The 144,179-nt window shown below is 34.1% G+C and overlaps 6 protein-coding genes and 1 non-coding gene across 15 annotated transcripts; 4 read left to right on the forward strand and 3 right to left on the reverse strand.

Moving 5' to 3' along the window:
- Window positions 1–13,546: 13,546 nt before the first annotated feature.
- Window positions 13,547–31,506, forward strand: LOC110810734 (5'-AMP-activated protein kinase-like protein). Of its 7 annotated transcripts, none has more exons than XM_088210129.1 (13): window positions 13,549–13,841; window positions 13,934–14,059; window positions 20,018–20,151; window positions 20,239–20,805; window positions 21,808–22,015; window positions 22,300–22,354; window positions 22,450–22,500; window positions 22,635–22,688; window positions 23,364–23,483; window positions 23,696–23,817; window positions 24,344–24,386; window positions 30,677–30,823; window positions 31,201–31,506. In XM_088210129.1, exons 1-12 carry the CDS (start codon window positions 13,681–13,683, stop codon window positions 30,773–30,775), a joined length of 1,740 nt encoding a protein of 579 aa, XP_088066255.1. In that variant the 5' UTR covers window positions 13,549–13,680; the 3' UTR covers window positions 30,776–30,823; window positions 31,201–31,506. The 7 variants fall into 7 exon arrangements, 6 of the variants coding, with proteins under 6 accessions (XP_088066257.1, XP_088066255.1, XP_088066253.1 ...); XM_088210127.1 differs by having other exon boundaries at window positions 13,550–13,841; window positions 24,335–24,386; window positions 31,190–31,506; XM_088210128.1 differs by having other exon boundaries at window positions 13,550–13,841; window positions 13,940–14,059; window positions 24,335–24,386.
- A 579-nt stretch (window positions 31,507–32,085) lies between these two features.
- LOC110810741 (translation initiation factor) lies at window positions 32,086–34,355 on the forward strand. The gene is made up of 6 exons (XM_022037016.2): window positions 32,086–32,621; window positions 32,699–32,796; window positions 32,888–32,959; window positions 33,162–33,286; window positions 33,765–33,837; window positions 33,968–34,355. The coding sequence occupies exons 1-6, from the start codon at window positions 32,276–32,278 to the stop codon at window positions 34,070–34,072; spliced, it is 819 nt and encodes a 272-aa protein (XP_021892708.1). The 5' UTR covers window positions 32,086–32,275; the 3' UTR covers window positions 34,073–34,355.
- An 8,040-nt stretch (window positions 34,356–42,395) lies between these two features.
- Window positions 42,396–44,008, forward strand: MAT3 (methionine adenosyltransferase 3). The gene is made up of 2 exons (XM_022037021.2): window positions 42,396–42,542; window positions 42,659–44,008. Exon 2 carries the CDS (start codon window positions 42,669–42,671, stop codon window positions 43,839–43,841), a length of 1,173 nt encoding a protein of 390 aa, XP_021892713.1. The 5' UTR covers window positions 42,396–42,542; window positions 42,659–42,668; the 3' UTR covers window positions 43,842–44,008.
- Window positions 44,009–44,060: 52 nt separating this feature from the next.
- LOC110810746 (Thioredoxin superfamily protein) lies at window positions 44,061–50,626 on the reverse strand. Its single transcript, XM_088208887.1, has 3 exons — window positions 50,349–50,626; window positions 50,137–50,162; window positions 44,061–44,523 (listed from the first exon to the last, which is right to left on the reverse strand). The coding sequence occupies exons 1-3, from the start codon at window positions 50,511–50,513 to the stop codon at window positions 44,304–44,306; spliced, it is 411 nt and encodes a 136-aa protein (XP_088065013.1). The 5' UTR covers window positions 50,514–50,626; the 3' UTR covers window positions 44,061–44,303.
- Window positions 50,627–70,570: 19,944 nt separating this feature from the next.
- On the reverse strand, window positions 70,571–71,900 carry LOC148241944 (uncharacterized). Its single transcript, XM_088208848.1, has 2 exons — window positions 71,382–71,900; window positions 70,571–71,228 (listed from the first exon to the last, which is right to left on the reverse strand). The coding sequence occupies exons 1-2, from the start codon at window positions 71,790–71,792 to the stop codon at window positions 71,148–71,150; spliced, it is 492 nt and encodes a 163-aa protein (XP_088064974.1). The 5' UTR covers window positions 71,793–71,900; the 3' UTR covers window positions 70,571–71,147.
- Window positions 71,901–82,745: 10,845 nt separating this feature from the next.
- On the reverse strand, window positions 82,746–99,329 carry LOC110810750 (phosphoadenosine phosphosulfate (PAPS) reductase family protein). Of its 3 annotated transcripts, none has more exons than XM_088208851.1 (17): window positions 99,171–99,329; window positions 98,910–99,025; window positions 95,784–95,829; window positions 95,524–95,681; window positions 95,265–95,382; window positions 95,039–95,121; window positions 94,410–94,469; window positions 93,981–94,238; window positions 93,476–93,572; window positions 93,197–93,247; window positions 93,005–93,085; window positions 92,629–92,700; window positions 92,165–92,227; window positions 91,547–91,699; window positions 83,548–83,605; window positions 83,390–83,442; window positions 82,746–83,306 (listed from the first exon to the last, which is right to left on the reverse strand). In XM_088208851.1, the coding sequence occupies exons 2-17, from the start codon at window positions 99,008–99,010 to the stop codon at window positions 83,229–83,231; spliced, it is 1,530 nt and encodes a 509-aa protein (XP_088064977.1). In that variant the 5' UTR covers window positions 99,011–99,025; window positions 99,171–99,329; the 3' UTR covers window positions 82,746–83,228. The 3 variants fall into 3 exon arrangements, with proteins under 3 accessions (XP_088064977.1, XP_088064976.1, XP_088064975.1); XM_088208850.1 differs by having other exon boundaries at window positions 95,030–95,121; XM_088208849.1 differs by lacking the exons at window positions 82,746–83,306; window positions 83,390–83,442; window positions 83,548–83,605 and adding an exon at window positions 84,188–90,584 and having other exon boundaries at window positions 95,030–95,121; window positions 99,171–99,304.
- On the forward strand, window positions 85,416–85,719 carry LOC148241945 (signal recognition particle RNA). Its single transcript, XR_015815413.1, has one exon.
- Window positions 99,330–144,179: the final 44,850 nt, after the last annotated feature.

A 144,179-nucleotide genomic window follows, 5' to 3' on the forward strand; every position in this document is an offset into this window, starting at 1 on the left:
TTCTGAAACCAACACTTTAGTTGAAATTGCTCTTCATGAGCAGTGGGAGCGGTCTAACCGCCTTAGTGTGATGTTCATTAAGACAATTCTTGCTAGTATTCATAGTTTTGTCGAATAGTATACTGATGTTAAGGCATTACTGAAGGCAGTTGATGAACAATTTGAAACTTCAGATAGGGCACTTGATCGTACTCTAATTATGCAGTTTTCATCCATAAGACTCACTAGTGTGAAAGGTGTGTGTGAATGCATCATTCAGATGAAGGACATTGTTGTATAGCTTAAAAAACTTGAGGTTGAGGTGTCTGATAATTTCATTGTGCACTACATTTTGACCACTTTTCACTATAGTAACCCTTCAAAATCTCATACAACACATATAAGGATAAGTGGCCAATTAATGAACTTTTGACCATGTGTGTTGAAGAGAAAAGGAGGCTGATAATGGAACAAGAACAAAGTGTTTTTACAACAACACAAAGAAAGAAGAAGAATCAACCCAATAGTAAGGGAAAAAACAAAGTTTCTCCCAAGACTGATATAAAAAAAGGATCCAAGTGTTTCTTCTGTAAAAAAAAGGGGTACATGAAAAAGGATTGTACTAAATTTCATAACTGGCTTGAGAATAAAGATATTCATTCTCATTAGTTTGTTATGTCTAATATGGTTGATGTTGGTCATAACACATGGTAGATTAATTCTAGCTCTACAATCCACATTTTGAATTCCATATTAGGGTTTGTAAAACTTAAAAAAACTAGTGGTAATTGAGCAATGCATCTATTTAGGGAGTAAGATACGTTCACATATAGAGGCCATAGGAACATGCAATTTGTTTTAAGTGGTGGTTTTATTTTGAAATTAGAGAAAGTATTTTATATTCCAAAATTCGATAGAAATTTGATTCAATTTCAAGACTTGTACATTTTGGATATTCCTTTAATTTTTTAGATACTCATTTTGATTTATTTTGTAAATCTAAACTTGTGTAAAATGGTACATTGTTTGATGGGATTTTCTCTCTTCGTTTGCAAAATGAAATTGCTTATAATGTTATACATGTTCAAACTGATACTAAATAATATGTTATGAATGAGGACTCCTCTATTTTTGTAGCATAGGAGATTATGGCATATCTCTGTTGATAGAATTAAAAAATTAATAAAAAATAGAGCACTTCAAACTTTGGATTTTATTAATTTTGGCACTTATATAGACAACATTAAGAGCAAACATACTAACAAGTCAAAGAAAGGTGCCAAGAAAAACTCAAATATGTTAGAAATCATATATTCGGATATCTATTGTCCAGATATGGATGCATATGGTAAAAAATACTTCATTACCTTTATAGATGACTACTCATGAGACATGTATCACTATATGCTTCATAATAAAGATGAAGCCTTAGATGTTTTTAAAGTTTTCAAGGCCAAAGTAGAGAAACAATGTGAGAAATAAATTAAGATCGTGAGGACTGATAGAGGTGGAGAGTATTATGGTAGATACACAAAAGATGGACAAGCATCTGGTCCATTTATGAAGTTTCTTAAAGAAAATAGAATAGTTGCCCAATACACTATATCTGATGCTCCATACCAGAATGACATAACGGAAGGAAGGAAGCAAACTTTAATGGACATGGTGCGTAGTATTCTTAGTAGCTTTAACCTACCTAATTCAGAGTGGGTCGAAGCTCTTAAGATAATAGTGTATATATTAAACCAATTTCCAACCAAGGTTGTCCCAAAGATGCTATTTGAGTTATTCAAGGGTTAAAAATTGAGCTTGTAACATATATGCATATGGAGATATTCGTTTGAAATAAGAGTTTATAGTCCCAAAGAAAAGAAACTAGACCCGAGGACTATTAGTGGGTATTTTATTGAATATGCTAAAATGTCTAAATGATATAGATTCTATTGTTCATCTCACAACACTAGGATTGTGGAGTTAAGAAATACAAAGTTTCTTGATAATGACATAATCAGCGGGAACAATCAATTTCATAACATAGTTTTTATGTGAGATCAACCTTCTACTTTAGGAGATAGATTGTTTATCATACACAACATCCCTGAAAAATAAATGGGAGTAAAATAACCAATTGTTAAAGTTCCACAAGATGCTGAGAATATTTTAGTAGATCAAATTATTCAAGAGATACCAAAAAACATCTAGTTGAAAAACAACAGAATCCTTAAGATCCTGTTGTTGCAGAATTAAAAGATCTACTAGAGAGTGAAAGTCAGTAATTTTTAGTGATTATGTCGTGTATTTATAAGAGTCTAACTAAAATATTATAGCAGAAAATGATCATGAGTCATTTTTATAGGTCATGAGTTGTAGAGAGTCAAAATTATAGTTCAATACCAAGAAAGATGAAATGGATTCCATGAAGAGTAACAAGATATGGGATCTTGTTAAGTTGTTTAATGGTGCAAAAATCATTGGTTGCAAATGGGTCTTCAAAATAAAGAAAGACTCATTAAACAACACTGAGAGATACAAAACACATATCCTTGTAAAGAGATTTACTCAAAAGGAAGGAATTAACTACATATAGACTTTTTATCTGGTATCTAAGAAAGATTTCTTAATAATTATATTGGTTTTGGTAGCTTATTTTGACATAGAGCTGCAACAAATGGATGTGAAAATGACATTCCTCAATGTTTATATAGAGGAAGAGGTTTACATGAAATAAGTAGAAAGATTCTCCTATAGTAATGGTGAGAACTTAGTGTGCAAGTTGAAAAAATCCATATATGGATTGAAACGAGCCTTCCACTAGTGGTATTTGAAATTCCATGATGATATTTCTTCATTCGATTTTATACAAAACATTGTGGATTAGTGTATATATTAAAATATTAGTGGGAGCAAAATTTGTTTCCTTGTCTTATATGTGGAGGATATTCTACTTACAAGTAATGATAAGGAAATGTTGTATGAGGTGAAATAATTTTTCTCTAAAAATTTTGATATAATAGATATGGGTGATGCGTCCTATGTTATAGACATTAAAATTCATAGAGACAAAAATAGATGCATTTCTAGGTCTGTCTCAAGAAACCTATATTAACAAAAAGAGAGGTTTCGGATGAAAGATTGTTCACTAAGTATAGCTCCCTTTGTGAAGGGTGACAAGTTCAATTTGAACCAATGTTCGAAGAACGATTTAAAGAGGGAAAAAATGAAGAGCATTCCATATGCTTCTATTATTGGAAACTTGATATATGTTTAAGTTTATACAAGACTTAACATTACATTTGCTATCGGAATACTAGAAAGATAATATGGTAATCCAGGTATTGACCGCTAGAGAGATGTAAAGAAAGTTCTGAGATAGCTTAGGGAACAAAAGATTACATGCTTTTGTATAAACGAACTAATAACTTAGAGGTGATTGGCTACTCTGATTTAGACTTTTCTAGTTGTGTTGATTCATGAAAATCAACATCAAAATATATTTTTATGTTTAGTAATGAACCTATATCCTATAGGAGCACTAAGTGGACCTTGATTACTACTTCCACTATGGAGACTAAGTTCGTTTTGTGTTTTGAGGCTACCTCACACAGAGTATGGTTAAAAGTTTCACCTATGGGCTTAGACTCATTGATTCAATTTCTAGGCCATTGAGAATATATTGCGACAATTCAACTGTTGTCTTCATGCCTAAAAATAACAAAACTGATAACCGAATTAAACACATCAACATTAAGTACTTAGTCATATGAGAACGTGTTAAAGATAAGAAGGTGGTCATAGAATATATTAGACTTGAATTGATGATAGTTGATCCTTTGACTAAAGGCATGCCACCATTGAAATTTAAGGATCAAGTGATCAAGATGAGACTTGGTTCTGTTGGATTTTTTTCAACTTGTGGGTTTAATGTGGGTCTCGGTATGCATATTAGACTATCAATTTATAGGCTCATGTAAAAGCGATCAAATACAGTTAAACAATATTAGATCTTAATGCATCGGGTTTAAGTATGAACTTGTAATGTGTAGATACTATTTTTGTAATATTCTCATTTTATGATGATCGAAATAAGGATTATAAAAGTTTTTCGATATAAAAGCCGATTATAGTTTTCGAATCACACGTTTACCATTTTATTTTTCTGAAATCCTGTCGCCAGAAAAAACTAGCTTTTGAGGCATCGTGTTAATTCGGAAGTACCTACCATAGAACGCAACTGAATCTTCTGTGATAGATCTAGATATGCTTCTATTTATCTTTTCTCATTGATTCAGTATGAGATTGCGTGTTTAGATTTACAGATCTATCGATTTGAAAAATGTTTTTATTCTAACAATTGGTATCAGAGCATTTCTCGTATTAAATTTTTTATATTCAAGTTTTTTTTTTGTAATTTTAGATTTTGAATTCAAATTAAAAATATATATATATGTCATTAAGAAATATATATGTATTTTTAAAGCAAATATATATATATATATATATATGAATTTTAGAAAAATAAAAGCAGAAAAAAATATGAGTTTAGGATGTATATTTATGTATATAAATGTATCATAGAAAACAAAAACAAAAAGAAAGTAGCGGTCAGCCATCACTGCATGAAGAAAAAAGCCCGTCAGTCACGCGATCGTTGTTTCGGCTGCCGAATCTTACACATAACGACTGGTTTTTCCAGTCATTACAGTAGCAACTCAAATGCCCCTTCGGGTGTGAGGAAGAAGAAGGAGAAATTTTTTTTTTTTTAAGTTATGGACTTATGGGTTTTAGGCCCAAATGAGCTGGGTTTTTAAGGTTTACATTTGTTTTTTTAAATTTAAGTTATATAGGCTTGGTCCACAAGAAGGAAAAAAAATAAAGAAAATAATGAAAGGGAAAAAAATAGAGAGGCTCATTCGGGTGGGCCAAAGCCCAAATGGGTTTGGGCTGGGCCAACCCGGCTCAAAACCAACTCGGCCCAAGGCCTAACCAGATGTTAACCCGACCCGGTCACTAGTTGACCGGTCAACAGTCAACCATTTGACAAAAAAAACAGAATTTTTTAAAAAGTATTTTTGGTCATTTTATAGTTGATTTTCTTCCTATTTAGTTTAAATTTGGTTTTAGTTTTGAATTTTAATATTGGCATATGCACATACATATTGAAATAAATTGATTTACATAACATGTCACGAAAGTAATATCTCTTGTGGATAATTTATTTATTTCATGATGTAAACAGTTGTATTGGTGTAATTTATGTGGATGTTAATCGGCCCAAATGAAGGTTAATATTTAATATTATTGCATTCAATTTTTATGGTAATGAATACATAACAGTTATTCAGTATAACATGTGAACTTTAAATCGACCCAAATAAATATTTATTATTTAATGTATTCCGACTGTCTGTATTTAATTACTATTACATGGTACAATTTACAAGTTAATATTATATCTAAAGATAGAGTGTTAATGGAGTACTCGATATCTTGAGATGTGAATATACTTTTATTTAAAATTCATTATTAAATTTTATGATTTACAGTTTTATGTGAATATTAATTAATTTATTTTTGTATGTTCTCTGTTCAGCTTCATTTTCTACATGAAGTATCACCGTAAATGTAAATTCCATCCTAATTTTGAACGACACAAACTTCAAGCAATGAAAGAACAATGTTCAACTTGTGCTTGGAATTATGGATTTGAATTGGGCTTTATAGGTTGATCAACCCGATCATATTACTCCTGACAGTATCTCTGAGGAAAAGAAGGAGTTTGAAAGATGGGATCAGTCAAACCATATGAGTATGTTAGTTATATAACACACCATTCTAGAGGTTTCTCCGGGCACTATGTTCGATGAGATCACAACAGTTAGAAATTTCTTTCATTTTCTAGAATAACATTTCGCCATAAGTGATAAGAACAAAGCATGTAGACTTCTGTCAACTCTTGTGTTTATGAGGTATAAAGGAAATCGAAACATCAGAGACACATAATAGAGATGTCACATGTGCATACAAAATTCAAGACACTACAGTAGAATTGTCAGAAGAAGTACTTGTGCACTTTGTTTTGATTTCTCTTACGCCATAATTTAATCATTTCAAAGTGACATACAACTGTCAGAAAGAATCTTAAAATCTCAATAAACTCATTTCACATTATGTTCAAATATGAGAGAACAGAGAGTGCTCATTTCTTAGTGATCTCAAAGTTTGAGAAAAATAAGAAAAAAAAAGGTACATTTATTATGGTTCCAATACAACAGAAGAAACAATAAAAGGTTTAGATCGAAAATATTTGTTTCTTCTATAAAGTTCTGGGACACCAGAAGAAGTAATGCACAAACTATCATGCGTTGTGCATAAAGAAAGATTTGTTTCTTAACTTTATTCTAAGGTTAATTTAACTTTTATACTTACATACACTTGGTCGATAGATTCTGGTGCAATAACTCACATCAGTGTGTCTATACAGGGTTGCCTTCATTGCCGCAAATCAAGTGATGGTGCCAGATTTATTTATTTGGACGATGGCAAACCAGTCGAGGTGGTAGCAATTAGCAAGTTTAGATTGTTGTTAAGGATTGAATTTTATTTAGATTTAGAAGAGACTTTTATTGTACTATCATTTAGATAAAATTTGATTTCCGTTTTTGTATTGGACAAATTTGGTTATTTATGTTCATTTAAAAATAAAAAATTTAGTCTTTTTCTTAATTCAAATCTGGTTAATTCTGGTTCTTTATCAGCGCATGATACTCTTTATTTATTGGTACAAGAGGCGTAAAGGAAAATTTAACCAAGGAGAATTCCACTTCATTATGTCATAAAATATTAGGTCACATCTCCTAAAGGAGAATTGAGAGACTTATGTCAGATGGAATTCTAGATCCATTTGATTTTATAGATTTTGAATGATATGTCCATTGTATCAAGGAAAAATAAACAAACATTAAGAGATTTGATGCTAACAGGGCTATAAATAGATTAATTCATACATATATTTGTGGACCGTTTCTTACGGTTTCTTGAAATGGTCAACGATATTTCGTAACGTTCATAAATGATTATTTCATATATGGATACATATATCCCATTCATGAAAAATCTTAGTCCTTTGATGTGTTCAAGAGTTTTAAAGTAAAAGTTGAGAACTAACTCAACAAAATGATTAAGACTATTAGATCTGACCATGATGGTTAATACTATGGTAGATATGATGTATTAGGTGAATAGTGTTCGGAGCCATTTACTTGATTCTTAGAGGAATGCGGTATCGTCCCATAGTACACTATGTTAGGTTCTAACATGAATGGTGTTGCTGAAAGGCGAAACAAAACACTTAAGGATATGGTGAGACGTATGATTAGTCATTCTACCTTACCTGAATTACTATAGAGAGAAACATTAAAGACTGCAACATATTTATTCAGCAGAGTTCCAACTAAAGTAACTATAAATACCCTTTATGAGCTTTGGATGGGTAAGAAGTCTAATTTGAAATATTTGTACATTTAGGGATATTCAGTTGAGGTCATGCCTTATAGGCCACAAGAAACAAAACTAGACTCTAGAACTATTAAGTCAGGCCTTATAGGCCACAAGAAACAAAACTGGACTCCAAAACTATTAGTTGCTAGTTTTTTTGTTATTCTGAATGATCCAGGGGTTACAAGTTTTATAATATCACTGTTAAAATAATTTTTGAGATGGAAAATACCAGTTCTTTGAGAATATTGAGTTTACAAGGGTAAAAAAGAGTTCGAGACCTTGTCTTTAAAGAGGAATGAGTCGATATTCCTATTCCTTCAATTACTCTTGACAATGATTAGGATCAGGTTCTTATACATAGCATTATTCAAGAAATAAATCCAAATAAAGACAATGTTATAATATCTCCCATTCCTGTTCAGAAAACTGTTCCTGAAGCACAAACTTCACACCCTTAAGAACTTATGTCATTAAAGAGATCCACTAGAGAGAGGAGAAATGCAATTCTAGATAATTATATTGTATAACTACAAAAATATGAGTTTGACATTGGTATAGTGAAAGATGAAATAACCTTCCATCAAGCCATGAAAAATTTTAACTCTCAAAAGTGGATTGATGTCATGAATGAAGAGATAAAGTTTATGAAGGACAATGATGTTTGGGATCTTATCTCATTGCCTAAGGATACGAAACTCATTAGTTGCAAATGAATATTTAAGACCAAGAGGGATTCGAAAAGTAATGTGGAGTGGTACAAAGCTTGTCTTGTTGCTAGGAGCTTTACACAAAAACACGACATCAATTATAAAGAGATTTTATCTCTGATTTTGTTGAAAAACTCTTTCAAGACTATAATGGCTTAAATAGCACATTTTAATTTTGAGTTATATCATATGGATGTTAAGGCAGTGTTTCTCAATAGTGACATTGATGAGATGATTTATATGGTGCAATTATAAAACTTTGTATCCATAGATACAAAACAAATGATATATAAATTAAAAAAAAATCCATCTATGAACTTAAGTAGGCTTTCCGTCAATGGTATCACAAATTTCATCAAGTTATCATCTTATTTGATTTTGAAATAAATTTAGTGAAAGATTATGTATGCCACAAGTTCAATGGAAGTAATTATATTTTTCTATTTTTATATATTGATGACATACTACTTATCAGTATGATATAGGTTTATTGCACGAAACTAAGATATTTCTGACAAAGAAATTTGAGATGAAAGATCTTGGGGATGCATATTTTGTATTAGAGATCTAGATACATCGAGATCTCTCTCGGGGTATTCTTGGATTATCATAAAAGAGCTATATCAAAAAAAAATTTCAAAAGGTTTGACATACAGGATTGTAAACTAGGTCACTCTCTAATATTTAAAGGAGATAAGTTTATTCTAAGTTAATGCCCCAAGAATGATCTAGAGACTACGGAGATGGAAAAAATTCCTTATACTTCAGTTGTAGCGAGTCTTATGTACGCATCCAGATATTGTGTACATTATTGGGATATTAGGTAGATATTTAAGTAATTCACGTATGAATCATTGAAAAACAGCCAAACGTATCATTGCGTATCTACAGAGAACAAAATGTTATATGTTCACATACAAGAGGTTAGATAAGTTGGAGATTATTGGTTATTCTGATTCTGATTTCATTGGATGTCAAGATAGCAAAAAATTTACATCAAGCTATATCTACTTATTTGTTGGGGGAGTTATTTTCTAGAAGAGAGCTAAGAAAATGCTTGTAGTCTCTTCTATTATACCAGCAGAGTTTGTAGTTTATTATGAGGCATCCAATCACGAAATTATGCTATGAAATTTCGTCACAGGGCTATGTATTATTGATGGAATAGAGAGATCATTAAAATTATTTTGTGACAATAAATCAGCAATTATATATTCTAATAACAACATGAGCTCAACGAAATCAAAATATAAAGATATCAAGTTCCTCATTGTTAAAGAAAGAGTTCAGAATAAGCAAATATTAATAGAGCATATTGGAACAAACTCCATGATTGTAGATCATCTCACTAAAGGATTACCACCTAAGGTCTTTCATGAGTACAATACTCATATGAGTGTTATATCCCTAGATGATATGTAGTTTCAGTAGGAGTTTTGTTCCTTAATTGCATTTATTTTGTAAGACATGTCATAAACTTTATACTTTTATTTTGGTTTATGTATATATGGTTTCATTCCAATTTTCTATTTTGTTTTTGTTTATATATATTATCTACGAGTTTTTTTTTGTAATTGATCTTACTAAGGTTAAGGCAAAATCAGTTGGAAATAGACATGCTTAAATCACATAACATGTAATTTTTATGCTGCACATCCATACTTGATCCATGTTGTTCGGTTATATTGATATACGTGATCATTGATGGGTTTAGCTACGATAGTTGTAGCAAATGCCACTTTAATCTTTTGTCATTATGATCGATGAACATAATTGTTTAGTGATACATTCAGGTATTGATAACATAGTTCTGAGTACTCTTACGATTATATAATGCATAATTAAGGTGTCACATAAAATTCAAGTGAGAGATTGTTGGATTTTTTCCCGACATGTGGGTTTAATGTGCACCTTGATATGCGTATCAAACTATCAATTTATTAGTCAATTTAAAAGTGATCAAATACGGTTAAACAATATTGGAGTTTAATGCATCAAGCTTAAGTATGAACTTGTAATGTACAGATATTATTTTTATAATATTCTCGTTTTATGATAAGTGAAATAGAATTTACAAAAATTTGTCGATATAAAAGAAGTTATGGTCCTCAAATCACGTGTTCATCATTTTATTTTTCTAAAATCCCGTCGCAAAAAAAAAAAAACTAGTTTTTGAGGCATCATGTTGATTCGGGAAGAATCTACTGCATAACATAACTGAATCTTCTGCGATAAATCCAGGTACGCTTCCGTTTATCTTTTCTCATTAATTCGGTACGAGATTGCGTGTTTAGATTTAAAGATATATTGATTTGGAAAGTTTTTTTATTCCAATAGGTTCCACTGTGTAAATTTTGTTATAAGAGCAAATATTAACGAAACTTTATTTATTTGTGATGTTTTTTATTTTGATATTTTTGTGTACACATTTATCTATTTATTTTGAAAAATATACCTATAATAAAATAAGGTTTATTTATTAAGTAATAATGAGCAAATTTAAAGAAGAAATGCATACTGATGCATGAAAGATAATACTCATTTTTTAGAGAACTTATTGCCATGATTCATGTATTTTCCCTCTTTTCTTAGGAGAAATGGTTCGTAAAATTTGAGTATTGTTGATGAACTATATAGACGAAGCAGGAGAATGTAAGTTATTTTTTTTAATGGTTTGTGTAATAACTCAAATTCATAAATTCTTCAAGTATTTCCTTAACAGTTTTTAATGAGAAAAACGTTATAGAATTAAGTTTTTCCATTACGTTTTTTATGATAAAAACATTATAGAATTAAGTATTTTTATTACGGTTTTAATGAAAAAAATGTTATAAAATTGAATTACCCATTAATTGTGCATAATGTTTTTGACGAAAAAACATCTACAAATAAAAACATCATTTGTTTAGTCCCTAAGAATAGATAATCTCCTTCAATACATTGCTCCATCATGTGAGTTTATTAAGTGCTTAAAAGAATCCAAGATAGAGAGAAAAAATAATCCAACTGTTCAAACTAAGCAATGGTGGGAGATATTTATCAGCCTTTTAGCTCGAGAAGAAAGTAGTATCAAATAAGAAATAAATGCATAAAGAATTGAAGGTTGGATATCGAATATATAGGAGAACATAGGGCCAAAGTTTAATGGATCAATTTAGGGTGGATTCAGTGTTTAATTTTTTTTTTCAAGGAAATTTATGGGTTTCTGAAGGAGATTAAGAACATCATATTAAAGAAAAAGAAGATCGAGAGAAAAACATTAAAAAAAGATAAAATGTGTAAACCTATAGTGATTTAGGTCAGGTGGAGTTTCACTAGGAAATATGGTTGAGGCAAAAGTAAAACAACTTTAATGAACCCATCTCAAATTTTAGGGCTTGTTTGAGTTTTTTTGTTTGCTTTTATTGCTAGATTGAATTTGAATTTTATGAAACCTATTCGAATTCAACTCATTAATCCCTATAGTAGCCCCATATCTGAATTGCCGAAAATAGTCTTTTAAATTCCTTAACCCTTTTCCTTATCCCCAGCTCTTCCTATTATCATTCTTCCTCTTAGTTTCCATCTCAACTCTTTCATTACCTCCTTTGACTACTTGTACTCATATAACAAGATCCTGTTTTTCGCTTATTCTTCCTTAATCTTTTCGACTCTTAGTTCAACATCAACTTTTACATCATGAATGCCTATTTAAATATCAAGTAACCTTGTTCTACTAACATTACATGAGATCCAGTTCCACCTATAGCTTATTGTCAAAGAGCGAACCCTTGGATTATTGTCTTTATTAGTATGTTTAGACATTGAGGATTAATTGCTTTCTGTGACTACTTTAATAGATAAGGGGGAACGACTATCATGATAGTGATGATTAAGAAAGTGACTTATAGAGTGAGAGAGAACTTTTAAATTTAGAAAAAAAAAACTAGAGATTTTAAGGAAGGTATTTGACTTAGAGCTTTTTATATTCTTCTTAAAAAGGCTGTATGAATCATGAAATAGAGCTTTGAGAGTTTTTTTTTTAAACCAAAAAAAGTTGAGAGCAAAAAATTTAGAAAGACAAAAAGAGGCAAAATCAAGAGAAATTTTAAAATTAAAAACTCTAGTTTGAGGAGTAATTTGACCATTGAAATGCCTTTGATGTCAAAGTATTTAGGTAAAGATTTTTTAAACATTAATTAGAAAGAGGTGTTCATCAATTTGAAATTGGATTGAACTAAGTGTAAAATAGAATAAAGAGTCCAGACCAAAGACTGGACTAATAATCATCTCTTTTATTTGAGGTTTTTTTTTTCCTCAATCTTTTTAATGCAGTTCATTTTAGTTTGCTTCAGTCTAAACCGAAGAATAAAAATAGATCAAATTTTCAGTCATCTGATTAATGGATTAATGACTAGACTAACCAGTATTTGGTGCAGTATGATTCAAACTGAACAGTCGAGTCTGGTCTAATTTTTTAATATGAACATCCTAATGAGAAATTAGTAAGTGATATTCTCTTTTTTTTTTTAAGAAAAAAGAAATTAATAAAAATAAAAATTCACTTTAAAGGTATATTAGAAAAGAGAGAGGAGAAGAAGAAAAGATGAAGAACCTAAGATGTTAATCTTATCACAGCTTATTTTTAAGTTTTGTTATGTTACTTTTAACTAAGTGCTAAATCTGTTTGCTTTTTTTTTTTACATATAATCAAATTGTAAATAATCAAATAAAATTTTGTATCATTCTAATATAGAGTTATGTTTTGAAAAGTAGAATATCAAATATAAGTAATGTTTCTATAATTTTATTGTGATTAATTGCAATATTTTATTAATTAATAATAAAGTATTTGTTTACTCCAACTTTTACTTTTGCTTTTGTTGTTAAAAAGTACAAAATCTATCCAAAAACTAAAAAATAGAAAATTTTTTACTAAAAGCAAAAATATATTTTTTTAGATAAATATGAAATAAAAAATTGACATTAGATGTTTTGGAGAAATAACTTTTAGTGGAGGAAGTAAGTATTATTTTTAGTAAGTATATTTATTAATATTCATTAATTAATAAAATATAAAAAATAATATTAGTTGGTATTACTAATTTTCTATTTATTAAAAATTAAAAATAATATTTATTTTGAAATTAGTTCATAATAATTTAAAATTAATATTTATATTGAATATAATAAGAAATACACAAACAAATAAAATATTTTAAGATAATTTAAATTATTAAATAATTATAGAAAAAAATAATACTTTCTAAAAAATTAATTTTAATAATTATTTAATCTTTTAACTATTCAGTATTTACTATTAATTTTATAATATAATTAATTAAATATAATATTACTTTTACAAAACTTTAAAACACTTCTAGTCCAAATTACCAAAAAACAGTCGTTCTCCTTCACAAGTTCATCATTCTGTTATGAATCTGGAAGCTAGAGGTGGAAAAAGGAAGTCTTTTTGCCTCTCTTTCTCCATGCCCACTCTGAGTGACGGTGCTTTCTCATGGCTGTACTCTATCGTCTCCCAGTTTTTCTCTCATTAACAGCTCAGGAATTCTCGAATAGACCCACACACCTTCAGTGGAGTTGTAAGTGGAGCATCCATGGATGCCAATCTCAGAGCCGCTTCACCATTTATGCTGCTTCTTCAGTAAACAGACCCAGGTCGTCCTTCCAAAAGATTACTCAGAAATTTTCTTCTCTGGGTTCTTTCTAAATTTAATTATCCTTGGGTTTTTTGGCTGGATGAATGGCAGGAGCAGGGCTAGTAGAAAAGTGAAAAGCAATGAGGAGCTTTGCAAGGAAATTAGGGAACTTGTTTCAGAGGTTGGGCTTCCTGAAGGTCATGTCCCCACCATGAAGGAATTTTCTCTACATGGAAGGTTCAAATGTTTCTCATTTATTTTCCATTCTCTACTTCCATTCATACCCAGTTGGGCGTTTCTTTGTTGAGCTTTCACAAAAAAGGTTGAAGATAATTCTTTCGGGGTCTGGGTGGGTGAATGATTGAACAAAGAGGTTTTTCCGTAGATAAGGGTAATTGTTGTATGAGGTGGTTTAGTATTTCGTATGTTATTTTTTTTTTTTTGGAAAGAAAATGTTAGAATAAAATTAGAATGGCACCAAATGGGTACCGCCCGTATACAAAGGAATTTACAGAGACGTAAGGGTATCAATGACATCCTCAAAATTTTCATCCCTAGTAATGTCATGCCCCAGTATGCAAGAACCAAAATACTTAAACCACCTATCTCTAAGTTTGTGTCTATCAACTTCTACACCCTCAATAGTTCTATAATTTCTTTCTTTCCAAATGATCCAAAAGATAATAAAAGGAATAATCTTTACAATATTCTTTGTGGAGTGAATCCCACCCCATGCCCAAACTTCTGTCATCACCGAACCTGAAGAGACCCAAACAATACCCAGTAAGTTATATAAATCATACACCACAACTCATACACGACCGGGCGGCTAAGGAGGAGGTGGCAGCAGGACTCCTCTGCCTCCCTGCACATAAAACAGCGATTTGCCAGGCTTAAACCCCTTTTTTGTAATATGTCAAGAGTCAGAATGCTTTCCCGGTAAGCCTCCCAGCCAAAAAAAAACTATTCTCGGAAGAAGATTGGCTTTCCAAATCAGATTGTGAGGGAAAGAGTACCCTCTGCTGGTATTCTTATCAATAATCCATTTATAATATGAAGACACAGAGAACTCTCCCTTTTTGTTCAGCCTCCAAATAGCATGGTCCGATTTATCATTGATTTGATATTGTGCAATCAAACCCAATAACTCTAGATAATCCCCAATTTCCCAGTCATTCAGATTACATTTAACATTAACCAACCAAGAGCAGCTGCCATTCGTCTAAGAATACGCACCCTCAACCCGCATATATATATCTTCTGCAATTGCATACAGCCTTGGGAATCTATCTTTTAAGCAGTCCCCATCCAACCATTTATCTTGCCAAAATCTGATGATATTGCCTCTGCCTAACTGCCACTTGATACATTCTTTGAAAACAGGCTACCCCTTCTTTATGTTTTTCCACAGACCCAGACCATAACCCCTTCTGTCTAACCCCCCTATCCTTTCAAGAGCAGCCCCACTCCATCTAGCATCGATAACGTTTTTCCAAAGCTTTCCATCATCCTTCATGTACCTCCATAACCACTTGCCCTTAAGCGCCATATTCATTTCAACAAGAGAGCAAATACCCAAACCTCCCTCCGTTTTCGGTTTCTTAATTTCAAACCAGTTTACCAATTGATATTTTCTTTTTTCTTCTCCATCACCACAAAGGAAGCAGCTTTGAATGTTTTCCGGCCTTTTAGCAATGCTACATGGAATGGTAAGAATAAACAAGTAGTAGATAGGAAGATTAGCAAAAGTGCTCGTTATAAGTCTTACAAAAAAAAAAAAAATTTTTTTCTTTCAAAAAAGAGTGCTCGTTATAAGACTGAGTCTACCACCCTTTGATAGAAACTCTCTTTTCCATCTCGCAAGTCTCGATTCAAACATTTTTACTACAGGATCCCAAGGTAGTTTATCTTTGAATTTAGCTCCTAGTGGGACCCCAAGATATTTGAGAGGCAGCTTGGCAAGCTTACAATCCAATATTTTGGCAAAACAGTCGCCTTCACCGTTGTTCTCCACCCTAACAAGTTCAGATTTTTGGAGATTAATATTAAGGCCCGACACTGCTTGAAAACACAAGAGAAGACTCTTGAGATACAACAGATCTCTCTTTTCCGGTTGACAAAACAGTAGTGTGTCATCAGCAAAAAACAAATATGAGATCTTCATTTTGTTGTCCCCTCTACCAACAGTCAGCCCTCTAATCAGACCAAGATCACGAGCTCTATACATCAGTCCATTTAAAGCTTCCATGACAACAATGAAGGAGAGAGGGTAAAATGGATCCCCTGGCCTTAAGCCCCTAGACCTTGAAAAAATTTTGGAAGACCCTCCATTAATTAAGATCGCAAAAGATGTGGTACACAAACATGCTTTCATCCATATTCTCCATTTATGCCCAACACCCAACCCTCCCAACATGCGTCGACAAAATCCCAGCAGACATGATCATATGCCTTTTCCATATCCAATTTGCAGATCAGGCCATCAATATTATTCATGACCAGCTCATCCACCACCTCATTTGCCACAAGTATTGCATCTTGAATTTGTCTTCCTTCCAGAAACGCATGTTGGCATTCATTAATTACCTCACCCAAAACACTAGCAAACCTGGCCGCAAAGACTTTTGCAATAATTTTATAAATGCACCCCACCAAGCTTATAGGTTGAAAATCATTAACATGCTTCGCCCCCTTCTTTTTGGCAATCATCACCAAAAAAGTGGCATTGAGGGACCTAACAAATTTTCCATTTTCATGGAATTCATTAAAAACTTCCATGATATCATCTTTAATCACCTCCCCAAAAACTTGGATGAAATTCATATTAAAACTATTCGGTCCCGGTGCCTTGTCACCATTGCAACTTTTTAAGGCAGCAAGGACCTCTTCCTCAGTGAAAACAACCTCAATATTTTTCCTGCTATCCACGCTAATACTCTTGAAAGTTAGACCGTCAAGTCTCGGCCGAATCTTGAACTCTTCCTCATATAACTCTTTGAAGTAAGATGTGGCAGCCTCTCTCATTTTGTCATTATCGATGCATTTCACACCCTTTACCCACAACTCCTCAATGTAATTGCTGCATCTTCGATGGCTAGCTAAAGCATGAAAATATTTATTGTTCTTATCACCCTCTTTTAGCCATTTCTCCCTGGATTTCTATCTCCATGTTTGTTCTTCAATTCTGGCCTGTTTAGCAAACAACACTTTAATTTCATCCTGTCTACTTAATTCCTTTACATCCAGACCTTCACTACCTTCCTTATCATCCAAGTCCCCTAATTCCTTAAGCAGACTGCCCATATATTCCTCCTCCTTTCTCAATTCCCCTTTAGTCCACTCTTTAATGTCATTTTTAAACATTTTCAGTTTGCGCGCGATTCTAAAAGAAGCAGTACCTGATACCTCATAACCCTTCCATTTCTCCTCCACCAGAGCCCTGAATTTTGCTTCATGCACCCACCTATTATCCAGCCTGAAGGGAGCCGTGATACCATCAAAGGCGAGACAAATAGGGTAATGATCAGATATAGTCCATTGAAGCAAGGTCTGTGTAATTCCCGGAAACTGAAGAAGAATAGAAGAAGAAATGAGGAATCTATCAATTCTGGAACAAGAAGGATTAACCCTTTGATTTGTCCACGTCCATTTCCCTCCCAACAGCGGAATATCAGCCAAATCAGCTCCTCCACCGCTTCAACAAACTCCATTGCAGTATGAGTCTCAAAGTTACCATTGCTCCTCTCATCTCTTTTCATAATCATATTGAAATCGCCACCAACCACCTAGTGGCACCCCCATTTCTTTTTACAAATATGTAACTCTTTCCATAAAAGTTCTCTTTCCTTCTTGTTTCCTCTACAGTAAATTCCAGAGAATACCCAATCCACTCCCCCCCTGCAGCTCTTAAATAAAACGGACAGAGAGACTTCACCAATCAGAACATCCATGCAACGAACACGATCTTCATTCCACATCACCACAATACCCCTTGCAACTCCTTTGGCCGGTACACACTGGCTACCAATGTTCCCCAGTTTCCAGATACTTTTTAACAAATTGTGGTCAATAGATTCCATTTTCGTTTCCTGTAGCCAGATAACCGATGGTTTCCATCTCCCCAGACAACTCTTGATTACTGATCTCTTCTTGTTGTCATTCATTCCCCTCACATTCCAAGACACAATTTTGTCAATCATTAAGACTAGTTTCTGTTATGGGCTTCCTCAATCTCCCCTTCCTTTTTCCTCCCATCATAATTCACCGCAAATTCTAATCTTTTCAGCTCTCTCGGAATACCTCCCTCAGCTTTTTTCTTCCCTTTTGTTCCCTTTTCTTCAATCTTTTTTCTCTCAACACGCCTTTTATATATTTCGGAAAAGAAACCAAATATCTGATCTTCTATTCCATCCAATGAAACACCCATCATCTTGCTGAATTTACGGATATTGTGTAAGACCCAACTTGAGCTGCTTTCATCTGCTTGCCATACTGGTGCCTTAGACTGGAAGAACACACTGATTGCTTTCTCATTCTTGGTCACTATCTAGGCATCCAAGGCTTGAGCTTCCTCTTCTAACACAACAATTGCCTGCTCGTTGTCGTTAGGGTTTTCCCCTTCCTCTAGAAACTCCATGTCATCAATCTTGTTTTTCGACAACTCATCCGCCATCCCCTCAAGTAAACTTGCATCACGTTCATCGAGCAATCGAGCAAGCATCAACTCTTCTCCGTTGATTGCTTCTTCACCAACCATCTCAAATCCACCTTCCTTACACTACATATTCTCTATTGGAACTTCTGTCGAGGCTTGCACCTCTTTTGAAACCGAGGACTCACTACACACATTTTTGCTACCAACGGGCCTAACAGCCATAAGAGTGTCTTTCTTCCTTTTTGGCCCATCCTCCTTTTAACTCGATACCACAATACTTTTACTCTTCTCTTCTTGTGAATACAGTCTCATGCCCAACAACCCAAGAGGAGTTCGGCCAGGGCCATTAAAACCATAGCTCCTTTGATCTCCCACCCAAGGCTTTTGCGGACCGGGTCGGGTTATTAGATTGCTTCCATCCACAAACTTCATTGATCGAGTTTGCCCTACCCATGAGTCTGTTTTCCTCGCAGTGTTAAGCGCTGCCGCATAACTTCGGCCTCCCCCCATCGCTTTGGAATATTGGATCACCGCTTCACAATATGGACAACTAAAGTAGAACATACGATGTTCGTCCTGAACTAAGGTCCTCCCACTTGACACAATCACCTTTCTCTCCGAATATTTTTTGGAGTCCAGATTGACAAACTTCGGTTCTCCAACTCAAAGGCAGCCGCCATGAAGAGCCACCAGCCTCTACCCTGATACCCATCCGGGATAAAAATGCGCCTCGTCTTCCTTTCCCATGATTCCGAAATAAGTAGATACACACCCCTCCTATTCTTTCCAAACAATATCCACAGATCTCTGTTGTGGCCTCGAAAACGTTTCACCCATGGTGTTTTGATGCTGTACCAGTAAAATTCTTCAAATGCCTTCAACAACCAATCAATTTCCACCTTTCCTAGAGATATCGAAGTTCGGAAACCTCTCCCATTCTCGCAAATTCGCAGTCCGTCCATTTTCCTTCCCTCGCTTACCAAATCAAAAGTTTTATTCTCAATAACCAAGAATCTCCGGTCATTCTGGACTTCCATGTTGATTTCTTTTGTTCGCTTTAAGACCCCCACGTACCTTGCTAAATAGGTGAGGATGGCCGACCCAAAACGCCCTAAGCTTATTCCCGAGTGTTTGAAAAGGATTAAAACAGTATAAAGACTGATAGAAAGAAAGGATCTGTTTTGGAAAGTTTAAGCGGAAATGAAGAATAGAGAGAATTTTTTAGAGAGAGAAGTTTTAGAGAGAACTACAGGGTCTCTATGGCAAAAAGAAAAGCAATTCTTAGTATTTCGTATGTTATTAATCAAATTTTGGTTGTTGCGATCTTTTCTTTGGAGGTCTAAGTCTTATAAAGAAATGAATTCTTTCTCTATGACAATAAGACAAGGGAAGTTTGCCAGTCTATTAAACATAATTAGCTTTTGACATTAAAAAATCACCTTTTAAAAAGCATATGTTTCATGTGAAAAAGTTAATAGGAAAATGATGAATTGCTTTTCAATGATGCTTGTCTATTTTATTTTGATGCAAATGTTGTATAGGAATGACCTCGCAAACATAGTTAGACGCAGGGGATACAAAATTGTTAGAGAACTTCTTGCTAACTCAACAAAATTAGATCATCACCAGCCCAGTGCAGATGAAAAGCTAACTGCTACCAGTGATAGTTTAACAGGTCAGCATAGTTTTCCTGTTATAATTTGGTGGATTTTCTGTTTAGGATAATGTTTCAATGTTAATGATAACTGCCTATAATTAAAAGGTCTGGATGAAAAGGTGAGCAATGTTGTTGAAGAAGAACCCTCCTTAGCTCTAGTTTCCTATTCAGAAAACTCTCTCTCTAATTTGGGCGATGGTGTGGGACTTGATTCTGATGATGACTACATCAAGGAAAATATAGTCAGCACTTTAACAAGTCAGGAAAAAAATGTTTTCGGTGATATCGCCTTGTCAACCAGTGACCCTATCGGGGAAAATGATTCTCGTGCTATTGATGCTGATCCGGATCTTAGTCCTGATGACAGTGGCATGCCTGTGGAATCCTCTTCTACTTTGTCCTTAGAGGAAAACCCATCATATATGACTGAAGTTCCAACTGGGGAGGCAAATGATATGGTTGAATATCTTTTCTCATCCACAACTGCCTCCACTGTGGAAAACTATTCTGAAGGTCCAAATGATAGTTTATGTATCAAACCTGATGATGCTTGCATTGGTGGAGAATCCTTGCGCACATCAACCTTAGAAGAAAAGGTAGCAAATTTTATTCAGAACGGGGATTTGGATATGCTTGAAGGTAAGTTCTGTGAACGCATATCTCCAACATTAGGTAAGCTTGGGATAGATCACAAACCTGTACTCTTTATACTAAATGTTTTGAAAATTAGAACTAAACGTGCGCTGCATTTATGCTGCTGTATGCTTGAATACAGATATAATAATAACGTTCAATAATATTCTTGTCTTTCAATGCGTAAATGCTAGGATTATATATTATGTGAAGACAATGCATTTGTTGTCAGAGTATCTCTTCTAACAATGAGCTTTAACATTACCTAGTTGCTTCCTCTGCAATGCTCTACAAAAGTTTTCCGCTTTGCCAATAGAATACTTGTAAACATAAGTAAATATTTTTTTTTTAACTTTTTCCCTGTAATTGAACATTATGTAGATGTTAAGCTCACTTTCTTAATTAGCGGTTCCACATTGACTCTCATGGAATAAAGGAAGCAAGACTTGCAATGGCAACCTCTGTTAGAATGTTCCAAAACTAATCACAGATACTGTGCATTGTTGCTCAAGTGCATGGCTCGTCTCATAAAAAACACTTTCATATTTGTTATGCCATGCCCTTTTTCCAGATATTTTTGTTTAGTTGTTGTTGTGAAGAGGGTGTACAGACTTTGTTCATTTTAGTTATCCAATGATTTTTTGAATTTAGATATTAGTATGTCTGGACAGATAGCATCAGAGAAAATAGAGAAGGATTTCACGTATTTGTCAAAAAACATTTGATGGCATCAAAAGTTGAATGATAACAAGTTAATATGTCGAACGATACTCAAGTGTTCACTTCTTTGAGTGCAACTTCACAATTGATGTTATGTTTATTCAGGGTCATGAATTTTAATTTCTGTACTATCTATTTTTTAGGTCCCTACTAGTCATTTCTAGGTAGTCAATATTTTCTATTTTCTAATGCACAATGTAGCTCCCACAGTTCTGCTTTTTCCAACATTTTCTGAGTGATTTTCTCTTTAAATTGACATTTTTTGTCGTTTATTTTGCCTCTGAAAAATGAAGTTGAGTATGTGGGGCTGTTGATGCTCAGATAATGTCTACAGCATGTTAAGTGAACATACTGAAGAAAGTGAGGAGCTTGTTGAAAGACAGGATGAACTAGGAATTCAATCAAGGACTGACGAAGAACCCTTCAGACATGATTGCAGTAGCATGATGAATGCTGGTTTGATGTTAAATGGAAGTATATTTCAACCAAAGGATGTTACTTCAATTGCAACATTAACGGATTCTCATAGGTTATTATTCTTGACAGTTGCTTGAAGCACTGTATCTGTCTCACTGGTATATTCCTGCTAAGCATGCCTGAGTTATGATCCTGTAAAAAGATAACAATCTAGTAGCTTATGAGTGATTTTTGTTCTTCTTTTTCGAATATTCATGTACATCAACAAAGGTTTGCTTAGCAACTAATCACTTTTATTGGTCTTGTCTAACTGAAAATTTTCGGAGTACTTTATTCAGCTGAACATATTATCTTTCTATATTTAAGTGTATTCTTAGTACATTTGTTTGTTTTCAGGGATGACTACCCAAAAGCTGAAGATGCTGGTGTTGACAAGGATCTGAATGTTGAGGTCAACACACACAGCCACAGACGTTGCATAATTTGGTCCTTTTGATCACTTGTTTTAACTTTTAGCGGTTAAAGTTTTGTTCTTTCATGTGGCAGACTATCAGAAGAGAAAATCAGATCGAAATTAATCATCTCAAGTTTTTGCTGGTACTATTTTCTTTTTAAAATATCCAGTGTCTTTTTTGCATATCACTGTTAGAGTAAATCTACATAGATTTAATATTTTTTTCTTGTCTTGACTAACTAGGATTGTCTTTTATTGTATATATTATGCAAATCAGCACCAAAAGGAGCTGGAATTAACCAAGTTGAAGGAGCAGATTGAGAAGGAAAAGGTATATAAGTAATTTTCAGAAGTACTACTTGTACCAGTACCCTGGGAAATGGATGATTTCAGGTCTTTCATCCTATCCACCACTACATAGTAGTTGCTAAATTGTCTTCATAGCTTACTAATTCCTTGAATGTGTTATGGGCAAGTTTTGGACCTGGTAGACAGGTTAGACTGCATTTACATGGTTGCAGATAAAAATGGAATCCAAATGTTGAAAAATGGAACCTATTTGCTGTTATCAATGGGCTGTCAGACACATAATGTAGGTAAAATCGAAATGCAATTACCAGTCAAGTTATCCGTTTCTTTATTTTGTAATTCCCCAGTCAAATGGAAATTGTGGCAATTCACAACTAGATTAATGTAGCGGGCAATACAAAAGTAGGTAGTTGTTACCTGAGAGATGCTTTGAACAGATTGTCATGTGTATTCTCATTTAGTGGGATGGAAGCACCTTGTAAATTTCAGACAAACATGTTTACAGGATATTTGGGCTTTTCCTTATGCTCTATAATATTTTGTGCTAGTTTTGTACAGAGCATCTGTAAGATGATAGTTACTATCAGAATTTTTTTTTTAAACTTATAAATGGAGTTATTTATTTAGTATATGTAAGTTAAAATGATTCTGTTGGAAATAACTTGCTATTCTTACTTTTTTTGTAAAATTTTGTCAGCTTGCTCTATCTGATCTGCAAACAAAGGCTGAAACAGAAATTAACAAGGCTCAGAAACTTATTTCAGAGAAAGATGCTGAGTTACATGCTGCTGAGGAAAGTCTATCAGGACTTAAAGAGGTAATCATCTGCCTTTTCTTGCGGGCCCTCCCTATTGAATTTCCTAAAATCAGAGCTGGGAAATGTGGGGCCCATGGACACAAATGATATCTATTTAGTGGAAATATCTTTTAAAGTTTCCTATTCATTGACATTGTTGAATGTTGTGGGTTCTTTGACTGACTTCTTTATAAGCCTCTTAGTGAAAGTAATACCTGGGCATTTCTTTTCAGGTTGAGATCCAATACTGTGGGGATGGTGAAACTGTGGAGGTAGCTGGTAGCTTCAATGGTTGGTATCATCGGATTAAACTGGATCCTCAAACATCGAGCATCACTGAATCAATAGGTTCAAGGTATACTGTGTTCCGTTGTTCATCCAATAACTCCCTCTACAATCAGACTTTTTTTCGGTTGATTATTTCTGTTGGTGCTCAAGATATCTCTAGATAAGCTTATTAAAACTAATGTTACTCCCTTGAACTGAAGCACAGTATTGGTATCAGTTCATATAATCCTTTGTATTCTGGAATAAGATTTGAGCAATCTTGAGCTTTGGCTACTTTGATCCTCTACTTACTTCCTATGCAATAAAATTGAAGCCTCAATGGCCCACTTCCTTTCAGCATGTTAAAAGTACTTATTCTGATAGGGAATTCAAGATGTGTATGATGGAGTAAATTTTGTGAAAGCTGGTATCTGTGGATTGGTCACAAGCACTCTCAATTCATAATTTTACTGTAGCCAATAACTTTTCTTTCTGATATTTAAAATTGATGGCATTGCTTTCATGGAATTTGCCTCAAAATTGTTGTCATACTTGCTGCTCAAAACTGGTAAAGAAACATGGAGCTTATTGTGTAACTTCTTCAGGAAATCCAGATGTTGGTCAACGGTGCTGTGGCTTTATTCTGGGACCTATGAGGTTTGAATCACTATATTTTGTACAGTGATTTCCATTTTCAGATCTGAGAATTACCTAGTTCAATCATTGTTATATATATTGGCAACTCCTAGCAACTGTTTGAACTTAATATCATGAAAATCAGAATCATTAATTTCCGCACATGTGAGTGGTGATATCCTGAAAAGCAGGCTCTGGCTTTCCGATCAAGCTGAAGAGGCTTATCCTGGCCGTTGCTATATATATATATTGTAGAAATATTAGAAATAAATTGTATTTACAATTACTGTTACTGCTTTCTATTTTCATTTTTGTCAGACAGCTTATTGTTAAGATCAGATACTGTAACAGAATGCTAGTTGTCATTTGCTGATTATTCCTTCCGCTAGCTGTCATTTCCCTCTGTTTTGCCTATAAAATGAGACATTAATAATTGATGTAATAAGATGAACAAAGGAGTTTTTCCTACTCTCAAAATCTTCATAGTATCAGAGCTTATCTGATCCAAATTCTTCAGCATCCCTTTTGCATTCAATAGGCAATGGATGAACAGACTTTTTCTCCGCCCGAAGTTCTTTTGGCCTCTTATCTTCCGGTGCCTGACAGTTATGCTCTCGCTGATCAGGCTCCTTTCGTCATTGGTCATCGACTAAATGACAGTAACTATTTTCAATGGTCGTCCTCGGTGTTAATGTTCATTCGAGGGAAAGGCCGGGACGAATACCTCACTGGAGAACTCTCACCACCTCCCGCGAATGATCCAAATGCTCGGACATGGAAAGTAGAGAACAATCTTGTTATGTCTTGGCTGGTGAACTCAATGACCATCGAGATTGGAGAAAATTTTCTCCTTTATGAGACTGCGCATGATATCTGGGTCGCAGCCTGTGAGTTCTACTCCACACGTGACAATACTTCCGCCATCTTCGAAGTCGAAACAAGTCTTCATGACCTGCGCTAAGGAGAAAAGACGGTAACTCAATATTATAATTTTCTTACCTGAAAATGGCAGCAACTTGACACTTTTGAGGAACATGCTTGGAATTGTTCCAAGGATGCCAGGAGATTCTGAAGCATCGTGGAACAGAAATGAATATTCAAATTCCTCTTCGGACTGAACAAATACCTCGACGAGGTAAGCGTACGCATCCTTGGAACCAAACCTCTCCCGAATATCAGAGAGGTGTTCTTTGAGGTGGGATGCGAAGAAAGCAGGAAGAAGGTGATGATGGTTAAATCGCAACTCAGCCCTAATCTTGCTGAAAGCAGTTCTCTCTCACCCGAGGCTGGTGTAGCTCTCACAAATCGGATGACTGAGCGGAAGGGACGGCCATGGTGCGAATACTGTAAACAGCCTGGGCACGTTCGTGGAAGATGCTGGAAGCTTCACGGGAACCAGCTGAAAAGAAGACACCAAAGCAAGAGACTCATTGGGGCAATTTTGTCTCAACTGAGGAGGAATCAGCTACAGCCGTTCCTACCAAAAGCCCTCTATTTAGTCCTGAACAGATCAGCCTTCTCCAAAAAATATTTTCTTCCAATATGGTTCTGGGTAATGCTTCCATAGTTCACAAAGGTAATTTTTCTAGTTTCTCAATTTATTCTACAAAAAGGCGGAATGTGGATTATTGACTCGTGTGCTTCCGATCACATGATCGAGGATATCTCACTATTTAAGGAATACAGTAAGTGCAGAGGTAAATTATCAATTAAAATTGTTGATGGCTCTAGTTCCCAAGTCTAAGGAACTAGAATAATTGCACTGTTACCCAAGTTAATTTTGTACTCTGTGCTATACGTTCCAAATTTGGATTGTAATCTCCTGTCAATAAGCAAACTATCATGGGATTTGAATTGTGTAGCTACATTTAATTCTAATATGTATGAATTTTAGGATTTGAACTCGGGGAAGACGATTGACAATGCTAGTATGGATTCGGGTCTTTATCTATTGCAAGCTGACAACTCTTCTCTTAGTGAACAAACTCATTATGCAGTATATATTAATTCTGAATCTGTAAACAATTTAAATAGGGAATGTCCCATCATGTTATGGCATTACCGTTTAGAACATTCTAATTTTTTGTACTTGAAAAAACTATTTCCTACTTTATTTCGAAATAAAAATCCAAATTCCTTTCAATGCGAAGTATATCAACTGTCTAAACATATTCGAAATTTATTTTTCAGTTCAGTTTACAAACTCACAAAATCTTTTTCATTAATCCATAATGATGTATGGGGTCCCTCTCGGGTTACTAATATCACTGGAATAAAATAGTGTATCTTTGGTTGATGAACACAGTAAAATTACTTGAATCTTTCTCATGAAAGAAAAATTTGAAGTTGGCCAAATTTTTCAAAAATTTCACACTATGATTCAAAATCAATTTCACACTAAAAGTCAAGTATTGAGATCAGATAATGGGTGTGAATACTTTGAAACCACTTTGAGCCAATACTTTTTTGACCATGGTCTTATTCATCAAAGTTCCTGTGTTAATACCCCACAACAAAATGGCATAGCCGAACGAAAAAATAGACACATTCTTGAAGTAGCTCGATCAATTATGTTCACTACCCATATTGCAAAATTTCTTTGGGGAGAGACTGTTCTCACCGCTGCATACTTGATAAACCGCATGCCCTCCCAAACTCGCGCATTTCGAACACCCTATAATATAGTCTTAAAGGTCTTTCCACAATCTCATATCCTTTATACCCTTTCCTACAAAGTTTTCGGTTGTGTGACCTATGTCCATATTCATGTTTACCTCAGGGGTAAATTTGATCCAATGGCCATTAAATGTATTTTTGTTGGATATTCACCAAGTCAAAAAGGATACAAATGTTTTTGTCCCGGGACCCGTCGTTTCTACAACACTATAGATGTTACTTTCTTTGAAAACCAGTCATTCTATTCCACTACTGATATTCAGGGGAAGAGTATTAATCAAGAATATCAAGTATGGGATATAAGTACACCACCTCTCATTTCTCTTTCCTTCACTATTCCCGAGTCCTCATCAAATTTTTCTGAAACCAGTAACAAAGAGTTTGAACTTGAACCTGTACCTACTGCTATCAACAAAGAGTTACGTGTCTATATTAGGAGAAACAAAGCTCCAGTTGATAAAGATTCTGAACCAACTACATATTGTCATGAGTCTATTGCAGTTCCAAGTAGTAAGGACATATCAGGTAATGAGTTTTCAGGCACAATTTCTGATACTGTTACTATTACTGACCATGATACTGAGTTACCTATTGTTTTGCAGAAAGGAACTCGATCTTGTACTAGACATCCTATACAAGATTATGTTTTCATTCAATAACTTGTCTTCAAAGTATCATGCATATGTAAGTAATCTTGATGGCAGCTCCACTGAATCTAAAACAATTCATGAAGTTTTTGCACTATCAGAGTGGAGAGGTGCTATTCAAGAAGAGATCAGGGCCTTAGAATAAAACAAGACTTGGAAACTGACAGAACTTCCACCTGTAAAACATAAAGTGGGGTGCAAATGGGTATTCACTACAAAACACAATTATGATGGAAGTGTGAATCGGTACAAAGCTCGTCTAGTGACTAAAGGCTTTACTCAGTCCTACAGGATAGACTATCAGGAGACATTCACCCTAGTGGCTAAGCACAACACTATTCGGGTATTATTCTCTCTTGTTTCTAATCTTGATTGGCCTCTCTGTCAACTTGATGTAAAGAATGCGTTTCTCAATGGAGATTTAGAAGAAGAGGTATATATAGAAATTCCTCTAGGCCTTGAGACCACATATGAATATCACAAGGTGTGCAAACTCAGAAAGGCACTCTATGGTCTAAAACAATATCCGAGAGCTTGGTTTGACAGATTCATCGAAGCAGTTAACTATATAGGCTATGAGCAGTGTCAGTCTGATCATACTCTGTTTGTCAAGAACAGTGCCTCTGGTAAGAAAGCTATCCTAATTGTTTATGTTGATGATTTTATTTTAACAGGTAATAACATAGAGGAAATTCATAAACTCAAAACTTTTCTTGCAACGGAATTTGAGATAAAAGATCTTGAAGCACTTAGGTATTTTCTGGGAATGAAATTTGTTCGTTCTAAAAAGAGGATATCTGTGTCACAACGGAAATATGTTCTTGACCTGTTGAAAGAAACAGGGATGCTTGCGTGTAAACTAGTAGAAACACCCATGGAAACGACTACAAAAATTGGATTTAAAACTGATGGCAAGCCAGTTGATAAAGAAAGATATCAGAAACTTGTGGGCAAACTCATTTATCTCGCTCATACTAAACCTGACATCAGTTTTACTGTAAGTACTGTAAGTCAATTCATGAACCAAACTACTAATGATCATATGAATATAGTATATTGGATACTAAGATACCCTAAGAAGACTCTAGGACAAGAACTATTTTTCCAGATAACAATGAACAGGAATATTGAAATCTACACATATGCAAATTGGGCGGGTTCTGTAACTGACAGAAGATTTACATTTAGGTACTGTACTTATGTTTGGGGAAACTTAGTCACTTGGCGGAATAAGAAACAATCTGTTGTGTCACGAAGTAGTGTAGAAGCTGAATTTTGGTCACTTGCTTATAGAATATGTGAGGGAGTTTGGTTAAAAAGGGTTCTAATGGAAATGAAATTCTTAGTTACTACTCTCATAAAAGTATGGTATGACATGATTGAACTAAACATGTGGAGATAGATAGGCATTTTATTAGAGAGAAGATTGAAGATCAAACCATTACAATACTCCATGTTCCTACAAGTCAACAAACTGCAGATAATTTAACAAAGGCACTTCCCAAAAGCCCCTTTAACAAATTGATATCCAATGTAGGCTTACTCAACATTTACGCAATCTAGATTAAGAGGGAGTGTAGAAATATTAGAAATAAATTATATTTACAATTATTGTTACTACTTTATGTTTTTATTTTTGTTAGACAGCTTATTGTTAGGATCAGACACTGTAACAAAATACTAACTGTCATTTGCTGATTATTCATTTCGCTAGCTGTCATTTTCCTCTGTTTTGCCAATAAAATGAGGCACTAATCATCGATGTAATAAGATGAAAAAAGGAGTTTTTCCTACTCTCAAAATCTTCATATATATATTAGAATCTCATCAGTAACAATGTTAATCATTGCTTATGGTTGCTATTGCAAAATGCTAGCTTCTGTACCATAATAGTCTTTATTCTCAGAACAAAGGTGGTCAACCAGTCAAGAGAAATATTAGCACAACTATGAAATCCTCCGATTCTCTTTGTGATTATTTTCTGGTTCCATGTTTCAATGGATGCATGTTAGAATGTGCTATCTGTCTCACCAAAGCTCGCTCCCCAAGATGCGGAGAAAATGAACTAGATTGTTTTTTGGCCATTAAGTTGTCTCCTCATCTCTAATTCCTCAGATACGGGAGGAGGGGAGCATGAGGCATCACTTATGCCTTGAAGTTGTGTTAATGCGGTCAACATATTTCCATGAGGCATTATCTTTGTTAACTTTTATTTATCTGAAAAATAAACCTTTTTCTGAAGGCATAAGCATTAGACGGCAGTTATAAAATTTCTCATTTCCGAATGATAATCTGTCACTGAATATGAAGTTACATTATAAAAGGCAGAATGACATGTATAGATTTTCTCTTTTAAGTTTGTTTTCAAATTGTTTCTTAACCTTGATTAAAAAAAATTGTTTCTTAAACCTTTAAACTATTAGGCAATAAACTCAAATGTTATGATCCATTCTCTATCAAATCCTTTTGTCAATCAAATTGTTAGTTACAAGATAAAATTTTGCATTTCTGCCATGTAAGTGCTGACATTAAGACAGTCAAGATTGTCCTTTTTCGGGAAATTAAGATATAATCTTCTTTACCCAGCTTTCTGTACTGATTATTACTGTCAAATCTTGGGTGGAAGGAAAGAAACAGAATTTTGACTGTTCTAAATGTTAAGTAAGGTATTTGATTCTTTGTTGCATTTTTTACATGATTTTTATGTGCAAGTGTCACCGGTTTTTCCTTTTGTAGAGGATAATGTACTAAAATGGTTGGGACTTAATTGAAAATAGATTGAATTGTTGTCATAACTTCGAGAGTATGGCAAGAACTAATTTAAAAAATATCTTGCCCGTGAGAACATGCAACTATATCATTGTCCAAAATGGATTATGTTAGAAGTGTGATTATTATTATTATTGTTATCGTCATCATTTTCTGTCACTAGCATTACGTTTTATGAACTTATCAAGATTACTTCATAATGGATTTCTCTATTTTCAGATAAAATTTATTATTGATGGTCAATGGAGAACAGATCCTGAAAGAGAGTCAGTTAGCAGGGGCTACATAACTAACAATATTCTACGAGTAGCCAGATAATATGATTTTTCCAGGGAACAAAACTATGCTGCACGGTTCATCTCCGAGGTACTTGAGATTATAAATTACTCTAAAATCTCTGTTCAGGCATAATGTTTATATTGAGCTCCAATTAGCAAGACATTACATCCCAGAGCAGACCCTAGTTTTAGAATTCATAATATAGTTGTAGGGATAATATTAGGATAGATCCAGTTGTTCCTCAGAAGAATCAAATTAACGATTAGGATTTTTATTTAATGTTGCTGGAAGTAGGAAGCTGGCTGTGTTGTTAAAAGAGTCCTGTCGTGAAATGTTGTCTTGTGCTTTCTGATATTCTGTATGTAGACAACTTCCATTGTTAAACATGCTAGTGTTGAGTTGAATTGCCTGTGTTTTGACATGTTCTAATCGTGATTGCTGTTGCACTATGAGATGGAATAAAGCGGAAGAGATGGAGGAATGGGAAGACTTGTTGAAGCATGTAGGATTTCAGACTCACCGCTGCCATTTTTGTAGTTATGCAGCCAAATAAGATTGGTCCTTTCACAATGTCTTTGCCTGATAATCTCTTCAAATTTCAATTGGTTTTTTGAAGACGTGAATGGGTTCAATTGGGAGAATAGATGGAGAGTATAGAACTGTTTGAATAAATGTAGTTGCCACTGTTGCCAATACAAGCTTAACATTATGTAATTCAAAACTACAAAAGCTCATGATATAACTCGAATCATAGTTTCTCCACTTGCAAATTCATGTTTGAATGCATTTCTTTCGGCGCCTTCTAAAATCTATTTGGATTATTATGTTGATTAGTAAATAACTGTAGGAAAGGAGGATAAAATGATCATCTTGTTTCATTTTAGGTAGGAAAGTAAAAGTAAAGATTGATAGTTCTATATGGCTAAAAGAAATTTTTTAAAAAAAAAAATTATGTGAAATTGATAATTCATATGATCAATCAAAAAAAGAAATAATTTGGAATTTTATTTACGCTAAATACAAATTAAATTATTATTTTTTTTATTGATAGAAAATATAATTAAATTAAACCTTTCTATTTATTGACCCAGATAAAAGTTCTTGGCTACTCATGAATGGTTTTTGTTTGTTTAAATTTTACATTAAATTTCAATGAAAATATAATTTTGAATTTGATTTAAATTTTAATTTTTACAATACAGAAATGAGAATTAATACAAATATAATTAAATTTTGAATGAGTAGTAGTTTACTTCCATGCTAATTCAAATTGAATTAGTAAAAATTTGATAATTAATTTATGTTTCAATTATTAGCTAATTAATTTGAAATAACTTGGATATTGATTTTCTTTTTCTTTTTTGAGTAAAATATCCGACAACTGAGGAGAAAGGTCGAGAAAGAGAATTTTTTCAGACGACGTGGAAAGTCTGAAGATACGAAGTGGCGTGTGGCGTGTCTCTTTCTTCACCTTTCCCACTCGATTGTTCGTCTCTTCTCTCTCTACCAGATCCTCTAAGCTAACAACACGAACCCACAATGTCTTATTCCTTCCATCTCTGCTCGAAAATGGCTATGCTCAATGCTTTTACTGTTTCTCCCCTGACAACTTCCCTTCCTATTCTTCCCAACTCTTCGTTCTTCCCGCCAGCTTTCTTCAGAATTTCTTCTGGGTTCACTCCTTTTGCTGCATTCTCTCTACCCCGAAAGAAAAGGGGTATCCGCAGTTACTGTTGTTCTTCCATGAAAAATGAGCTTCATGAACCTGTTGACAGCAATGCTGGAGATGCAGGTGAAGAGATAGATGGAGATGGGGAGAATACAGAGACGCTATTATATTCCTTCTCTCCTTTATCTCTGCTATTTGTAGCTGCTTTTCCCGGAGGTAAATTAGAATGATGTATTTTGTTTATATATTTTTATGCCCATTACGTGTTTGATTCAATGTCTTATCAATTACAGCTGGGACTGTGAGGTCCTTGTTTGGGCCTTTTGTTGAGCTTGTGAAATCATGGAATCTTCCCGACTGGCTTGTGCATTGGGGTCACCCAGGCAACATGGTAAAATCTTTATTTATTTTCTTTGATTATTTATTTAAGCAACCTTGATAATTTTGGTATCTAATTTCTCTTCTGTACATGATAAAGTCAGGCAGTTGTGCTCTTTGCCATGGGTGGCTACGGAACGTATCTAGGCTTTAGAATTCGTTTTTCTGATGACGTGGTAAGAAATTCACTGAAGAACATGAATTGGTTCTGCTTAGATCTTATCAACAATTTTGGCATTATTTATTTCTTGCTTATATGTAGTTTTTAAACACTATTTTAATTCATTCTGTACTAATTTATTTCGTGCATTATAACTATTGAAAGTACATTGCTTCTGGCAGTTCCAAACACCCTTTAAATTGTCTTGATTATTTTAGGAGGAGAAAGCCAAAGCTAAAGACTTGCACCCAAAGCTTTTAGGCGGGATGTTTTTCTTCTTTGCACTTGGAGCAACTGGTGGAATTACATCCCTGCTTACTTCAGACAAACCCATCTTTGAAAGGTACACCATATATATATAATATTCTCTTACTTACTACACTATTTTATTTGTCATCTATATATTCTCTTATCACAATATTTTACTTGCTATTCCTTTAACTATCTTTTTGGTGGTGTAAAAAGAAATAAATAAGAGAGCGCTTGAGGGGATTGAGTGAAATGTATAAAATTAGGGATAAATGGTTGTACTTTTTTGGTTTTTTAATTGTGGGTCATAACATTTATAGGTGAGATGATTTTGAAAATGTCATTGATTGACTTACTAATATGTAATTATGTATACGGGTGACACTCCTTTGGTGTTCTTTCAGTAATATACTGTTCATACATTTTATTTCAAAAAATATATGCAACTAAATTTTTTGCTAGTTCTTCACATGCATGGTGAAACGTTGGAGTTCGGTACTAAAGCACCAAGTACTCTCTTTTACAGTCATATCTAGTTTGATATCTTTTTTTTTTTTTCCCCTTTTCTGCAGTCCACATGCTGTGACAGGTTTCATTGGCCTTGCTCTCTTGACCATACAGACTATTTTGCCTGCATTGTTTGAGGTGATTTATCAATTATTTGCTCTTATTTTTATTGTCAAAGAGAATACTAGTACTACTAGCATCAGTTTTAGGATGGTGCAGTTTCATTATGGTGCGATTTATTAGACACATTTCTCTTGCAAACAAGTAGGGTAATCCTGGATTGCGGAATGTTCATGGGATATTGGGTAGCGGCATCATGACACTGTTTCTCATCCATGCTGCTCTTGGACTTCAGCTAGGTCTCAGTTACTAATTAATAACAAATATCATTTTTCATGATCACATGTTGAGCTCCCTGTTGATCCTTCATTTGGAGGTCGGCCCTGAAACCTGAAAATTGCTATGTTCCCATGAATCAGTTATCCTTGTGGATGCACTTTGGCAAATCTATACAACTTTTGTACCAAAATTTACATACCAAATGTCAATGATGAATTAGTGATACCAGTATTTCTTTGAACTCAGCTAAACATGTTATTATGATGTTTTTATTCGTAAAGTTTTATTATGTGTGAAAAGATCTCTTTCTTAGTGAAGTTGTATGTGTAGATATAGATTTTATACTTATATATCCATAGTTTTTTATTTAGAAATAATTTTTTTTTTCTTTGAGAATGGAATGAAGATAGGATTCAAACTCGAATTGTCAACTCTATAATAAGAGAACTATGCCATTTGAGTTAAGTGTTTATGGTTTAAATAGGAAACATACAAAATTTGATGGTATATTCAGTTAAGAGTTTTGATTGTGAGAAATAAAATATTTTTAAATTTTTTATTTTTTTTATTTTATTTTTGTAAAATCTGAATTATATCTCGCATACAGAAAGTTATATCGATAAACTGATAATTTAGATGTTTCTCGTTTTTTTTTTTAAATATTATATAAAGTTTAAACTTACAATATTAGTTCTCATTTATTAATTTTTTAGCCATTAGACGTTAGTATTGTAAGGGATGTAATCTGAAAAATAATAATATAATGCTTAATATCATTTTACTTTACATTTAACACCACTTTTTAAATTACTTACTAATGAGATTGAGATCTCCAAGTTTGATTCTTAGTAAGTTTTAGTTTCTCTTCAAGTTTTTTTTTTTTTTTTTTTTTTTTTTTTCGGGTCCTATATCATTTTGCTTTTAGCTGTCTTCTTTGGATGATATCACAACTTTGGTGATGCGAATGGCCAAGGGATTTTGTAAAAATTTAATTTTTTAATTTGTTATTATTTTTAGAATTCTTGTTTTTATACAAAGCAAAAATGGGGAAAGTCGATTGGTCCTATTGAAGTTAGATTGCATTATTCCATTTTATCGGAATTCTCGGCGAAATAGTATAGGAATAAATGTGGTACATACTAATAATTTATGTGTATATTTCAATGTCCTAATTACCGTGCAAGTATGTGATCGTGATATCTATTTGAAAGAAACTTTTAACAATCAATAATTATAGATCATATTTGGGGAATGGAGTTTAAAAATACATGAAAAGGGAAACAAAAAAGGAAATGAAGTAAAGAAATTAAATAGGTACCACCAGGCTATATGGTTCATGATACTCCCTTCTATATAGAATCCATGACAAAGAGCAATTACATAAGAATATTCACATGAAAAAGGCATTACCAAAATTACTAACGAAATAGTTATACCATTTTCAAGATTATAATTTTGTACTCACAACTTAATTTAGCAGAAGATTATTTCGGGATGTCATTCAAACGATTGAGATAGAATTGCTATAATGATTTTTCACTAACTTTTACTAAAATTTATTATTTGATCTCAAATAATATATTGTTTAGATCTCTCTCAAGGATGAACATAAAAATCATTTAATGTGCATATCAATTCCCGTTATGATGGAATTTTGAAGAGATTTTTTTAGATTCAAAATTTATCATCGAAAAAGCATTTAACGCTAAAATTTTTATTTTGCATGCCTAAATCAAAGATGTTGTGTTCTTAAGAAAATCTTAATTCCCGTCCTATAGTCTTAATTGAGCTTAACTTTTATCATTAGTTCATGTGATAATCAACAAACAAGAAATTGTATCATCATATATTTTTTCTTCACAAAAATAATGATACACACATTTACTCAAACAACACACAAAATAACTAGAATAATTAGAAAGTGCTTATACATAATTGAAACAAAAATAACATCTATTTGTTTTCTGCATTCAAAGCATGTTTTTCTCTATCGAAGAATCACCCAAAAAAATCCATTATGATTTAAAAAGAGTAAAAAATGTGAATCGTCTGGTTGTAGGGTTCTTGTCCCTTTTTTTTTTTTTGTTATTATTTTCAATCAACCTTCGATCCCCAAACCTATATAACTATGATATACATGTGTTAGGAAAAATAATACTTAAATTGCACATAATCATAATAAAATAAAAGGAAAAAAACAACAACATAAGATTTAACGTGATTTGATAGTGTGTCTATATTAACGGGTAAAACCGATAAGAAAGTTTTTAACTATGATAAAAAAATAGTACATCACCAATAGGGTCAGATACCTTTAAATAGAAAAACTATAAGAGTTTTCCTCCCATAAAACTCTCCAAAATATAAATTAAATACTCCATAGGGTAAATATAAAATATCCTTAAGATAAACATAAACTATCTACTAGGATAGACATAAAATATTTTCCTGAATATAGATAAGAAATTCTTAAAATTCAAGCCACATTAACAAATCTTCCTTTTAGCTTGAGTTTCTATATCATCAAAGCAAATGATTGTCTTATCATCTCGCCTTACCAACATAACCCTTACATGGGCGTTAATGAGTATTACATTCTCCAACCAAGTCTAGGCTATGTTTAAACTTGTTACTTGATCCCCGAATAAAGTGATAACTGTCATCAAGTTCTTTACACATAACACCAACTCCCTGATATACATATAAACTCCTTGATTCCTGTAAATCAACAATCTTTGCAATTAATAATACATATGTAATCAAATTCTCATATCTCTGTAATGATTTAATTTGTTTTATCTTCATACCTATTGCAATACTATATAGTTGTTGTTAACCAGGTGTATTATTATATTTTTTATTAAGAACCTGTACTTCATTCCTTAGATCATTGGATTGAATTTTTAGTTCTAATTGTTCTCTAAAATCATAATTTGATTATGCTATTGCCTTTTCTTTTTGACTGTCTAGTCAAACAGACTCATTAAATGTCATGCATTTTGCCTTTTCTTTCACTCTATATATATACTCCATAAATATGCATTTTGTTTCCTCAGCTCAAGCTTACCATCTCTCACATGAGTATAAGTAGGACAACTAAACACCATCAACTGAGAGTAATCGACAAGTGAAGCGGACCATATCTCAAAAGGAGTTTTGCACTCAATAATTATGGATGAAGATTTATTAACCAAGTAATAAGTAGTGTTCACAGGCTCAGCCCAAAATTCAAGTACCAAACCTAAATGAAACAACATGTTTTATGCTCTATTATAAAGCTTCCTATTCATGCGTTACGTAATACCATTATATTGTAGTATTTCAATACAAGTGTGGTGTCTCACTATACCTTTTATATTTCACAAATCATTAAACACATGATTTCAAAATTCTAACACATTCTTAGTCATAAGACATTTTGATCTTTGTCTCTATCTACTTCTCAATCATGATCTTCCATCTGCAAAATGTTGAAAATGCCTTTATTTTGGATTATAAAAAATACATCAAAATATTCCAAGCATAATCATTAATCAGAGTGATAAAATACTTGACATCACTCTTAGAGGGAACTCTATAAAGACCCCATAAGTTAGAATGAACATAATCTAACTTACTTCTAGTCATATGCACAACCCTTCTATTGAATTTCACCATAATTTGATTGTCAAACACACAATGTTCACAGAAATCCATGACTCATTCTTTATACCCGTTTAACAAACTCTGCTCGGTCAACACAGATAATCCATTGTCACGCGTATGACCTAAACATAGATGTCACAATTGATTCTAATTATTACTCTAAAATGTTATACCAGTTTCCCCTGAAACAACACTTCCTTGAAGAACATAAAATCTAGATTTTAAATTGCCTTTAATGAGCACCTTGAACCCTTTACACACTTTGAGAGCATCATTTTGCATGAAATTTATAACCTTGAGATCCAGTGAAGGAAGAAAAATCAGATTTCTCTTCATATAAGGAACATACTAATACTCAATAGTTTTGATAACACCATCAAACATTCTTAATATAATAGTACCAATCCCAACTACAGTCAACAAAATGCCATCTCCTATAAACATAGTAGCACTCATTTGCTTATAAGTATCAAATCATGTTTATATGGACACATGTAAAATGTAGCGCCAAAATAAAAAATTCAAGAATTCTTTTTATGATCTCACATATAGAACTTCATCATCAATACTATCATCACTATTATCAAAATTATTCTTATCGATTATACTAATAAAACTCTCTTACCTCTTTCTTTTTTTCACCCTAGGAACATATCTCCTAAAGCGATCTTGCTCCCCACACTCAAAATAATTTACCTTTTTACCTCTAGATTTTGGTATTCCCTTAGTTTGTGTTCTTCACCTGTTTACCAAACTCTCTCATTCTGTTTTATATGTTGAAAAGTTCATTTTTAACTCATTTTATTTTAGTGCATTACTAACATCATCTAGTGAAATACTAGTTTTCCCATATAATAGAGTATTAATAAAATCCTCATAAGAAGATGGTAATGAACACAAATACAATCAACGTCTGATCCTCATTATCAATATTGATATTTATGTTATTCAAGTCCATAATTATGGAATTAAATTCATCAAAATATTTTTTAATGGGCGTACCTTCATTTCTTCTCATATTGAGTACAACTCTTAAAGTTTTTTTTATGTAGCTGAAGCTGAACTTTCTTCAGCAATTTCTCGCATAACATTATCAGTCACACTTATAAAAATCGCGCATAATGCTCTATGTCATATATATAAGCTATCTGACTCTCTTATACCCTCATGAAATTTTTCTTCAACTGTTCCCTATAAACCTTGTAAAAATAGGGACGATCTCATTCTAATTTTTCTTAAAGTAAAACTCATTTCATCATCAAATTTTTTTATTTTATACTTTGTGAATGTCATCTCGAATTCCTATACTGTGCATAAAAAATAAATAAAGAGAAATATTATTATCAGAAATAAAGAATCACTCATAAGGAAGCACTACAGGCCAAAAAAATCACCGCGTGAAACCACTGGAGTAGCCCACGTGCTACTATGCACCGCCATGTGCTGATGCACGTGCTGTTATTGATATCTGCATATGACAATGCATGCATTGTCACTGATACCACCACGTGTTGCTGGTGCCACCATGCACCATTGCAAACTAATCAAGAACCACCATTGAACCGCATGTGTGTCGAATTCAGCATGAATCCAATGAAATCGTGCTGAAAAATGCCAAAAAATGTTGTGGATTTGGCTTTATGCAATCGGACGGCTGCATGCTGGTTCGTCTTCTTCAACCACTCCTGCGTCTCTCTGCAACTTTTCTAATTTCATGCCACATGAGGATGATTTATCTTCCTTAGTAGAGTTGATCTGGTCGCGCAACGATCAGATCTGTTCAGATCTGAAACCTCTCTCATGCACAAGATAGATCACACACTGCTTCGTCTTCTTCGATAATGCGTTCATCTTCTTTGGTAGTGCATTTTATTCTCCCTAGGCCACACGTCTTGCACTAACATACATGACTTTTTCCCATTCATTACAGCTACTTCGCCTTGAACTATTGTCACCGTGCGGTTTGTCTTCTTTAAACCACATTCAGCACACAGACCATATATGATCTATTGTTTTTTTTTTTTACTTTCTCTCAAACTGATATGAGTTTCTCTCAAACCCAACATCTGATATCACTTGTTAGGAAAATTAATCCATAAATTGCGCACAATCACAATAAAGTAAAAGTGAAAAAAAAAGCAACATAAGATTTAATATAGTTCGACATTGTGCCTACATCCATGAAAAAAACTAACAATAAAGTTTTCCACTGATAAAAAAAGAGTGCATCACCAATAGAGTCATATGTCTTTAAATAGAAAAACTATGAGAGTTTTTTTTCTACAAAACTCTCTAAAATATATAATAAATATTCTGTAGAATAAAGACAAAATATCTCTAAGATATACATAAACTATTCATTAGAATAAACATAAAATATTCCTCTAAATATACATAAAATGTCCCTAAAATTTAAGCTACATCAACAATATGTCATCAGTTTTTCATAAACATTTAAATTGCATGATTTTAGATGAGAATTAATGGAGTTATGAAATTTTGAATATTTAGGGCTGTTGAGAGATTGCAAATTGCAACATCAACTTTAGGCTCTTGAATATTCATTTTTTTTTATAACCTTTCATATTAATTTAAAAAAATTATAGTTCTACATGTTTAATTTATTACCATACGAGAATCTTTTCCCAACCAAATTTTTATTGGGAGAATTGAGTTCTTAAAATTAGCTATCTTATATCTCAATTTTGTCCAATAAAAAATGTATAAAATAAAACAAGAATAGAAATAATAATAATAATAATAATAATAACAAAAATATAAAAAGAATGTGTACATAATTATACATAATAAAGTAATAAGATAATGATAATTAAATTAATAATAATATTAATGATGACAATATTGGTACATAGTTGGGCATTAAAATCATCCATTATTGTAAAATTATATTATCATTATTTTTGTTGTAATTATTGTTACTATTGTTATCGTTATTATTTGTAATATTTTTATTTTTTAAAATAAATATTATCAGTATATTTTATTATTATTTTCATATCTTTGTACTTTGAGTATTGCATTGTAGATAAAGAATAATAAATGTAGAATGAGGAAAAACAAAAGAAAGAGAAAGAAGTGCCATGGAGAGAGGGAAAAAAAAAAAAAAAGGCTTCAAGAGGAGAGCTCACGATGAGAACCAGAGGAAAGAGAGAAGCCCTAGAGAAGAAGCTTAAGGTTGAGAAAAAGAAATTCGTGAAAGAGGAAGAAAATTTTTCTTTTCATGGGGTCCAATGAAGAAGAAACCTCAAGAAAAAAGTGGGTATTATTCCAAATACTAATATGATTTTTTTTTTGTAATTTTCTTATGAATTGTGAATATTGTGTTATTAAAAAGCACTTTTGAAATTAATTTACAGCATGATGTATATAGTTTCTTCTTGTTGCAATTTGATAAAAATGCTTTGCATTTAGTTTGATTCCTTCCTTGGTAATCCTAACCATGTTAATATGAGAAGCAAAATTTATGACTTCACTACACTAAAAGACTGATTTAATCCTTTCAAGAATCTAATATTAGCTACATTACATGCATATTGTAATGAACATTCACACGAAAGTACCGGTCTCAAATTTGATAATTTATCCACAAAATTTTTATCTAAATAAAATATTTTATAAAATAATGACTTATTATTTTAACGAATAAATTTTCTCTTATAGATAAAGAAATTATGAAAATATCATTCTGTGGAAACCTATCATACAAATCTTTTATCATACAATCCACACATTGCACTTTGAGATATAAATGGTGATAGTGATCTCATAATTTAAGAGATTACTATTGTATTGCATTGCTCCCATGCTCCATAGATAGGATCATCTTTACTTGGAATTGGTATAGAACCATCTACAAATTTCAGTTTATTCTTCGAGATCAATGCCATCTTCATCATCCTTAATTAGGAACGGAAATTGTTATTTGCAAGAATTGTTGAAATGAACTAGAGTGAAGAACTTTCATTCATATGAAGATAAAATGGATTTACAAGAACCTTGAGCTTTGACAAATCTAAACCAGTTGATGTAATGCCCACGACTGCTTCTTTTAATTTTTTAATGAATACTTTATAACAATTGAATTGAAGGATAAGTCAAAAGTCGACTTTAAAATTTATATTTTAAAAATTAATATTTAATCGAAAAAATTATTATAATTCTGATACCAAAACAATAATTACAATAAAAATTGATAGAAAAATAATTCAAGGGAAATCAAGAGTAGTAAGAATAATGTTTGAGAAGCAGATAGAGAAAAATGGAGAAGTCGAAGTTTGAAAAAATCTGAATTATATGATTAGTTTTTATAAACGAGAGGTTAATGAGTTTTATACAAAGAGAGAAAAGAGAAAAACTCTAATTACATAACTACCCTATGAACTTAACTAAATATACAACTACTCCTCTATTTGCAATAAATTATAAATTAATTAATTACTCTAATATTATGTGAGGTGGAGGTGAGCAAAAACGAAGTTGGTGGAGGTCAGGAAAGATTATTATTATTATTATTTTTTTTTTGTTTTTCTTTTTTATATATAATAAGACTTCTATAATATGCTGTTCATTAATATAATTTAATCATTTATATTGTATTAATATAATATATACTAAATGTAATTTTAATGTTAGGTTTATTATATTAATACATTTAGTAGAGAATTTTGTCCATACGTAGACCATACATAACCACTAAAAATCGAAAAGCACGGGAACTAAAACAAGAAAACGCAAGCACGAGCGAGTCAAACGACAATTCTTATCTCTCTCTTTCTCATTCTCTTATAAATCCAATTCTTATCTTCACATTTTCATTACATCAGATTCTCACGTAAACTGTATGTACATGCTTCTCTTTTCTTTTCTTCGTTTTGTCTGATTCAAGTTTTCTCTTTTTGCATTTACAATTGGGTCAGCTCTTCAATTTGATTTAATAAAAACTTGATTTGATCAGTACTGTACAAATGGAAACCTTCCTCTTCACATCAGAATCAGTCAATGAAGGCCATCCCGACAAGCTCTGCGACCAGGTGTCCGACTCCGTTTTAGATGCCTGTCTAGAGCAAGACCCAGAAAGCAAAGTTGCCTGCGAGACCTGCACGAAGACGAACATGGTAATGGTGTTTGGCGAGATCACAACCAAAGCTAAAGTTGACTATGAGAAAATAGTTCGCGACACTTGCAGAGGTATCGGCTTCACATCAGCCGATGTCGGTCTCGATGCCGACAATTGTAAGGTTCTTGTTAATATTGAAGAACAAAGCCCTGAAATTGCTCGAGGAGTTCATGGCCATTTCACCAAAAAGCCAGAGGAAATTGGAGCTGGTGATCAAGGTCACATGTTCGGCTATGCCACAGATGAGACCCCTGAGCTCATGCCATTAACTCATGTTCTTTCCACTAAGCTTGGTGCTAAGTTAACAGAGGTGAGAAAAAACAAGACTTGCCCATGGTTGAGACCTGATGGGAAAACACAAGTCACGGTTGAATATAAGAATGAAGGTGGAGCCATGGTTCCAATTCGAGTTCACACCGTTCTTATTTCAACCCAACATGATGAAACTGTCAACAATGATCAGATTGCTGCTGACTTGAAAAAACGTGTGATTAACCCTGTTATCCCAACTAAGTACATTGATGACAAGACCATCTTCCACCTCAACCCTTCTGGTCGTTTCGTCATCGGTGGACCTCACGGAGATGCAGGACTTACGGGCCGGAAAATCATTATTGATACTTATGGTGGGTGGGGTGCTCATGGTGGAGGAGCTTTCTCAGGGAAGGATCCAACTAAGGTGGATAGAAGTGGTGCTTACATTGTTAGACAGGCTGCAAAGAGTGTGGTGGCTTCTGGGCTCGCACGTCGTTGCCTTGTGCAGGTATCTTATGCCATTGGCGTGCCGGAACCTTTGTCTGTATTCGTAGATACTTACAAGACTGGGGAAATACCAGATAAGGATATTCTAGGCTTGATAAAAGAAAATTTTGACTTCAGGCCAGGAATGATTGCTCTCAATCTTGACCTGAAAAGAGGAGGAAATTATAGATATCAGAAAACTGCTGCATATGGTCATTTTGGACGTGATGATCCAGATTTCACTTGGGAAATTGTCAAGCCTCTCAAGCCTAAAACTTGATTAGATTCAGGTTGAGGTAGAATAAAGAAATTAACCTTCCCATAAGGTGAAAGGTGCAAGTCAAATAGTTTCCATGTTATTTGTTTTTATGTTGTGTAATTTCTTTCTTTTCTTTTTAATCCAATGAAAGATAATGGGAAGTACTATAAAATCCTATATACATAGAATTTTATAGACAATTGAAATAATATATTTTAAAATTTATATTCCTAACACATCTGCCTTAAATCTTTTCTTTAATAAAATTTTGATTACACAAAACAATAATGCATGTGTCCCAACCATGGAGTTTAAAAAAGGAGCATGTTGTCCCAGTGGAGTTTAACAATAGTTATAAACACTGCTCAAATTGACCTAATTGTTAATATAACAAAAACTTTTAACCGCATTTCTTTCCCAATAGCCCAAAGCACGATCTAGAATAGCATTTACATCGAGACATCTGCAAAACATAGTCAACCTTCAAGAATGTAGCCACAGCCGATCGTGCAACCTCTCTTCTCCAGCACCAAACATCTCATCCACCCTTTCGCCATCTCTGTAAAAATGAAAGGTTGGGGTGTAACGAATGTGCTGCGTAGTTTCTGGACACTCATCAATATCTGCATACACAAAAGAGAGCTTGGGGAAGTTGTTACTCAGCTGGCAGAATGCAGGGAGGATTTGGCTACAAACTCGGCACCTGAAAACAATGGCGACAAACTCAGAAGAGCTTCAAGATTGTAACTTTCTTGTGCCTCTGAAACAGAAAATTGGGCTCATGTTAATAGAACCATCAAGTGATGACCATGAAAATTAAAATGTTTTCTTTTCATCTTTACGTTCCAATTTGACGCTATTTAACATTGCCCAGATTCTCATACTAACAAAGATCTTCACTTTCCAATTCAAAGATTGCTTTTCATATTCATATTCCAATTTGACAATACTAACATCACCCATATTCTCAATATAACAAAGCTCTTCACATTCCAATCTCACAACTGCTGGTTTCATCTTCACATTCCAATTTGACAATATTAACATTCACCAGATTCTCAAATTAGCAAAGATCTTCAATTCCGATTTCACAGCTTCTGGTCTCCTCTTCATATTACATTTTTGACAATATTAACATTGCCCAAATTCTCAATACAACAAGTATCTTCACATTCCGATTTGACAACTGCTAGTTTGATCTTAAAATTCAACTGTTGACAATATTAACACACCCGGATTCTCAATATAGAAGTATGTAGACTAGCACTAACGTTAAACAACTAATAGAAAAAGAAGGAAGAGCAAAAATGGAACAAAGAGAGAGCGGAATGACAGAAAATTTTCCTTCTGAATTCTGTTTTTGCTGCTTATAGGAATACATATATTGCCACTTTGTGTTGTACTGTAGCAGAAGAAAACAAAAACGGTTACAATGCAGTTAACTAATTTATTTTGAGTTTAACACAAACTAAGCTTAATATCTATTAATTAATCTTAATACTCCCCCTCAAGATGGAGAGTACAAATTTATTGTACCCATTTTGCTCAACAAATTATCGAACTGCGTAGGATGAAGTGCCTTTGTCATTAAATCTGCCAGTTGATTTCGAGTGGATATGTGCATCGTCTTCAAGGTACCATCTTGAATATTCTCACGAAAAAAAGGACAATTAAGTTCAATGTGTTTTGTTTTTTCATGAAACATTGGATTTGAAGCAATGTGTAGAGCTGCCTGATTATCACAGTAAAGTAATGCAGGACCTTGGTGTTGCACCTTTAAATCTCGTAACAATTTCATAATCTAAACGATTTCGCAAGTAGTGTTGGCCATAGAACGATACTCGGCTTCAGCAGATGACCGAGAAACGACTTGCTGTTTTTTTTATTTTCATGAGACTAATGAAGACCCAATAAAAACGCAATAACCAGTGAAGGATCTTCTAGTGTCAGGACATGTGCCCCAATCAGCATAAAAAAAGACCTTAATCTGAATGGCAGATGATGAAGGAAAGAAAAGACCTTGTCCAGGTGTCCTCTTGATATACTAGAGAATCCGTAAAGTGGCTTGAAGGTGACTGATCCTAGGAGCAGCCAGAAACTGACTCAATCTATTGACAGAGTAGCATATGTCAGGGCGAGAGATGGTTAAGTACAACAGTTTTCCAATCAGTCGCCGATAGCTGGTGATATCACTCAGAAGTTCGTCATCATCTTTAGACATCTTGATATTAGGATCCATAGGAATAGATGAGGATTTACAACCAAGATATCCAGTTTTAGTTAACAGATCCAACTCATATTTTCTTTGGCATAAGGTGATTCCTGTGTCATTTCTTACAATTTCAAGTCCAAGAAAATATTAGAGAGTCCCCAAATCTTTCATTTTGAATTTTTGTCTGAATGTAGCTTTGAGCTCTTCAACAGTCTGATCATTATTACTAGCAATAACAATGTCATCGACATACACCAACAATGCTAGGAAGGCTTTACCTTGTTGCCTGACAAATAGGGAGTGGTCACATTGTGATTGATGGAAGCCTTTTTGAAGTAATACTTGTTAGAACTTATGAAACCTCTGTCGAGAAGCCTGTCTCAACCCATAGATTGACTTGTGTAGGCGGCAAACAGGTTGTTGTGGAAGAGTCTCCCCCTCTCAAGGAGAATAGTCTGGAGGAATAGTCATATAAACTTCTTCGTGAAGGTCACCATGAAGGAAAGCGTTGGTGACGTCCAACTGAGTCAGGTGCCAACCATAGATAGCAGCTAGTGGAAGCAAAATCTTGACAGTAATCAATTTGGCAACAGGAGAGAAGGTGTCAAGGAAATCTATGCCAAATTATTGTGTGTAGCTCTTAGCAACTAGACGGGCTTTGTGTCTTTCCACGGTCCCATCAGCTTGATATTTAACTTTGTAAACCCACTTGCAATCAACGGGTTTCTTCACAGGAGGGAGGGAAACAATGGACCAAGTGTTATTGTTCTCTAAGGCACGTAGCTCCACGTTCATAGCATTCATCCAAACATCGGACTGGTTAGCCTCATAAAAGTTGGCAGGCTCAGTGTGGGAGGAAATGGCACAAATAAAGTTGTGATATTAGGGTGTAAGTTTGGTATGAGTAAGGAACGAAGAAATGGGATAAAGTGCATGTGTATCTGTATAGTAGCAGTGATAGTCAGACAAATAAGAAGGTGGTCGTGTTATACATAGTGGGCGAGATGATAGTGTTTGGGAAGACTCATGTTGTGAGCGGACAGGTGTATCAAGAGAACCTAAGGAGTGTGTAGACGTATGGAGAGGAAGAGGTAAAACACGATCATGAAAAAAATCACTGTGAATGGGATCAGGTGAGTGAGATGTAAGAAACGGAAAGATATGTTCATGAAAAATGACGTTACGTGAGATGATAATTTGGTTGCTCTCAATGTCGAGAAGTTTATATCCTTTGTAACCCGAAGGGTAACCAAGGAAGACACAAGCCTTAGAACGAGGTGAAAATTTATGGTGATGACTATCGAGAGTTGAGCAATAGCATAGACAACCAAAGGTACGCAAGTGATCATAGGAAGGTTTTTTTTGAGTTAATAGTTCAAATGGAATTTTATTAGATAACAAGGGGGAAGGTGTACGGTTGATTAGGTAAACAGCAGTCAAGATGCAATCGCCCCAATACACAAGGGGAACATGGGATTGAAACAGTAAAGCACGTGCCACATTTAAAATATATTGATGTTTTCATTCGACAACAGAGTTTTGTTGGGAAGTCTCAACACAAGAATGATAAGAAATAATACCTTTTGACTTGAAAAATGAATAAAAATTCAACTCGTGCGCATTGTCAGATCGCACAGATTTAATGAAAATATTATATTGTGTAAGTATGAGAGTATAAAATTCAGGAAAAATGGTAAGAACGTCGAACTTTTGACAAAGGAGATACACCCAAGTAGTCCGAGTATAATCATCAACAATTGTAAGAAAATATTTGTATCCTTCGATAGTGGGTGGAGATAAGGGACCCCAAATGTCGATGTGGATTAGATCAAATGGATGGTCAGATAATTTATTGTTAGAAACAAAAGACAATTTACGTTGTTTAGTCAAATGACAAATTTTACAATGAGAAATATTTAAAATTTGTAAATCTTCATTAATATACTGAAGTTTTACATGGGAAGGATGACCTATTCTAAAGTGCCATAGGCTACTTTTAGAGTTAGTGGAAACATAATGAACAGCAGGAAAAGAAAAAAATGTAGTAGTTAAGTAGTAGAGGTTGCCAATGCGTCTACCATTCCCAATCAACAAGTCCCAAGTGCGGTCCTGGATGACACAAGAATGAAGAGAAAAATTAATTGTGCAGTTGTGGGTAGTGGTCAACATGTTGACATTAACAAGATTAAAGGAAAACTGAGGGACAAAGAGAACATCATGTAGAGTTAGGGTGTCGGTGAGGAGTGTACTTCCAACTTGATTGACTAACACTGAACTACCATTTAGTAAAGTGACTGGGATGGGTTTCACATTTTTAAGATTTGTGAAAAGGGTGGGTGTGCAACAAATATGATGTGTGGCTCCAGAGTCAATGATCCAGCATTTAGAGGTAAGTGTGTGTGTGAAGTTGGAAAGGCAAAAGGGTGTGTAGGATATACCTGCCGTGTGAGGATCAGGAGTGGCGTGATTTGTGGAGCGAGATAGGCTGTCCGGTGAGATGACGTAGTTCAGTTGGTGGAGACATGCACTTAAGTGATCAATAATGTTCTGAATTTGCGATGTGATTAAGTCATCGACGAAAGTAGCGGAATTAGATGCCGGTAAGCAGGCGTCGACGAAGGCGGTGAAATTCTGCACTGGTCGTGCAATCGGGTGCGTGCCCGAGGAGGAGGAAGAAGTGTGTTCTGGAAAAAAAAACTTCATGGGCCAAGGCTTAGTTGGCAGAGAAGAACCCGAGCCTGGATTGGGGGCCAGTTGGGTTGAAAGACCTGGTTCCAGGAGTGGGCCGAGAGATAGTTGAGGGGTTGCGGGCTTGGGCTTGTGTTTGGACTTGCCCCTCATTAAAAATAGCTTAAGCATTGCGGGTCTGGTTTTGGACTTGGACAGGTTCATCATTAAAATATATTTTGGGCTTGGGCTTAAGGCCTAGTGGGTAGCCATGCAGGCAGTAACACCTGTCCACAGTGTGGCCCACAAGTCCACAGTGTGAACAGGTGAGTCTTCTCCTTCCTTGAGTTAGGGCAACAGAAGATCCAGACCCCTGACCCGTTTCTGCGTGTATGTCGAAGCCGATTGCACGAGGCACGCTCTTCCTGCACCACCAGCGAGAAGACTTTCAAAATGGACGGAGAGCAATCTATCATCAAAATGTGGGCTCTAACAGCAGCATAGGAGGGATTTAATCCCATTAAGAAAGTCATGACAAACTCTTGTTCCTGATAATCATTCCACGCCTTCATGCTTCCGCAGTGACAGGTTGGAGCTAGTTGATAAGTTTTGAGTTCGTCCCAAATTGTTTTCATTCGTGTATAGTATGTGTTGATGCTGAGTGACCCATGAGCAAGGTTGTTCGTGCTCTGTTTCAGTTGATAGATACGCGGTGCATTGCTCTGCTGATAACGAAGCTGCAAATCGATTCAGATGGATTGTGCACTTTCATGGTATAACAAGCTGTCAGCTATCTCCTTTGTTACAGCATTCAGCAACCAAGAAATCACCATACTGTTACAACGCGACCAAGCTGTGGCATGGGAGTCGGTGTTGCTCGGTTGATCGTAGCCCAACTTATTTTTGGTGGTCAGTGCTATCCTGATTGCTCTCTCCCATGTGTTGTAGTTGTTGCCATTGAGAAGATTGGACACCAAAACTAAACCGGGATGGTTGGCACTATGAAGGAAGAATGGGTTTTGGGGGTCATCGAACTGATCTCTAGCTATTGGAGATCAAATGTTTTGTAGCTCAATCACTGAGCTAAAGATGTTGGTTAAAGGTTCATTGCTCTTATACCATAATAGAAAAAGAAGGAAGAGCAAAAATGAAACAAAGAGAGAGCAGAATTCTGTTTTTGCTGCTTACAGGAATACATATATTGCTACTTTGTGTTGTACTGTAGCAGAAGAAAATAAAAACGGTTACAATGCAATTAACTAATTTATTTTGAGTTTAACAGAAACTAAGCTTAATATCTATTAATTAATCTTAATAACAACTGGGTCTTAATCAACTCTCACAGAAATTTTCCATCAAACACGTGTTTATTCTCGACACTAACACAATATGACAGCCATTTGGGTTCAAATAAGAAATATTAAGCATGAAACATACCAGGACGCACCATAGTTGATAATTGCCTGCAAAAACATCAAATTCAAAACAAAATTAAAAACAAAATATCTCAAATTTAAGACTGCTGCCCTTTGATTGGAGTAGAATGCTCATATTTTCGGGTTACCCAGAAACGGAACCAGCAACACCACCGAAATAAAAAGTTAAGAAAAGAAATCGATTAAAAAGGGTAAATAGAAAATTTGGTTTACAGGAGTTTTGGAAGACTTGATGTGGTAGAGAATGTCTTGGAGGTTTTGATCGCTTGAGGCACTCTTCAAATTGCCATGGTTATTCACCGGGAGTTCTAAGCCGGTGCCCTCTAATCCTTTCCTTGGGTTCTTGTTGCTGCCATTGACACCAACGCTGCTTTCCATTTTCTTCTTCCTCCTTTATAGGACTCTAACCAGTGGAGGAACCAGTAGGCTGGATGATGTTTTGGGAGATGCGGATGGGGAGATAACAAGCATCCGGGCAATTTACCTCCGATTAATCTTAACCCTTGGATCAGAATAAATTGACGTTGGCCATTGATCATTAAAAACCAATAACTATTCAAACCATAAAAATAAACAATACATAAATAAATAAATAAACAAATATAACTTCTCCTATTCCCCAGTCTCCAACTAGTCAACTTAATTTGTAAAAAGAATTGAATATGTTAAGACTAAATATACTAACACATGATAAGTTATGATATAGAATATTTGATTAACCTCTTGTAGTTAAAGGTGTCTAAATGATATTTTTTTCTTTTCTTTTTTTTTTTTGGTGCAAGAGAAAAAACTATTATCCAATTATCTATTCCCAAGCAATGCTGCAAATGTCAAGGTGCAAGTGCATTAGAAGGTCATTAAAAGCTTGCATTAGCCAAATGTTGCTCATTGGCCTATGGTGTTTGTGAAACAATAGAGATTGTTGATAATTAAGAGATGATTATTCTTCTCTATTCAAAGCTAATATATAGACATAATTATATCACAAAAAAATAAATAAAAATTATTATGCAAAAATATTAACTAATCAAGTTTATATAATTGTGATACTAATATAATAATTTATAGTACTAATATAGTAATTTAACAATTAATATAATAATTTACGGTAATTTAATATATAATTTACAGCACTAATTTAGTAATTTCCAACTCATATCAGCATTCCTCCTCAAGTTTGAGCATAGATGTCTATCATGCCTAACTTGTTGGTCAGTTCAGAGAATCTTTCCAGTAACTACTTTAATGAGAATGTCAGCTAATTGATTTTTAGATTTGATAAAGGAAAAATGTATAATCTTTTGATCTAACTTTTTTTTTATGAAGTGTCTATCAACTTAAACATGTTTAATGCAATCATATTGTATAGGATTTTGTGCAATCTCAATAACAATTGTATTGTTACAATAAAGACTCACAGGTTTCTCATATTTAACTCCCAAATCTTTTAAAATACTCATGATCCATAATAATTCACATATTCCATGAGCCATTCCTTGAAATTCAACTTCTGCACTTGATCTTGCCATAACCTTTTATCTTTTGCTTTTTCATGTGACCAGGTTACCTTCCACGAAAGCAAAATAACTAGAAGTGGATCGTCTAGTCGTTTGATCAACCTGCCCAATTATCATATGTGTATCCTTCAATTGTTGAGGAGCCATTTTTTGTAAATAAAAAAGCTCTGCCGGGAGTACCTTTTAAGTATCTCAAGATTCAATACACTGCATTTAAATGGTCTTCACTTGGTGCATGCATGAATTGGCTCACAACACTTACAACATAGGCTATATCTGGCCTTGTGTATGTCAAATAAATTAATCTCCCAACCAACCATTGATACTGACCAATGTCCGCTAAAGTCTAGTTTGAAAAAATTCCAAGCTTGTGATTCATTTCCATAGGCGTGTCTACTGGCTTACAAGTAAGTATTCCAGTCTCAGTTAAAAGATTCAGCACATACTTTCGTTGTGAAAAGGAAATCCTTTGTTTTGATTTGGCTATTTCGATACTGAAGAAGTGTTTAAGCTATCTTACATCCTTCATTTCGAATTTAGCAACCAAATATTCTTGTAATAACTTTATTTTACAAGAATCATCTCCTATTAAGACCATGTCATTAACGTATAGAATTGAAGCTGTTACCTTCCCTTCTTTATGCTTTATAAATAAAATATGATTTGAATTACTTTACTTATAACCAAAAGCTTTCATTGCTGCAGAAAACTTTCCAAATCATGCTCTTGGTGACTGCTTAAACCCATACAACGATTTTTTTAATTCACAAACTTTATTTTGCTTAAAAAATTTTGTATTAATCCTGGTGGCAGTTCCATATAAACTTCTTTTTCTAAGTTTCCATTAAGGAATGTGTTCTTAACATCAAATTATTGCAAGTTCAAGAGGTCCTTTAGGAAGAACACTTTGATACCATGTAAAATAATAGAGTTTGTAAATAATTTAGGGATGATTATTCTTCTCTATTCATAGGCAATATATAGATATAATTACATCACAAAAAAGAAATAGAAATTGTTACATAAAAAATCAGTTAATCAAATTCCTATAATTATGATACTAATATAATAGTTTATAGCACTAATATAGTAATTTAATAATTAATGTAATTATTTATAGCACTAATTTAATATATAATTTATAGTACTAATTTAATAATTTATAACTCATGTCAACACCGTTAGAATAGTTACTACTTTGTTCTTTTGTGTAATTAAGTGTAGCTAAAGGTTTATATTTGTAATAAAGTATAAGTTACTTCTTCAGTATAAATACTCACATGTGTACTATTCATAAATAACTGAATCAGCTTTACAAACTTGTCTTCCTATTCTCTTCTTTGTCAAACTTCTAATCTCCTTTATCTCTTTTCAGAAGACTGTCAATCTTCCAACTTTTCCTTTGATTCTCAGTATAGTTTGTGCAGTAAATTTGATATGGTATTAGAGCAACACTAATTTAATCTGTTGCTTTGTTGATTGCTCAATTTTCACAGAAATCTTATGTCTCATTTCTGATAAGTTTTGTTCAAAATCTCAATAATTTCATCAGCAAATATGTTATGGAGACTCAGATGATTCAGAATTCTTCAAAGATGGAGGAAGTCATGACAAATCCTTTCTACCTTCACCCGAACGAGACTCTGTCGCTCATGGTTACCTCATAAGTTCTAACAGGTAATAACTTTTACTCAAATAAAGATCTTATGGGATGAATTATCAAACCTAAGACCAACACCTAGTTGTCAATGTCCAGTTAAGTGCACATGCCATGTCGGTACTATACATAGAAAATATCAAGAACATGACTGCATTATCAGATTTTTTAAAGGACTGAATGAGTCCTTCGGTGTTGTAGAATCTTAAATTCTTATAGTAGATCCTCTCCCTCATTTAAATAAGGTGTTTGCACTGGTTTTGCAACACGAGAGGAACATAACTATTGAAGCTCCAGGAAATTAATATGAAACCAGTATCTTATATACAAATAAGAATACTAGTCAATAGTAGAAAACTACAAATGTATATACTCCTAGACATAATAAAAGGAATTCTAAAAGAACTAATAAGTGCCAACATGTACACAGTGTGGGTTTGCTAGTCATATTGTTGACAAATGCTACAAAAAAATGGTTTTCATTCAGGTTATAGGGCATAGGAATGTCTCCAGTATTAATGAAACAAACACTCAAGTTATAAAGGTAAATTCATATATAACAGAAACTCAGGTGAGGCTTAATACTCAGTGTAATATTTCAAAGAAATTACCTCTTTCACTCACTAGAGATACTACAACCCTCTGCGCCTATAACCCATATAAACACCATGCCTCAGATTAATGCACTGTATGTTAACCTTTAAGCTGTATCCTTATCAGGTATTACTTTACCTTTACCATTTCATACTATTAAAAATGAGTGGATCATAAATTCAGGAGCTACATACCACATAGTTAGTTCTATTGAAATGTTTACTTTATGTAGATCTATAGATAATTTGATCATATGATTGTCAAATTCTCAAATCACATTAGTTACTCATATAGGACTTATACATATGACATCTTTACTTGTTTTACGCTATGCATTATATGCACCTAGCCTTTCCCTCAATTTAAAATCCATCAGTTATTTATTGAAACATTCTTGTTATTCTCTGATATTTCATAATGATTATTGTATCATCCAGGACAACCAGAAGAAGATTGGTTTAGCTAGAGAACGAAAAGGATTGTATTACCTTGAAGCAGTAGATTTGAAGAATAAAAGTGTTGGAAATTCTATTGTTAAATTAAATTTGTCGGTTATTTTGTAAACGCAAATTACATTGATTATACTGTTACCAATAAAAATCTTTGGCATTTTTATTTTGGTCATCCTTTAGCACCAAGACTTCAAACTCTTCATCAAATAAATAAATCTATTTTTTTTTTAGTTTTTTTTTCTTCTTGTGATGCATGTCATCTTGCTAAACAAAAAAAAAGTCTTCATTTCCTATCAATTATTCAATAAGCAGTCATCGTTTTGATCTTATTCATGTTGATACTTAGGTTCCTATAAATGTTACTTTTTTTTATGGTCATACTATTTCCTTACTATTGTTGATGACAAGAGTAGGTACACTTAGTTGTACCCCATGAAAACAAAAACAAAGGTAAAAAGAATTATAATCACTTTCTTTACCTTTGTGGAGACTCAATTTAAGGCAAAAATCAAATGTGTTTGATATGATAACGGACAAGAGTTCAAAATGCCAGAATCTTATGCAAAGAAAAGGGCAATTCATCAATGTACTTACCCATGCACACCACAACAAAATGATGTGGTTGAAAGAAAACATCAGCACATAATGGATGTGCCAAGATAATTGAAATTTCAGGCCAATCTCCCAATAAAATTATGGGTAGATTGTGTGCTACATATAACCTATTTGATAAATATTTTACCTTCTTTAGTCATCAACAATAATATTCCTTTTGAGTTGCTATTCAATTAAATTCCACAATATCAACATTTAAAAGTCTTTAACTGCTTATTTATGCCTCCAATCTTATTTCTAGTCGCTCTAAGTTTGATTCCAGAGCCATTAAATGTCTTTTCCTTATATTCTCTTCTCATGTTAAAAGGTACAGATTAGATTATATGACATTCAATCTCAAAAAGTTTTTATCTCTCGAGATGTTCAATTTATTGAGCATATTTTTCCTTTTTCTGTCCTTCCTTCTTTGTCCCATATAACATTCGATAAATTTGTTCTTCTTCACACTGTTGATTTACTAATATGTTCCATCACTATGTAACAATCTCTATAGCATCAAGGTAATGTAGATTCTCACATCTTTGTTGATTTAAATAATACTAGTAATACATCTCTTTCTTTATCACGAAATAATTTTTCTCATTTTTTAGCAAGAAATGATATTGAAAATAATTCTAATAATTCCTGTAACAGCCCCGGAAATTCAAAATGGAATGTATATTAAAAATATCAAATGCGAAAGCGAAGTCAAAAATTCGATTAACATCCCTTACACTAAAACCAAAAACGTGCTCACAATATAAAAGATCAAACTACCTAAAGGAGAAACTTGAAAGTAAAAGCTACAAATATGACTATGGAGTCTTTAGGCGTCCCCTTCGTCGTCCTCTTGCGGAACTGGCTCGGGAATAAGGTCTTCCTGATCTGAAATGATTAAATAAGGAATGAGCTACACTAGCCCAGTAAAGACATCACGATATCTCACCGTCACGGAGGTAAAGGTGGGTAGAAAACACAAAAAGACCAATGGAGCATAATTTACAACAAAATCTTTTATCAATAATAAAACCTTTACCATTCACTTACCTCGGTGAAATTCATAAGTCAATATACGAAAACAATAACCTCATAATCATCATGAAATCATATATAAACTGTATAACGTAATACTTATCAAGCCTTTCGTAATTCAATCGTTACACAATATATTTTCCTCATTTAACAGCCCACTAGTATCTATGGGGATCCATAGGGGTCCCGCTACCCGTTAACCCTTAACACTTGAAATCATATTCTAGGGCCGTCCCCATACCCTGTCCGGTATGGGCGCCAAAACTATAAACCTCATTACCCCGTCCGGTATGGGAGACCACAATCCCGGTAGGGTTCCCTACAGACCCAGTCCGTCCACCATCTCCCAGGATATCTAGTCAGGCTGACCACATTATACAATTACCCATTTACATAATCTTTTATTCTCTTTTTCCCTCAGTCAGCATTATCAATACACATACAAACAAGCAAGACGATAATTTATGCCAAATAGACAACATACAGTATCAACATCCTAGTCATTCAATCCATAATCAGTAAAACAGTAAAATATGCACACGAAACTATAAAATAAAAACATCAAACCTCATGCTGCATTTAAAACTGTAAAACAAGCCAAATAATAGTTAACCGAAAACACACTAGACTCGGGCTCCATTAGCGACCTTAAGCAATTTCACACATTCGTTGATTCATGAAATATCGGTTTATCATTTATTGAACTTTAATACCGTGATAGGAAATAGGGTGAGGGGTCCTTACTCATTTCGGGGTCCGAACACGGCTTCACAGTGCGCTTGCAGGCTGTCCCTAATTTTTCTTGAATTTTTCCCGGGGAACTGAAACGCACTACTGGTACCTGCACGTGTTCCAAAAAATCCCAAATTAGGCCCAGGGCCCCTTTCGGCCAATATCGCAACTCCGGCACGGCGGCTCCGCCGTGCTCTGGCAACGGCGCCGCCGCTTGCGGCGGCGGTTCGCCTCGGGTTGTCCATTTCCGGCCGAATTCGGCCACACTCGCATTGGTTCCTGCGATAAAACAACCCTACGGCCCTCGGGGGGCCGAAAATTTACGGAAAAACGAAGCTTACCGGCGGCGGTACTCTCGGGTGCGGCGGCTCTCCGGTGAAATTCGTGTTTTGGTGATTCGGCTCCGATCAACCTATAGAGAAAAGAATGGTGATCACGGTGATATAAAAATTGCATTAAACGGAGGCCGGGAAGGGCCTCATCGGAGGCAAAAATCGAGGAGGGGCGCGGCGGCGCCGCTGGCTTTCGGCCGTGTTTTTCAGCCGTTTGGCCGGGATTTTGGCTCCGATTTGGCCACTGGGGAAATCAGCGTGGAAAAACGAGTCGAGAGTATGAAATTTACCTCGATCGGCGGTCGGAAATCTCCCCGGTGCGGCAGCGGGTGGCGGCGGCCGGCTCTGGTTCGTCTTCTCCGGCGAGGGCAGGCGGCTAGGGTTTTGTGGTCTGGTGTGGGGGTTCTATTTATACCCTTTTGCCTTTTGATCTTAGCCGTCCATTTTGATTTAATCTGGGCCGTCCGATCGCGCGCACGCGGATCGCCAACGCGGCCCGTCCCGGATCGACGTGGTCTTGCCACGTGGCAGGTCCCGGTTGGCCGGGACTGCTGACTGGGTCTACTGACGTGGCTGCTGACGTGGTCTCCCCCTTTTTTTTTTTTTTTTTTTTTTCTTCAATTTCCCGAGCGCTACAATTCCCATATAGAATTTAATTCTTCATTTATTTAACTTACCCTTAGAAAATCTAATAGATCCACAAAGTATCCATCTCATTTACAGGATTACTACTCATATGGTCTGAAGCTTCATGTCAATTATATATCCATTCCATATTGCATATCCAAAGTTTTTTTTAATGATAATATTGCTAGTACACATAAATCTTTTGTTTTTGCTCTTTCCCAAAATATTAAACCAAACACCTATAATAGCCAAGCTGTTAAAATTTCATGCTGGAAAGAGGCAATGGACACTAAAATAAGGGCACTATAAGTAAACTAAACCTGGGATCTTATTACTTTACCTTTTGGTAAACATCCCATTGGTTGTAAATAGGTATATAAGATAAAAATACGTATATATGGCTCTATTGAAAGGTACAAGGCCAAATTAGTTGCTAAAGTATATACTCAACAATCAGGAATTGATTTCTTAAGTATATTCTCCCCAGTTGCTAAGCTCACTATTATTTAGACTCTTTACTACCAAAGGTTGGTATCTTCATCAGTTGGATAACAACAATGCTTTTTTATATGGTGATTTAAAGGATGAGGTGTATATGAGTCTTCCACCAGGAATTCAAAACACACAGTTTGATCAAATGTGCAAACTAAAAAAGAGCTTGTACGGTCTTAAACAAACTAGTCAACAACGGAATTTCAAGCTGGCTAAAGTCTTGGAAAATCATGGGTTTATGAAGGCTCATTCGGATTCTTCACTTTTCTTCAAGCATTTTGACTTTTTTAGTTGTTCTAGTGTATGTTGATGATATTCCTACCGACAACAATGACTTGAATCCAATCCAGGCTATTAAGAATTTTCTTCATGATAATTTTAAGATTATAGATCTTGGTGAAGCTAAATATTTTTTGGGGCTAAAAATAGTAGGGTCCTCTATTAGTCTTAATGTTTGTCAACGTAAATATATTCTGGATTTATTTCAAAACAGGTTCTGCTTTTCAATTAGCTTGCTCTAGTGCTTTGTTATCTTCTTTAGCTCTGCAATCAGATCTCCTTCACCAGCTAACTGCTACCTTTTGCAAGTTTTTGTCTCCCCACCAAATCCATAATCTTTTCTGCTTCACCCGTTGGCTGCCCTCTTTGTTTGTTTCGATCTAATTCTTCTTTTATTTTTTTACAGGTGAAAGGAAAAAAGGAGATCCCGTTTTCGTACACCCTATTTTCCTTTTCAGCCTCATTTTTTTCCCTCTTCTACTACTTCGTTTATCCTCTTCAGCTCATTCTTTATATTCCTCTTCAACTCTTCATTTTTTTTTTCTCTTCAGCTCCTTTTTTTCTTCTTTAGAGCCATATATGTTTATTTTCTACTTTTTTTTTTTGTCATTCTTTGAAACTGCTTCATTTTGATCATTGTTGGGTTCTAGTTCCCAGCTCTAAAAACAACATCGTTTTGGAGAGCGTGAGCTGGGTTTGAATAGATCTGGGCTTAGATTGCTACAGATATGGGTTTTGGACTTCTTCTTCTTGTATTCTTCTCTTCTTCAACATTTTTTCCTTTTTTTTTTCTTAGCAATTCAACCTATATAAAAAATTTAATTCATAAATGGATTTTTGATTTTAACTCAAAATTCATTTAAATTCATTATAAATTTAAGTAATAAGAGTATTAAAATTAAGATAAAAATAAGACACATCAAATGCTCCCAAACTTAAATTTTTGTTTGTCCTCAAATAAAAGACTGAAAAAAAACATTTAAGAACACACTTCTATACCATGTTTGTCTTGATGGTATTGAAATTTTATTTATTTTTTTTTTTGTAATTGTTAGTCAGTTAAAAATTCAAAAAGAATATTGTAAAATATAAATAGACTATAGGCTCTTATATTCTTGAACAAAATTTATATAATTTCAACACATAAGTTCTTTTCGTAAGTCTCAACCCTTGTTTGATAATTATGCTTTATTTAACCTTACCTCTTCGTTATTTCAACCAGGGTAGTGAACTTAACACTATTTACTAATTTTTTTTCTTCTTACAATTTCTTTTCTTGGGTGTGCATTTTATACTCAATCTCACACTTTTATTTCAATCATGTTTTTACTAGTGAGTGCATTTTATGCTCCATCTCACCCTTTCAATTAAAGTATTTATTATTATTATTATTATTATTATTTGAGTGAATGTGGTTTATACTCCATCTCACCCATCACATCTTAGCTAATTTATCTTATTCACTTAAACCTTAGTTTATGACTAGTTAAAAGGTAAAAATCAACCTTACATTTTTTACATCACAAGTGTAATACCTAGCTTATTTTCGTTTCAAAGTAACAATAATCTTAGGATAAAATCTCAATTCCACCATATTTCACTAACTACTAATGGTGAAAAGCTTAACCCCTCTGTGTATAAAAGAGAAAAGACAAACTTCAAAAACTTAAAATGAACAATATTATCACTTTTTATAACATATTATGCTCAAAAAAAAAAGTGAAGAAACAAAATACTCCCCTTACGTGGTGCTCATGTAACCTGCTCCAAAAGTAGTCACTAGAATTTTTCACTAAGAACTATTTTAATATAAAACATATATTATCAACATCGACATGCATATTAGCTGGACCTCAATTAAAATTCCTCACTCTTATCTTATAGTCTTCTTAGGCTCTGGTGCAAGCTCCGCTATTTAATGAAAATCTTTTCCTGTCGATTGATTACATTAAAAGACTATTTTAATAGGTCTCAAGTATCACCTATCACCCTATTTGGCCTTCTTTCAAAGGATCTGGGTGAGCCTCATATGTCATTGGCATTGAGATTCACATGGCCTTTGTTTTCATCTACCGCTATGCCCTTTAGGCTATTAAGGATCGCCTTTTGCCGGGTGTGATTACAGAATCCTAGATGCGGAGCTTGCCGGGTATTTCCAATATGGCTAATTCCTTTGGTTGGATTATCATCTTTCCTCCCTGCTGGCTTCCACTGTGCCATAGGCTGGTGACTTGGTCGTGCTAGTTGCTGCAATGGCCTCATCCTGGGCAACTAGTTGAGGCATATTCATAGGTTAGTGAAACAATTATAAAGTAAAAAGGAGAGGTGCAAAAAAATAAAATAAAAATAAAAATCATTCACTTAAAAAATCTAAGAAAATAAATATATATACTTATCTATCTGTTATCATCTATATTGGGTTACCTCCCAATCAGCACTTTGTTTACAGTTGTTAGCTCAACTCTACAGCAGATGGCTCAAGTAAGAGCTAAGGCAGTCTTTGACTTCTTAAAATCTCATCCCAAATATGGCTTCACGCATTGACCATTAACCTTAAACTTTTGCTCTTTTCCTTGAAGCTCAACGGTTTTATAAGGGAACACCTTAGTGATGATGAAGGGCCCTGTCCAACGGGATCGCAACTTCCTTGAAAATAATTGAAAGCATGTGTTATAGAGCAAGACTTATTTATTAACTCGTAATACTCGCTTTTCAATGTGCTTATCATGCCACTTTTTGATTCGCTCTTTATAGATTTTTGCATTCTCATAAGCATATAGTCTAAGTTATTCCAAAGGATTTAACTGCAATAGGCACTGGTCATTCACATCCTTGGAATTAAAATTTAACAACTTCATAGCCCAATAAGCATTATGTTTGAGTTCCACAGGAAGATGACATGCTTTTTCATATACTAGACGATAGGGGGACATACTAATTGGTGTTTTAAATGTAGTTATATACACCCATAATTCATAATCTAGCTTCTTTAACCAATATTTCCTTGCTCCATTTATAGTTGCTTCCAAGATGCGCTTGATTTCCCTATTAGAGATCTCCACTTGACCGCTTGTTTGAGGATGGTAAGGGGTACCTACACAATGAGTAATTCCACATTTAGCTAATAATATATCTAAATAACAGTTACAAAAATGCTTACCTCCATCACTAATGATTGCTCGAAGTGTGTCGAATCTTACGAAGATATTCTTTATGAGGAAATTTACCACACTCTTGGCATCATTATTGCGAAGGGGAATAACTTCCACCTATTTAGAAATATAATCAACTACCACCTAAAGGATGGAGGAAAAGGTCACATGAAAACAAACCCCCACCCATCAAACAATTCAACCTCCAAAATGTTTATTAGTGGCATCTTCTTCATTTTGAGATGTTGCCTATTCTTTGACATCTATCACATGAAGCCATATACACAGTAGCATCCGTAAATACGGATGACCAATAGAATCAACATGAGGGTATTTTTATTGCAGTTTTATTTTTTCCAAAATGTCCCCCCACATGTCAATGAATGGCAATGCATCAAATATCTTGAATTTGTTCATCAGGAACACATCTCCTTATTATTTAGTCTACATAATTTTTATATAAATATGGTTATTCCCAATAGTAGTATTTTACATAAAAAAAGAATTTCTTTTTTTGTTGATATGAAAACTTGGGAGGAATTATATTACACTGCAAGTAGTTCATAATGTCTACAAACCATGGGGCTTGAGCTACCATCATAACAAAAAATTGCTCATAAGGGAATGACTCATTGATGTCCCCTTTATTCTCCTCGGCCTTGGCCCTCTCTAATCGCGATAAGTGGTCTGTGACTAAGTTATCTACTCCTTGCTTGTCTCTAATTTCAATATCAAATTCTTGCAACAATAAAACCCAACATATTAGACAAAGTTTAGCATTTTTTTTTTGTAAGAAAATATTTAATGGCAGAACAATTAGTAAAAACTACAGTTTTCGCTCTAATAAAGCATGATCTAAATTTATCAAAAGAAAAAACTGTAGTAAGAAGCTCTTGTTCAATTGTGGCGTAGTTAAGTTACTTGTTGTTTAATGTCCTGCTAGCACAATAGATCACGTGCAACTTCTTATCCTTACATTGACCAAGTACAACACCAATATTATAATCGTTAGCGTCACACCTCAACTCAAATAACAAGGACTAATCCGGTGCTACAATAATTTGAGATGAAATGAGTTCCTTTTTCAACCTATCAAAAACACATAAACATTCTTTGTTGAAATTAAATGGTGCGTCTTTAACAAGTAATTGATAGAAGCCTGCATGCCCAAGGAAGCTCCTCACTCCCTTCACGAAATAAGATGGTGGTAGTCTCTCAATAACTTCAATCTTCGCTCTATCCACCCTTATTTTGCTCTATTTCGCTCTTTGTTTGTTTCAAGCACTAGCATTCGAGTTTCATCATAACAAAAAAATCTTTAAAAATATATTCCTAAAATATGTTAATTGAAAATTCAATAAATATATTACTTGATTAATTCTTTTCTTTTATCAATTTTTCTCCCTTATCTGATTCTGCATTCGGCCGCACAGAATTTGTTTCTCTGCCAGTGCTTTTGTTTTCTCTATTTTAAGTTCTGTTTTCCAATCAACTCGCTCTGGTGCTTTATTATTTGCTTCAGCTTTGCAATCAAATCTGCTTCCCTAGCTAACTATTGCCTTTTATAAATTTTTATTTCCCCACCAAATCTATAGTCTTTTTTGCTTCACTCGCTGGCTGCCCTCTTTGTCTGTTTTGATCCAAAATTTTTTATAAGCGAAAGGAAAAAAGGAGATCTTGTTTTTGCAAGCCTTATTTTCCTTTTCAGCCTCATTGTTTTTCCTCTTCCGCTCCTTCTTTTCTCCTCTTTATCTCCTTCTTTCTTTTCTTCTTCAGCTCTTATTTTCCTCTTCAGTTATTTTTTCCTTTTCAAAGGTGTACATGCCTCTTTCTACTCTATTTTTTTTCATTCTTTGAAATGATGTCATCTTGATCATTGTTGCGTTCTGGTTTCCAGCTCTCAAAACGACATTGTTTTGGAGAGCAGGAGCTGGATTTAAATGAATCTAGGCCTGGGTTGCTACAGGTATAGGTTTTGGCCTTCTTCCTCTTTTATTCTTCTCTTCTTCAGCCTCTGTTTCCTTTTTTCTTTAACAATATAACATACATAAAAAATTTAACTCATAAATTAATTTTGAACTCAAAATTTATTTAAATTCGTTACAAATTTAAGTAATAAGGATATTAATATTAAGATAGACACATCACAAGACCTTTTTTTATCTTGTTCATAACACTCTTCATCTCAAAGCTTTTAGTGACTTAGATTGAGTAACTTGTAGTGAATCTCGTAAATCTCTTATTGGATTTTGCAATTTTTTTTGAGATGCTTTAATTTTTTGGAAGACCAAGAAGCAGAAACAGTTTCTCAATCTTCCTCTAAAGCTGAATATAGGGCTCTTGTTATGACAACTTGTGAATTATAGTGGCTTTCTTATTTGCTTCACGATATGTAGGTTTCATCACCTCTAGCTATCTTGAATTGTGATAATTTTTCAGCTATCAAGATGTTGAAAATCTAGTATTTCACTAACGCACGAAGCATATTGAAATATACTTTCATGTTGTACGACAGCAGATTTCTAAAGTATTAATTTGGCTGATGTCAGTTTCTTCTTCCCATTAACTTGCTGACTCTGTTACAAAACCCCTCACTAGTACTTGGTTTCAAAATGCCATTATCAAGCTGGATATTCAATACTTGTATACTCAAGCTTGAAGGGGAGCTATTAGAATAGTTGTTACTTTGTTTTTTTGTTTAACTATAGTAACTATAGAGTCATATTTGTGATTAGGAAAAAGTTATTTCTTCTAAAAAAATACCCACGCGTGTAGTGTTCTTAAATAACTGAAGTACTTTTACAAACTTATCTTCATGTTCTCTTCTCTCTCAAAGCTTTTGATCTCCTTTATCTCTCTTACAAAGATTGTTAATCGTCCAACTTTTCCTTTAATTCTCAGTTCAATTTGTGCAATAAATTTGATATATGGTGTGCATTCTTGACTAGGAAGTTAACTTATCGTCCCATAGGATATGGGTAAGCTAGTATCGCAATCAAGGCAAAAAAGAACCCAAATATAGGCTTCTAAGACATAATTAGGCATATACCATAATGTTGTTGATATTGAAACAACTGGTAAACATAAAAAGAGTCCACTTTAACAATGAGTTGGGTAACACCCATCTCGCGAGCAATCTTCAAGCTCCTTAACACCCACTGGAGCTCCAAATTATTAATCCCCATATTGCTTGTGAAGCCTACCACTCAACTTCCTCTACAATCCCTAATTAGGTCACAGATAGACATGTGATTAGCTTATCCCATGAGTAATGTAATAGCTCAATTTTTTCCAACCTGATTTCTCATGTCTAGTATGGTTAATTAAGTGTGTGTATATATAGGGGGAGATGTAGTAAAGATAAGGACTCAGTTTAAGGACAAACAAGAAGGAAATAGTAAAATTAGATTAAGGAAAATCAATTTTTCTAGTTAAAAAACAAGTTTCTAGACCATAATGACGTCTTAGGAGGTTAAAAAGTGCTTTTAGGAATTGAAGAAAGATTTTATAGAAGAAGATTTGAGAGAAAACCAAGAAAAATTGAGAGGCATATATATGGAGAAGCTTATAATGGCTTGTTGTTTTGGGCCTCATGGGCTTAGGTGGGCCTAAGGGAGTTTAATAAGCTCTAGTTGAGCCCAAATTTGAAGTGGCTAAAAGGTGGATAATTATGAGGAATCAAGTGGAAGGGTGTGCAAGAATTTAGAACAAGTATGAAGAGACATGATGAAAGGGTGATAACTTTTTGGGTGAAGTGGCATGATGAAAGGGTGACAATTTTTCGAGTGAAATGGTATAATGAAAGGGTGACAACCTTTCTCTTGTGGCTCCTTATTTCTATAAATAAGGGATCGGGGAATGAAAAGAGAATCATATAAAAGAAAGAGTGAAAAATAGAAAGGTGAATGAAGAAGAACGAGTGTGAAGTGTGCAATTTTGTGAGGTTTTTGAGATAAAATCTTACATTTATGAGAAGTAAAAAAAATAAAAAAGAAGAAGGCTCACGACCAAAGGAGACCATAAGCCATAAGAAAGAAAGTGACCGAAATTACCCTAAAACTTTGTCAAGCAGATACAGAAACCAATAGATAAAAACAAAATGTTTGAAGTACGATTTCTTAGGATATAAGGTAAGTAGATATTGTGATGTTATGTCGTCTATAATTTCAAATTATTTTACAAATTTTTAGTATGAAAATGTGTAAGTAGATATTGTGAGACCTACGTAATTTTGAATTATTTTATAAATTTTTAGTATGAAAATATGTAAGTAGATATTGTAAGTAGATATGTAAGCGGGTGTTGTGATATTATGGCTTACGTATTTTTGAAAAATGCTTTATGCGTAGTTTCGTATGTGATAAATGTTTGTTAAAGTCTTACTTTGACGTAAATGTTATTTTGCCTTTTGTTTTTTAAATGTGATTTTTGATATGTGTGCATCACTCGTTATGGAGATAAGTCATTTTGAAAGAACCTACATTATGTTAGGTTTTAGTGTGTTCATACATGTTATTATGTATTCGGATGTATTGAAAAAGTAATAAGTATGTACCCATACATGATCGTTCTGTGTTCAAGTGTACTGGAGATCAGTTAAATGTTAAGAGTGTGCCTATGCATTAATGCAGTGGAGAATGTGATCGGTTCTCCATAATAGTGATGAAGTATATTTCATTGTACAATGAAGCGATATGAATCTGTTTTCTAATTTTGTTATTACGATTTAAGTGTTATGTGTTCATTGGATTATGATGTAAATGGTATGTGATTTCGTAAGTGTTCTCATTTTGTGTGCATTATTGATTAAGGAGGCGAATCGTTCTGTTCCACCTTTTTCATGTTAGGACTCAATGTGATTTAGGTGCTTTGTCGTTCGGTATTCAAGGGTCTCAGTGTTTTAATTACCCATACATGTCATTCCGTGTTTAGGTATATAGGAAATTAGCATGATCTATATGTCTTGACCATTCTGTGTTCTAGGGGTAGTAGTGTTTTGGGATACCCATGTATGTCGTTCCGTATTCGGGTGCATAGGGAATCAATAATAAGTTAGTGTGCTTACGCATGACGTGTGGTAATATATCAGTCTTCTGTGTCTGATTTTTGTATTCGTTTTCTTATTTGTATATTTATTTTTTTATTTGTATATTCATTTTCTGATTCATATGTCTATTTTTTTATTCTTATATTTAATTTTTTATTCATATATCGGTTTTCTGATTCGTATATCTATTTTTTTATTCGTATATATGTTTTCTAATTTATATTTCCATTTTCTCATTTGTATATATGTTTTTATATTTTATTTTTGATTCATATATCTATTTTCTAATTCATATATTTATTTTATGATTTTATTTTTTGTTTTGTATGTTTGTTTTCTAATTTGTATATCCGTTTTTTGATTCATATATCTATTTTCTGATTCGCGTATTTATTTTTGGTTCGTTTATCTATTTTTAAAAAGTTATAAAATATGTGTAGTTGTTGTGTGTAAAACTATATATTGCATATATTATAAAGTAATTTTATAATATTTACTTAATGGAATTTGTGAACCTCTCCCCTTTTATCACATTTCAAATACAAAAGAGATTACTGTAGAGTAAACGGTGATATGGAAGAAAGTATTTAAAGTTTGACTTTAAAATTCAAGTTACTAATTTGTACTTTTATAATATAAAAAAAATTAGAGTCTTCTATCATATATATCTATTGTATACTAAAGGGATGTAATGTTTCATCGACTCTATTAGATTTATGAAGTTAAGTTATTTTATTTAAGTTAAATATATGTGATTTAAATAAATGTGTTTCGGTAATTGCACTATAAAACATGGTGTGGTATGTGACAAGTCATCAGTATTAAGCTTGTGGAAACTAAAGGGAGATCCATTCCAATTAATATGGGAGGGCCTGATACTCTCGCTGCTTAAAGGCATAGTAATTGGTTGATAATAGGCATTTTGGTACTCAAATGATATTAGAGTTAGACATATTGATTACAATCTTATTATTAAGCTTAGTGATGAGATGTTAGCAAATTTTCATATTAAGTGCTTCATTTTAATGTGTTAATTTGTAAATAAGCAGAAGCAGAAAAATTGTTTGGAAAGTTTGGATTTTTATTGAATTCCAGCTTCAAATATATAAAAGTACAGCAAAAGGAAATAGCAATAAACTAATAGCTACCTTTTAAATTGAAAAGATAAAAAATCAAATCTCCTAATATCAACTAAAGACTAGGACTAAATTTCAACAAAAAATTCAAACAGCTCCTGAGATAATCAACATCTCCTCCTAGATCATGAGCTGCAAACTCCCTGCTTTTCTATCAGAAATTCAAATATGTTAGCATGAAATGATTTGGTAAAAATATCTGCTACTTGATTTTCTATTTTGTAGTAAACTAACATCACTTTACCATTTTTCTGCACTTCCCTTAAAAAATAAAACTTGATATTGAAATGGTTAGTCCTTCCATGAAACATTGGATTTTGGGATGTAGCTATGGCAGCTTGATTATCCACAAAATTCTCAGTATTTTCTTCTTGCTCCAGCTGCAAATCCATCATAATTTTTCTTAACCATAATGCTTGATTAACAGTAGTTGTTGTTGCTACAAATTCTGCTTCAGCAGTTGATTGTGCCACCACTTCTTGTTTCTTTGAGCATCATGAAAAATAACATGATCCAAAAGTGAAACATCACCCATAAGTATTTCTTACATTATCAATTGATCCAATCCAATCACTGTCAGAATATCCATGAAGCTTGAAATTCTGACTTTGGCTAAATTTGAGACTATAGGTTAAAGTTCCTTTAAGATACCTAACCACCTTTTTAGCAATTACATATGCAAATTACTAGCACAATTCAAAAATCTGGATAACACACTCACAAGAAACAAGATATCATACCTTGTTGTTTTGTAATACATTAAATATCCAATTAAACTTTTGCATACTCTATCATCAGCAAGTTCAGCTCCATCTTTTTTATGCAGTTTCTCCTTTTGATTCATTGGAGTCATAACACTCTTGCATTCTTTCATTTTAAACATTTTTAGAATTTTTTAAAAATATTTCTTCTGGCAAATAAGGACTTCATTAGGCATTTATTTAATCTCTATGCCCATAAAATAAGTCATCTTTCCAAGGTCTGTCATCTCAAAGACCTTCATCATCTCTTTTTTAAATTCTTCAATCCGCATAACACTATTTCTGGTCACAAGTAAATCATCCACATAAAGAGAAATGATAACTATGTTAGAGTCAACTTTCTTAATATAACGACTTAATTCACTTAAGCTTTTCTCAAAGCCCAAGTTGAGCAAATGTTCGTCTATCCTACTGTACCAAGCTCTAGGAGCTTGCTTTAGTCCATAGAGCTTTCTTCAATAAATGGACATTCTCTTCATGTCTTGGTACACTGAAACCTTGTGGCTGCTCAACATAAATTTTTTCTTGTAGTAAAACATTTAAAAAGGCAGACTTCATATCCATTTGAAGGATCTTTCATCACTTTTGTGATGCTAAAGCCAAAAGAATTCTAATTATATCCAATCCGGCTACTGGCAAAGGTTTTAGAAAAATCTACGCCCCAAATTTGTTCATAACCTTTCTCAATCAACCTTACTTTATGTTTGTCTACTAAACTAGCAGGATTCAGCTTTGTCCTGAATACCCATTTAACCCTAATTACCTTTCTATCTTGAGGCCTCTCCAATAGCTTCCAAGTCTAGTTTTTTTCTATCATGGCCAACTTCTCTTTCATTGCATCTATGCATTTTTTATCTACTTTTGCTTCATCATATTTTACAGGCTCAAAAACAGCAACATTGCATCTTTCTTAAATATTTAAGAGTGATCTTGTTCCCCTTACAGGTTGTTTATCTTCTAATTCATCTGCATCCAATTGCAGGATTTGATATTTGACTTGAGACTCCTCATTCCAGTCCTATTGCTCATGTTCAAGAAATTGAACATCTCTACTTATCACAATCTTCCCTTATTGAGGTTAAAAAATTTTGTAGGCTTTGGAAACCAAACTGTAAGTAATGAATATCCCAAGTTCAGCCTTCTCATCGAGTTTGTCTTTTTTAACATGTGGAATATAAGAAAAATAAAGACATCCAAATATTTTTAGATTTTTTAAAATAGGTACAACACCATGTCAAGCCTCAAATGTTCCTTTCCACTACTCTTGCAAGCAGCCTATTTAGCAAGAAAACAAAAGTATTTGATGCTTATACCCAAAATTTCTTTAGTAGATTCTTCTCCTGCAACAAACATCTAGTCATCTCAATGGTTGTCCTATTCTTCCTCTCACTGACCCCATTTTGTTATAGAGAGTAAGGGACAGTGAGTTGGCGCTCAATTCCAACTTCTTCACAAAAGGAATTGAATTTGTTTGATGTGTATTCAGTTCCATTATATGATCTAATTACTTCAATCTTGCAGCCATTTTGGTTTTTAATCCAGCTTTTGAATTTCAAGAAAGTTCCAGCAACTTCTAACTTGAACTTCATAAAATAAATCCAACACATTATTGTCAGATCATCAATGAAAATTATATAATACCTACTACCATTTAGTGATGGAGTTTTCTGTGGTCCACAAACATCAATATGGATCAGCTGCAACTTCTATATAGCTCTCCAAGTAGATGTTGTGAATGGAAGTCTAATTTGCTTACCAAATAGACAAGCCTTACAGCTTGAAAGAGGCTCCTCCAATTTTGGTAGTCTTTTTACTATTTCTTTTTTTTGCATAAATAGCAAGGCTTTGTGATGAAAGTGTCCCAGCCTCTTGTGCCATATTTCTACACTAGTGAGTTTATTAGAAAATGACACCTGCTCCTCCTCTAATGGATTCAAAGAAAAACTTTTACCCTGTATCTTAATTTTAAATAATTCTTGACCATTTGGATCAATGATTTGACACATTTTATTTTCAAATGAAAGCTTAAACCCTTTTTCTAGCAATTGTCCAACACTCAGTAAATTTTGATCAACATACAAAACTTCATAAATAAGTTTTGTACCTATAAATCTCTCAATTGCAACAATCCCTTTTCCTTTTACTGAGATGTATTCTCTATTTTCAATTTCGACTCTTGATGTTGCTGATTTATCAAGTTCTCTAAATAACCTTTCATAACTAGTCATATGATTTGTACAACCATTATCAATGAGCCAGCTATCACTTGAAATGTTGGATGCAAAACAAGATGCAACAAAGAGTTATTTTGCTTCTTGTTGATCTGAAACTTGGGTGTCTCCCTGCTGCTACGTCTCCTTTTACTTATAAATAATTTTTGCATGCCAAAGTTTTTGATATTTTCCACATCTCGTATCCAGCTTTCTCTAATACTTGTAGTATGGATGATTTTTTTTGCCACAATGTTGACAAGGAGAATATTTTTCCCTTTTATTTGTAGTGTTGGTGTTGTTCTCAGCTGCTGTAGTTTCAAAGTTGCTAGGATTCCCCTTTTTTTCCTTTTCATTTCTTGCTTCTACCTCCAGAATTCAGCTCCTTTTTTTCCTTTTCATTTCTTGCTTCTACCTCCAGAATTCAGCTGTAACTTGGCTTGTAAAGCTCCCTCAGTAGTTCCCTTTCGTTTTTGTGCCTGGAATGCACTTAACAATTATGCCAAACTAATTTTTAACAAATCTTTAGAGTTTTTCAAAGAAGTAATAGTGGCCTCAAATATTTTAGGCCATAATACAAGTATTTTTTTAACTACTCTACTGTTGGTGAGTTTTGCTCTAAGTATTCTCACCTTATTTGCAATGTCAATCAACCTATCTGAATAATCTTTAACAGTTTCTGCATCCTTCATATGTTGTATCCCAAATTCTCTCACCAGATTCAACACCTTCATTCCTTTAATTCTTTCATCTCCTTGATACTCATTCTGGAGAAAATTCCAAATGGCTTTAGTTGAGCTACATGTCGTTATTCTGCTGAAAATAGTTAGAGAAACTGCAGCAAAAAGACAAGCCTTAGCTTTGGATTTTCTTGTCTTCTTTTCCTTGTGGATTTTGATCTGAGAAATGGTTGGATTTCCTAGTAGAGGAGGCAGTTCATAATTTTCTTCTACAACCTCCCACAAGTCACGTGCATCCAAATAAGCTTTCATTCTCACTGCCCACACTCGGTAGTTTTCTCCATCAGACACTGGTGGAGCCATGGCTTGAAAGAACTCTCACCTTCCATTGTTTTAATGGTATTTTGCAAAAGCAGGTTTGGTTGCTGTTTTAGGTAAACACTCAGTCAAATAACCTCATAAGTCTTTCACAAGTCCCTTTAGAAAAAGGGCTCTGATATCACTGTTAATTTGTAAATAAGCAGAAGCAAAAAAAATGTTTGGAAAGTCTAGATTTTTATTGAATTCCAGCTTAAGAAAATAATAAAAAATATGCTAATATTTTTGGGAAATAGCAACAAACTAATAACTACTTTTTAAAACAAAAAGATAAAACCAATTTCTTAATAATTAGCTAAAGATTAGAACTAAATTTCAACAAAAATTTCAAACAATTCCTGAGATAATCAACATAATGCGACATTCTACAAACACCAAGCCCTCCACATACCTTAGGTTGGTAAATAATATGCTCTTAACAAGGTTAATTTCTTATTTGCAGTAGTAGACTTGTGACATCCTGAATACTAATTAGAGCATAAGAGTACCAAATACAAAAACAAATACGAGTGCATATAAGATTAATGTATGCAACGGAAAAAAAAGATTACAATCCCTTACAAAATAATAATAAAATTTCCATTCTTACAATACTGAGACAAAAATAAAATTAATAACAAGCATCTATAAAAGATGGACTCATCATAGTGCAGGACAAAACATGCACTCATAACGATTTATGGATCTATAGGATCTTTGGAGGCCTCAAGAAGCAGATCAACGATCGGTTCCTCACTATCGTGCTCATCTGAGGGTGGCATGGAAAGGGATGAGTCTCATATACTCAATAAGAAAAATAATATTTAATAACATCATTAAGATTTTAAAAATAATTTAAAACTTGAATATAGTACCATAATTACCTACCATCGGGAATCGTGTCAGGGTTCATTTTAATAATTATGAAAATAATTTAATTGATTAAAAAAAATATCAAATTAATCATGCCATATCATGTCATAATCATATTACATCAATTAAATCTATCATGCTATAAATAGAGAAAATCATGTCATGTTTTTATTTCATTTTATTTTTCGCGCGAAGTTGTTCTGATTTCTATCTACTGAGTCCAATACGGATTCCTGACTACCCATGTGGAATGACCAATTCATCTTATATTATATCTGTAATTTACGGCTTACTAAATTAATAACACATTTATAACTTGTCAAATCATGCCACGATTTATAACCACGACCGTGCCAACCACAATGGTTCTACATGTAACTTATGGTCATGGCCGTAGTTTGCCAGATGTGACCCCTACAATTATATCGTGTCACCATTATCGTCAGAAGATATGCCGTCGTCCACAAGAAACGATCCTCTTATATCTTTTTAGGTAAGATGAGAAAAAAACAGAAACCTCTCAGAGATAGAAAGTCTAACGAAACATTTCATTTATGAACCATACATACCAATACCAATAAATATTTCTCATGCTTAAAACATAACATCATGCTTCGTTACTTCAATATCACACAATATATCATGTATTCATCACGTGCAAATTAATTATTATAGTTAAACATGCAAATAACCGGTTTAAATAAGTAAATATAAACATGTATTAACTCATAATAATTATATTAAAGTATATGAAATTAAACAAACAACCAATTAATTAAAATCTCATTAAATCTATAACTACTCTTTAGCATGTAAAAATAAATACCAAATTCTTTACTGAAACCTTGGAGTTGCTCATGCTTCTTTCTCTCTTATAATTCTTCATCTTCTCTCTCTAGCTCTCTCTCTCTCTCTCCAGAATTCTTTAGTGGATGAAAGAATGAAGTTGGAGTGGTGAGAAAATAGTAAAGAGGGATCCCTATTTTCAAAAATATGGATAGTTAGATTTGCGGCAAGCGGTCTTGTGATAAGAGAGAAAAGAAAAAATTGACTTGATGTGACGTGACAACTGACAGACCTGACTGATAGATGGCCGATATGACGACATCAATGCGACAACGATGCAAGAACTGGAAGCACGCTGCCCAACCAGCGACGCATGGTGCCCAAGGGGCAGTGCACGGTGCCCAAGGGGCGGCGCACACTACCCGAGGGAGTGCACGCTGCCCCAGCCACTGCACACAGATCGCACGCCTCGCACTCCATGCGGATGGGACGTGCATGCAAGCACACGTCCTGTGCTGGCTGCATGCACGCATGCGAGTGCGGCGGGGAGGGGAGGCCTTACAACAAGCTTTTTTTGTGGGATTTTTTCCTTATTTTCTTCTCCGTTTTTTTCTAAAACCTTTTTAAGTTAATTTAAACAATTTTAACCAATTTAGAAATAATTTTAAACAATTATTTAATTAAATAATCAACAAACATGTTAGTTTCGAAAAATTTTCATAAATAAATTTTAAACTATTTCATTCAAAAATTAAAGTACGAAATTTAAAGAATTCAAATTTCCTTAGAACCCGAATAATTAGAGGTTTTATAATACAATTAATCACAAAGGTTTTCGGGGTGTTACATTCCCCAACCTTTAGAAAATTTGATCCCTTAAATTTATCATGAATAAATGAGAAAACTTCTCTCGCATTTCACTCTCTAGTTCCCATGTAGCCTCTTCTTGAGTGTGATGTTGCCACTGCACTTTTAGTATCAGAACCCTTTTGTTGTGCAAAACTTCATCTTTCCAACCAAGAATTTCTGTAAGGAGCTCCTCGTAAGTCATATCTGATTGGACTTACATTTCTTGGTGACGAATGATGTGAGAAGGGTCAGGGTAGTACCTTTTGAGTATGGAGACATAGAAAACATCATACAGACCTGCTTATCGAACCGCATATTTCCTTTATAAGGAAAAATCTTAAGGAAAATATGATTGCTAACAGAAAACTCCAAGAGTCTTCTATAGTGTTCGGTGTAGCTTTTCTAACGACTCTGAGCAGTGGCGAGGTTCTTTTGAATAATAGCAAGTTTTTCAATGGTCTCTTATATGTAATCTGGTCCCAAGCGATGTTGATTCCCAACTTTGTTCCAACAAGTGGGGGAATGGTAGGGCCTACCATACAGAGCTTCATACGGAGTCATGCCGATGCGAAATGATAACTATTATTATAAGCAAATTCACATAAACGAAGGTACTCATACCAGTTATCAACACAAGTGAACAATTTATCTTCAAGCATCTGGATAATACTTTAGACTTATCATCGATTTGAGAATGATAGGTAGCACTGAAGTACAATCTCGAACCAAGTACTTCTTGAAAACTATTCCAAAAATGAGAGGTGAATTGGGGGTCTTTATCTGAAATAATAGATAAGGGAATGTTGTGGAGCCAAACAATCTCTTCGACATACAGGCGGGCTAACTTGTTGATGGAGTCTGTTGTTCTGATTGGTAGAAAATGGGTCGTCTTGATTAACTTGTCAACAATGACTCATATTACATTGTGATCGAAACAAGTTCTGGACAAACCGGTAACAAAGTCCATAGATAAGTTCTCCCACTTTGATTCCGGAATAAGGAGGCCTTATAATAAACTGTTGGGTCTCTGGTGTTCAGCCTCAATTCATTGGCAAGTAAGACATCAGAAGACATAGTCAACAATATTTTTATTTATTCTAAGTCACCGATATTAACACCACAGGTCTCGATACATCTTGGTACTTTCAAGATAGATGGATAACTTAGAGGCATAGATGGTCTTGAAAACACCCATCCTAATAGCGATAGAGATCCAAATACAATCCTAAAAATGACACAATCCATCATTGGTGAGCTTGAAATCAGAAAATTCATTAGAAGTAAACTTACTCAATTTTTAGAAGTAAACTTACTCAATTTTTTGTTATCTCTAGGTCGGTGGATTGGACTTCCCAAATCTTCATTAAAAAATCAGGCAAGACCCGGATCTGGGCGAGATAGGCACCATTACCATAATGGTTAGGCAAAGTGTCTGCATAACATCAATTAGCTTCTAACTAGAGGTTATTGTCTGGGCCAACAAAGCAGACTCCTTTCAGCTCAAGTCATCAGTAACCACATTACCTTTGCTGGTGTGGTAGATAATCTTACAGTCATAATCCTTCAAGAGGTCCATCCAGTATCTATGTCTCATATTCAGTTATCTCTACGAAAGTATATATTTCAAATTTTTATGGCCAGTATAAATTTTAAATGTGACCATACAGATAATGACGGCATATCTTCAGAGAAAAGATAATGGCCGCTAACTCCAGGTCATGAGTGGGGTAGTTATGCTCATCGTGTTTCAGTTGTCTGAATTCATAAATAATACCCAACCATGCTTTATCAAAGCACATCCTAAACCCATGTGAGACACATCATATTAAACCTGAAATCATCAAAAAGGATCAACACTAGAGCAGAGATAAGACGATACTTCAATTCAGCAAAACTTTCTTCACATTCATAATCCCAAACAAAAGGGACACCTTTCTTGGTGAGATGGATCAACAAAATTGCAATCTTGGAAAACTCATCAATGAATCGTTGATAATAACCAATCAAACCAAAGAAACTAAATACCTTAGCAACATTCGTTGAAGGGTTCCAATTAATCACAGTTTCAACCTTAGATGGATCCACTAAAACTCCTTTGCCAGAAATTACATGACCAAAAAATGAGACTTGATCCAACCAAAAAGAGTATTTGATGAACTTTGCATACAAATGATTCTAGCAAAGGGTCTTTAATACTCGAGACAAGTGATATGTGTATTCTTATGGCTCTTAGAGTATACCAGGATGTCATTAATGAATATGATGATATTCAATACATGCCAAAAAACTCTATTTATAAGATTCATGAAAGTAGTAGGAGCATTAGTCAGTCTAAAAATGGTGGCCTTGAACTCAAACTGATCATATCAGCATCAAGAGGTTGTCTTGGGGATGTCTTCTTCCTTCACTCTTAACTGGTAATACCCCAATCTAAGATCATCTTCAAGAAAACTATAGTACCTTACAACTGATCAAAGAGATCATCAATACGAGGTAAATGATACTTATTTTTTACCGTCACTCGATTGAGCTCTCTGTAGTCAATATACAATCAGAGAGAACCATCATTCTTCTTTACAAATAACACTAGGGCACTCCAAGGGGAATGACTGAGGTGAATAAATCTTTGCCCAAAAAGCTTGGAGAGCTGGTGCTCAAGTTCAATGAGCTCAGTGTGACTCATGTGACAAGTAGGCTTTGAGATTGGTTGAGTTTTAGGAAGCAGATCGATAGAAAATTCTATCTTTCATGGAGGAGGTAGACTAGGTAGTTCCTCTGAAAAACACCCAAAAAATTACAAACAATAGAGATTGTATATACGGCAGGGTCAACATCAATATTCCTGTTTATCTAAAGATTAGTAAAATAGCACAACAAAACTCATATAATTTTTATTTCATTTTTGGTGAACGAAGAGTTACAATCGTACTTTCATAATTAATGATTGCTTTATAATTCTCTAACAAATCCACACATAAGATAACATCAAATCTTGAAAAATCTAATAATATAAGATCTACTAACAATTCTACCCTTGATGCTTTTATCTTATAATTTTTATACACACAACGAGTTTTTAAAAGACCTTTAGAAAAAGTCTTTACTACTAATACCTTATTTAAAGGTTCATACTTAATATCTAATTTACAAACAAAAGAATAAGAATAAAGGAGTGGCAAGCACATGTATCAATCAGAGCTCGAGCAGTACTGTCATTGGTAGAAAGCATTCCCTGAATAACAACAAGATTGGCGAGGGCACCGAGCTAATCAAGGTGGTACACACAACCTTGGGCTACAGGTCTGACCATGTCCTTCAGCCATTGGGGATAATTTTTCACGAAGTATTGAGTGTTTCCGCACTTATAGCAGGCGTTGTTCAAATGCCAAAAAAATTGGTCACCATGCAAGCGTCCACAATGCTAATATGGTTGAATAGGTCGGGCAGGGTGTCTAGTAAGTAGAGGCAAAGCAGGAGGAGAAGTAACTCAGGGTTGTTTATCAGGATGACTACTAACTGGGTCAGGTAGTCTTCTTCTTAGTTGTTGAGGTTTGTGTTATTATTGATGGGTACAAACTTAGACAATGCGTTGGTGTCGGGCCGAGATAAGATCTTCAGCTAATTGGATATGTTCCAGCACCTCGACATAATAACTGGATCGTAGCATCGGGACCCAGTCGTAAATATCAAAACGGAGGCTTTTTAAGAATTTCTTAACCTTACGACTCTCAAGAGTGACCATTAGTGAGGTAAACCTGATAAATCGGGCTATATACCAGACAACCATCTTATTTCTATAGCAGAGGACTTGAAATTCCTTTTCTTTCTTTTTTCGAACATAGACATGGAAGAAGTTTTCAAAGAAAGCATCTATGAAAACCTCCCAAGTGGTAGGGATAGGCAAGACTTCTTTCTTAAGTGACCACCAGTGTTCGACTTATCTAGTTAACATAAAGGCTGCTAGGAGAACCTTTTGTTCCTCAGTCAAGTCTAAGATAAAGAAAACCTTCTTTATCTGTAAGATCCAGACTTTAGCTACAAAGGGGTTGGGGCCTCCTTCAAAATAGGGTGGGTTAAGTTTCCTAAACTCAGCTATGTTATGGGAGATAGATCTCTCGGCTAGGTAATAATCAAGGGTAGGAGGGTGTTAGTAATGATTTTCTTGGTTTTGGCCTACAGTTGCGGTTAGACCTTGGATGGCTCAGAAAAACTCAATAAACTCGACCCTGATCAGACGACCCTGGGTCTCAGGTCTCTCGGTTCGTTCTACATTAGGTCTTTTTCACATCATTCCTACAAAAGAAGAGAAAGACATAAGTTGATGATCTAGTTTTCGAAAAGAAGAAATATCCGAAGTATTCTAGAGTAGTTTTCTAACTACAACCTCATTTGTAAGGACTTATTCTGTGAAACTCCTCTGATACAGTTTGTCACATCCCGAATACTAATTAAAGTATAAGAGTGTCAGGTACAGAAATATATACTAGTGCATATAAGATTAATGTATGCAGTGGAATAAAAATATCAAAATCCCTTATAAAATAATAATAGAGTTCTCATTCTTACACAAAATTATATCATGCTTTTATTTTATTTTATTTTCCGCACAAAATCGTTCTAACTTTCATCTATTGAGGGCATATGGATTCTCAACTACCCATATGAAATGACTAATTCATCTCATATTATATCAGTAATTTGCAGCTTACTAAACCAATAGCACATTTACTGCTTGTCAAACTATGACACGATCTATTACTATGGCAATGTCAACCACCATGGTCCTACATGTAAACTATGGTCACAGCCATACTTCGCCAAAAGTGATCCCTACAATCATATCGCGTCACTACTTTCGTCAGAGGGTATGCTGTCATCCACAGGAGGCGATCATCTCACATCTTTTTAGACAAGATAGGGAAAAAATAAAAATCCTTCAAAAATAAAAAGTCTAACGAAACATTTCATTTATGAACCATGCGTGCCAATACTGATAAATATTTCTCATACTTAAAATATAACATCATGCTTCGTTACTTCATCATCGTATAATATATCATGCATTTATCATGTGCAAATTAATTATTATAGTTAAACACGCAAATAACCAGTTTAAATATGTATATATAAGCATGCATTAACTCATAATAATTATATTAAAGTATATGACATTAAGCGTACAACCAACTAATTAAACCCCCATTAAATCTAAAAATATTCCTTAGTATGTAAAAATAAATATTAAATTTCTTACTAAAATCTTGGAGTTTCTCCAACGTATTTATCTCAGATAATTCTTCCTTTTCTCTATCTAACTCTCTCTCTCTTTCTAGAACTCTTTGGTGGATGGAAGAATGAAGTTGGAGTACTGAGGAAATGGTGAAGAGGGGTTCTTATTTATAAAAAATTGGAATAGTTAGATTTGCACCAAGTGGTAAATTCTTGTGATGAGAGAAGAAAGAAAAAAGTGACTTGATGCGACGCGATGAATGATAGATGCGACTAATAGATGGCTGATGTGACGACAACGATGTGATGGTGATGCAAAAGCTAGAGGCACACCGCCCAACCGTCAACGCACTGGCGGCGCACGCCCTCAAAAGGGGCGGCACGCACTGCTTGAAATAGCACACACGTCTCGTGCTGATCATGCGTGCCCGCGTGTGCAGGGGCACAGTGCCTGCACGGGTGGGGAGGCCTTCCCATGAGTTTTTTTCGCAGGATTTTTTCGTTGTTTTCTTCTCCGTTTTTTCTAAAACCTTTTTAAGTTGATTTAAACAATTTTAACAAATTTTAAAATAATTTTAAACAATTATTTAATTAAATAATCAACAAACACGTTAGTTTCAAAAAATTTTCGTAAATAAATTTTAAACCACTTCATTCGAAAATTAAAGTATAAAATTTAAATAATTCAAATAGTTTTAGTGCCCGAATAATTCGGAATTTTTTAATACAATTAAATACAAAAGTTTTGGGAGAGTTACAAGATCATAAAATAAAAGTCTGCATATTCTTATCAATATGGGCCATTATTGACTCAGGGAAGAGAATCTTTCAGGTATAGTAAAGGTAGCGATTAAGAAAAAAGTCAATTTAGATAAAATAGTATGACTACTTAAAGAAGAGGTGAGGGGCTTGCCAGCCCACTAAATAATTTTGGATTTAGTCAAAAATGTTTTTTGTGCAGGTATTCTAATTAGTTCGAGAGTGAAAAAGGGGCAGACTTAAGTATATATACCTAAATAAAAAATACGAGGGATCATACTCAGTTTACTAAGATCCCAACCTAAATCTCTATCATGTCATTGGAGAAAAAAAAAATGCAGGATTTAGAGAGATTAAGCTTTTATCCCGAACCACCTAGGAAAACATCAAAACAAGTTTTAATATCAACATTTGTTTAGTTGAAGGCCTCATAAATAGTAGGAGGTTTATCAGGAAAAGAAAAATGAGAATTCCTAGGACTATAACTACCCATCATTAAAGCTTTCCAAAGCCTGTTAGTAACCAATTTTTTTAGTGAAATGACATAATATTTATAAATAAAGAATAAAGATATGGGGTGTTAGGGGATCCCCCTGTTGAATATCTCGAGATGGGTGGAAGCTCTTATTAGGAACACCATGAATTAACTTGTATAACTGGGGTGTTAATGAATCTCATGACATAATTAGTCTAGATGATAGTAAAACTTAAGGATATCTTTAATGAAGTTCTAGTTCATACGACTATAGGTTTTCTCCAACTCAACCTTATAGCTATATAACACTTATTGCCATTGTATCCTTTAATAGTGATGATAGATTCTTAAGCAATAATAATATTAAAAATATATATATATATATATATATATATATGCCTTTAAGAACTGATCTGGCATGATTTTGCTGAATAAGAGATTAAAAACCAACTTGACCCGACTCGTAAGATTTCCGTTACCACCTTATAAATGACATTGCACAAGCTTATGAGCCTGAAATCAACAAACAGCATGCAAGCATCGTTATTGAGGATGAGGGTGAAAAAAGGTAATTTCCGAATATCTTTGATATTTTCCGAAGCCATTAAAAACTCCGTGAACAAAATTACAAATATTAAGCCTAACAGCATCCGGTGCTTTTGGTAGAAGCACACATGGAGACTAATAAGAGCCAAGGCTTTAAGGAGATCAATATATGAAAGCTTCTCAACATCTCTGATTGGGTGAGCTAACTTGATGGTCTTTGATGGCATTATACAAGGTAGGCGGCGATCATGATGGAAGGAGGGGGTGGGATTTGTTATATACATAATAAAGATTTAGATAAAACTCCCTTGTAATGTCTGTTAATCTAGTCAGGATCCTCGATAAACTTTATTCGTACTGTTAGTACAAGTTGGTCGTTGTTGGGACGTTCAGATCTTGTAAGGAATTATGGTAATAACTCATGTTCTCGTCACTCTAGTTGTCCTAGTAATATTAGCTTTTCCAAACTGAAATTTCTTTTTTTCTTTTAAGGAGGTTCGAGAGTTGGGCTTTAAGTATTATAACCTACAAATAGGCCATGTAAGGAAGTCTCCAGCCTTGAGAGATTTTGAATTTTGAGAATCTTGTGTTGTAACTGGTTTTTTGACCAGGTGATGTGGCCCAAAGTTTTATGATTCCACTTTTTCAATGTCCATAAAAGAGGAAATTATGAAGGGTATTGGGCTCTCATTAGACCAAGCTTGGGTAATAAAGCTCTTCATATCTAAGTAAATTTCCTAGATAGCCTCAAATCGAAAAGGTTGCCCCATAATTAAGCAATTAAAGTTCATAAGTAAGGTAATCTTAATAGGCAAGTTGTTAACCACAAAGGATCTCCCTTAAAAGTTCGAGAAAGCTTTGCCAAGGTGCTTCTAATAAGATCCAGACCAAGTGCAGTTGGCCTCATGAAACACAAAATAATGAGGGACGTTTAAGCAGAAGATGGGGGAATGTTTAAATATTTCTGTTTCATATATTATATCACAAAATAACAAAGAATATAGATAGTATTAAACTTTTATCGATACTTATGGATCTTTTATATCAATTTAATTTTTGAAAAATATTCTTTTATTATACAATGGCTGCAAATTCTTATAATATAATCTCTATTTTTCTTAAAATGATAGATATCTAATTATACTTATATAATTTTATGGAGTTTAAATTATACTCAATAACTGTTTTAAGAAAATGAAGTGACATTGATAACTCAATATTTTTAACTATAAATTATTTTTTTATAAGTCATTTATGGTAAAATTAAATCTAAAATATAGTCCTATATAACTGTTATTGTATGGACTTTTACTTACATATGCAGTAAAAAAAATTTTATAGAAATTTATTTTGAGTTATTCCGATAAATTTGTTTGTGACAGATGATATAGTCATTTTACCAAATCTGCAAAGAGATCAACCAGCTTATACAATATAAAAAATAACAGTACAAAATAGATTCGGATTCAATAATGTTCAATTACATTGATTTATGACTAAAAATTTACATAAAACTATATTAGTCAAGGATGTTACCATTGCATTGTATACTTCTCGAACATTTATTATTTAAACAGACATCATAAAAATTTTCAAGTGAAATTTAAATATTATATTCTAAGTTCTCTCAAATTTAATATAAAATTCATTAGTAGAGAATGTTAATTAATACTGTTCATCTTTTAAGGCTTCACACCCATTAATAGAGCATCTACACCTTATAATCTCCGCTCCTTCATCTTTTTCCTTTTCCATCCATATTGCAAGAAACTTCTCTCATCCCTTTTCGCATCAAATTCCAACAGAAAATATATTTACTGCTCCAAGCATATTGCAAATCTCGAGTTGCTGTTATAGCTACTAAAGAGCTTAGGTTTCTGAAGCTTCTTCTGCCCTGCTTCCACAGATAAGCAGATTTACTTACCCTACAAGATTTCAGAGAATGCCCCAGCTCGTGATTTCTTGTATAGTGCATTCACTGCTGATTCAATTCGCGCTCCGTCCTGATTCCAAATTCATGAGATATATGTCCTTACAATGCATAAATTAGGCGAAAGAGGCTTTGGCATCCAGAATTTTTCCATACCTTTCCCTCAACACGAATGATGATAGGTTCGTGTCTGGATTTGCGATAACAACCTTGATATTGAGAAGACAATGATGAATAGACATGGAATTAATTCAATCTAATGCAAAAAAATAAAAATAAAAATAAAAAAACCAGTTAATTCAGAAAACACTAACCAATATAAAGGTCTGGGAATTCAAGAGAAAGTTTTGATAGAACTTGAGCAGCTTCTACCTGCATTTCATGGAGAAAGATAAACAAGATGATGCATAAAAGCAACAATATTCCTTTGTTCTTTAATAAGTTTTCTTCTCTGTACTTGTCGAATAATATCCTCTATAAATTCTGCAAAGCATAAGTATCTTAATTCTCAACTCCTTGCAACTCATGTATTAAAACTCCTATACCATTTAGAGAAACTGACTATTCTCATAAATCTGTCAATGGTTTGTTCTAGAATTAATACATTCTATTTTAGCACTTCGCTGCGATAACACATTATATTACATGTTTATCACACTTCTTGATCTACTTATGGACATATATTGTACTCTCTCTATTCAAGATATCAAGAGAGCAATCAGTTATGGAAAATGGTTTCCTTTTCCATTACTGTCTTTGAAATTATTCAAAATTTTTTCGAGTAAACAATTATGTCAATTGCTAAAATTATCTAGAGACTAGTTGCAATTAGGTTGTTTAGTATATTATCATCAGCTACAAGAGTTGTAGCTTCTATTTGTTTTGCATGTAAGAAAGTAAGATTCAAATTTGAACCCCTTTCTCTACAATTTTTCTGCAAATATGTTCTTCCTCTTCAATATTCCTTCTTCGTTCTCTAAAATGTTTTTTTCACATTATGATCTACAATCCTGACAAATGGTATCATAGCAGTGAGATCTTCTCTTCTCTAGTGTTTCTCTTCTTCTCTTGACCTAGTTCTCTCTCAATCCAAATCCTTTCTCTCTTCATCTAATTGCTTTCAGAAGCCAATTGCCATGGCTGATTACAACCACCTAAAGCATATAGAGAATACATTAAAAATCATGGATCGGAGGTTAAACAATTTCATGAAAGCTATGTGTGAAGTAGCACTTGTGCAACAAGAAGCTTCACAAGAAAAAGGGTTCCCAACAGAGCAGAAGTTCAAAGAGGAGATGGCAACATTGCAGTCATGGAGAGAGAAACCCTATCTATCAGCACCTACTTCATCAAACAGAGGTCTTCAGTTAGCTTGTTCTAGGAAGGGTTCTCCAGATTCTATTTCTTGAAGAATCACCCTTCATCTTCCACGACAAGCATGACTTCTTCTTATCCTTCGAGCTCACTGTTGTTCAAGAAAGCAGGAGAAGCAAATCGGTTCTCATGCTAGGGGAGTTACAGTACAGACAGTTGATCTTTTCTCTCCAAGGGTGGAACTAAAATCGCTCTAACAGTTACTGGTAAAAGATCTGATACTATATATTGATTTTTATTTGGGTTTATAGAGGAATTTTTTTGATGAATTACAAAACACTCAAGTGGAGGATGATGTGCGCCAAGTGTTCAATAAAAAGTGGATGTTAAAACACTAGTTAAAAAGTAAGGATTGTGAAATTGCATGCCCAAGAATAGGGTGTTAAAGATTACACCAAAAACAGTATTAGCAAAGTTGAGTCTTCTCCTTTTCTCTTTGAAATAAAAAGTATAGTATAATCATTAATTCACAAGCACCAAGGGAGTGTCACCTAACTACAAAAATATTTATAAGTCACTTTTTAAAAAAAAAAATAAAAGCGAAGTATTATTAAGCACTAATACCAAGGGGTATAACCCGTATACAAAATAGTTACAAGTCTATTAATTGGTCAATGACCACACCCATATGATTCAGGTCTTTAATATCATGATCCAACAAAATAGATTCAAATGTGTGAATCCATCTATTTCTAATGTAATCAAGATTAGTCTCTACCGTCTCAAAAGTTCTAATATTTACAAGTCACTTTATATGTTAATAAAATCTCCAAGATCTTGTATAGAATGAATAGGATGCCCTATTGGTGCCAAGCTCAATAATGCAAGCTTGTCACCCAAGTGGGGACCCCAAGGTGGTTGAAGATGAGTTTGATCCAGATGGTTGGACTCTAGCGAGTAGATTACTGGCCCGCCCATTCCAAGAGAGCTGAGCCGTGGTTCTTGAGCATAGGTTGGGGACTCTTTTGCTCTTAGAGCGTATGGGAGTACATAAGGCTGGATATAGAACAGTGAATACCTCCCACTCTCTTCAGAAGAAGGATAATGGACCAGTGCTCTCTAGGTCCAGGGACATCCCGATAGGCCGACCTCAAAACTTGAGTTCCCTTTTGTCGTGAAGATACTATAAATTGAGAGCTAACGGAAACCATGACAATTTGGAGTAATAGGGTTTTGAAGAAAGAATTCACTAATCTTTTTCTTGAATTTGTGAATGAGAAGAGCTACATGGGGAAGGAAAGGTCATTGAATTGTTGATAGATAGCTAAGAGCTAAGTAAAGAGCTAAACTTACTAAAACTCCATAGGAGAAAGATGTGTATATACTATTTCTGGAAAGTCCACAGGAAAATAAAACATTTTGGAATCATACGGTAGTGATAACTCTATTGGTAAAGGATGATGGCCCTCTTTGGAACCAGTTACAATATCTTCAAAAGGGTAGTAAACCTTTTCTAATTCACGGTTGGCTGTATGCAAAGTCCCATCCTTATAAATACCTACACTTGAAGATTTTGCTTTTTCCTTGAATGGAATGCCTTAGATGAATTTACAAACTTGAGTTTTATTGTGATGAAATATGAGAAGAAAAGAAAGATCTCTATTTCTAAATTAATAATACATGGTATTATATAATAGGTTATAAGAGAAGAAAATTAGGAAACTAACTCATTTCTAAATAAAACACTAACTCATCAGGAAACCTACTCATTCCTAATAGGTTACCAGCTCATCAAGAAACTTAACCTCCTAATCCCTCAATTTATAGGATTTCTAATTAATTCTCTTAATCTCTTGCCAGCATATCTATATCTCGGCACTCTCCCTCAAGCTGAGGAACAAATGTCTTCCATTCCCATCTTGAATACAAGATCATGGAAGTTCGAACTGTTCAGCCCCTTTGTTAGACATCAGCTACTTGACGTTTTGATGGAAAATAGGACATACACACTAACCCTTCCTCTAATTTTTCTTCGATGAAATGTCTATCAGTTTCGATATGCTTTATCCTATCATGTTGTATAGAATTATGAGAAATATAGATAGCTGACTTGTTGTCATGATAGAGCTTCATAGGTCCTTCCCATTTGACTCTCAAATCATCTAGAATAATTTTCAACCAGAGTAACTCACATAATCCCTGAGCAATAGCCCTACACTCTGATTCTGCGGATGATCTTGCCACCACATTCTATTTCTTGGTCCTCCACGTTACCAGATTACCTATAAGAAAAGTACAATACTCTAGAGTTGATCTTCTGTCCATTAGAGAACCTGCATAGTCAGCATCGGTGTAAGCTTCTAGAGCAAGAGTGTCGCTCTTCTTGAATAAAATTCCTTTCCTGTATTGCTTTTCAAGTAATGCAGTACCCTGTAAGCAACTTGAAGATGAGGTTCTTTTGGATCGTGCATGAATTGACTAATCACACTCACTGAATATGCTACGTCAGGCCGAGTATGGGTAAGGTATATGAGTTTTTTGACCAACCTTTGGTATATTCTTTTATCAACAGCTAGTTCTTCTTTAACTTCTCCCAACTTATTGTTTGGATCTATTAGTGTAGAGACTAGTTTACACCCAATCTTCCCTGTTTCTGTCAATAAATCAATCGTGTACTTTTGTTGAGATATAAAGATCCCCTATGTGGAATATGTCACCTCAATACTGAAAAAATACTTCAGTTTTCCCAATTCCTTTATTTCAAATTCTTTTACTAGTCTCTGCGTCAGTTCTTGCTTCTCTCTCTCATCATTTCTAGTCACTATGATGTCATCCACATAGACTAGAAGTGCAGTTACTCCCCCCACAGCCGAATGTTTAATGAAGCTCTTGTAGTCACCTTAACTTTGTTTATATCCCAACTCCTTCAAGACTAATGCAAATCTCCCAAACCATACTTTAGGAGATTGTTTTAACCCATAAAGGGCCTTTTTCAGCTTGTATACCTTGTTACCTGTGTACCCTTCAAATCCTGGTGGGATATTCATGTATATCTCTTTTTCTAAATCACCATGGAAAATATATTCGTAACATCATATTGTGGGAGTTGCCACTTGAAGTGGGCAGCCAATGACAAAGGAATACTCACTATGTTCATTTTTGCAACTGGAGCAAAAGTCTCCTGATAATCTACCCCATAAGTTTGAGTATATCTTTTAACCACCAATTTTGCTTTATATCTCTCAAGGGATCCACTAGCCTTGTATTTTAGTGTGAAAATTCATTTACTATCAACAATGTTTTTTCTTTTGCTTTATCAACAATCTTCCATGTTTTATTTTTTTCTAATGTACTCATCTCTTCTCTCATAGCATCCCTCCATTCTCTTTTTGACAATGCCTTAGAAACAATGTTAGAGATAGTAATGACGTTTAAACTTATAATGAATCTTTTGTGGAATGGTGATAGGTGCTTAAGAGAGACATAGTGAGATAGTGGGTAAAGCGATTGTTTGGTGCATTTTCTGATACCTTTTCTCACACCAATGGGAAGGTCTAGATTGTCTTTTAGATTATCAAGTGTTTCAACAAACTGTATATGTAAAGGTGGGTCAGATATTAACGTGATCTCATTTCTAGAGCCTGGGTTGGATTCTTGGGCTTGTATCAGTTCTAGAACGGTCTTTCTCCTTGAATACACCTGAGTGAACCTTGGTAACTTTTGTCTTGCACTGGCAGGAATAAGAGGTGATACGGGTTCAATAGTAAAATTGGGTGACTCGGACGTGATTAGGTCAGAGGTCTCGGATTCAACAACATGGGCTGAAACCTGAGGAAGGTCAAGGGTTTTAATTGGTTCAAATGATTCACAATTACTATCTTCCATCATTGAAATCTCCTCCTGAAGAGGACTTACAGAAAAAAGATTTATTTTCTTGTGAATGTGACATTTGCAGATATATAAAATTTTATGCATGAAGGATTGTAACACTTGTATCCCTTTCGAGTGGATGAGTAACCAAGGAAAATACATTTTATGGCTTGGGGATCTAGTTTACCTCTTTGTTGGTTGTGGACATGTACAAAGGTAGTGCACCCAAATACTCTGGGTGTTAGGCCATTTAAGTTTCTGAAGTGAGGGTAAAAACTATTAAGGATCTCTATGGGACTTTTATTGTCGAACATGCGAAGGAAGTCTATTTATCATGTGTGTGGTAGTAAGAACAGCCTCACCCCAATAGGACTTAAGAACATTCACATGAAAGAGTAAGGGTGGAGTTAAGTAAGTGTCCATTTTTCCTTTCAGCTACCCCATTTTGCTGAGATGTATTAACACATGATGATTCATGGATAATGCCTTGTAATTGAAAATAAGGTGACAAAATCTAGTTGAAGTAGTCTCTAGCATTGTCTATCCTAAAGCTTTTTATTTTAACCGTAAATTGGTTTTGAACCGTTGAGTGAAAGTTGGGTATAATAATGCTAACATCAGATTTTTGTTTAAAAAGAAAGAACCAAGTAACCCGAATGCAATCATCAATTAAGGATACAAACCAACAAGCTCCAGAAACATTTGGTATTTGTAGAAGGACCCCATATGTCACTATGAATTAAATGAAAATGATGAGCAGTTCTTTTATTGTTGATAGGAAAAGATACATGAGCATGTTTTGCTAATTCACAAGTATCACAATGAAATTCAGACATATCTAATCCATGAAACAAATGAGAAAACATGACTTTTAAAACCCTAAAAGATGGATGATCTAAGCGTAGGTGATACAACCAAATGACATCTTTATTTGTGGAACTGAAGAAAATCAAGAACAAATTGCTTCTACTGTTTTTTGATGATTCAAGGTGGTAAAGATCGCTTCTTTCCTCAGTAAGTCCAATCCATCCCCCCTGAGTGCTGATCTTGAAAAATACAATAATAAGGGAAAAAGGTGACATAAAATTTAAGATCATGGATTAGTTTTTGAATGGAAATCAGGTTGGTTGATAGTTTCAGTACACAGAGGACATTTTTAAGGGTAAGGATAGGTGTGATATGTATATCTTCGAACCCTGCAACAGTAGCTAAAGAGCCATTGGCCATTAAAATTGTCCTGTTACTCGGGTATGGAGTATAGGTGTGAAAGAATTGAGGTATGGGGGTCATATGATTTGTGGCACCAGAATCTATTATCTATGAGTTAACATATAATATTTCTGGGGTATTCATGCAAAAAGAGAATGAAAATTTACCTGTAAAAGCCATAGAACAAGTTCCAGAAGGCTTCCCAAGAGACCCCAGCAAGTTTCTTAGCTTCTCGTGAAGCATAACACTCTTTCGACTTTCTTTTTCTCAAATCAATAATATTGTCTCTTCTAGAGAAGGTGTCTCCTCTTTGCCAAGGATTTGGATCCTAACCTGATTGAATTCAGAATTTAATCCAGCCAAAAAATCATAAACTCGGTCTTTTTCAATGAAGTTCTTCAAGATGACAGCATACTCGGGGTGTTTCATCTTAAAAACTCGGTAATGATCAAGTTCTTGCCACAGGTTTTGCAGCAGGTTTGCATATTCTGTGATAGATTTGTCTTCTCGCTTAGTGGCCGCAGTTCTTACCTTGATCTTGTACACCTGAGCAGCATCATGGGTCTTCGATTATGTGCGACGAATGAAATCCCAAATTTCCTTTGCTGTAGCAAAAAACATACACGCATCAATGATCATGGGATCCATAGAATCCCATAACCAAGACATTATCATGGAATCCTCCTCATCCCATGCTTCAAACGATGGGTCATTCTTTGTCGGTCCTGTTCCAAGACAGTGATTAAGTCTCCCTTTGCCCTTGAGGTATGCACTGACAAATTGAGACCATTTGAGATAGTTCTTCCCATTGAGTCTATAGGAGGCCTGAATATTTTGCAATTCTCCAATTTTCTAAACAGAGTTGAACTCTTCAGGTGGATTTGAATTGCTGGAGGCAGTGGTGTCAGTGGTTTGGGAGGTTGACATGATGAAGGAAATCGGCAGCCATTAAGACTGCCTAAATGGGAATTAAAGAAGGAGAAATAAAAAACAAGATCAGCAATGAAGGCTAAAAGGAAGATCGTTCAGCAATTAAGGCTAAAGAGAAAAGAGGCAGAATTCCTAAAAAAGAACTTAAAGCTCTGATACCATGTGATGAAATATGAGAAGAAAAGAAAGATTTCTATTTCTAAATTGATAATACATGGTATTATACAGTAAGTTCCAAGAGAAAAAAATAAGAAACTAACTCATTTCTAAATAGGACACTAACTTCTCAGGAAATCTACTCATTCCTAAATAAAACACCAACTCATCAAGAAACCTAACCACATAATCCCTCAATTTACAGGATTTCCAATTAATTCTCCTAATTTCTTGCCAGTATATCTATATCTCGACAATTAGTTCTAGTCTTACCATGATAGGCTTGGTTACGCTCATTTTGCAAGGAATTATATGTGATATCATTATTATAAGTAGACTAGGAACTCATTAGTGTCTATTAAAAGGGAACGCTTATGCTGTGTTACCTATTAATATGTAAAAAATTGACATGAATAAAAAAGAATTATAAAATAATTAATCAAAATCCGTCATAGAGTACCTTAACTACAAATATGGATGAGTTCACTCTAACGAGCCTTAAACAGTAATTCTGCATATCTTAACCCACAACCTGATCTTAAACACGAGACTATAACATATGGATACTGGCAAGGGCATCTGAAACCAGTACTATGTCAAGTGAGTTAGTTTAAATGCCAAAAATGTTCCAGTTGTCTTTCTCCTTAAGTTCTCTCAAGAATACAAGGATAAAATCTAGAATTTTTAAACTTAAACTATTAGCATAGAGATCAATGAAAGAAAATGTTTGTTCCACGTTTAGTACAAATATTCAGTGATAATGGGGAATGAAACAAAAGCATAACCTAATTTAAAGTATTAAAATGACTGACAGCAGTTTAAAGGTATACATACATCTGATAGCTTTGTTGTTAAGCATTTTGATGCATACGGTTCCATTAATACCAAAGAGCCATTAGATCTTGCTAACTCGATGAAACAATCCCACTCTTTGTCAAGCTCAGTAACATTTGTCGCAGAAAGGACGAAAACATTTTGGCACTTTATCTACAAGATATAATCAATAGACATTTACCATTAACGATTAGAACTTTGCAAGTCATATAATAGAATGTAGGAACTAATAAAAAAAAAACAAAAAAAAAAACCATATCACTTTTTACTCTCACCCAATTCTGGAATCCAAACTTAATCTTAAGCTTTCAAAACTTAAAAAATAAATAAATAAATGTGAGATTCCAAACACTTACAAAAAGGTCTTGGAATCTCGCATACCTTAAGACAAATGGATGTGAGATCCCGAACACTTGCTATAACATTTTAACACTTGATCTCCAAGATTTAATCACCAGACACTTACCGTTAAGATATACTTCTTCACAAGAATTGACTAAAAAAAATTAATAATAAAGGAACAAAAATCACATTGCTCTTTTATTTTGGACATTCCCCACACCTAATGCAAGCTTTCAAAACCTTAAAATCAATGGATGTAAGATTCCAAACACTTACCATAGGCACTGGCAACTTTTCATGGTGCAATAATTCAGAAATTCCTTCTGGCAACTGGGCCATCTGATGAGTAGAATAACTGAAGGATCAGACTTAATTCAAGCTACAAAAAGTCCTTCACTGATGCATGTGAATGCAGATTTATATACTAGATTGTTCTGACTGCATAGACCAAGTGTGAAAAAAAACAAAATGTACAGAGAGAGTATGAGAGAAACAAAATGTAGAGATAGAGAGAAAGAAGTGCTAGCAACATATTTCATCCAAGCTTTCCATATTCAAGCTGTGTTTTCTTCAATTAAAAAATCAATAATCCAGTAAGAGCTTTTTGGCTCTGGTTTCTAGTGATATTTGCACTCAATTTCATTCAATCAGATATTTATCTACGCAAGAAAGTAAAAAGCAGGTTCTATAATAACAAAACAAGTTCATCCAGAATAATAACAAATATGACATTACCCTACCTCATTTCTATCACTGGTACATTGGTTACCAATGAGATGCCTCAGATACTCTTCATATTCTTCATCAGGGGCCTGCATGAAAGAAAAATGACATATTGAAACATCAGTAGTACCCACTTGAAAGTAATATGCGTATAAACCATGCATGATTTTGAGATCAAAGCAACATGCAGCTAAAGTTAAACATTCACTAGTTATGCAGTTGGTAAGAATCTGACCAATTCAAGAATTATTCTTCCTAGCAAAAGATTAAATGATGACATTTCTAGCAAGTATCTGCAAAATGATGACATTTCTAGCAAAAGATTAAAATAGTTTAGATAACTATAATTGATTTAACCCTTGTTAAAGGGCAGGAGCTGGAGAAGAAGCATACCAAGCGAACCCCAAATGCCTTTGCGGCACCTGCTAAGGTAACATCTGAATGCACTGGACCAACCCCTCCATATATAAATATCTGCAAATATTCATCATAATACCACGTATATCTAGAATTTACCAAAAGAAACCCACATAGCGTTCATCTAATAAAAGCACCAATTTCTTTATTAGATTGTAAGAGACTTACCATATCATTATTAGACTTTAGTCGATCAACTTCTTCAGCGACAGAATCTATCTGGTTCAGGAAAGTTTTAATGGAGGAAATGTAAGATGAAGCCCACAATGAAAAAGCATAAATGTTTCTGTTTTGCTTACAACAGTCACTAAAGCCTCATTTGCTGATCTACGTGAAAAGGTGAGGTTCCACCTTATCCATAATGGCACACAAATGACAATACCAACAGAAGAATATATTTAACCAAGAGAATCTTTTCGAGATAAAATCTCATAGATGGTAACTTACGTCATTCCTAACAATAGCAACTTGCGTTACCAGCCAACCAATGGAGTGCAACTTTTTGCACAAGGAAGGTCCCAACTGATCCTCAACAGTGCCAGACCTGAGCTATGGAACAGAGAAAAAATACAGCAAGCTTAATAGTAGCAGTCAACAAGATATTTTACAGAACACATGCAGACAATATGAAATGTAGTCCAAGTTTCAACAATTAATCTATCATATTTTCTTTCACTTTTTCCTTGGAAAAGATAAAGAAACCCAGGGGGAAGAACAGCAAACATCTCATCCAACAAGTTCTGATATGCAGCATCATACCAACAATGATATAGTATTAAAGCTAGTTGAAATATAAGCATACATGCAACCAGTTAAATGTTAGGGGAAAAGACTACATATACTTGCAGAAAGATTCGGAGGGAAAAAGGGAGAATTGGAAACTAACTCAGGCAAAAGAAACTAGCAAATAAACTTTTGTAGCAAACAGAGAAAATGCCAAGAATGGACTTACAAAATCTCATCACCCACAGCAATGATTGAGGCTGTGAGCATGCTCCTTTTATGCGAATCAACAATTTCCAGACCATTATTTACAGCAGGAAGTTTCCCACAAGCTGACGAATGAATTTTTTTTACTCTTCCTGCTCTCTCTAATCTTCCATCAGAAAGTAAATATGCAGGTTTAAACTTCCCTTCACCACTGGAGGAGTTGCTGATGCACAACAATGCATTTGGGACTGTGTCATGTACGCTCCCAATTGAAGTATAACTGAGAAAATGGACAAAGAGATTAGACCACAGTGTTGAATATTAATGGAAAAGGTAGAAACCCATCTAAGATCCATATAAAGCATATATATTAGTGACCAAAAAATTAGAACTATAAACATAGTTTCAACCAATTAAGACAACATCTTAAGCAACATGGAAAAGTTATTACCCCTGATCATAAAGACTGCAGTACTGGACCTTGCAAGTTAAGATGAATGCCCATACATCTCTGCCAAAGAAACAAAGATAGAACAGATGACATCTTCACACAGCACAATCATCAACAAGTATTCACATTAAGACAGAAACTTTATGATGGTTGAATGTTGAGAAAGTTGCATTAAACCAATCCCAACTAATTGACAAAGAATTAAACTTCCTCTCCTAAGTTCATCAAAGCTTTTTTCAACAATCATGCAACTAATGATCTAAAAATTGTGGTGGTAACCAAAAGCCAAACAAGGTAAACCTTACATTATTTTATCTATATAATATAAGAAATAATGCAATGGCAGGGCAGGTCAGAAAATTAGTGCAATAAACTCATAACAATTTCCTCCCACACTTCATATAGCCAAATAGTTTTCAGAGAACTAGTTAATCATTAGTGTCCTTTTATTCTCGTAACGAAACCTCCCATCAAACCACAGCATTTGTTAATACACAAACAAATATCACAAAGTGTGTAGCTTTCATTTTAACTTTTGAACTCTTTTCAGCTACCAAATGGATCATAAAATAATGTTCCTCTAGTTTAATGGAGGCAGCAGAAAAAATAACTGTGCTAACATAAAAAACCTGTATGACCAATCAAGAATAGGATTCACTCTCATGAAAGGTGGCCACCCAGGTGAACTAGGAGAGAATTGTTCTTGGCCAACCTGCAAGATTAAGAAACTAGATAAATTATATGTATAATATGGCAAAGACATCTCCATTTCTAATATTTCAAAGATAAATGTTATGTAGAGTTTCAGCAGAAGATTCAATCAAGCAAAAAAATGTTGGCTCAAGGTAAAGATACCGCAGTAGGATCACCAATTCGAACACCAAGGAAGATTGCTCTAATTGGTTTAGCCTTTAGCAAAGCCTCCAACCCAGTCTTGAAATCTAGGCGAATGATATCCATTTGCAAACCATAACTGCTCAAATGATAGAAACCAATTAGCAATAGAAAAAACATGTAAGAGGGCTTAAAGCACAAACAATAGGATAATCTTGCCTAACATTTTTCAGAAGATAATCAAAAAAGATATTAGAGGTAAACAAAAAGCTTCTCTCACGTAGTGGCCGTATCATAGGTAAATGAATTAATTTCAGGAAATGCTGAACTGATCTCAAAGTATATAGTCCTAATCGGAAAATCTGACACACTCCCATTTGAACAACTTTGCTCCCCCTTATGCAAAAAGTAGCCAGCCCTAAGAAGGTGAAGCAAGACCTGAGCATCCAAGGCATTGTCATTATCACCAAAATCAAGATTTTACATTTAAAAAAAAAAAAGATAGGAATACATTAAGGAAAATGGCATATGTGAACTTACAATTGAATCTTTCCCTCCATTGAAGCTGAAGGCAACCTCTTCAATACTGCCCCCAAAAAAAAAAAAACTCTTAGCATTAGCTGGCATCAGCTAAAATAAAAAGGATTACCACTGGGCATTGGAGCAAAATAATTATATTTATTTCATTGATGCACTGTACTAAGTAATAGCCAAGAAATACCAGCTCAAAAAACGAATACGAAAAATCAGGTCAAGACAGCAGCAGTTTTATATTTAAGCACCAATTCTTATTCTGTGGCAAACTACATAATAAATTACTTATAGCAACCTAATGAGAAAAAGGTTATCCAGACAGAAAGCAAGAAGTGTCAAAAGATGGGGATCCAAGCCCAATCAAATCAAATGTTTGTATCCGATGTAGACACCAGACAACACCAATATGGCATGTGCTTATTAGGGAAGGATGTTGCCAATTCTTTCTACATAACATACAGGAAATAAAAAGTTACTTCTCTTCAGGTGACAACCGAAATTCTGCAAGCCCACCCCTCCCCCCCCACCTCCCCCTAAATTTTCCACGTGGGTATATTTTCAACATTAATTCTCGTAGAATTTGAAACTCAAAGCACAATGTATAACCACTTAGGTGGAGGAAAGACAAGCATTTGATAAGATAATTACATCAAATTATGTAAGTCAGCTGCTTCCAACAAGATATCATGCAACAAGACAACTGGTTTTCAGGTTATATTACAAGGCCAAACAGAAGCCAACTGTTTTATCATTAAATTTCCACTTTTTTACCAGTTTCAGAACATTTAGAGAGGCGGTGCCAGGCTGTAAACCTAAAAAAGGGGTAACATTTGAATTTCTACTCTCTCTCCTGAACTAATTGGGTAAATATCTAACAGCTATAGCAAAGGTATTTGCAAGGGCAGCACGCCTTACTCCCTTGTGTATATTGTACTTTTTCTATTCAAGAGAATAGTAAAAGAAGATGCATCATCAACTTCATCATTTACAGCTGTTTTGTCCATAAATGTGCCAATTAATTATTTTCCAAATCTCGTTAAAGATGGCAACTAACATTATACTTTCTACCTGTTTTAGAGATTTAGAGAAAGGAAAGGTCAGGCACAGGACGTATATGATATAGCACATAAGAGTAAATAAATTATGCAAACAAAAAAGAAAAATGTAATCCACTATCACAGAGATCACACGTAATAACATATTTACACTCAATCATGAGAAAATATATGAAAATTCTATTCATAGACTGATCTGAGAAACAATATTGTTGTTACCCTTCTCTGTCGTGCCTTTAGGATCGACTGGAATTCAAGATTGTTATAGTATGCTATCATGGCCCACTAACTGTAAAGCCAAACAAAATAGCTACTGGTGGTTTTTTTTCAGAAAGAATTCACTTATTAATGGCACCATATATGCTTGTGAAGGAAGATAAACCCATTCACACTAGTCCCTATAAGAGTTGTGAGACTATGAATCATAAAGACATGCAAAACTTCAAGAGAGACAAGAAACTTGGCATATTTGATATTTGCTAGGTTATCCAAACCTAGAACCTAATCAATGCCATATTACCCCATGGTGACATAATTTTTGGTTCAAGGATAATTGTTGCGCTAGGATGAGAATATGTGTATCAAGAAAAAATTCTCCTCAATAAATCTCGTGCCAAAACATTGGAGATTCTCTTCCTCAAACTTAAACCATATCCTTCTAGGCGCATGTTGTCTATTTCCTCAAAAAGAGAGAATGAAAATTCAAATTAAAATGAATCATTGAATAAAAATATAATCCTAGCACTTAAAAAAAATGTCTGAACTAAAACATGTGGCATCATGGACAACCACAAATTCAATAAATAACTTCCTCCTAAATTCTCTATCTTTGAAAATGTTCACCAATTTATTTGATGGTTTGAACAAAAAATTCTTTAATGAATTTAGAGCCTAGCCTACCTAGCTAATACAATCAAATGGATAAGTTTATCAAGGGAATAAATGAATTCACAGAAGTATATGTATGTAATTCAGTGCAAATCTACATTTTTATCCACATTCTAGATACAAAAATGTGAATTTGCAAGCAACTCTGCACTTCTTTTGGGATTCGTTTGTTCCAACATACTGCAACCAAAATTATAACGTTGGAAATTAGAAATATCACTTGCTTTAAATGCCCATGATAAACTAGACAACTAAGAAAGCAATCATCAATTATCGGCAGCTTAACAGTACCTCCACAAAAGTAATATCATTTCACATTCAAAGTATCATAGTGATACAATTAGTGCACGAAAACCTTTGGCATCATATATCACTCAAGAAAGTTTCTGACCTGAAAGAAAAAAAAAAAGGTCTTTTACAATGCTAGGATCACCTGTAGCATGTAGCCTGCCCTCCCAATCAATGCATAACAGGATCCTAATTCCATTTCTGACACCTCAAAACATATTGACACAGTGCCTATGGAAAAAATTTAGAGAATCTTTAACAAGTTATTAAAGTGAATTTATTTGCAAAAATCCATCTTTCTCTCCTTCTGTGGTTAATATATAAAGATCCAATATGTGTTATAGAAGGAAAACAAATTTGTAAGGGCATTTCTTAATATGATTATAACAAAACAAAAGAATTTGCAGGTTCTAGGACAGAAAAAAATGCTAAAACTGCCAAAATAAGATCCTACGCAACCAGTGGGACCAACTAAGTTTGTTAAGCAGTGATTGGATTGATGGAAAGAAAGTCTGCTACAGTGAATCTTTTCCAGAAAAAAAAAGAAGCATACATAGAGACTTTCGTGCAGTTAATTAAGCTCACCTGTTTGCTAAAAAAAATGTTATTCTTAAAATGTTCAACATTCAGAACTTGAGAGCACTAGAGCCTCCGCTCAACAGACATTAAATCGTAGCAATCTTAGGTTTAAAATGTGGTTTAAGATTCTTATCTCGCAAACAAAATCAACTACAAAAATTAAACTCAAGAGTAAACGTTCTTCCCGTTTCTACGCTTTATAAGGAAAAAAATGAAGGGCGATCAATTTCTAAACCTTGTTCCACCATATAGAAAATCAAAGGTCAATAAAAAGGACGATGAGTTACGTTGATTTATTAGAATCAGGAAAAGAAGAACTCACGAGTATAGAGCGAGTGCTCTTCGAATAACATAAATAGCGTTGTTATATTTAGTCTTGAGCCTCCGGTCATCACTTTCTCTGATTGCTTTATCGATCTCCATATTTTCTGAAATATCCTGTAAAAAATGAGAATATAAAGATGCGTATTCAACAAAATTAGCCATTTTTGGTAAAAAGGAACGCGCTAAGACTGATTACGCAAATGCCAAATGGATTTCCAAGATTGTTGAGGTTTTGATTTCCATGGATTATAAGATATACCTTTTGAACTTCTTGGACTCCAAGTATCGAAAATGAGGATTTGAATTGAAGTGGGAGGAGATTGGGAAGTTGATTTTTGATTTTTAAGTAAGAAATCAAATAGAAATGAGGTTGGATATGTTTTGAGAGGCGCTCTTTTGATGGCAAATTCCATTTATATACGAAAACGGAAAAAGGACAATGATGGATTTTTCTTTTTTTTTTTTTAATTTTTGCTTTAAAAAGAAAAAAAGAAAAAGAAAAGGAAAAAGCAGAGAAGCTGCATGGGAGACTTGAAACGTCTGTCGTACATAGCCTGTCAACGGTTTCATTTGGGTATAATATCCGCATAAAAGTTTTTAATGATATCATTCAAAAAAATTTATATAATAATTACATAAAATAATTAATTTAAAAAATTAAAAATTAATATTAAATTAGAATTATTTATGGCACAACTTATATAAAAAAAATACCATGCTATGTAATTTGTTCCAAAATAGGACTTTAATTTTTATTTGTATTTTTTATCTTAATTTATTTTTTCTAATGATGATTTTTTCTATTATTATTGCTGGAAAGATGTGAACTTTTTTTTTTGTTATGCAAGAGGGGAAGCAACAAAAGTCAAAAGCACCAAAATCTTGTTTGAATGGGACTAGCCAATGTCACAAACATCAATGAGTAGAGAGCGAAGGTCCTTAGAAGTCTTTTTGAGTCTGCAAGGATCTAGTGGGTACAATTAGTATGCACGTTGCCTTTTCGGTTGACATGCGTGATTCAAATATCCCAATTGCGAGCACTAATATCCTTGATAAGAGCTTCAATAGGAGTGAAATGTGATGACTACCAGTGCTTTGATGTAAAAGCAACATATCATTGAGTCAACTTTAATAATCAATTTATAAATCACCACTTTCCAAGCAACCTTCAAATATTTCAAGACCTTATGGATCTTCATTTACATAGAGGTGTAGAGGATAATCTTAATGTTACTCATAAAATTCAATGATCCACCTTTCATGACTCTCTCTGATGAGCCCACCACCAGAGGCACTGCATAAGTTACCTTGAATTGAGTCATTAATATTAAGTTTTAGCCCAACTTAGTGAAGACCTAGTAGGTATTTTAGGGTCATCACCACTATCATGAATGAAACTCATTCCTTTTCCTCTAAAGAATCCAAGTCGTGGTGGGGAAGATCACTTTCCAACTTGCAATACCATGGGTGTTTACATCGATGCGAACATTCTAAGTGATCCACCAATCAAAAGGAATAGAGAAACAATACTTGAATATTTGGAATCAATTAAATTTCTCCATACGTGTTTCACCCTCAAGCAGCCTTTAATCACGCAAGATGTAATAAATAAAAATAGTTGTTACATCTTGGGCACCTGTTATCACTAGTGAGTTGGCTTCATTTTCGGTCTTCATTGGTCAAGAGCCAGTTCAAAGCTAAAAGTCATATAAAGTATCTTACCTGTTTAAGAACAAACAAGGACTAAATCTCTTTCCAGTAGCCATTCCGTATGAGTCATCTAGATCACTAAGGAGGTTATAGGTTGATTTAACTATGAGGTTCACATCACTAGTAAAAGGCTAAAAGTGGTTTATCTTAATTCAAAACATCAATAATAATTAAGATCTGCACAATTTTAAGGCACGCCCTCATAGAAATGCGGGTGATAAATTCATTTATTTCCAAAACCCATAGAAATTGACATAAGATGTCACCATCCTATCAAGTTGATCAATTGAGGTATCATGGGCCATATAGCTAACGAATGGTTGACCATTAATCCATCTATTCTTATAAAAAAAAGTAATATTTTTCGCATTCCCCATCCTCTAATGGATGTAGGGTTTAAGGAAAAACACATAACTTAACAAAATTTTTCAAGTTAAATAACTGCAGTGAAAAATAGTAGGCAATGATAGGAAATTATTCCTATGAAAGTATTTAACATTCAGTTATACTCAATTAGAAGTCTCTATTCGAGTTTAAAGACAAACACTATTATAGAGTTACAAGTCTCTTAAGCCCAAGCCTCTACCCTTGGGTTGGTAGACTTTCTTTGATCTTATATCATAGATTTGTGATCCCCAACACTTAATCCCTAAATGAAATTTCTGGTCAGTTGATTGAGGTGGGAAGAGATAAAAGTGGGGAGTTGAATAGTAAACATGGCATGAGAAGAGATGATAGAAGGATCAATTTAACTAGTGTAGTTCTCCCAACCCTAAAAAAAGTGGGGAATCAACCATTCAACAAGCCCAGTTCGAACTTTATTCACAGTCTTTTAATGTATATTCCTAGTGACCTCCACACAAATCAAGGGAACACCAAGTTATCTCCTAAGGTTTGTGGTGCTAGAAATTGTGTTAATCTCATTTAAGCTCCTAACAAGGTTACTAAACATTCTTATAGAAGAAAATACAAGATTTGGGAGACTAATCCTTTTAACTTGAACTATTACAAAAATGATTGAAATAGTTTTTAATAATTTGCATTTGCTTCAAGAAAGCTTTAACAGATAAAATAAGATCATTTAGAAAGAAAAGTTAAGAAATTAGAGGCCCATGATATTTCATTTTAATAGGCTTTCAATTACTCACATAAACATTTTTGTGGATAAGGTGATCTAATCTTTCAATCCATATAATAAATATATAAAAAGATAAAGGGTTATCTTGACTAATACCTCTAGATAGGATAAAGCTTTTAGAGATATGGCCGTTAATGGTCACTTATAAAGAGGGGAATCTAATGCACCTCATGACTGAATCCAATTAAGCAAAAGCCATATAAAATTACAGTTTAGTCTATCATAGGTTTTTTTAAAGTCATCTTTAATATCCATATACCTTATCTCCTTTTTTTACTTCTCATGGTATAGATGGCTTCCTAAGTAATAATAACATTATTAATAATATGTCTATTTAGCCTAAAGTTAGTATTGTAAAACAGAATAGGAGCAACTTAAAACAAAAAATTGGAAGAACTAAAACTTAAAAAATGGATAAAAATTCTATCTTGATTTTATTTAATGAACTATAGAATTTATAAGTAAGAAAAATAACTAACTTTCTTAATAACTTCCTACTAAATATAATAGATAAAACTAATGAGAAATTGCTGTTAATATCTAAGTCATAAGCAGCCACTAACTTATTAATATCTCTAATAACCCCCTACTAAACATAGTGGATAAAATTGATGAGAAACTAAATGAAACTAAAAAGAAACTAACAGAAACAGTAGATCAATGTGCTGAAATTAAAATGTCATATGTCTAACACTCCTCATTGGCATTTTGATGACAAACTCCAATTTTTTTCCTCAGAGTTTGAAACTTTCCTTTAGGCAATGGCTTGGTAAAAATATCTGCAAGTTGTTCTTCAGATGAATATCACTTTTTTATATTGTTGGACTTCTCTAATAAAATAAAATTTAATCTTGATATGTTTGGTTCGTCCATGAAAGACTGGATTCTTTGAAATTGAGATTGCAGAAATGTTATCACACACAATTCTGGTTGCTTCAGCTTGCTCATATCCCAAATCCTTAAGTATCTTCCTCAACCAAATAGCCTGGTTGACAATAGACGCAACAATGATATACTCAGCTTTTGTAGTAGATTGAGCTATTGTCTCTTGCTTCTTTGAGCTTCAAGTAAAAAAAAAACTAGAACTTAGAGAAAATAAGTACCATGAAGTGCTTCTTGAATCATTAACACAACTTCCCCAATCACTTTCAGTGTAGCCAATCAACTTTAAAGTCTCTCCTTGGGATTTTGGGAAAAAAGTACCAAAAGTAATGGTACCTTTGATGTACCTAAGTATACATTTTGCAGTTGTGAAGTGAATTTCCTTTAGAGAATGCATAAATCTTGAAAGAACACTTACAGCAAACAATATATCAAGTCTACTTGCTATGAGGTAGTCAAGGCTGCCAATTAAGCTTCTAAACAAGCTTCATCCACCTTCTCAAAGTCATCATCCTTATTTAACTTGATACTGGTTATCGTAGGTGTCCCCACTGGTTTATAATCCTCCATTTTTAAACCTCTTTAGGATATTAGATGCATATTTCTGTTGGCAGGTGAAAATGCCATGGCTAGATTGCAATATTTCCATTCCAAAAAAATATTTCATAGTTTCAAGATCAGCTATCTCAAACACTTTTTTCATTTCGTTCGTGAACTTTTGGATCAGTCGAAGTTGACTTCCTGTGATTAATGTATTATCAACATAAATAGAGATGATTATCACATAATTTTATATATAAGGTTACTTCATTTTGACTTCTGTTGAACCCAAACTAATTAAGATGATTGTCCATTCTGTCATATCAAGCACAAGGGGCTTGTTTTAAAACATATAAGGCCTTCAAAAGTAGGTACACATGATCCTCTTTCCTTTGAATAGCATATCCATCTAACTGCTCTATAAAAATCTCTTCATCAAGAAAGTCATTCAAAAAAGTTGACTTGACATCAAGTTAGTGAATTTGCCAAGAGTTATAAGCAACAAGAACAATGAGAAGTCTACTTGTATCATACCTTGCTACTAGAGCAAAAGTCTCCTAGTAGTCCACTCCATATTGTTGAGCATAACCCTTCACAACCAATCTAGCTTTGTGTTTACATATTGAATCATCTGCATTGAGTTTTGTTTTAAAAACCCATTTAACACCAATCATCTTGCGATCCTTAGGCCATTTAACTAGCTGGCATGTTTTATTTTTATTGATCATCTTCATTTCTGCATCCATTGCTCTCCTTCATACTAAAAAATCTTGAGCTTCAGCATAGCTGGTAGGTTCAATGATTGCAATATTACATCTTTAATAAATGTCATCCAAGGTTCTTGTACCCCTAATTAAAAGATCATCCACCAATTCATCAGCTTCAAGTTTGTTCTGGATAGCAAATGAAGAATCAAAATACACATTTTTTTTATTTTCCCAATCCCATGTTGCTATTTCATCAATCTTCACATCTCTGTTTAGGGTGACTTTTTTTTGTTTGCAAGCAGATAATTACCCATAATTATATAAATATTTGGTTGTTGTCCCATAGCCTACAAGAATTCCCTTTTGAGCTTTGTTGTCAAGTTTGCTTTTTTTTTTTTGCTCAGATATTTGAAAATAACATATGCTGTCAAATATTCGAAGATGACCCACAGCAGGCTTGACACCACTCTAGGCTTCATATGGTGCCTTGTTCTCAAATGCTTTGATAGGTAATCTTTTCAACAAATACATAGAGGTATTAACTGCCTCTACTCATAGTTTCTTTGGCATCTTCTTTTTAAGTAAAAGATATCTAGCTATTTCCATTACTGTTTTATTCTTTCTCTTACACACACCATTTTGTTGTGGTGTGTATGGTGTGATAAACTGATGAATTATGCCTGCATTATTACAATACTCAACAAACTGATTCGAAGTATACTCAATACCATTATCAAATCTCATATATTTAATCAACAGATTACTCTAATTTTCTACTAAAGCCTTAAATTTTTGAAAGACAACAAACACTTCACTCTTGAGTTTAATAAAGTAAACTCAACACATGCTAGTATAATCATTAATGAAAATGATGAAATATTTGTTACCACAAAATGAGGCTGTTTTCATAGGACCGCACACATCAGTGTGGATGAGCTGAAGTTTTTTGTTGGCTCTCTGTATTTGTCCTTTAGGAAATGATAGTTTAGTCTACTTGGCAAGTTGACATATTTCACATAATTGAATTTCACCAATGATTGTAGGCATGTTTTCAATGATCTCCTTCTACTTCATATTTGAGATACTTCTCTGATTAAAATGCCCAAATCTTTTGTGTCAAAGATTTGAAACAACCTGAATGGTGTTGGAATAGGCATGTTCAGAAACCTTTTCCCAATCAACAATAAAAATTTTGTTCTTCATCTTTATACAAAATAATTGTTCTCCATAAGGATAAAAAAATAGTGCACTTATAATCCTTAAATTCAAGAGAATAATTTTTCTCAAGCATTTATCCAACACTCAGTAGAGTTTGACTGATTTCAAGTATAAACAAAACATTAGGAATAGTTTTAATACCTGAACTTATTTGAACATTGACTGAGCCTTTGCCTTTGACTTCCAACAAATTTCCATTGCCCGCTTTAACTCTAGACTTGTAAGCTTCATCAAGATTTATAAACATTTCAGAATCATTGCATAAATGATGTGTGTATCCATTGTCAATGAGCCATGCATAAGATGAATCATTTGTTGAGAAGCAATAAACTACAAAAAGTTACTCCTCCTGTCCATTGGTTGCATCTACTAAGTGAGCTTGCTATGGTTTTGAGTTTTTTTTTTTAAATTTACAGGCCTTTGTAACGTGCCCTAACTGCTTGCAATTTCTACAAGTTGTATCAGGCCTCCACCAACAGTATTTCTCAGAATGTGTGGCCTTCTTGCAATGTATACAAGGAGGAAAATTTATCTGTTTTGTACCTTCACTGCTATCACCACCTTCATTTTTGTCTTTATTCTTCTAATTGAATTGCTTTTTGCCCTTAACAACTTGTTCCTTTTGCACATGAAAAGCCCCTTTAATTAATCTATTTTGCCTAATAGTCCCTTTTTGCTCTTTTGCCTGAAGAGCACTCATTAGTTCACCTAATGAGATCTTGCTTAAATCCTTGAATTCTTCAAGAGATGAGATATTTGATTCAAATCTTTCAAGAAGAGTTACAAGCACGTTTTCCACAATTCTTTTATCTACAAAATCTTCACCAAGTAATATGATGTTGTTAACAATCAAAGAGATTCAATCAACATACTTACTAATTGTTTCATCTTCCTACATATTCAAATATTCAAATTCTCTTTTCAGGTTCAACATCTATATTTGGCGTGTTCTATCACTGTTTTGGTATTCTTCTTTCAACCTATCCCAAGCATCCTCGCAGTATCACATGCCATAATTCTATAAAAAACACAATCTGTCACAGAATTTTGAATAAGCAACTTGGCCTTCAAATTTTTTGTTTTTTCCTCCCTGTTGTGTTTGATTTGAGCTAAAGTGGGATTTACTGGTAGAGAAGGTATAAGTTTGTCCTCAGTCATAGTTTCCCAGCGGTCATAGGCTTCAAGAAAAGCTTACATCTTCACTGACCAAATGTGGTAGTTTTCACCAGTGAAGATGATGGGAGAATTTAAATGTAGGCTGTTGGATGCCATTTTTTAGGGTAAGAAAAAAAAGGTTTTGTTTTGGTCCTGTAAGATCAACAAAAGCTCTAATACCACTGTTGTAAAACAAAATATGAGCAGCTTAAAACAAAAAATTAGAAGAACTAAAACTTAAAAAATTGGTAAAAAATCCAGCTTGATTTCATTTCATGAACTGCAGAATTTATAAACAAGCAAAATAACTAACTTCCTTAATAACTTCCTACTAAAAATAATGGATAAAACTAATGAGAAATTGCTACAAATATCTAAGCCATAAGCAGCCACTAACTTACTAACATCTTTAATAACTCCTCACTAAATATAGTGGATAAAATTGATGAGAAACTAAATGAAACTGAAAAGAAATTAACAGAAACAGTAGGTGAATGTGCTAGAATTAAAATTTCATATGTCTAACAGTTAGATTAATTCATGTGTACAAGTTGACCACTAACAGACTTAACCCTATTGGCCATGGCTCTGGTAACGATATTATAGATCATGTTGCAAAGACTAATAGGTCGAAAGTTAATAAAGGACTCTGTATTATCCTTTTTGGGGATAAATGTAATAATGGTGTTATTAACATAGAAGATATTGATAAAGCCACTAAAAATTCCTTTAACAAACTTGTCAACGATTGGTCCAATCACATCCAATGCTTCTAGTAAAAATAATCTTGCAACTCATCAGGCCCTCAAGGACTTTAACTAGTCCCATAGAATGGATAACTTCATCAATTTCGTCATCACTAATATAGAGATCCATAATACAGGCTTGTTCAATTGTTAGTTATTCAAATCCTAATAAGACAAATGAGATCTAAAAGAGTGCTCTTATGAGTACAACTCATTATAAAACTCTTTGGCTAAATGACATATCTCGAGTGGGTCTTCTCTAATATTGTCATTAGTAATAACAATTTTAGAAATACAGTTTTAGGCTCTAATTGAACTTGTTTTTATTATGATAGTATTTTATATCCCTATCACCCATGTTAATCTAATTTGTGTGTATTTTTTAGAATAAAAAAATCTCATCTCTAGTAAGTAAGCTATTATGTTAAACCTAATATTGGCCTTAAATCTTTTAAGAAAAGGAGGTCTCTTATTCCCAAGGGCTTCTTAGATGCCTTCGTATCGTAGAGGGGTAATATGACTAAAGACATCTCTATTCCATGACTTCATGTACTCTACGAACAAGAAATTGAGTTCTTAATGCAATCACTATGATTTTAGGCCCACAAATAAAATTTTTGAAGTTAAAGTAAATTTCTCTAATGGTTTTAGACATAAATAGTTTATTAGAATGAGGGAGTGAGTTACTAGTGGTCAATGTTAACTTAATAGGTAATGATTGACTAGCAGTGAGTAAGATCCCATTTGGATGTAAATAATTGACCTAATAAGTTTATAACACTATTAAGGCGAACTCTAGTAGCCCTAGTCCAATTAAAAACAGAGACCCTTGAAGTCTTAAATTTAAGACCACATTCCTCCATCTGAGAGAGGAAGGAGTGAGCCTTGCTTTGACACTAGATACACCCTCCATGTTAATTAAGATGGATGCAATATCATTGAAGTCCCCAACTAGAATCTAAGGACCATAAGAATTTATTGTAATATCCTTAATATAATTTTAAAGAGTTTTCAGTTCTGCATCATGAGGATTAACATAGATATTAGTGAAAAGAAAATTGAACTTCTTAAAAAAGATTATATAATGGATACTCTGCTTTACAAGGGTCCAGACTTTAGATGTTCAAATAATTTTTCTAAAGTACCCAAATGCTCCCAAAGAAGCCAATAGCTTGTGATTTGCAGTAAACATGCCTAAGTTATTAATAAGTCTATTAGCTTTATCATTGTTAATGAAGGATTCAAGAAGGATAAAAATATCCTACCCATGCACACAAATACATTCCTCAATATGGAGTTTAAATTTTTTATTAATTCACCACCATCACTATGCCATGTGATTATGTCTAAATTCATGGAGGTAATAATAATAATAATAATAATAATAATCTTGAATGGAGCATTATTAAAATCAAGTACTGGAAAATTGAAAAGTAGAGAAGCCAATTAAGCATCACAAAGGTAGAGCAATCTCACTTGGGTGGCACTGGGGTGGTCGACTTAATCGTGTTTTGCGTGCAGGACCTTCACCATGAGCTGGACATTGGCAAATGTCTTAACAAATGGGTGGTCTAGTCTACAGCAACTTCTGGGCCAACGAAAGAGACCTCATAATCTTAGTTAGATCATCATGTGGAGCCCTATAGGTATAGTGGATTGACGGGAAAAAAAGAACTCACCTTCTCCATTATCTGATTTCGGTCCATATTTGTATTGGGTTTTCTTAGCAGGTTTTACAATAGGGATTCAATCTCATATGCCCTTTTCATTTTGGGTCTTTAATTACACTATCATGGGCTTTTGTAACAGGCTTTACAGATAAGCCTTTTCCATTAGTATGATTTTCAATTCCTCCTTCCTTTTAAAAGCTTTCTTTTTGTTACGGGATCACTTATCCATGACCACCTTAACTTTACCGCAAGTAGCCAAAATCTTGGAGAGTGGCCTCTTTGTTGGTCTAAGAGATTCCTTCCATCTTATCTTCTTCCATAGCTGCAGTCGTTAATATTTTTCGTATAGATCTAACCTTTAGGGTAGAGATAACGACTTTCTAGGGATTTGATCTCTTCTATCTTTCTTGACCTTCAAGATTAGTGCAAATTCAGTCTTGTTCTTTTTTCAACTTGACCAAAAAGAAATCCTTTTTAGGTCAATCAGTTGCATGACCCCAAAGATAGACCACGTCTGTCGAAGCTTTTGCTCCATGTAACAGTGCCCAATCTTCTTTCCAAGCGGTTTGATGACTAATGTTTGTGTAGAGACCCAAAACCTTGGGTAAAATAAATTTAAATTAAAGATGCGAAAGTATATAATAACATTAGAGTTTACATTTCTTATACATAAATTAGTATGCCCAATAGGGTTACGAAAATGTTCATTTCATAGCAGTTCATAAAAAAAATAAAATAAAAAAATAAATAAAATAAATAAATATTGTAGGGAGGTTAACCTCCACTAGCTCATGATTAGGATTTAGGGGACATCTACTCACCGATACGAAAACTAAAGGTTGGTAAAAAAAAACATAAAACGACTAATGAAACTCTTAATTTAAGTAAGTTCATTCATCATAAAGAAAATCATTTATTGCAAACATACCGTTATGAGATTTTTAAAATCGACATATAAAAATAATAACTCAAATAACATTATGATTTCTTATATAAGTGAGCAAAAATAACAACTTTCTTTTTTATCTACTTACTGGTACATCTAGGGGTCCATAGAAATGTCCCTCTACGCGTGAACCCGATATCTAAACTTATCAATTAACCGGTCGTCCCCATACTCTGTTCGGTATGAGTGTCAAAAATATCAACTCTCAATACCCCGTCTGATATAAGGGTGAATTGGGTCGTCTCCATACCCTGTTCGGTATGAGCACAAAAAATATCATCTCTCGATACCTTGTCCGGTATAAGGTAACATTCACGGTAGAATTTCCTATGTACCCGATCCATCCACCATCTCTTAGGATATCCAGTAACATAACCATTTATTAATTCACATAATCAAGCAATTTTCTATTTGTATATTAATTTCACATTTTACAAATCAACCGTAAATCACGTAAAAAATGTGATATATACATCAAGAAAATACAAGTGAATTATTTAACTATTTCAATATATTATTATGTATTTAAAGCTGTACAAATAAATAATTAGTTAAATAGGAAAAATAAATAACTAACCGGTTTTGCCTCCATTAAAGATATGTAATTATTCCCAAAGTTTTCTAAATTTTACATACCATATTATTGATTATTAAGCTTCAATTTCATAACAGGGAATAAGGTGAGGGATTCTTACCCGAGTCGCTGTCCGAAACATAATACTTTCTACCGCGCCTCCTATTAGTCCCCGAATTTCTTAAATTTTTCTGTGGAGATTAAACACGCTTCACGTACCTAAAAATACCCCAGAACCTAAGATCAATGTTAAAAATCCTTTCTGGCCAATTTTGGGATTCTGGTACGCCACCGCCGCCGTGCTACGGCGACAGCACCGTCGCCCACGATGGTGATTTCGTCGACCTGGTCATTTTTGGCCGATTTAGGCCGGTTTCAGCCGACTTTACACGTATCTCTATAAAAAAACACGTTAGAAAAATTCGGTTGGTCGAAAAAATCAAGAAACTGAAACCTACCAGTGGTGGGGTTTCCGGGTGCAGCGGCTCTACCGGCTCTCCTTCGCAGCTGGGATTCTTCCTTTAGTCAACCTATAGAAAATAGAACGATAAACATAATGGTGGAAAAATTACATAAAACGAGAATCAAGAAGGGGTTCATCGGAGGAGGTTGCGGGTTTTGGGCCGTGACGATCCCACCAGGCTTTGACCGTAGTTTTTGGCTCACCCGCCATTTATTTTGCTCTGATATGGCCACAGGAGTGCTCAGAATCAAATTCCGAGCAGGTAGAAGAATGTTACTTTTTTTGTAGTCGGAGGTGGCTTCGGTGCGGCGACGGTTGGCGGTCAACTTCCTTCGCCGGTGTCTGGTCCTTCTTCTCCAGTTGAGGGGGAGGGGGGGCACTGGCGGCTAGGGTTCGGGTTCTGTGTGATGCAAAATATTTATATCCATTCCGTGTTAATTTTGGTCATCCATCGCGATCGATCTCGTCTGTCTGATCGCGTCTAAAGAAGAAACGAATCTGGACCATTCATCACGTTTGATCTCGACCATTCGATCGCGCTTAAAGGGAAAACAGATCTCGACTGTCCAAGGGCGCCGGATCAATTCTGGGTCTTTCGATCGCGGGCCACGCGGATCGCCAGTGTGGCCTCTAGTGTGGCACCGACGTCAACGTGTCTTGCCACGCGGTGCGCTCTAGTTCATCGAAGTTGCTGACTAGGCAGTCCTACATGGCTGAAATTTTTTTATTTACACTTTAACCCCTCTGTTTCTAATTTTTTTTTCAAAAACATTCCCATAATCCAAAATTTCATCCTTTTTTTCCAAAATTATTTTCAGTTTCATCCCTAATTTATTTTTTTCTTAGATAAAATAAAAATTAAATTAAATTAATTTATAAAATATATATTTTTATGCATTTTTAAATTGCTGAAATTTATCCCGAGCCAATTTCTGGGTCTGGGTATTACAACTCTCCTCCCCTCCCCTTAAGAAGAAACTTAGTCCCTCAAATTTGTCACTCTCTCACTTAGTCAACTGGGGGTACTAGGCCCTAAAGCTTGATTCTAGTTCCCAAGTGGCCTCTTCCTGCATATGGTTCTGCCATAAGACCTTAATGAATGAAATTTCTCGGCTGTGGAATACTCTACTCTTCTGATCTACAATGCTTACCTCTACCTCCTCTATGATAGATCTTCCTAGAGTAAAAAGGGCTCGTGAGACAAGATGTGGAGGGGTTCGGGCTGTACTTGTATAGCATAGATATGTAGAACACATTATGAACCCTAGAGAGCTTTAGAAGTAGTGCTAGTCTATAGACAGTTGTACCAATCTGGTCTAAGATCTCAAATGGTCCAATGAAGTGGGGATTTAATTTTTTTCTCTTGCCAAACCTACTGATCCTTTTAAAAGGAGTGACCTTAAGAAACACTCGGTCACCTTTCCCAAATTCCAAATTCCTCATCTCGGAGTCCACATAACTTTTCTACCTGCTCTGAACTGTCTGGATGTTCTTTCTGATTTTAATTATCTTTTCTGTAGTCTCCTCTACAAGATTTAGATCGAATAATTTTCTATCACTCACATCTTCCTAACATATCGGCAATTTGCATGGTTGGCCATACAATGCCTCGTATGGAGCGATGTCGATGCTTGCCTGGTAGTTGTTATTGTAGGTGAACTCTATTAGAGGTAGGTGATCATCCCAATGGCCCCTGAAGTCTAAAACACAAGCTGAGAGCATATCTTCTAGTGTGAGAATCGTTCTCTCTGATTGCCCATCAATTTAAGGGTAGAATACGGTGCTAAAAGACAGTTTCATTCCCATAACTTGTTGAAAACTAGACCAAAATCGAGAAGTGAACCTGGGGTCTCTGTCGGATACTATTGACACTAGAACTCCATGTAACTCGACTATCTCTTGGATATACATTTTTACTAGCTTGTCCAAGGGGTCAGTCATCTTGATAGCTAAGAAGTGAGAAGACTTGGTGAGTCAGTTGACAATTACCCAAATGGTATCATGTCATGGGCGTATTTTAGGCAACCCTGTTATGAAATTCATTGTGATATATTCCTATTTCCACTATGGGATTGGTAATGGCTGAAGTAGCCTGTCTGAGCGTTAATGCTCTGCCTTAACCTGTTAGCATACTAGACACTTGGTAACAAAGTTGGTTACCTCCATTTTCATCCCGTTCTACCAAAATCAGAGTCGTATACTTTGATACATTTTAGTACTTTTGGGATGTATGGCGAACATGAAGCTGTGAGCCTCTATCATGATATCTCTTTTTAGTTCACTGTCATTTAGAACACACATCCTGTCCTGAAACCTGAGCAATCCATCAGCAGGGACTCAAAATTTTGAGGGTACTCCCTGTTCTGCATCTTTCTTGAAGACAACTATGATGGAATTGGTTAATTGTGCTTTTCTTATTCTCTAGATCAATTCAGGTTAGATAGTCAGGTGGGCCAAACATGCAACTCTCTTTAAGTTCTGAAGTTGTATCTGTTATGTGACCCATATTACCCTACATTCAGAAACTATTAGGTGAGCTAACATACCTATATTTTTTCTCCTTAGTGCGTCAGCTACTACGTTGCCCTTACCCGAGTGATACAAGATATTACAATCATAATCATTGAGGAGCTCTATCCAACGCCTCTTACACATGTTTAGATCATTTTGAGTGAATATGTGATTCAAGCTCTTATGGTCAGTAAAAATCTCTCAAGTCTCCCCATACAGGTAGTGGTGCTAAGTCTTTAAGACATAGATAATGACAGCAAGTTCCAAGTCATGGGTGGGGTAATTTTTCTCATAGCTCTTCAGTTGCCTAGACCCATAGACTATGACATTGTCATGCTGCATCAGAACATAATCCATCCCTAGGTAAGAAGCATCACTGTACACTTTATAACCCCCTGTCCCATTCGGTAGGGCCAACATAGGTGCAGTAGTCAATTGCTTCTTGAGTTCTGTAAAGCTCCCTTCACGGTCTACGTTCCATTCAAACTTAACGTTCTTCTTTATGAGCCGGGTCAATAGAGTGGCTGGATTATAAAATATTTCTACAAACCTGCGGTAATAGTTTGTCATTATGATAAAGCTACAAATCTTCTTAACCAAGGTCAATTTCTTCCATCCAAACATTGCTTCAACTTTTTTGGAATTCACTGATACTCCATTCTTTGATATGATGTGTTCTAGAAATGTAGTCTGCTCGAGGAAGAAACCACACTTGCTATATTTGACATACAATTTTTTCTCTCTGAGAACCTGCAAAACCTAAGTCAGGTGGTGAGCATGTTCCTTTATGCTCTTTGAATAGACCAGGATATCATCGATAAACACAATGACGAACTGATCCAGGAATTGTCTGAAAATCTTGTTCATCAAGTCCATAAAAATAACTGGTGCGTTAGTTTGTCCAAATGGCATGACTAGGAACTCATAATGTTCGTACTTGGTACATCAACTAATTCATCCCTAGGATTACATCAAAGTCCCCCATATCAATCTCTATTATATCCATATTTAATTTTCTATCTGTTACGTCTATGATACAAGCTTTATATATAACCTCCCCTAATAGTGTCCCACTTCCAAGAGTGGACACAAACAATACAGAAACAAGTCTTTTCGGTGATATATTTAAGTTTTGTGTAAAAGTGTGTAAGACAAACGAATGTGACGCACCAATATCACTCAAAATATGTGCAAGGTGATTACAGATAGTGTACGTACCATTTATCACTTCCGGGTTCGCTTCAACATCCTGTTGAGTGAGGTTGTAAACTCTACTCTAAATAAGAAGTCTGTCATAATTCTGGTTATGCGGGTACTCTCTTGCGTAGTATTGGGTACTCCCACATATGCTGCAAGTATTATTGAGACAATAGTAGGGTCAATCCATATGATCTTTGGCACAATGCTGGTAAATCCTACCGCATCCTGTTACTAAAGTCTAAGGAAGAGCCTGAGTCACCAGCCTAGACCTCTTGTTCTGCTAAGCCGATGCAGTGGGTGCTGGTCTACAGTGTGAAACTGGGGGTCTGGAATTCCCATTTGTTGGAGGAAAGATACGAAGGTTCTTCTCCACTAGTTGTGCCTTGACCAGAACAGCTAAGTAGGTACTAAACTTAAATACATACAACTGCTATCTGATTTCAGGGTGGAAGCCCCACTCGAACTTCCTTGCCTTCCTGCCTTCATTCATCATGTTCTCAGGAAAATAACGGCTCAACTCTAGGAACCTTTGGTCATACTCCGACACAGTCATCTCACATTGGACTAGGTATGCAAACTCTATATTCTTCAAATGTCAGAGGTGCTTTGGGAGGTACTCTGAATTAAAGGCTATCAGGAACTGTTCCCAAGTGACCAGAATGGACAGGGTGGCCTGCTTAAGTTGTCATCAGCGACCTGCCTCTCCCACAAGCATGTAGGTGTTAAGTATAACCTTATGTTTGAGAACCACTCCAAGAGTCACGAAAGCCTTCTCTGTCTTAGCTAACCAAAACTTAGCATCTTCAAAAGAGGATGCCCCTACAAAGGTAGATGAGTTTAGTCTCTTGTACCTCTCGATATAGTCTGAGTCCATCATGGATGGAATTGGGTTCCGTGGAAGAGGAACTAGATTTTGTTAGAGAGTGACCGGGTGGCCCTGTTGTGGTATCGAATGATTTGGTGGAGGCACTGGATTGTACTGTGGAGGTATCGGATGATGCGATGAAGGAGCAGGGTTATACCGAGGTGGTTCCGGATCTTCCCCCTGTAAGGGTGGCTCAAATTGTAACAGTAGGGGAGGGTCAGACAGCTCCTTCCTTTCCTCTCAAGCTATTGGGCAGAGATGAATCTCTCCAACATCTCAAAAAATCGGTCAATATCCTCTCGAAGTGAGTCATCCCGGGCTGCTCGGTTTAGCAGAGGTCTTCCTCTCCTTATTTCTTGTACCTATATTTCATAAGGAAAGGTTGAGTGATAGTTTTGTATTTGGTATTTTTAATTCTTTATGTAAGGAATGGTTCCAAAGAACGTGACTATAATACCAACTGTAGAGACCCAAAAGCTTGGGTAAAATAAATTTGAATTAAACATGCGGAAGTGTATAATAACGTTAGGGTTTACATTTCTTACATATAAATTAGAATGCCCAATAGGGTTACAGAAATGTCCATTTCATAGCGGTTCAAAAAAAATGAAATAAACATATGAAAATAGTAAATAAATATTGTAGGGAGGTTAACCTCTACTAACTCTTGATAGGATCCGGGGGACACCTACTCATAGCCCTTCTGCTGATTAGGATCTGGATCTTGATCTTCTTGATTTGAAATAATTAATAAGGGTAAGTTATACTAATCCAATAAGAATATCACATTACTCACTGATACGTAAACTGAAGGTTGGTAAAGAAAATATAAAACGACTAATGGAGTTCTTAATTTAAGTAAGTTCATTTATCATAAAAAAAACTATTTATTGCATACTTACCATTATGAGATTTCTAAAATCGACTTATAAAGATAATAACTCAAATAATATTATGATTTCTTATACAAGTGAGCAAAAACAATAACTTTTCTTTTTATCTGCTTACTGGTACCTCTGGGGGTCCATAGGGATGTCCCCCTATTTGTGAACCCAATATATAAACTTTTCAGTTAACTGGCCGTCCACATACCCCGTTCGGTATGAGCACCAAAAATATCGTCCCTCGATACCCCATCCGGTATGAGGTAACATTCACGGTAGGGTTCCCTATGTACCCGGTCCATCCACCATCTCCCAGGATATCCAGTAAGACAACCATTTATTAATTCACATAATCAAGTAATTTTCTATTTGTATATTAATTTCATGTTCCACAAATCAACCATAAATAACGCAAAACAAGTTTTATATGCATTGAGAAAATACAACTGAATCATTTAATTATTTCAATATATTATCATGTATTTAAAGATGTACAAGTAAATTATCAGTTAAACATGACAAATAAATAACTAACCGATTCCGACTCCATTAGTGACATGTAATTATTTTTAAAGTTTTCTAAATTTCACAAATACCATATTATTGATTATTAAGCTTCAATTCCATAACAGAGAATAGGGTGACGGATTCTTACCTGAATAGGTATCCGAAACACCTTACTTTCTATCGCACCTCTTAACGGTCTCCAGATTTTCTGAATTTTTCTGAGGAGATTAAACATGCTTCACATACCTAAAAAATACCTCAAAACTAAAATTAGTGTTAAAAATCTTTTCAGATCAATTTTAGAATTCTAGCACAGCAGCTGCCTGTGGTGGTAGTTTGCCTCGGTTTGGCCGTTTTTGGCCAGTTTAGGCCTATTTCGGCTAATTTTACATGTATTTCTGTAAAAAAAATACGTTAAGGAGTCTTGGTTGGCTGAAAAAAATCAAGAAACTGAAACCTACCAGTGGTGGGGTTTTCGGGTGCGGTGGCTCTGCCGACTTTCATTTGCGGCTGGGATTACTCCTTCGGTCAACCTACAGAAAAAGGATGGTAAACACAACGGTGGAAACATTCTACAAAACAGGAATCAGTAAGGGGCTCATCGAAGGAAGTTGCGGGTTTTATGCCGCCCTAGTCCCACTGAACTTTGTCCGCAGTTTCATCTCACTCGCCATTCGTTTTGCTCCGATATGGCCACCAGGGTGCTCGGAATCGAATTCCGAGCGAGTAGTAGAATTTTTATGATTTTTTGTAGTTGGAGGTGGCTCCGGTGCGATGGCGGTCTGCGGTCAGTGGTCGGCTTCCTTCTCCAGTGTTTAGTCCTTCTTCTCCGGCTGGGGCAGCTAACGGCTAGGGTTTGGGTTCCGTGTGATGTGAAATATTTATACCCATCCCACATTAATATGAACTGTCCATCGTGATCGATTTCATCTGTCGGATCGCGCCTAAGGATGAAACAAATTTGAACCATTCATCGCGTTTGATCTCGACCGTTCAATCGCGCCTAAGAAAAAAAACGGATCCGGACTGTCTACGCGCGCGGGATCGATTCTGGGTCGTCCGATCGCGGGGCACACGAATCGCCAGCGTGACCTCCCACGTGGTACCAACATCAGCATACCTTGTTATGCGGCGGGCACTGGTTCGTCGAGGTTGCTGACTAGACGGTTCTACATGGCCAAATTTTTTCTATTTATATTTTGACCCGTCTGTTTCTAATTTTTTTTTTCAAAAATACCATTAGAATCTAAATTTTTACTCTTTTTTAAAAAAATTATTTTTAGTCTCGTTTCTAATTTATTTTTTTTTCTTAAATACAACAAAAATTAATTTATAAAATATATATATTTTTAATACATTTTTAAATTACTAAAATTTATCCCGGTATAATTTTCGAACCCGGATATTACGGTTTGTCTCTAGGGTTTTTGCAGCTTCATCTTTTCTTCAGCGGTAGATTGTATAGTTGGATAGAAAGGGTCACTTCCATCCTCTTCATCTTCCATAGCTGGGAGTGGCGGGGAAAGGTAGTCCAACAATGGCAACATTTCAGTTTCCATTTTGTCCTTTACTGGTGCCAAATAAAAAATCAGCTTGTCTTTCCAGGATACGGGTGGGTTTGTGGAGATTTCATTGTTTGTTGTTTTTGTGTGGTGGGCTTTCATCTTGGTCATGATTGTGAGGCCGGCATTGATGCATGAAATCCTTAACAATCATGGTTTGCAGATGTAGAGGTCATAGCCTTCCTGTTGCTTAAAGTTTTTTCACAGATCCACTATGTCACGTATATATAAAATGTGTAAAACCTCTAATAATAAAAGAAAATCTGAATATCATTATAAACGGGACCCATTTTCCACTTTCACTATAAGCTTAAAGCTCCTGGTAGATAATTTACTGCTCGAAGAATCTTGGTAAAAGGTTTTTCAAGTACCCAAATCATAAATTTCCCGTTGCTCCTCTTAATTCTTTTTAGCTTTTAGTTTCAATTAGAAGGCTACTAATTAGTGCATGCTTAAAGTATGTGCATATATGGAGCATATTATTGTAGCTTAAGATATATATATATATATATATATATATATACTTTTCATTTCTATTTCTTGAGACTATATATATATCCCTCCACCAAAAAGTATATATATATATATTTAAAGATAATATCCTTAATTTTTGCATTTAAAAATATCCGGAAAAAAATATTTCAATTTTAATTTAGGGAAAGCAATTTTAATTTTATCCGTTTAATTGTAAACTGCTTTTCATATACAATTTGGATACAACCAAAAGTACCTTAAAAAAAGGAGACTTGTAAAATAATTGTTATCTTATTTTTGTATAAATCTCCTAATGAGCTTTATTAGTGAAATAGTTGTTGGGTTGTACATTTTTATTCTTACCTAATGAAGTGCACATAAATTTGACTCATTCTTTGAAAATATAATTGATCAAATGTAAAGAGGGAGTTACAAATGAATCCATCTTGAAATAATTATTAGTTAATGCATGTTTAAAGCATGTACATTTATAATGAAGTGGCGAGATTGTGAGAGTCACCCTTTGAGTACTATATGCAATCACTGTTCAAAATAAAAAAAAATATAATAGCGTAAATAAAAAGTTTAGTAACCTTATTTATTTAGGTGGACTCTAAATTTATAAATGTACATGACAATATAAGAAAGATTCAATTAAGTAGATTATAAAACTTGATCTTACCCGATCTAATTTGTTTGAACTCGGTTAAAATCTGCAATAACTTCTAATAGACGGGACAATTTTAATAGGTTATAATCTTTTTTGTCATCCCTAAGGATATCACAATTGTTAATTTAGTAACTACATTCACGATTTTTATTTTAAAACTATGTAGCCCACATTAAATTAAATGGATGTTTTTTTGGCATGACACAAGTGTATAACGTGGTTGTCTCTTAGTTGGAGTTGCATATGATGTAATATCTGGGATAAATTTTTTCAACTTACGTAATATATATAAATATAAATAAATCTTATTTTAATTTAATTTAATTTAATTTTTATTAAATTTTTTAGAAAAATGAAATAAGGACAAAATTAAAAATAATTTTAGAGAAAATGTGTGAAATTTTGAATAAAGAGGGTGTTTTTGAAAAAAAACTTAAAAACAGGTGATAAAATTAAAAAAAAAAAAAGAGAAATTCAACCACGTGGGACAACCAAGTCAGTAGCCACGGCGAACCAAAGCACGTCGCGTGACAAAACACACTAATATCGGTGCCACGCAGGTGATCCGCGTGCTTGGCAATCTGACAGTCCCGATCATGTCCCGCACGCACAGACGACTCATATGCATTCTCTCTTTAGACGCGATCGAAGGATAAGATCAATCATGATGAATGGCTTATATTCGCCCACGCAATCGACCTAAATAGGTAATGATCAGATGATTCTTCTTGTTTCACGTCAACACAAATAGACGACTTGGATCAGAGGGAAGAGAGGTATTTAAACCACTCTTCGGTCGGTCCCAAACCCTAGCCGACACCCGGCTGGAGAAGAAGAATAAGGAGGTGGCCGGAGGGAAGACCAGCCGTTGGAGGGACGTCACTGCCACCGCACCACAGCCACCGTCGACCGATGAAAAAGGTAAAATTTTCCCCTTTCCTACTCAGAACTCAATCTTGAGCCTCCCTGTGGCCATATCGGTGCCAAAGAATTGACGAGTGAGCCGAAAATCGCAAGTAAAACCCAGCGAAGTTACTACGGCCAAAATCCTAAACCTTCTCCAATGACCCCCTTCCTATTTTCTGTTTCACACGATTCTTTGACTATTATATTCACTGTCTCTTTCTGTGCAGGTTAGCCGAAGAAGAAACTCCAACCATGAAGGAGAACCAGTGGAGCCACCGCACCTAGAGATGCCCATGCCGATAGGTTCGATTTTTATTTTTCTGGCCAACTGAGACTTCCTAACATTTTTTTTTTGTAGAGATACGTATAAAACTGGCCAAAATTAATCAGATCGAGGCAAACCGTTGCCGTGGGCGGCGAAACCGACGTCAGAACCTTAAAATTAGCTGAAAAGAGTTTTCAACACCAATTTTGGGTTTCTGGGATATTTTTGAGTACGTGACGAATATTTTCATTTTTACAAAAAAAATTTAGAAAACTCAGATTCCGTTAGGAGGCGTAATGGGTAGTACGGTATATCGAAACACTGATCCGGGTAAGGATCCCTCACCCTATTCCCTATTATAGTAAATGGAAGTATAACAAATCGGTAACATTGTGTTTTATAAAAATTAGAAAAAGTCTAATAATAATTACAGGTTACTAGTAGAGCTGGAAAACTAGTCAGTGTACGATTGCTCTAAACTCATCTATGTGTCTAATACTATCTAAATTACTTATTGTTCCGCTGTATAATTTAAATTATTATATTTAATTACTTTCTCATTATTGATTACCTAATTGTAATTTTTATCTGATTGATTGATTTAAAATAGAGACCCTAATTACGTTTCTTAATTGTGAATGTATTAAAAAAATGTACTGTTGGCTTAAATGTCGTTTGATTGATCTGTGAATATAAAATGATATGTTACTAAGTGATTGTGATTGTTTATTGATGAGGATCTATATATAAAAGACTTACTGGGTACCTTGAGAAATGGTGGACGGACGCGGTACATAGGAAAAACCCTATCATGGATAATACCTCAACAGGACAGGGTTGAATGATCCCATACTGAAAGGGTTTGGAGATATGGTTCACCCTCATACCGGACGAGATATTGAGACGATGGTGTGTTTGGTACTCATTACTGGACATGTTATGGGAACGGCCGGGTAAATTGACAAATCTAAATATTAGATCACGAGTAGAGAGATATTCCTATAGACCCCCAAGAGTCCCAGTAAGCAGATAAAATGAGAGAATGGCCGACTTTACTCACTTGTACATAAAATTATAAATATTATATGGATGTTTGTCTTATAGGTTAGTTTTAGAAAACTTGTAACAGTAAGTATGGAAATAAATTTTTGATATTAAATGAATTTACTCAAATTAAGGGCTCAATTAGTTGTTTTATGATTTTTACCAATCTTTATTTTCCGTGTCAGTGATTAGCTTAATATTCTTACTTGGTTAGTATAACTCACCCTTCTATTAACTATTTTATATCAATATAACAAAAATCAAGATCCCGATAAGTAAGAAAGTTATGAGTAGTTTATCTCCCAGATTTCTTTAAGAGTTAGTGGAGGTTAACTTCTAACATATTTATTTATTTGTTTTAAATTATTTATTTGCTTATTTTTACGAACCATTGTAATAGGGACATTTTCGTAACCCTATTGGGCATTCTAATTTACTGTGTAAAAAATGTAAATCTTAATTATTTTTTGTTTTTACTATTTTAATATATATTCATTCTCTTAAGGTTTCGAGTCTTTACATATGACGCTTGGAATAAGATATTCATATATCAAAATAAACTATGAGATATTAGATGTATATGATTTATTTGTTTTTCTTTTCGTGGTTTTAGGCAATATTTTAAAATTAAATTGTTGCTTTTAAGTTGGATTTTGTAAGGATTATGTGTAATTTATGTGTCACAACTTACCCAAAATCGGAACAAAAATTTAAAACTTGAAATTTAAGAGTTAATAGTAGTAATTCATTTTATTGAAAATAAAGTAACATACATTGCTTAAGAAAATAGTCTCACATAAAAAAGTATAAGGTATTCATTTTAGAACATAGGCTAAAATTTTTTCTACTTAGACATGGTCTATTTGATATAGTATTTTGTTACAATTTTTATATTTTAAAAATACAATCAGATAAATAAAATGTAAAGCCGAAATTTTTTTTAAAATGCCTATTCTGGTATTTCGAGATATTTTTAGATACTTAACGGGTGTTCTAATTTTCACATGAAAAATTCAGAAAACTCAAAGACTGCTAAGAGGTGCAGTAGATAGTATGGTATTTCGAACACCGATTTGAGATAAAAATTCCTCACCCTATTCTCTGTTACATAAAATTAAAGCTTAATAATCAATAATATTGTGTTTTGTTACAATTAAAAAATCTTAAGAATAATTATAGGTTAGTAATGGAGCTGAAACCAGTCAATTCATATTTGTCTGGTTTATTTTTTAGTTTACCTGTACTGCTTAAAATGGTTACTATTATATTGTGTTAATTGAATTGATAGACTTAAAAACTCTCTCGGTTATTTGGTTTACCTCAATGCATGCCCCCCATTTTCTATCGTCCACTTCTTCCCAACAAATCGGCAATCTGCATGGGTGCCCATATAACGCCTCATACGGAGCCATGCCAATACTCGCTTGGTAGCTGTTGTTGTAGGCGAACTCTATCAGGGGTAGATGGTCATCCCAATAGGCCCCGGAGTCAATGACATAAGCTCGGAACATATCATCAAATGTATGAATTATCCTTTCTGATTGTTCATCGGTTTGGGGGTGGAATACAGTACTAAGGGACAGCTTCGTTCCCATGGCTTGTTGAAAGCTATTGCAAAACCAAGAAGTGAACCTTGGGTCCCTGTCAGACACTACTGTCACTAGCACTCCATGTAATCTGACTATTTCCCCGATATACATTCTTGCTAACTTATCCAAGGGATTGGTCATCCTGATAGCTAAAAAGTGGGAAGACTTAGTAAGTCGGTCAACAATTACCCGTATGGCATCATGTCCTGAGCGTGCCTTAGGTAATCCTGTCACGAAGTCTATGGTGATATGTTTCCACTTCCATTCCGGGATCGATAATGGCTGAAGTAGCCCACCTGGGCGTTGATGCTCTGCCTTGACCTGCTGACATACCAAACACTTAGAAACAAAGTCAGCTATATCTCTTTTCATCCTGTTCCACCAAAATCAGGGTCGCATACTTTGTTACATTTTGGTGCTTCCAGGATGTATGAAAAACTTTGAGTTATGGGCCTCTGTTATGATGTCCCTCTTTAACTCACTGTCACCTGAAACACACACCCTGTCCTGGAATTTGAGCAGCCCATCGACGGAGATTCAAAATTCTGATCTAACTCCTTGTTCTGCATCTCTCTTGAGGGCTACTAGGGTGGAATAAGGGGACTGAGCCTCCCTTATTCTCTAGATTAACTCAAGCTGAACGGTCTGGTGACCCAAACATGTGACTCTCATCAAGTCCTGAAGCTGTAACTGTTGGGTGGCCCCAATGTGCCTGCATTTTGAAACCATTAAATGAGTTAATGTACCTACACGTTTTCTACTGAGTGCATCAGCTACCACGTTGCCCTTACCCGGGTGATACAAGATGTCGTAATCATAGTCCATAAGAAATTATATCCACATTCTCTGACGCATGTTGAGATCCTTTTGAGTGAATATGTGTTTCAAACTCTTGTGATCGGTATAGATATGAAAGGTCTCTCTATACAAATAATGGCGCCGAGTCTTTAAGGCATGTATGGTTGCGGCAAGCTCTAATTCATGGGTGGGATAGTTTTTCTAATGACTCTTCAACTGTCTGGACCCATAGGTTATGACCTCCCCATGCTACATTAAAACACAACCCAGGCCTAGATAGAAGGCATCACTGTAAATTGTATATCCCTCCGATCCACCTGGTAAGCTAACATAGGTGCAGTAGGTGCTGGTCTGCGGGGTGGAGCTAAGGGTCTAAGGTTTCCTGCTACTTAAGAGAGGGTGTAGAAGCTCCTCTTCACTAGCTGTGTCTTGGCCAGAACAACTGAGTAAGTCCTGAGCTCCAGCACAAACAAATGTTGTCTGATCTCTGACGGAGGCCCCACTCGAACCTCATAGCCTTCCTACCTTCATCCAACAATGTCTCAAGGGAGTATCGGCCCAACTCCAAGAACTTGCAAGCATATTCTGATACAGTCATGTTCTCTTGGACCAACTGGACAAACTCAATCTCCTTCAGATGTCGGAGATGCTCTGGGAGATACTGTGCATGAAAAGCTAGTAAGAACTGTTCCCAAGTAACTGGAATAGACAGGGTGGTCTGTTTGAGTTCCCACCAGCGGTCTGCTTCTCCGACCAGTATGTAGGTAGCAAGGGTGACCTTCTGCTCGGGAGTCACCCTAGGGTCTTGAAGGCATTCTCTGTCTCTGCTAACCAGTACTCGACATCTTCAAAAGAGGATCCCCCTACAAAAGTATATGGGTTTAGTCTCTTGTATCTCTCTATGTAGCCTTGGTCAATCATGGGAGGAATTGGGTCCCGTGGAAGAGGGACTGGGCCAGGCTGAGGATAGACTGGGGGACCCTGTGGTGGTACTTGCTGATACGGTAGGGGCATTGGATTGTACTGTGGCGGTGCTGGGTGGTACTTTGGCTGGGGCACCGGATCATACTGCGGTGGTGCCGAGTGGTACTGTGGAGGAGCAGGGTCGTAGCGGGGTAGCTCGGGATCCTCTCGCTGCAAGGGTGGCTCAACCTGTGGCAGCAGGGGAGGGTCAAGTAGCTCCCTCATCTCCTTTCGACACTGTTGGGCAGCAATGAGTCTCTCTAGAATCTCAAATATCCAGTCAACATCTTTCCTAAGCGAACCATCCCAGACTGCTCAGTTTAGTGGGGGTCTTCCTCTTCTCATCTCTCTATACCTTCATTTCATAAGGAATGGTTGAGTGATAATTCATTGTTTTGGTGTTTCCCTAAGTATTATTGTATAAGGAATGGGTCCGAGGAACGCGGCTCTGATACCAACTATAACGACCCCGAAAATTTAAAAAAAATATATATAATATTTTAAGTGCAGAAGCGAAATAAAAAGTTAAGGTTTACATTCCTTGCACAATAAGTAAAAGTACTAAACAGCATTACGGAATTCATCCTTGAAAAAAATAGAGGAATAAGGAAATAAAACGGTAAATAAAAAACATCAAGCATCTACTCGTAATCTTCTTACGGATCGAGCTCTGGAACATAGTCCTCTTGATTTGAAAATAGTTAGAAGGATGAGCTACACTAACCCAGTAAGGATCCCTCACCCTATTCTCTATCATAGAACTGAAGTTTAAATAAATAATAATGTGATATTTTGTGCGATTTTAGTAAACATACATAATTAATTACGGATTGCTAATGGAGCCGGAACTGAAAATTATCTACTGCTGTTGTTGATTATTTTTACAGTTTACCTACATGATGGTATCTTATTTATTTACTTTATGCTTTGAATGCATGAATGGTTTATTTTACGTGTTTACTACTGAATCGGAAAAAATGAAGTTTAAACAGTAAAGAAATTGTGTGATTAAATGATTAAATGAAACGAAAGTCTTACTGGATATTCTGGGAGATGGTGGACGGACCAGGTACATAGAAAATCCTACCGTGAACGTTGTCTCATACCGGACGGGATATGGAGATTTGATAATTTAGTGCTCATACCGGACGGGGTATGGGCACAACCCGCTTCACCTTCATACTAGACGGGGTATTGAAGTTTGATAAATTGGTGCTCATACTGAACGGGGTATGAGGACGTCCCATAATTGATAATAATAAATGAAAGGGTTCACGTGTAGCGGGAACATCCCTATGAACCCCCATGGATACCAGCAGACTGGTGAAAAGAGTGGTAGTTATTGTTGGGATTATTGATAATGGATATGGATTTATAATATGTACTATGATGGCTGATTATGCATGGAATATTGGTCTGTATGATATTATTATTCTTACAGGTTGTTTTCATAAATTCAACTATGGTAAGTGAACGAGAAATAATTTTATGATTGATAAACAAATTTACTAAATTTAATGTTCCATTAGTGGTTTTCGATTTTATACAAACTTTACTTCTATGTTGGTGATATAGTATGATATCCTTACTGGGTTAGTGTAGCTCATCCTTATTCTAACCATTTTCAGATCAAGAGGACTAGGTTCCAGAGCTCGATCCGCAAGAAGATTGCGAGTAGATGCTAGATGTTTTCTATTTACCGTTTTATTTCCTTATTCTTATGTTTCTTTCAAGGATGAATTCCGTAATGCTGTTTAGTACTTTTATTTATTGTGTAAGGAATGTAAACCTTAATCTTTTATTTTGCTTTCGCACTTAAATTATTATATATTTCCTTTTAGATTTCTGGAGTCGTTACATTTACAGTTGGTATCAGAGCCACATTCTTCGAAATCATTCCTTACACAAAGATGTTAAAACACTGTAATAAAACCCAACACTCAATATTCTCTTGTAAAATATAAGTATAAGAATATGAGGGTAGGAAGACCCCCACTAAACCGAGCAGCCTGGGATGGGTCACTTCGAAAGGATACCGATCGACTCTTTGAGATGTTGAAGAGACTTATCACTGCTCAGCAGGCCTGAGAAGAAAAGAGGGAGTTTCCTGACCCTCCACCCTTGTCACAGTTTAAGTCACCCCTGCAATAAGAAAGTCTGGTGCCACCCTAATATAGCTTTGCTCCTCCACCATATCATTCGACACCACCACTGTATAATCTGGTGCCCCCACCATACAATCATGTGCTGCCATAAAGCCATCCGGCCCCTCCCCAGCATAATCTAGTCCCTTTTACCCAATTCCACCCATGATGGACCTAGGCTATATTGAGAGGTATAAAAGACTAAACTCATCTATCTTTACAAGAACATTCTCCTTCGAAGAGGCCGAGTATTGGTTAGTAGAGACGGAGAAGGCCTTCGCAACACCTGGGTGGTTCTCGAACAAAAGGTTGTACTTACCACCTACATGCTTGTGGATGAGGCAAGTCACTAGTAACAGTTGAAGTAGACCACCTTGCCCATTCCAGTCATTTGAGAATAGTTCCTGGTAGCCTTCAATGTAGAGTACCTTCTAGAGCATTTTTAGCATTTGAAGAAAATAGAGTTTACACACCTGGTCCAGGGCAATATAACATTGTTAGAGTATGCTCGAATATTCCTAGAGTTGGGTTGGTATTCCCCTAAGAGTATGATGGATGAAGGAAGAAATGCAAGGAAGTTTGAGAGGGGCCTCTGTCTTGAGATCAAACAACAATTATATGTGTTCAAGCTCAACACCTACTCAGCAGTTATGGATAAGGCACAACTAGTAGAGAGGAACCTTCGTATCTTTTCTCCAACAGTAGGCAATTCCATACCTCTGGTTCCATATCGCAGACCAGTACTTACTGTACTGGTTCAGTAGAACAAGAGATCTATGTTTGTGACTAAAGTCTCTTCTCATACCCGGACAGTAGGATGTGGTAGGACTTGCCAGCACTGTGGCAAGAATCATAGAGATTGATCTTACTATCACCTCAACAATACCTACCGCATATGTGTAAGCGCCCAACACTACGCGAGAGAGTGTCCACGAAATCAAAATCAATTCAGACTTCCCATTCAGGGCAGAGCTTACACCCTCACGCAGCAGGATGCTGAAGCTAACCAGACATGATACATGGTACGTACACCATTTGTAACCATCTAGTATATATTTTGATTGATATTGGTGCTTCACATTCTTTTGTCTCACATGTTTTTAGAAAATATTTGAATGTATTACTTGAAAATCTTGATTCTATGATGCTTGCGTCTACTCTTGAGCATGAGACACTACTAGGGGAGCTCATATACAAAGCCTGTATCGTAGAGATAGTTGATAGAGAGTTGAGTGTAGACTTTAGAGAAATAGATACGGAAATTTTGATGTAATTCTGGGAATGAACTGGTTAATGGTATATCACACCATCATAGACTATTTTCATAAGAAGTTTGTATTCAATCTTCCTAATGAAGAGTCATTCACAAATTAATAAAAGTGTTAGATATTTTTTACTCATAGTAATTGCATCGTTATATGATGTGTTAACTCAGTTGTCTTTTCTATATTAGACAAAGCTAAGAAAAAAATTTGCATTCAAGAGATTCCTAGATGTATTTTCTGATGAACTACTCAGACTGTCAGTGGATAGAAAAGTTGAATTTAACATAGATCTTCTACCCGGCACCAATTTCACCTTAGTTTCTCCTTACCGCATGAGTCGGGTAGAGATGAAAGAGTTGAGGAAATAAATTGAAGAATTGCATGATAATGGGTTCATCTGACACAGTATATCTCCTTAGAGTGCTGGAGTAACGTTTGTAAGGAAGGAGAATAGGTCCCTGAGGTTGTGTATTGACTACAGAGAATTGAACAGGCCATAATCAAGAATAAGTACCCCCTCCCACTGGATTGATGATCTTTTCGATCAGTTACAAGATGCCCAGGTTTTCTCCAAGATAGATTTGCATTTAAGTTACCATCAAGTAAAGATCAAGATAGAGGACATTCCCAAGACAACATTCAGAACCAGGTGCAAACACTATGAGTTCCTGGTCATGTCATTTGGGCTAACCAATGCGTCAACCATTTTCATAGACCTGATGAACATGATTTTTAGACAATTCATGGATCAGTTCGTCATCGTATTCATTGATGATATCCTAGTTTTTCTTCTATCAATAACCTTTAACCTTATAATAGTTGATATCAACAAACAAAAATATCAAGATTTATTTTCTTTTGACATAAGAATTATATGTTATTAATTGTGCATTTAATGATGCTAGAATTTAGTCATCAATTGTCTAAAAAAACCATTATTATCATTTTTATAGATGACTTATATTTATCATAATCAACATATAAATGTATAGTGACAAAATAAACATAATAAATAGTAACTAAAAAATATATTGACAAAAACTAATAACGTCCGGTAACTAGTCATGAATAAACTTTAACATTTGTGATTAACAGTATCGTAATTAATATGACACCCATTTATCATGAAAGTTTCGTCAATAATAGAGTATCGTATTTGTGATGAATATTGCTATGAATAAAACACACATTTGCTACGAAAATTTTGTCATCAATAGAGTATTATATTTGTGATGAAATAATATTGTATTTATTATAACACATATTTGCTACTAATTTATATACTTTTTAGTCATTAAAATTAAAAGTATAACAAATATCACTTGTAGCTAACTTTCGTGATGGATAGTGATAGACCAAGATTTTGCTACTAAATATAGTTGTAACAACTCTTTTTTATATATAATAAAAACTTTTAGTGTTACTAAATAACATTTTTCTTACAATGAATCTAATAAAAAATTCTAAGACTCGGTCATGTAAAATCAATCTCCTCCTCCTACTAAATCCAAAGGTTACATATGATGATTTATTTAAAATTTTTAATTTAACTTAATAGGAATATACAATTAACATAATCTTTTTACTGACTTACATGAAAATAAAAAATTTGTAATAATTTGAATTTATAAAATATTACTTTGTCTTATTAATGTGTGTTTTTTTTTTTTTTCTAATTAAGTACATTTTGATTTTTCTAGATTTCTCAAATTGAATTTGTAAAATTATATTGTATTAAACCTTGTTCAAAATTCAGTCAAACTTTTCAAATTACAATTCTCTTGTATAATTTCAATCCAAATTATAGGTGATATAATATATACATACACACACACACTAGAAAAAAGAAAGTAAAAAAGGAATAACCTTAAATTAGTAATAACCTTCATGAGTATTGGCCTAGTCCAATTTTTCATTGCTCTTCCAGACATGTAGTTTCCAATTTTAAAGGCTCTCAACATAAAACAATATATAGGATAATGTATTATCTAAATTCTATGAAATGAAATGTAGCAGTTAAAATTATTATTTTCTTTGATGAAGGAAAAATAATTCATTTTTCTTTTTTTTTTTTTTTTTTTTTGGTTTCATTCAACTCCTTTACTAAAAATGGATAAATTTTTAGATTTAACAATATAAAAATAAATTATATAACATCTATGTTACCATTTTCCTTTGGATTTAAGATTCAAAATTCTAAATACATTAAATTTAAAATAATTTGTTTTCCACATGAACCTTCACCTTCAAAAGGGAAAATAATATAATAATTACTTTATTCTCTATTTTTATTAAACAAATTATCATTTTAATCTTAGAATTTTAGCTCACGAAACAATTTAATCTTAGAAATATTTTTCATTGTCATTTAGTTTTTGAAATTACAAAAATAAGAATTAAATTGTAATAAAAATATTTTTAAAATAAATAATAGTAGTAGTTGAAGTACAAAGACTAAATTAGATATTTGTACATTTTTATTTAAAAGAATTAAAAAAAAAAAAGAAAAAAAAGAGGAAGAATCAGATATACACCATCTCCACCAACAAAAGAAGAAAAGAAATATGTAAATCATATATAACTAATATTTATGCGTATGTATGTATTTAAAAAGTGTATACATATATATATATATATATATAAAGATTTAAGATTTTCAATCAAAGCCCATTAAAGTGTCGGTCCGACAATGTTTTTTTTTTTAAAAAAAAAATTAAAAAAAATTACAGACTCGCATTTCGTAGAAATTTTATAAACTTTTTTTGGTTAAAAAATTAATAAATGTTGATGAGGTCCAAAAAAGACTACATGGAGGAAACGTTCACTTCATGACTTTGCAAGAATCCAAAGTGCAATTTTTAATAATAAAATTAATTATTACTCTCCACTATCTTAATATCTATATTTGATTAATTTTCATTTTTAAAAATACTGAATAAATTTAAGAATGATGACGTGAGAAATTTTGTACATTCATCAAGTTATTATTAAATTAATTAATTAATTATTATACGTACTGTTTAGTTAGGATGCCTTAACAACTTTTGGCTTAATCAGCTGTCCTTGCATACTTTAGTACCTTTCAAAATATAAGGAATTTTATTTTATTTTTTTTTTTTAAAAAAAGAAAATTTATTTTGTTTCTAATATAAACTTTAAACGTCACCAATCATTAATGGTCTTTCACCTGAAATATAAATGTTATTATATATATAATATTGGATTATATCATGGAATCAATTTTGTTGGTTTGTAATTAATTTGATTTTTGTACATATCACTCCCATATCTTCCCCATTTTCTTCACATTAAATATATATTTATATATACACAAACAAATAGAGGTAACCAAAATTGACTCTATATATATATATATATATATATATAGTTATACTTATACTTATCTGCCAAATGGGAATCTTATATACGAACTTTTTTATAAGTTAAAAAGTAATAATAGTTATTGGGTGCATTTAGTTAAGATGATATAACCCTTTTATTTTGTTAATACATTGAATTCCACCATCTAAGAAAAGCTTAATCTTCCATTCATATAATATACATATAAATGTATGTGTGTGTGTGTGTGTGTGTGTATATATATATATAAAAGAGAAGCAAAAGGAATTGTAAACTTATTTGAGACGCCGAAAGAGACACGAGGAGGTGAAGGTGTACGTACGTACATACATAAGGATCCTATGAACGATTAGATTTGTCGGCGAGGTGGCCTCCACTTACTTGCCTTCCCCTCTCCCCCCGATCACTCACTCCCCTGTGACCGACACAACAGTTTTTGACGACTATAAAATATATGTATATATGTATACGTACATCTCTCTCTCTCTCTCCCTCTCCCCTAATTGCTCTTTGAATTTTGGACAATTTAACTCTATCACATACTTCACATTAAATATATATATATATGTATATAATAATTGAGGTCATAAAACTACGGTGTAAGCTAAAAGGGTACATATGTAGTCTTATCTCCAAAAAAAATCAACAGTCTACAACCTTAAAAGTCAAAAAAAAAAAAAAAGAAGAAGAAAAGATGTACGTCGGTCGTTATTTTTTTACTTAAAAAAAAAATACATGCAGCAGCGATTATCTATTAAAAATTATAATTTATTATATTTATTAATACTTTAAATAAAACTGTATTTTTTAAATTAAAATAATTTATATTTAAATATACACTAAATTATTAATCTCGAATTAATTAAAAACTTAAGCTCCATCATGATCGTGGCTACATGGTCAATTTAAATTTATTTTATGTATACTTCCCTTGTGAATATGATTAAGTATTCTTAAATGGGTATTTAATTTTTTAAATATAATCAGCTTGATTTTTATTTACATTAGATATGTACACATCTAACTTTTGTGGGTTCAAGACCAAAATTAAACTGTTGCTTAAAGAGGTCTAACCGGTAAGTTTAGTTTTGAACCGAATCAGAGGCAGATAGTTAGGGTTTGGTTGAAGATTTGACCGGTTCACAAAATCATATCCGTGAAACGAGTTGTCTCGATCGTCGTGGGAGTAACTTCATCAGTTTCTGTTCTCAGCTGCTATACACATACATATGTATACGTGCTAATTCTCACATTCCATTTGAGGTTTGGGACATAAGATTTCTGCAGCTCACGCGATATACACACACATATATATATATATATATATATATGGGTGTAATTCCCAAGAGAATTTTACTGACTTTTCTTGTTTTGTCCTTTTCATGAAATAGTTAACCATGCATCAAGAATATTGCATGTGTAATTTATAATTATGTCCTTTTCAGTTAGTTTAACTAAACTAAATTAGTACAAATACACACACACACACTACAAGAGAAATTATTTTTAATAAAATGTAATTTTTAATTTTTGTTGATAAAAGTATATTATACATAACTTTTTACTGCTTGTATAGACTGCCAACAGATTTGCACTAAAGGATATGTATTGTAAGTAAAAGTATTCTTTACAAACCGGAATTGTTTATTTTGATAAACTTTAATTTTTAAATGTAAAAAATTTATTTATACTATCGGCCCATTTCCTATTGCTCTTTCAAATTAAAGTCTATGTGCAAACTCATACTTTTTCCGATTATCTTCATTTTTCTTCAATGGTGGCGGCCTAGCCTCATTCTTCATTCCTTTAGCACTAGCTAAGTCTCTTATTCTTCTTTACATAGCGGAATCCCTCATTCTTCTTCAATAAAAGAGTGTTGTCATTTTCTTTTGAAGCCTGCCCGTTAGATATTTTTGTTTCCAAACAACTCTCGATTCTTTCTTCCTTGAGTAACTGAGTTGTGTGCTAGATGTTTATCTTATAAAACCACACAAATCGAGGAAACAAAAAGAAAATTTTAAAATTTTTCCTGCACATTTTTTGACTCTATGGCTCCCAAATCCGATACTATGGAGGTTAAGCTCTTGTATGATCTATCTCTTTATGTTTGATTAATTCTCTCTTCTATGTTCTACCATATGAATAAATAATTTTCTTCTTAATTTTGAAACTTCTCCTTCTTGATGTAGAGTTAATGGTAAGAACTATTTTTAGGGTTTCTTTTAAATGATAAGCTTAGAATGAATATAACATTTACAACCAACACCTAATATATTCTATTTCTTTTTTTTTTTTAATTTTAAAGTTATAGCTATTGTGCTCAACTTCGTGAAAGAGAGAACCGTTAACTAGGCTTTTAATGAGTTTAGCTTTTCACTTTATAGAATTTTGTGCTAAATAAAACTAATAATTTCAGTTATGTATCGCATAATAAAACTTCCTTGCATTTGATTATTACATGAGACTTCACTGCAACTCTTAAAAAATTATCCAACTTACTACAACTTTTATAATATTGTTCCTTGTATTTTCTTAAAACTAATGGTTTATGTTAAAAAACCTTAATTGCTACTTGATCTAGGAATTATTATTACCGGGTTAAGAGGCTTAATTCTTATTAATTGAATGCTAATATGCACATAATATGTCTTTATATATACATACCACTAACAACTAATTAATCAACCAATTAACAACAATTCAAACAATTTAACAACTAATTTCTAACTATAATTAATCTAACTAATCCTCCCCCTCAAGAGGGAGTAAAAGTGTTTTTGATTCTCATTTTGGTTAGTAAATGAAGCATGTCCTGAGAAAGATAAAGGTTTGGTGAAAATACCTATTAGTTGATGGTGAGTACGAACAAGAAGAAGTTTGATGTGTCATGCGATAAATTGATTTTAGACAAAATAATAATTAATCTCAATGCATTTAGTTAGTTCATAAAACATTGGATTGAAAGTTATGCAAATGATAATTTGACTATCACAAAAGACCAATGCAAGTTGTGAAATATTAATCTAAAAACCATGAAGCAATCATTTGATCCATATTAGTTCACTAGCTGTTATGGCTAAATAATCGAGAACTGGGCTATTCTAACAAGAGTTCTTATAACCCATTGATCAAGAACAAAAATTGACAAATAATCAGATGTTTAATGAGAGGGAAAAATAAAAATCTTATGGTAGAGAAGAAACTCATAAAGGATCTTAATGTTTTCATTGGGAAGATATAGAGAGAAAGGAAGAAGGAAAGAGAATGAATGAAGATTGAAAATATGAAAGAAGAAATTATTCTTAAAGTGTGTTGAGACTTCAAATTCACTCTTATATTATGTTACAGGGTAAAAAGCATACTTCTCATTAATTGAGTATTAATATGTACATAGTGTCTCTTTATATGTACATCACCACTAACAACTAATTAATCAACTAATTAGCGACAAATAAACCAATTTTAAAATTTAACAAACTAATAATTAATCTAAGTAATAATTATAGGGAAACTAATCTGAACGAGTTGGGTTTGTTTGATTCATGACAAATCAGTTTTAAATTATGAACTAGTAAATGGTTAACCTGCATATTTAAGTCTTAACTTCATTCAAATGTTTAATTCACTTGACAGTAGGCTTTCATTCCTATAGGATTATTATTTATTTTCTACTAAATCTTATAGGCTGTGAGGGTAGCATGGTTCTCTTAGCCCTCATGAAAAGAACACGCATATTTTATTTATCTATTATTTATCCTTTAGTTTCTTTGATAGGAATTCACAATTCATGTTCTTTAAATAGTAAAATAGACCTCTAACTGCCTTGATTGTGGCTAGTTCTCTACAAAAGTTTAACATAAAAAAGACTATCATTTGAAAAGCACTGGATAATCTTGTTGATGGTGCACATATTTCATTCATCGTAAGTAAAAGATATATATTACTAGGCATGACTAATTTAACATCCCAATAATGAAGATTTTTGTGCAAATAAATGAGGAAAATGACAAGTTACGTGTGTAATAGACTAAAACGATGTCATTTTGGAAAACCCCAAACGGCGCCATTTAGGATGTAAAGAAAAAAAACAAAGTCAGAGGCGTACACACCTCTGGTGGAAGAAGATGGAGAAGAGAGATGCACGACGAAAAGAAGGGGCGTGCAGGAGTCTCCCTTTCCTGTTATAAAAATAGAAGGAGTTGAAGGAAGGGGGAGAGTTATATGAGAAAAAAAGAGAGAAAAAAAGCTGTGCGAAGAGAGAGAAAGGGAGCTATTCATAGAAAGAGAGAGAAAAGGAGGTCGTAACAGATCTGACTTGTGTGAGGTACATTGCAATGAGAACGAGTGAAAGTCAAGGCAGCTTTGCCTGTGCTCGTTTGAGCCAAAAAGAAAAACCAACGACTGGTTGAACTATTCGAGGAAAAAAGACGTGTGTGCAGCGGTTCTGTTGAAGAAGGAATGCCAATCTACACACACAGTGTTGGCTTAAGGCAATCTAACATCAAGAATCTATGTGCGAGAGAGAAAGTAAGCAGATCTGGTCACGTGCATTGATTTCATGGCAATTACCGGTCAGGTAGCAGTGATGCATGGCAATTTCTAGCGGCGACGCGTGTACGCTCTGGTGAGAACGTGTAGAGGCGTGCAGCGGCACGATTTCCTAGTAGTTACTCGTAGTGAGTTTTCAAATCCTAAAACCTTGAACATGATTTGACTCAATTGAATTCTATATGGTTTAAATTAATCCAGCGGAACTAATTTGATCGATAGATCAAGTAGATACTTAGAAATTAAATTAATTATTAGCATGAACGTTAGAAGAGTTGAACGTTGAGTTCATCGTTGACCCAAAGCAAAATTCACTCTAACAGGTTAAATTTGGCATTTGAGAACCCTTCTGTGAAGTAGATCTACAAGAGAAAATTAGGTAAGTGTGTTCATATCCTCAATGGTAGATTAATTTTGTTTAAGGGATTAAATAAGGGTATTTAAAAAAATATGTATGTTTTATCTGAATTAACAAATTGGTGCAAGATGCCGACGGGACCTTCCACTCTAATTTATAAATTCTTTTGATGTTATGTTAAAATTATTCTTTATATTTTCTATGTTTTATTATGCATTTTTCTTAAGGTTTTTTGTATTATTTTATCGCTTTATTATATTTTAAATTAAATTAGGAATGAATGTTAAAAGGAGATGTGTTTAGAAGAAAATAAATTTACAATGTAATTAGAGTAATGACTAAATATGATAATAAAAATTAAGTATGAATTAGGGGATTTAAATATGGTTAGTGAGTATAGTTAAAAATATTTGAGTAACATAGCAGATTTGAATTAGATTAGAGATACTGAGAATAAAGAAGATCAAGTTAGGAAAGGCAAAACAAGAAGTTAGTGGTAAACTTTAGGAGTAAATTGATCCTAGAGTAGCAACCTTAATAAGGAAGAAATAAAAGTGAGAAAGAATACTAAAAGACTTAAAAATCCATTTAATCGGTATCAACAAGGGGAGTGTATGTGCGTAGCCAATTTAGCAAGTAAAGTATGGTGAACCCTACCCATGGATATAGCGTAAGCCAGACGTGGTTGGGAAGTCCTATACAGATCCGTTCTATGTTCAGGTGTATGTAGAAAGTAATAAGTGATGCTCAATGCATAATTGTTCCGAGTTCGGGTGCATTAGAAAAGTAAAAGTGACAAAGTAGTGTGATATATCCACATGGTGGAGGAGATTCTTAGTGCTCTCATTGATGCCGGCGGAAACGACATCGCACGATGAAACTATTTGTTAATAAAACAAATACATAAATAAAAATAATCTTAGAACTAAGTATAAAGAATATGGTATAGAACGCAGTTGAGATGTAATGTTCAGTGAAGTGTTTAGGACCTTAAAAGGCGAATGATAAGAATAATTGCAATATGATGTAGTGACATGTAGTGTCATAATGAGTGAAGAACAAATTGTAATATGTGAATAATGTAAACAATAAATTAGTGAGGAATTACAGTGTGTTTGAACCATAGGGATAGCGAAAAGTGAATTAGAATTATAATTGTTCGTTATGGGAGAAATTTGAAATAGATGGTAATGAATTCATGGATAAGATGACAAGTAGATCTAACTGATAAGTAAAATCTTGACACCATGTATTTTTAAGAAAATAATGAAAAGTACTTAAAAATCTCTCCCATCAGACGTTTTATGTTTTATACAAACTTAAATGAGGTTATTCTATTATTTGATAGTGCTTACCCACTTACTGAGCTCGTTAACTCATCCTATTTATCATTTTTTTTTCAGATCAAAACACCCAAGATTCAGCTTCTGAGCAGTGAAAAGGAATCTTAGTAGATCTATTTATCTTGCTTTAATAAGACTTATGATTATTTATTTTATTTATTACAAGTATTTATTTCGGATGTTAGACCAACCTCATGGATTTTAAATATTTAATTTAAAGAGCAAGGGATGTAATTTCTATTTTAAATTATTGCGCGAGGTTACATTTTTAGGTTCTTTCATCATTTATAGTGTGTATGTGGTCAGGATTTCATATGAGAGTTTAGGTCATTATAATATGAATAGCTTAAAAAGCAAAAGAAAGCAATTGACAATGTCAAGGGAGGTAAAAATTTTATATCTAATAGGTTAATACTTGTTGTATATTGAGAGTTCAGGTCGTTACAATTGGTATTAGAGCCCATGTTCTTTGGAACAATCCCTTGCACATGAGGCTTAAAGATAAGGCTATAGTTGAGAATCGAGTTTCAAAAGAGTAAATCTTAAAATTTTTATTTGGTGATGTAGGCAAATAAAAATGAGGTGAGGACGAACCCCTATAAATAGATCTTCTCAGGTAGAATCAAATCGAGAAGATGTTGATCATCTCTAAAACTTGGTGGAGAGACTTTTTTGATCCTCCCTTGATTCTTGCAAGGTGAGATTTTTCAGATCCTCCACCTCTACCTCAACAAGGCCCAGTTCCACTAACGATGTATCCAAGTTATATTGAGAGGTACAAAAGACTGAATCCAGTCTCATTTGCAGGAGCATCGACTTTCTATGAGGCTAAAAAGTGGCCAAAGAAGTCATTTAGAGTTTTGGAGATGAGTAATGAATAAAAGGTTATCCTAGCCACCTTTATATTTGAGGGAGAGGCAGAGTGTTGGTGGGAAGTTAAACAAATTACTTTGCCCACGCCCATCACATGGGAACACTTCGTAGAGACATTTAATGTCGAACACTTCCTTGATCACATTCATCATCAGAAGGAGATAGAATTTGCGCAGCTTACCCAAGGAAGCGTCTCAGTTACTAATTATGCAAGAAGATTCACAGAGCTTAGCTGTTAATCTCCTGAGATTATGTTTGATGAAGGAAAGATGGCCTGAAGATTTTAGTGGGGTCTCCGTCCAGATATTATGAACCCATTGGTAGTACTTAAGCTTTGTACCTATCAGAAGGTCTTGGTCAAAATGCAACTCATTGAAAGTACTATTAGGACCTCTACACCAGTAACAACTAGTTTCAAGCCTCCAGTCCCCTACAAAAAGCCACTCCCAAGTCAGGCCCGACAGAATAAGAGACTAGGATAGCTCCATCTGTTCCACTACAGTCTCTACTAGTCAGAAAAGGTCAGAATTGTGTTCATTGTGGCAAGAATCATGGTAATACCCTTTGCTACTAACTCAACAATGGCTGCTTCAAGTATGGAAGTACACAACATCGGATCCACGATTATTCTCAAGCCAAAGAGCAACCTAAACTAGTAATACAAGGCTGAGTCTATCCCATCACTGCGCAAGATGCTGAAGTTGCTCCTGATGTGATTCAGGGTACATACTCTATTAGTAAACACATAACACATGTTTTAATTGATCCTAGATCTACTCATTCTTTTGTTTCACCTACATTTGCGCAGAATTTAAATGTTTCTTTTATGTTTGTTGATTTTTTTTAGTAGTATCCACGCCTGCAAGTGGTAATCTAACAACCAATATATTGTGTACATCATGTGTTATAGAGATTGCAAACAAAGAATTTGAAGTAGATTTGATATTATTATATATTAGGAATTTTGATGTGATATTATGAATGAACTAGTTAACAGCATATCATGTTAACGTTGACTACTACCATAAGAAGCTTGTATTCAATATTCCTAATAAGGTGTCATTTTCATGCTAATAACTTTCCGTTTCCTTCCTTTTCAATTATTTGTGTAAAGAAAATAATTTATTGATTTTAATTTATGTGATGTGATTTAGCAATCTTAATATGTATTAGGTAAGAAAAGTAAATGAACTGATATCCAAGAAATTCTAGTAGTCAAGGAATTCTTAGATGTCTTCCCTGATGATCTACAAGGATTGCTTATAGATCTAGTAGTAAAATTCACCATTGATCTTCAGTTAAGTGCTCAACCGATTTCATCTGCCCCATACAGGATGAACTAAATTAAAATAAAGGAGTTGGGAAAGTAAGAACTTTTAAATGAAGATTTCATATGGTATAGTATATTCCATTGGGGTGCTCCAGTCATATTTGCGAATTATGGGACATTGAGATTGTGCATAGATTACAGGGAGCTAAATAGAGTTACAGTCAAGAATAAGTACTGTTTCCTCAAAATTGATGATTTTTTTGACCAATTACAAGGTGCATGAGTCTTTTCTAAGATTGACCTACATTCGAGGTATCATCAGATAAAGATAAAAGCTAAAGACATTCCGAAGATAATTTTTTAGACTAGGTTTGGGCATTATGAATTTATTGTCATGCTGTTTGAGTTGACTAATGCACCTGCAGTCTTCATGGACATGATGAATAGGCTCTTCGGACCGTTTTTAAATCAATTTATTATAATCTTCATCGATAACATCTTGGTCTACTCTAAGAGCAAGGAGGAACATGCTTCACATCTGGCTCAAGTTTTACAGGTTCTCAGAAAAAAGAAGTTATATGCAAAGTTAAGTATAATTTTTGGCTCAATCAGGTTACCTTTCCAGGACATATAATATCAAAAGATGTGTGTTAATGGATCCCCGTAAAATAGAGACCATGTTAAATTGAGAACAACCTACTACAGTCAAAGATATAAGAAGATTTTTAAGATTAGCTGGTTATTGCCGTAAATTTGTTAAGAGATTTTTCGAGATTGTAGCTCTTCTTACTAGACTTACAAAGAAGGATGTCAAATTTGAATGGGACGAAACATGTGAAAGAAGTTTCATAAAGCTCAAGGCACGGTTGACCACTACACTTGTGTTGGTTCTACCGAATAGAATTGGTGGATATATAATATGCAATTATGTTTCTTATCAACGATTGAGATGTGTAATTATGCAACATGGATGAGTCATAACTTATGGGTCTAGAAAACTGAAGACACATGAATGAAATTACCTCACTCATAACTTGGAGCTCATTGCAATTGTCTACGTTTTAAAACTCTAGCGTCATTATTTGTATGATGAGATATTCAAAATTTATACGGACCATAAAAGTCTAAAATATATTTTCACTTAGAATGATCTCAATATACGCTAGAACTGATGGATAAAACTCCTAAAAGATTATGATTGTAAGATTTTGTATCATTTAGGCAAGGGTAACGTAGTAGCTAATGCACTTAGCAGGAAGAATATAGGTATATTGGCTTGCATGATGGTTTCTGAGTGGAAGTTGTTAGAGGCTGTATAAGAAATTCAATTTCATGATTCGGCTGAAGGTGTTTATTTGACCAATTTAAATGTCCAACCTGCAATACTTTAACATATCAGAGATGCCCAGTTGACTGACTCCACATTATTGGTCATTAAGAAGGACACAGAGCAGGGTTTGAAGCCAGAGTTGAGAGTGTCTGATGATGGGTTGCTCAGATTTCATGACAGGGTGTGTGTTTCTAATAATGATAAACTAAAAAAAGGCATTTTGATTGAGGCTCATTACTTTAAATTCGTCATCCATCTGGTAGTACTAAAATGTATCAGAATTTAAGACCTCAATTTTAGTAGAATGGTATGAAAAAATACATTACTAAGTATGCTTCCAAATGCCTTATTAGCAAGTAAATTATAATTGTTCATTATGGGAGAAATTCGAAATAGATGGTAATGAATTTATAAATAAGATGATAAGTAGATCTAACTGATAAGTAAAATCTCAACACCATATATTTTTAATGAAAGAATAAAAAGTACTTAAAAATATCTCCCGTCAAATATTTTATGTTTTATACAAACTTAAATGAGGTTATTTTATTATTTGATGGTGCTTACCCACTTACTGAGCTCGTTACCTCACCTTATTTATCATTTTTTTTTTCAAATCAAAACACCCAAGATTCTGTTCCTAAGCAGTGAAGGGGAATCCTAGTAGATCTATCTATCTTGATTTAGTAAGACTTATGATTATTTATTTTGGATGTTAGACCAACCTCATGGATTTTAAGTATTTAATTTAAAGAGACAAGGGATGTAATTTCTATTTTAAATTATTGCACGAGGTTGCATTTTTAGGTTCTTTCATCGTTTAAATGTGTATGCAGTCAGGACTCCATATGAAAGTTTGGGTCGTTACAACATGAATAGCTTAAAGAGCAAAAAAGAGCAATCAATAATGTCAAGGGAGGTAGAAACTCTATACCTAATAGGCTAATGCTTGTTGTATAAGTAGTGAATACTTAGTTGCAGTTTTTCAATGTGTTTCATGATTAAAGATGCCATAAATTTTTTAACTTTCATAGGTATATATATGCTTAAAAGCTTGGCAGGTAAGATTACTATAGTTTATGAGCCTTCTCCTTGTTCATATGTATACTAATTGTTGAGGCTTAAGACTAGGCCATTATATATCTTACTTGCAAGTAACTTGTAGAATTTCCTCTCACAACTAACTTAAGACGATAACTATTCATTTTGACTTCAATCTTGGAGAAACATCTCATTAAACAGGAAAACAAGTTGATAGGTGTAACTACTTATAAACTTGATATAAAAATATGTGATTACTTTAAGATCCTTTTTACAATTGTCCTACTTTATTGGTTTATAGATCTAAGTACCTATTATGACAATTTATATAGTCGTTTGTATAAACATTTAGAAGGAATAGATAAAGCTTCCATTTTTTTATAATTTTTATTAATTGCTATTAGGCATGATCTTAGTAGGCTAGATGTTTATCTTGCTAGAATGTTCAGTTGGCTGTCGTGGAGTGCCTATGTAAAATATTGTTGTTGGAATTTGTGCAAGAGGATTGGAGGAGGGGATGAGCAATGCCATTTAAGAAAATTAAGTAATTTGTTTGGTTAATGTTGTTGTAGTATAATCCATAATGCTGATGAAGAATTAGAATTTATGTAAAAACTAACTTATGGGCATGTGTTAATCTTAGTAAAATAGATCTAAGTACCTATTATGACAATTTATATAGTCATTTGTATAAACATTTAGAAGGAACAGACAAAGCTTCCATTTTTTTATAATTTAATTGCTATTAGGCATGATCTTAGTAGGCTAGATGTTTATCTTGCTAGAATGTTCAGTTGGCTGTCGTGGAGTGCCTATGTAAAATATTGTTGTTGGAATTGTTGCAAGAGGATTGGAGGATGGGATGAGTAATGCCATTTAAGAAAATTAAGTAATTTGTTTGGTTAATGTTGTTGTAGTATAATCCATAATGCTGATGAAGAATTAGAATTTATGTAAAAACTAACTTATGGGCATGTGTTAATCTTAGTAAAATTAGGTTGATATAATGGACTAAAACAATTTTTCCAACATTATCTGGAATCTTCAAATGGTGTCTCTTCTAGTAAAAGATCCTTAAGTGTATGATGGTGAATATGAGGTGAAATGTCTGAGTTTTCTATATGTGAAGTACTGCCAATAAGAATAAACAATATGTATATCATTATCATATAACTTTATAAATTTTTTGGGATTTATCTCAATTCCATGATCAAGTTTAGATTTTTATATTGGCTTTGTCTCAATACTCGACGTCTTCTTCTTTATATTCACCTGAGAAAATTTAAGGTTTGGTATGATCTTTTGAGAGGAAGGATTTTGAGGACTTTCTTATAATGATGAATTTTCGAGTGTGTTATGAATGTTCTCTTATGGTAATGAATTTTTTAGTAGATTTTAAACTTTTTTTTTTTGTGGTGACAGTTTTGAGCTGTATAGTAAAGGTGACTATTCTTGCGTTTTACTAACCCATTATGTTGTGGAGTGCATATAATAATTCATGAAGAATTTCTTCTTGGTTGAAGAATGATAAAAATGTGCAACTGAAAAAATCATTGGCATTGTTGGTATGAAATTTGTTTATGGATGTTTCAAATTGAGTTTTTATCATCAAATTTGACCTTTGTAAAAATAACTAGACAACTCTAGTGCAATAATCAATAAATAACACAAATCATTAGGCCCCAGAAATATTATGTGTGTATGTTCATCAAATATCACTATAAATTAATGAAAATATAATTGAACTTC

The sequence above is a fragment of the Carica papaya genome, chromosome 8, assembly GCF_054855325.1.
Source record: "Carica papaya isolate Zhongbai chromosome 8, ASM5485532v1, whole genome shotgun sequence".
NCBI lineage: Eukaryota > Viridiplantae > Streptophyta > Magnoliopsida > Brassicales > Caricaceae > Carica > Carica papaya.

What these genes read in the sequence shown, in the direction of transcription:
- LOC110810734 (XM_088210127.1), top strand. Translation starts at nt 13,681, where the DNA reads ATGGCTGTACTCTATCGTCTCCCAGTTTTTCTCTCATTAACAGCTCAG. An exon ending in GAATTTTCTCTACATGGAAG is followed by an intron (nt 14,060 to 20,017) that starts GTTCAAATGTTT and finishes AATGTTGTATAG; the next exon opens with GAATGACCTCGCAAACATAG. An exon ending in ACTGAATCAATAGGTTCAAG is followed by an intron (nt 23,818 to 24,334) that starts GTATACTGTGTT and finishes TAACTTCTTCAG; the next exon opens with GAAATCCAGATGTTGGTCAA.
- LOC110810741 (XM_022037016.2), top strand. Translation starts at nt 32,276, where the DNA reads ATGTCTTATTCCTTCCATCTCTGCTCGAAAATGGCTATGCTCAATGCT. An exon ending in TGTAGCTGCTTTTCCCGGAG is followed by an intron (nt 32,622 to 32,698) that starts GTAAATTAGAAT and finishes TATCAATTACAG; the next exon opens with CTGGGACTGTGAGGTCCTTG. An exon ending in GGGGTCACCCAGGCAACATG is followed by an intron (nt 32,797 to 32,887) that starts GTAAAATCTTTA and finishes TGATAAAGTCAG; the next exon opens with GCAGTTGTGCTCTTTGCCAT.
- MAT3 (XM_022037021.2), top strand. Translation starts at nt 42,669, where the DNA reads ATGGAAACCTTCCTCTTCACATCAGAATCAGTCAATGAAGGCCATCCC.
- LOC110810746 (XM_088208887.1), bottom strand. Translation starts at nt 50,513, where the DNA reads ATGGAAAGCAGCGTTGGTGTCAATGGCAGCAACAAGAACCCAAGGAAA. An exon ending in TCAAGTCTTCCAAAACTCCT is followed by an intron (nt 50,163 to 50,348) that starts GTAAACCAAATT and finishes ATGTTTTTGCAG; the next exon opens with GCAATTATCAACTATGGTGC. An exon ending in ATCAACTATGGTGCGTCCTG is followed by an intron (nt 44,524 to 50,136) that starts GTATGTTTCATG and finishes CATTGTTTTCAG; the next exon opens with GTGCCGAGTTTGTAGCCAAA.
- LOC148241944 (XM_088208848.1), bottom strand. Translation starts at nt 71,792, where the DNA reads ATGGCTCCACCAGTGTCTGATGGAGAAAACTACCGAGTGTGGGCAGTG. An exon ending in TGATTGACATTGCAAATAAG is followed by an intron (nt 71,229 to 71,381) that starts GTGAGAATACTT and finishes AGTGCATTCCAG; the next exon opens with GCACAAAAACGAAAGGGAAC.
- LOC110810750 (XM_088208850.1), bottom strand. Translation starts at nt 99,010, where the DNA reads ATGGAGATCGATAAAGCAATCAGAGAAAGTGATGACCGGAGGCTCAAG. An exon ending in GAATTGGTGATCCTACTGCG is followed by an intron (nt 95,122 to 95,264) that starts GTATCTTTACCT and finishes TTAATCTTGCAG; the next exon opens with GTTGGCCAAGAACAATTCTC. An exon ending in TGGTCATACAGGTTTTTTAT is followed by an intron (nt 94,470 to 95,029) that starts GTTAGCACAGTT and finishes TTTCTTTGGCAG; the next exon opens with AGATGTATGGGCATTCATCT.